This window comes from Trachypithecus francoisi, unplaced genomic scaffold (assembly GCF_009764315.1).
Source record: "Trachypithecus francoisi isolate TF-2019V2 unplaced genomic scaffold, Tfra_2.0 Lachesis_group6, whole genome shotgun sequence".
In the NCBI taxonomy this organism is placed as follows: Eukaryota; Metazoa; Chordata; class Mammalia; order Primates; family Cercopithecidae; genus Trachypithecus; species Trachypithecus francoisi.
In genome coordinates, this window is record NW_022681471.1 from 119,409,287 (window position 1) to 119,531,182 (window position 121,896).

The following is a 121,896-nucleotide window of genomic DNA, read 5'->3' on the forward strand; positions in this document are numbered from 1 at the left end:
ACATTTCTATTTGTTTTAGAGAGAGTCTCAGTCTGTCACCCAGGTTGGAATGCAGTGGCATGGTCATTGTTCACTGCAGCCTCAAACCACTGGGCTCAAGCAATCCTCCTGCCTCAGCCTCCTGAGTAACTGTATTTCACTTTTTTGGGTAAAAACTTTCGAGTAAAGTTTATTGCCAAAGACCAGCCTCTACATTTCAAAATACCACATTGGTTTTTGTCAGTATTAAGAGAAGTCAGCACACAAAATTAATTTAATACTGTTCAGTAAGACAAGTGGTTTTATTAGATAAACATAATGAGACCTATGAGCAAAGTGCTGGGGGTACAAAGGCAAGATCTCTCTCTTCTATGAAATTCATGCTTTACTTGGAAAGTTTCCATTATTCCACATCAATGGCAGGTATTAATGGCATTTCTAATGTAGATTTAGGTGCCCTGACTTTGAAGTAATGCAATAAAACCTGTCCTTGCCACTGCCTTTGAAATCAGGGTGGTAGCTGCAGTGCCTCACACTAAAAGTAGATATCCAACACATGTTGTTGATTAAAGAGGTGCCTGGAGGATTGTGAAGTGTAGCTGGAGTGAGAGAGGCGCCAAGAGGTGGCTCTCTTTAATTAACACTCTGTTGGGAAGAATTCCGCACTCCCAGTGGAATCACCCGTGGTACCCAACGAGAGTGCAGTGATTCTATTTGCAAGCCAGTGTGATGAGAAGTGTTTCCACTGAGTTATATTTTCAAAAGCCATCGTTTTTCCCTCCTGTAAACAAACACCAATTAATGTGTAAGATGTAACTTTCTTAGAGTTGAATAAAAATAACATAGCAATCGGGTGATATGCAATTTGCCACTTGTACTTTTAATTTACAGACCTATTGCATGCCACTTGTGTTGGTTAAAGAAACAAGAAATAATTAGAAAGGTAGGCTAATAGGGAGAATAAGATGTTTGTGATATCTGGGTCTTCCTCATAGCTCAAAAGACACTGTTTATTATACTACATCCAAATATAAAACAAATGATCTGTCTCCAACATAAACTATTTAGACTGAAAACTAGCCAAATGAAAGCAGCTGCCACTAGATTAAAAAGTCATTTTCTCAGCCAACTCAGATTAAAAAAGAAACATTTTATGAACATATTTCTTCAACTCAAGCAGATTTTTATTATTCTCTGTTTCAGCTGCACATAAAAATAAAAACAGCATCTCCTGGCATGACCATTTGCTAGAAATTTAATTTCAGATAAACAGATGGTGCTGAACTAAAAATATTAGCAGGGTATCATCTGTAAAATTCAAATCATTTTAGTATATGTTGTCTTTAGTCTTTTTTTTAAAAAAAAAAACAGAAGTTTCTTTTTATAAATCGATTACACTAAAATGTAGCAAATATTTATCTTCAAGAATGTTGAACAAGGGGCAGTTGGTATTTCTCTTGTGCCCCCTACCTCTAGGGGCTCTTTAAAAGAAATACATTTATAATATACTCTTCCTTTTCTTACTTCAGGACCCTGAGATAAATCTGGGTACAACTTTTTAAAGGCCACAAATTGAAGTTAGAATTCTCTTTACTGGTTGATTTACTTGCTATTAAAGGCTTGGGCACATTTTGTGCACCTGGGGACCCAAGTTCTATATGACCAACTTCAGTGAAATGCATGGATGCAGATAAAGGAGAAAAAGGCTGGCACTGCAAAGAGCTGAAAGACAGTTCCCCAAATTCCATTAGGAATTAAAACAAAAAATTAAAATGGCCTCTTCAACTGCTCAGCAAAAGTTCTAACCCAGGACCAAAAGCTACGGCAACTCTGGGGACCAACGAAGGCTCTAACTGTAATTTGAAGCATGAATTGGATTAAAGCTCATTTTCATTTTGTGCCATCTAACTGCACAGCATACATCAGGTCAAACCATGTTAAATTGCCAGTATTCAACCAGTTTTGACCACCATATGATTCAACCTGCTATCTCGGTTGCTTCCCAAGACCACTATTTCTAAGCCTGCCCGTAGTACAAGAACATTATTCAATGAACATAATTAAAGACAATTAAAGACTCAAATCTGAAATCAATAGTCTATGGTCATAAATGCTAAGGTATTTTTTAAAAATTGAGTCAACTTTTGCTGCCACCAGCATCCATAATTGTGAATTAACTAGTCCAGATAAATAAAGAGCTTTAGCATTATATTCCTGGGAAATAGAAAAAGACAAATCTTTATATGGAAATGTATTGCTAGCCTCAAAGGGATTAAATATATATATGTATATTTAATATATATATAATATTTCTGGATGTATACTATCTTAGTATAAATAAATTTTTTTTATACTAAGTGATTTTTAATGCAAATTGAAGTTAGAATCCTCTTTACTGGTTGACCAGCGAAAATTTTATGGCAAGGTCGCTTAACTTTGGTACAATTGTCATTTTGGATCAGATAATTCTTTGCTGTGGAGCTGTCCTGTGCATTGTAGGATGTTTGGCAGCACCCCTGGCCTCTACCACTAGATGCCAGTAGCACCACCCCTCTCCAGTTAGGGTGCCAAAAACATCTTCACACATTGCCAAATTCCCTTGGTGGGTGGACGGGGCACATCCTTACCCCTTATTAAGACTTGAGAAGATTTCTTTAAGGTCTTTACTCAGTAACCAACCTATTCCATGTGTTTCTCTACCTTATGAGGGGGACAACCTCACCAGAAATAATATTTTTTCAAAGATTTTTGTTTAGGTTTGCCAGGCTTAGCAATTAAAAATAGAGGATGCCCAGTTAAATTTGAATTTCAGATAAACAACAAATAATTTTTTACTATAAACATGTTCCAGGCTGGACACAGTGACTCATGCCTGTAATCCTAGCACTTTGGGAGGCCAAGGCAGGAGGATCGCTTGAGCCCAGGAGTTCGAGAGCAGCCTGGGTAACATAGCGAGACCCTGTCTCAACAAAAAAGAATAAAATAAAAATTAGCCAGGCATAGTGGTGCACACTTGTAGTCCCAGCTACTCAGGAGGCTGAAGTGGGAGAACCACTTGAGCCCAGGAGTTTGAAGTTATAGTGACCTACGATTGCTCCACTGCACTCCAGCCTAGGAGATAGAGTGAGACTCTGCCAAAAAAAAAAAAAAAAAGAGTTCCAAATATTGCTTAGTGTTTAATCTGGCAACCTTATTTTCAGTGAACTGCTAATACCATAAAAAAAATTACTATAAATAAATCACCAATTCATGACAGGAAAACAGGATTAAACAAAATGACAAAGATAACAGTTCACAGTTAGTGAGTTATAGTGAAAACAGCACATATTTTGGAGCCAGGTATCTGAGGTAGAACCTGACTCTGCCATTTTGGAGATAACTTAGGGCAAGCTAACTTACCTGAGTCGCCCTTTCATCTTTTATTTTTTAACAAATGGTGGGGATTGGGGGTGGGAGAGGGAATTATAATTCTCTTACTAGTCACTGTTAAGACTAGTAAGATAATTACTTACTGGTATATTATTATCATTCAAATCGCCTCCTAAATACGAATTGTATGATAAAGAGAGGTAGCTCTTTAAAGATGATGTGAATAGTATGTACCATTTTCTAAGCACTTGGTACTCTTTGGATGTGGTGGGCCGTGGACCCAGACATAAACCACAACAGATGGTACATCGGCTGGCACCACACTGCCCCAGACGTAATCTAATAGGCTACAGGCAACACCTGCTGGGGTCAAGAGGGGAAGAGGAGAGATCTGAGGTTCCTGTCCGCTCCTCCCTGCCAGTCATGCCTGACTAACAGCATCTGAACCACCCACTCAGGGCCCTTTGAATAGTACTGGGAGCATACACTGAGCAGAGAGGCAAAGACCTAGAAAAAGAAACAACCTGCAATTGTAGGGCCATGGGCTTCTCCTCTTACAATCACCTTGCAGTTGGTCCGATAATGTTGAAACTTTATTAAAGCTCTTTTTTGAAAACGGTACTTCCCTAGATTTCTGTTTCTTCATCTGCTAAAGGAAGAGGTGGGGCAGATGAACTCTAACGTCCATTTCCACTTTCAAAGATTATGTGACTTCTCCCTTTGAAGACCCAACAAAAGTCTCCCTTCCTCCTGAAGGGCTGTGCTATGGAAATCCTGCCAACACTGATCTCTCCCTTAGCTTTTACTGTCTTTACCATCCATTAAAGAAAAATAAAACACACTTTGAATATATATGACTTGTATTTGTCAATTAAATATTTGTAAAAAAGCACAGTATGATAAAAAATTTTATGTTAGAACGACTAAATAAAAAAGCTCACTTTGTTATGCAGTAAATCAGAGTAATTTACAAGGGCATATCAACAGCCAGTAAATAGTGAACAAAACTGAATTAAAAATAATATTTATGGCAGGGCGCAGTGGCTCATGCCTGTAATCCCAGCACTTTGGGAGGCTGAGGCAGGTGGATCACCTGAGGTCAGGAGTTCAAGACCAGCCTGGCCAACATGGCAAAACCCCGTCGCTACTAAAAATATAAAAAAATTAGCTGGGCATGGTGGTGTGTGCCTGTAATCCCAGTTACTCAGGAGGCTAAGCCAAAAGAAGTGCTTGAACCCAGGAGGTGGAGGTTGCAGTAAGCTGAGATTGCACCACTGTACTCCAGCAGAGGTGACAGAGAGGGCCTCCATCTCAAAAATAATAATAATGATGATAATAATATTTATAAAAACAAAATGAGCCATATGCAGTGGCTCATACCTGTAATCCCAGTACTTTGGGAGGCTGAGATGAGTAGATTGCTTGAACCTAGGAGTTCGAGACCAACCTGGGCAACATGGCAAGACCTCATCTCTACAAAAAATACAAGAATTAGCTGGGCATGATGGTGTGCACCTGTAGTCCCAGCTACTTGGGAGGCTGAGGTAGGAGGATTTCTTGAGCGTGGGGTGTCCAGGCGGCAGTAAGGAGCAATCACACCACTGCACTCCAGCCTGAATGACAGAGCAAGAGCCTGTCTCAAATGAATAAATGAAACAAAAACCAAAACTACCGTGAATTACTTCATACAATTAGAAGATTATATTACACATATAAGGTGATATGTTTTGGCTGTGTCCCCATCCAAATCTCAAATGTAATTCCCATGTGTTGTGGGAGGGACCTGGTGGGAGGTAGTTGAATCATGGGGGCAGGTCTTTCCTGTGCTGCTGTCATGGTCGTGAATAAGTCTCATGAGATCTGATCATTTTATAAGGGAAAAATTCCCTGCACAAGCTCTCTCTCTTTGCCTGCTGCCATCCATGTAAGATGTAACTCGCTCCTCCTTGCCTTCTGCCATGATTGTGAGGCCTCCCCAGCCACGTGGAACTGTAAGTCCATTAAACCTCTTTCTTTTGTAAATTGCCCAGTCTCGGGTGTGTCTTTGTCAGCAGCATGAGAACAGACTAATACAGTAAATTGGTACCAGTAGAGTAAGGCACTGCTGTAGATACCAGAAAATGTGGAAAGGACTTTGGAACTGGGTAACAGGCAGGGGTTGGAATAGTTTGGAGAGCTCAGAAGAAGACAGGAAAATGTGGAAAACTTTGGAACTTCCTAGAGACTTGTTGAATGGCTTTGCCCAAAATGCTAATAGTGATATGGAAAATAAAGTCCAGGCTGAGGTAGTCTCAGATGGAAATGAGGAACACGTTGGGAACTGGAGCAAAGGTGACTCTTGTTATGTTTTAGCAAAGAGACTGCTGGCATTTTGTCCCTGCCCTAGAGATTTGTGGAACTCTGGACTTGAGAGAGATGATTTAGAGGATCTGGTGGAAGAAATTTCTAAGCAGCAAAGCATTCAAGAGGTGACTTGGATGCTGTTAAAGGCATTCAGTTTTATAAGGGAAGCAGAGCATAAAAGTTCAGAAAATTTGCAGCCTGTCAATGCTATAGAAAAGAAGATCCCATTTTCTGAGGAGAGATTCAAGCTGGCTGCAGAAATTTGCATAAGTAGCAAGGAGCTGAATGTTAATCCCCAAGACAATGGAAAAAATGTCTCCAGGGCATATCAGAGGTCTTCATGGCAGCCCCTCCCATCACAGGCCTGGAGGCCTACAAGGAAAAGTGGTTTCATGGGCCCAGCTCAGCCCCCATGCTGTGTGTAGCCTGAAGACTTGGTGCCCTGCATGCCAGCCAGTCCAGCCATGACTGAAAGGGGCCAATATAGAGCTCAGGCTGTGGCTTTAGAGGGTGGAAGCCCCAAGTCTTGGCAGCTTCCATATGGTATTGAGCCTATGAGTGCACAGAAGTCAAAAATTGGGGTTTAGGAACCTCCACCTAGATTTTAGAGGATGTATGGAAATGCCTGGATGTCCAGGCAGAAGTTTGCTGTAGGGGCAGGACCCTCATGGAGAACCTCTGCTAGGGCAGTGCAGAAGGAAAATGTAGGGCTGGAGCCCCCACACAGAGTCTCTACTGGGGCACTGCCAAGTAGAGCTGTGAGATGAGGGCTATTGTCCTCCAGACCCCAGGATGGTAGATCCACTGCCAGCTTGCACCATGTGCCTGGAAAAGCCATAGACACTCAATGCCAGCCCATGAAATCAGCCAGGAGGGAGGCTGTACCCTGCAAAGCCACAGGGGTGGAGCTGCCCAAGACCATGGGAACCCACCTCTTGCATCAGTGTGACCTAGATGTGAGACATGGAGTCAAAGAAGATCATTTTGGAGCTTTAAGATTTGACTGCCTCACTGGATTTCAGACATGCATGGGGCCTGTAGCCCCTTTATTTTGGCCAATTTCTCCCACTTGGAATGACTGTATTTATCCAATACCTGTACCCCCATTGTGTCTAGGAAGTAACTAACTCGCTTTTGATTTTACAGGCTCATAGACAGAAGGGATTTGCCTTGTCTCCAATTAGACTTGGACTGTGGACTTTTGAGTTTATTCTGAAATGAATTAAGAGTTTGGGGTACCGTTGGGAAGGCATAATTGGTTTTGAAATGTGAAGACATGAGATTTGGGAGGGGCCAGGGACAGAATGATATGGTTTGGCTGGGTCCTGACCCAAATCTCAACCTGAATTCCTACATGTTGTGGGAGGGAACTGGTGGGAGGTAACTGAATCATGGGGGCAGGTCTTTCCCATGCTGTTCTCATGGTTGTGAATAAGTCTCACGAGATCTGATGGTTTTATAAGGGGGAGAGTCCCTGCACAAGCTCTCTCTGCCTGCCACCACTGATGTAAGATGTGACTTGCTCCTCCTTTCCTTCCACCATGATTGTGAGGCCTCCCCAGCCACGTGGAACTGTAAGTCCATTAAACCTCTTTCTTTTGTAAATTGCCCAGTCTCAGGTATGTCTTTATCAGCAGCATGAGAACAAACTAATACATAAGGTATACAAATTAATAAAACAAATATCTGTGTCCACCACTCAATCCAAGAAACAATATGTTACCAATGGTTTTAGGGTCCCCGTGGCATCCCACTCATCCCCAGCAGTAACTACTATCTTGAAAATCTTGAATTTTGTGAATTATTCTCTTTTTATTACTCATTTTCTTTTCTTTTCCTTTTTCTTTTCTTTTCTTTCTTCTTTCTTTTTTTTTTTTTTTTTACAAGATATGATCTCCATATGTTGCCCAGGCTGGTCTCAAACTCCTGTGCTCAAGGGATTCTCCTGCCTTGGCCTCCCAAAGTGCTGGGATTATAGGCATGAGCCACCATGCCTGGTGTATTCATTTTCTTAATAGCTTTAGAACATATATATGTATTCCTAAAGAATACTTATTTAGGCCAGATGTGTTGACTCATGCCTGTAATCACAACATTTTGGGAGGCCAAAGCTGACAGGTCACTTGAGCTCAGGAGTTCAAGATCAGCCTGGACAATGTGGCAAAACCCTGTCTCTACAAAAAATACTAAAATTAGCTGGACATGGTGGCATTCCCCTGTAGTCCCAGCTACCCGGGAGGCTGAGGTTGGAGGATTGCTTGAGCCCAGGAGGTTGAGGCTGCAGTGAGCTGTGATGATGCCAACGCACTCCAGCCTGGGCAACAGAGTAAGAGACTCTGTCTCAAAAATAAATAAATAAACAAACAAACAAATAAATATCATTTTAAAAAAATACTATAAAGAATACTTGAAAAGTTGCTTGCTTTTAAATGTTGTATATATATTGTATATGTTTTCAAATTATACATTCTGTGACTCTTTATTCAAGAGTATATTTATGACATTCATCCTTGTTGATGGGTGAAACTCTAGTTCAATCATGATCACTTTTTTACAGTATTCCACTGTGTAAATATATCACCATTTATTTATCCATCTATTCTATCAGTGGACTGTTGGGTTGTCTCTAGTTTACTGCTATTTTGAATAATGCCATGGTGGACATTTTTTATGTTTCCTAGTGCACAGAGACCAGAATTTCTTTAGAGTGTAGAAGTAAGGCCATGGGTTATGTGCATTTTCACTTCTCTAGATGATGCCAAATTGTTTTCCAAACGGGTTTACAAATTAACATCCTTGCCAGCAGAATATCAGAGTCCTCTTTGCTCCATGTCTTCTACACTGGATATTGTGAGGATACATTAAAATGATTTTCTTCAATGCAGCTTTATTCACAATAGGCAAGATAAGGAATCAACAAAGTATCCATCAACTTAGGATGAATAGATAAAGAAAACGTGGTATATATACAAAATGGAATAATCAACCTTAAAAAAGAATGAAATTCTGTCATTTTCAACAACATGAAATTATATTAAGTTGGCATCACAACTGGAGGACATTATGTTAAGTGAAATAAGCCAGGTACAGAAAGACAAATACTTCGTGATTTCACTTATATGTAGAATCTAAAAAAGTTGAACTCATAGAAACAGAGAGTAGAATAGTGGTTATGAGGGGCAGAGGGAGAGGGATATTGGGGAGATGTTTGTCAAAGGGTACAAAGTTTCAGCTAGACAAGAGGAAAAAGTTCAAGAGATCAATTGTACAACATGGTGACTAAAGTTAATAACAATGTGTTGTAATTTTGTTTTTGTTTTTTCTTAAAGACAGGGCCTTACTCTGTCACCCAGGCACAGAGTGGATCATACCTCTCTGCAGCAGTGCAGTCTCTACAGTGATAAGATTATAGTTCACTGCAGCCTTGAACTACTTGGTTCAAGAAATCCTCAACCTCCCAAAGCACTGGGATTACAGGCATTAGCCACCATGCCCAGCCTCTTCTATTTTTTAAATCAACTTAGAAAATATTTTGGAATAATTTTAGATTTGCAGAAAAATTGTAAAGATAGTATAGAGAGAATGGTGTAGTCGCTATGGAAAACACTATGCAGATTTCTCAAAAAAATTAAAAAATAGAATTACCATATGATCTAGCAATTCCATTTCTGAGTATATATCAAAAAGAATTCAAAGCAGGATCTCCAAGACATTATTGGCACACCCATGTTCATTACAGCATTATTCACAATAGCCAAGAGGTGGAAGCAACACATTGATGGAAGAATGGATAAAAAAATATGTGGTATACCGGCCGGGCGCGGTGGCTCAAGCCTGTAATCCCAGCACTTTGGGAGGCCGAGGCGGGCGGATCACGAGGTCAGGAGATCGAGACCATCCTGGCTAACACTGTGAAACCCCGTCTCTACTAAAAAATACAAAAACCTAGCCGGGCGAGGTGGCGGGCGCCTGTAGTCCCAGCTACTCAGAGGCTGAGGCAGGAGAATGGCGTGAACCCGGGAGGCGGAGCTTGCAGTGAGCTGAGATCCGGCCACTGCACTCCAGCCTGGGCGACAGAGCGAGACTCCGTCTCAAAAAAAAAAAAAAAAAAAAATATGTGGTATACCCATGCAGTGGAATACTATGCAGCCTTAAAAAGAAAGGGAATATCGACATGTGTTACAACACGGATGAACCTCAAGGACATTATGCTAAGCAAAATAAGCCAGCAACAAAAAGACAAATACTGTATGATTCCACTGATATGAAATAGCTAAAGTCATCAAAATCATGAAACAGAAAACAGAAAGGTGGCTGCCAAGGGCTGGGGAAGCAGGGATAGGGAGGGGGAAGTAGTGTTTAATGGGTATATGGATTCAGTTTTTCCAAATGAAAAAGTTCTAGGCTGGACGTAGTGGCTCACGCCTGTAATCCCAGCACTTTGGGAGGCTGAGGCAGGCAGATCACAAGGTCAGGAGATTGAGACCATCCTGGCCAACATGGTGAAACCCTGTCTCTACTAAACCCTGTCTCTACACAAAACTTAGCTGAGTGTGGTGGCACGCACCTGTAGTCCCAGCTACTAGGGAGGCTGAGGCAGGAGAATCACTTGAACCCAGGAGGTGGAGGTTGCAGCGAGCTGAGATCACGTCACTGCACTCCAGCCTGGTGACAGAGCAAGACTCCATCTCAAAAATAAAATAAAATAAAGTAAAAGTTCCAGAGATCTATTGCACAACTATGCGAGTATACTTAATACTACAGAATCATACACTTAAAAATGGTAAGAGATGGTAAATGTAGTGCTATGTGTTTTTTACCACAATTTTTTGAGACAGGGTCTTACTCTGTTGCCCAGGCTGGAGTGCAGTGGTGCAATCACAGCTCACTGCAGGCTTGATCTCCCAGGCTTAAGAAATCCTGCTACTTCAGCCTCCCAAGCAGCTGCGCCACCAAGCCCAACTAATTTTTTGTAGAGACGAGGTCTCACTGTGTTGCCCAGGCTGGTTTCAAACACCTGAGCTCAAGCAGTCCTCCCACCTTGGCCTCCCAAAGTGCTAGGATTACAGGTGTGAGCTACTGCACCCAGCTTAACAACAATGTTTAACCCATTTAAGCCTAGTGTTCCATTATTGGAACGCTAAACCTGTGGGAGTTATGTGTATCGTACTGCTCAAGGTCATTGCCAAGGTCTGACTTCTCACAAAAAAATTTTGCAGCCTCCGGCATAAATGGGTTAAAAAAAGAATACAGAAGTCAATCTGGAAGTGTTCTCACTGGCAAAAATATGGGACAACTTGAATATCAAAAATTATAATGATAGTAATAGCCAAACCATATAAAAATACTAGTATATTTATTTATATATGTAAAAGATAGTATAGAGAGTTCCTATATATCCCTCATTTCCGCCCATTGGAAATTTTTATTTAGTTTAATATTCAGTATCTTGTATTATTTGCATGTATATTATGTATACTATACACATTTGCCAATATAAATTTTTGTTTCTGTAAGTGTCTGAGGAAGGTGTTCCTCTAGGATTCAGTACTTAGTATAGACCTTAGTTATGGGGCGGTGGGGGGGTGCAGGGGAAGGCACTAGCTGAGGTGACAGAGGGGCAAATTGCTCCTTAAGAAAAGGGAAGGAATCTGTGTTTGGCTCCTGAGAGAGACAAACCAGAGAAGCAGCAGCAAAGAGAGAGACCTGAACAAGGAAGCAAGAAGCTGATGCTGAATTGCAGAAGGGGCCAAAGAAGTGTTTGAAGAACCTGCATATCCACTGTTAATTTTAACTTTTGTCCATTGTAAACCAGGGGTGCACAAAATGCACATTGTAGCTACATGCCCAATGGCCCAAGCCAAGGCCAGAACCAAATATTCATGCTAGAATGAACATCCGTACGTAAAGCTTCATTGTAAAATATTACAATTTTAATATGGAGAGTTATCATCATCATTTTTTAAGTATGCCATTTTACTGTAGCTACAAGAATATCAGCTTGAGTCACTGCTGGGTGACTCTTTCATCCAGCGAACCACACATTGGCAATTCTGTACCAAACGAAACATTCTCTTTCCATTGAAATTAGAAAAAGTGCGTAATGGGTTTGGCCAGCACTGCCAGCATAGATTGTGCTGCTAGTGATGTTGCCACAGATTTATTACGTTTCCTTCCTAATAGTCACTTACTAAGGTCAACATTTACTTTCCCAACTAAAAGGTTAAGTTGATGGTGACAGTGCAATTTCAGTGAAGCAGACTCGCCAACCAAGCTTTGTGCAGGGCCCAAGGAAGATAATTTCTGAATGTTTTCAGGAGCAACCTTAAGATTGTTTTTCTTGCTCCATCTTTTTATTTCTGAAATGTGTGCTACAGTTACAATGCTTTACATGATCACTAGAGATAAATTTGTCCCCAAACCTTGGATCTGGAAATGTGGCATTGGAGCAAACAATGGGCTTTCAAGATGACAAAACTATCTGTGAATTTCCACCTGCATCTCAGCTTTTCATTGCATTCACACCAATTTCAGCATCTTTGTTGGGGAAAAATGATAGCAGGATCTTTCCTGCAGGTCATGTAGGAAATACTTGCAACTTCAAGGCACATCAGTCTGGTTAACTGCTTCAGCAGCTTCCAGCAAATAAACCACCTTTGATGCAAGTAACCATTGGTTGTTAATAAGCCCAGCTATGTTGGAATTATTATCTGCAAAGTACAGTGTTAAAGTTCCATTATCCAAGTGACATTTTTAAAAATCAGTTTTTGCTTCTTTTACATCTTGTTTGGCCTGCAGTTTGTGGTTTGAAGAGCACTTCCAACAATACCTTGCACAATGTTAGGGAAGGAGTTATTGTTTATCAAAAACAACAATGAGTTAAATTTGTGCTTCCTAAACTTTAGTGATACTCAGAGATCCTGATTTAGCAGTTTGGGGTAAGACTCAAGAATTTGCTTTTCTAACAAGCTCCCAGGAGACAGCTGCTGATGAGGGGCTTATACTTGGAATAGCTCTGAGTCAAAAAAAACGACCTTGTTCCCACCATCTTCAGTTTTATGTCTGGTTTGCTGAACGGATATTTGTCTGCTTTTCTTATTTTTTCCAGTTTCTAAGCTTCTTTTCAAGGAAACCATTCAGCCCCCTATCCTTTTTTTAACAGCTTTTTTGAGAGATAATTCACATATCCTGCAATTCATCAATGTAAAGTGTACAGTTCAATGGTTTTTAGTATATCCACTAAGTTGTACAGTTGCTATGGTTTGATTGTGTCCCCTCCAAAATTCAGGTTTTGAAACTTAATGGGCAATGTGATAGGATTACCTGGTGGGACCTCTAAGCTGTGATTAGGCCCTGAGGGGTCCTCCTTCATGAATGGGATTAAGACCCTTGTAAAACAGGCTTCATGGAGCCTTTGGCTCTCTTGCCCCCCTGCCTTCCCCCATATGAAGACACAGCGATCCTCTCCTCTGGAGGATGAAGCCCTCACCAGACAACTGAACCTGCTGGCACCTTGATCTTGGACTTCCCCACCTCCAGAACTGTGAGAAAATTGACTTACGTTATTTATAACTTACCCAGTCTGTGGTATTCTGTTATAGCAGCACAAACAGACTAAGCAAGCATCACCACAATTTTATAATATTTTCATCTCCTCAAAAAGAAACACTATATCCTTTAGCTATCACACCCCTGCCCCCTGGTCTCCTAGATCCCCAACTTCCGGCAACCGCGAATCTACCTCCTGTCTCTGTGAACTTGCCTCTTCTAGACATTTCATAGGAATATAACCAAACAATCACCTTCTGTTCATTTATTTGTTTCTCTTTCTTTTCTTTTCTTTCTTTCTTTCTCTTTCTTTCTTTCTTTCTTTTTCTTTCTTTCTTTTCTTTCTTTCTCTTCCTTCCTTCCTTCCTTCTTTCTTTCATTTTTTGAGACACAGTCTCACTCTGATACCCATGCTGGAATGCAGTGGCACAGTCACAGATCACTGCAGCCTCAACCTCCTGGGCTCAATCCATTCTCTCACCTCAGCCTCCTGAGTTGCTGGGACTACAGGTGCACACCACCACACCCAGCTAATTTTTTTTTTTTTTTTTTTGTAAAGATGGGGTTTCATCCTGTTGCCCATGCTGGTCTCAAACTCCTGGGCTCAAGCGATCCGCCCTCCTTGACCTCCCAAAATGCTGACATTACAGGAATAGCCACCATGCCCAACTTTTAATGTTTTCCTGAAGGGACAGGAGCAGAGCAATATTTGTCATGAACATGATTAGAAAAACAACAACACTGTCAGTCACCATTTTTAAAGAAATGAGTTGCTTAGGGATGACATCTCTTCCTGAACAAGATGAGTGCTGTCAGTGATGAAGGTTATTTGGATTTTGAAGGTTTACTACTTACTGTTGTGGTACTACTTATTTTACATAGTTAACACCCCATTTTCTGAGAAGGACTCACTCTTTCTCTTGGAAGATGTACCCTCACTGCTCCAACTGTGTGGTTTTAATGGCAGCTAATCATAATACCCGTTCCCCAACCCTCGTCACCACTCCTCCACTTCCCACCCCCACTTTAATCCAATTCATAAGAGAGGATGCATGACCCAAGTCTGCTCTGTCGGAGGCCTGCCCTGGATGTTAAGAGAATCATTTCTTTTCAGGTGTTTATGCTAGGAGAATGTGAGCCCTTGAAGCTGCATAACCACCAAGGTTTCAACATTTTAGTTGAAACCTGCAAAGAGAAGCAGAGACAGGAGACAAGCAGAGTCTTGATGACAGCAGGATTCCTATCTTGTCCCTGAGGTTCCCAAGGTGTCCTTGTTTCTTGCTTCCCCAAGACTCAGTTTGTTGAGCCTATCCTTTATTCTGGGAGCCTGGAATGGACTTCAGGCAGGCCTGAAGGCTTAGACCCAGAAACTGGTGGTAAATTAACCTTATTTTTAAGAGGCAGGGCGATATTGTTTGGATCTGTGTCCCGACCCAAATTTCATGTCAAATTGTAAACCCAAATGTCAGAAGTGGGGCCTGGTGGGACGTGATTGGATCATGGGGGTGAATCCTTCATGAATAGTTTAGCACCATCCCCTTGGTGCTGTCTTGTGGTACAGTTCTCACGAGATCTGGTTGTTTAAAAGTGTGTGGCACCTCCCTTCTCGCTCTTCTTCCTGCTGCCACTATGCAAGATGGCTCGCTTCCCCTTTGCCTTTCACCATGATTGGAAGCTTCCTGAGGCCCCCCAGAAGTGGAAGCCGCTATGCTTCCTGCACAGCCCATAGAACCATGAGCCAATTAAACCTCTTTTCTTTACAAATTACCCATTCTCAGGTATTTCTCTATAGCAATTCGACAACAGACTAATACACAGGGTCTCATTCTGTTGCCCAGGCTGGAGTGCAGTGGTGCAATGATAGCTGAAATGGTTTGGATGTGTGTCTGTCCCTACCCAAATCTCATGTTGAATTGTAATCCCCAATGTTGGAGGTGGAGCCTGGTGGGAGGTGATTGGATCATGGAGTGGTTTCTGTTTCTCATAGTTTAACACCATCCCCCTTGGTGCTGTCTTGGCAATAGTGAGTTCTTGTGAGGTCTGGTTGTTTACAAGTGTGTGGCACCTCCCCCATCTCTCTTTTCCTCCTGCTCCCAGCCATGTGAAGTGTCAGCCCCCCCTTCTCCTTCTGCCATGATTATAAGTTTTCTGAGACCTCCCCAGAAGCCAAACAGATGCCAGAATCATGCTTCCTGTACAGCCTGCAGAACCGTGAGCCAATTAAACCTCCTTTCTTTACAAATGACCCAGTCTCAGGTATTTGTTTATAGCAATGCAAGAACAAACTAATACAATAGTTTACCGCAATCTCAACATCCTGGGCTCAAATGATCCTTCCACCTCTGCCTCCCAAGTAGCTGATACTACAGGCAAAAGCAAGTGTATCGACCTTAAATTAACTTTTGACGTCACCACCAGTCTTGTGGTAAACAGGAAAAATGTGCTGGACATTGTTTTGCTTCCATTTCTTAAACTGGTGAGTAGGCAAGCAGGTAGCCAGGCTCTTTGGTATGATTGAAGGAGCTAAGAGAGAAAGATCCCAAGAGTAGAGGAAGGTGAGAGCTTCTTCCTCCCAGCAAAATTCTCAATCTGTGCTCACCTTCCTTAAAGAGATCTCTGAAGAATCCAGGATGCAAGCTGCATCATCTCCTGCTTTGTGAGGCTGTTGGATACTGTTAAATTTCTGTATCTTTTGCTATCACAGAAAACATATTCCTTTAATTGTGTCTATGGGCATCTTTCCATATCACTGTCCTGCTGAGACAGACACATAATAAGTTATCCCAAGATCCTTCCAATAAATCCCTTTTCACTTAATATCTTTTTTCCTTGCTTTGTCATCTGCTTCAGAAAATTCCAACTAATGCAACTATTGATGCTCAGAAATTTAATCATTATCCTGCTTATCTAAAGTGAATGCATTCACTATACTTTTGTGTAACATATGACTATATATAACCATATCCATATGGGAACTTTGGATTGTAAGGTACAGAAAACCCGACTCAAACAAAATTGGCTCACATAACTGATAAAGTCCAGTAGTAGGGGCCCTACCTCCATTTATGTGTCACTCTTTTCTCTGCCTTCCCACGTAATACTGTCTACTAAAGATTAGCATGATTTAAATTTTTTTATTTTATACTTTTAAGTTGTACAACATGATTTTTTATTTTTAATTTTTTCAGATATGTAATAGTTGTACATATTTATGGGGTACATGTGATATTTTGATACAAGCATACAATGGTAATGATCGAATCTGGGTAATGGGGTATCCATCACCTTAAGCCTTTATCATTTCTTCGTGTTGGTAACATTCCAAATCTATTCTTCTAGTTATTTTGAAATATACAATACTTTATTGTTAACTATAGGTACCCTACTGTGCTGCCCAACACTAGATCTTTTTTTTTTTTTTTTTTTTTTTGAGACGGAGTCTCGCTCTGTCACCCAGGCTGGAGTGCAGTGGCCAGATCTCAGCTCACTGCAAGCTCCGCCTCCCGGGTTCACGCCATTCTCCTGCCTCAGCCTCCCGAGTAGCTGGGACTGCAGGCGCCGCCACCTCGCCCGGCTAGTTTTTTGTATTTTTAGTAGAGACGGGGTTTCACCGTGTTAGCCAGGATGGTCTCGATCTCCTGGCCTCGTGATCCGCCCGTCTCGGCCTCCCAAAGTGCTGGGATTACAGGCTTGAGCCACCGCGCCCGGCCTCCAACACTAGATCTTATTTCTTCATCTAACTGTTACAACATGATGTTTTGATACATATGGTGAAGTGATTACTACAGTCAAGTAAATTATCATATAGTTACTTTTCTTCCTTTCATTTTCTCTTTTCTTCTTTGATGGTAAGAGCACCTAACATCTATGCTTTTGGCAAATTTCCAGTACACAATACAATGTTATTAACTATAGTCCTCATGTTGTACATTAAATCTCTAGACCTATTTTTCCTACATAACTGTAACTGTGTGCCTTTTAACCTACATCTTCTCATTTCCCCCACACCTGGTAACCATTGTTCTACTCTTTTTCTATAAATTCCTCTTTTTTATTTTTTATTTTTATTTTTTTTTTTGTGATGAAACTTAGAAAAATTTCTTTTTCCATAACATAAGCATGCCAATTTTTCCCTTTAGCTCCTTCTTCCACTCCCCTTTCACTGTGAAGAGATATTGAGTTCTTCCAGATTTTTGCTTAGCTGGGTGGTTTCCGAACTCAAAGGACTCTCCAGGTAGGTAGTTCCTGCACAGGGCTTTCCTGTCACTGGATCTATGACTTTTCCAACTTTGAAAACGATCTCGGCCAGTTCAGTTTCACATGCTTTGCTCGTGGAACAGGTAAAGCTCTGAGAAGCACAATATCCCCAACAGTGCACTGCTGAAGGGCATCATGAGCAAAGTAGGTTTTCCGCTTATTAAAATACTTAATAAATAGGGATCCAGAACAAGCCTGGTCACTCTCACTTTGGCAGTCTTTTGCATTTTTGTCCCAATTACCTTCCCCACAATCCATTTGGCATGGACGGATGAACGAACTACAGACATTACTGTGGCTTTGGTCACCTCAGCCACTACTATGCAGCCTCCTCTTTTTTTTAAAAAAAAGATTCTACATGTAAGTGAGATTGTGTGATATTTTTCTTTCTGTACCTACTTTATTTCACTTAGCGTAACGTCCTCTGGGTTCATCTATGTTGTGGAAAATGGCAGAATCTCCTTTTATAAGGCTGAATAATACTCTATTGTATATATGTACCACATTTTCTTTATCCAGTCATCTGTTGATGGACACTGAAGTTGTTTCCATGTCTTGGCTATTGGGAATAATGCTGGAATAAACATGGGAGTGCAGATATCTTTACAAGGTATCTTGCTGATACCTCGTATGAAAGGAAATGAAATGCTGATTTCATTTCCTTTGAGTATATGCCCAGAAGAGAGTTTGCTGGGTCATATGGTAGTTATATTTTTAATTTCTTTAGGAATCTCCATACTGTTTTCCACAGTGGCTGTACCAATCTACATTCCCACCAACAGTGTACAAGGGTCTTTTTTTCTCCACACCTTCACCAACACTTGCTATCTCTTATCTTTTTTACAAAAGCCACCCTAACAGTAGGACTCACATTCTTTATGGAAGCAAAATGGGTATAGAATTTTGTTTCCCCTGAAATCTCCTCTAACTGGACAAATTTAGCATTCATGAAATGAAGAGGAAGGTATTAAGGCCGCCACTTGCTGGCAGAGGCAACCTCAAGGTCTACCACAATGACCCAGCCTCTGTTTTGGCTTAGGTTGATAACTGATGAACTTCTACTTGTGTACCAGATATTGTTGATGAATAAACACAGTTCTTCCCAAAAGAAACTCACCGTCTACTAGTCAATACATAGTTACTTTAAATATAATATTAAATGCTAATTGAAAGGTAGTCTAATAAACCCAGAGGAGGGTACTTAGCCTAACATAGAGTGTTATAAAAGCTCCCTGTAAATATTTTACCTGCACTTGAAGGTATTTCCAATGAGGATGTAAACTCCATATAGATACTCCATGAGGGTAAAGCCTGACTTCACAGTATCCACTAATCTCTGACGGTGACTGACCATCATGCCAAACTAAATCCCTTCCAGATGAAGCCTTTGCCCAATTGTATTTCATCCAGTTAGTGGGTTTCTTGTTTTCATTTTCAACTAGTTGTTTTTTCTCTTGTTATATTCTCTTTCATTAACTCCTACCAGAGTAACAATCCTATCCTGCCCTCCTCCATTTGTTCTTACAACTGTATCCTTTCCACCTACGTGTGAAAACTTAATTTTCATTTTCCAAAGTACAGAGACACAGTAGTACTTTTCTGAGCAAGTTGGCCGACGCTGGGAAGGTGAGAATGACATTTATTAGGCGCCACTGTGTGCCTGGCATGACAGTAACATTTTTCAGCATTCATTTAATTCTCAAATAAGTCTGTGACATAGATATAATATCCCTGCTTTACAATAAGGAAACTGAGCCCCAGAGAACGTATGCTACTCATAGAAAGTTGGAAATCTATACTCAAGGCCATCTGATTTCAAGGTTGTTCCAAAGTTATGCTTTCTTTGTTATCTTCATTCTTATGTGCAGTCATTTCAGTAACGGCTGCACATAAGAATCATCTGAAGGGTTAAAACACACACAGCCAAGACTTTGGCTCCACCCTAGAGATCCTACTTTAAATGAATGTGACCCAGGCGTTAGAATTTTCCTTCAAAGCCTTTTGGATGATTCTAATGAAAACCCAAGGTCAGAACAAATCATACTAGGATGTGCTGCCTCTCAAGCTGTATCAATAAATTTCATAAAACGTAGCAGAGGCTGAACAGCAGTTCAATCCTGACATCTAAAAATAGCAAATCGTGGCACCAACACACAGTATTAGAGGAACCCAAGGTAATTTCACCTAGGATGCTGCACTCATGCAAACTGTTTATGTTAGACCTGGGCCCGAGATAGGCTGCACAAATCAGATCCCAGAAATCTGCTCCTAGCTTTGCTTCTGAGCTGTATATGGTAGCTGACTTCTTAGCACCCACCACAAATGCCCTGCCCTATATGCCCTTGACCCTGGGTTCCAGTTGCAGCTACTGTGGAAGCCCTGCACATGCTCCTCACCTCAAGCAGCCACCCTTGTCTCTCTGCATCTCTGCCCAACAGCTTTCTCTAGTACCTTCAGAGCTGGCTTAGCCTGCGCTCAGGGTGTCCAGGAAGTGCCAGGGATTTATCAATGCCAGGGGCAGCCCTTAACCAAATGAAGGACAGAAGTGAGTGGCTAAATACCTCAGCTTCATTGTCCTCAGTGAGACAATTAGCAGGCTGCCTGGTTCCCCTGAGCTGCCTTTCTCCACAGTTACAGTTACTCAGTAATTCACCCTTTTTTGCTGACTTCTTCCCTCACCTGTGTAATGCTCCCCAGTCCCTCCCTAGGCTGCCTGAGATCACCTCCCCTGGTTACTCCCTGTATCCAAATCCTAGTCTCAGTATCTAAGGATACTGAGGGGAACCAAACAAGAATCTCCAGGTGTCTCATTTTGACTTCAAATATAAATAAGCATTAAGCTAACAAAGACACCAATTAAATATGAATAGTACTTTATCGCTTACAAAGAGCTTTCACAAACACTATCATTTTGATAAGTAATGAAGGATAACATCTTCTAACACCATTACAAGGGAGTTTCAGGATGGATGCAATGGGTTTTAATTTCTTGAGAGAAAAGGATACCATTATCATAATAAAGACAGGCATAGATTAATTTTTCCCTGTATGCATGTACTCTGCTGACTCCATTAGCGGGTTCTTCACAAGAAAAATAGTGTATTCAAGCAAATATTAGAAATAATTCTATTGTTTATACAGAGGATGCTCAAGCAATTAATGCAACATCGACGCTTTTTTTTTTCAAGTTTTACCATGAATAGTCATTCATACTTCATTATGTAAAATTATATATTAAAAATATGTGTCATGGAAACATTTTCCACCGACATAAAATAATTTGACATGGGTCACAAACTAGGGTAATAGAGAAATTCAATATTTGTCTTCTGTCCTGCTACAATTTAAATAAAAATGAGATCGAAAGGGGGAGATTATGGGAGTTGCACCACAAAAAGTAATATACTTTGACATTTCTTTGCAACATGCAAAAGATTCTGCTGGATATTATAGCTTATAGCAGTCTTAGCTATAGGGAACTTCAAATAAAATTGACTGGCTCAAGGAAAGGATATTATTATTTTGAGAATAAGAACGAGCAAAAATGCACAGTTCTCTCGGAATCCAAATCCCTAACGAAATGGATAATCCTGCAGTAGAAGAATTTGATTTAAGCTATTATTGTCCCATCTGTGCTGAGTCAGGGCTGGCCACCTTGCATGTTCCTTCACAGAAAGTACGGCTCCTTCTTGGTAGAACTGCAATTTTTTTTCTCTACAGTTTGAACCCTTTTACTGCTGGTTGGATTTCTATTACTCATATTGTAAGGAATTTAAAAGCACCTCTTTAAAAATAAGATTAGAATTTTTACGTTTATATCGGAGGGTACATACTAACCATGTAGTTAGGGTTCTTTTAGTTTTATATTTAATTTAATTTTACTTATACTTTTGTATTTACTTTTCAGGAAAATAAAAGCTGAACGGGCACAGTGGCTCACACCTATAATCCCAGCACTTTGGGAGGCGGAGGCAGGTGGATCACCTGAGGTCAGGAGTTCAAGACCAGCCTGGCCAACATGGTTAAACCTTTTCTCTATTAAAAATACAAAAATTAGCCGGGCAGTAGTGGCACGTGCCTGTAGTCCCAGCTACTCAGGAGGCTGAGGCAGGAGAATCACTTGAACCTGGGAGGCAGAGGTTGCAGTGAGCCAAGATTGTGCCACTGCACTCCAGCCTGGGCGACAGCCAGATTCTGTCTCAAAAAAAAAAAATTTTTTTTTAATTTAAAAAAAGAAAGGAAAAGAAAAGCTATAACTATATATAATAAATGCATAAATAATATATATTTTTTACTTTTATATTTACTTTTCAAGAAAATAAAATGTCTGAGCTATAATTATATATAATGAGCTACATAATTATATATGTGTGTGTGTGTATGTATATATGCTATATAATGAGCCTTGAACTTTCAGAAATTTTTTCTCTTAATCCATTGGCCCTGACCTTAATTAAACCACACAATTTCATTCCTCTGACGAAGTGGGGTGCAAAGCTGGATGTTTTCTGGTAAGATGTGACAGTGAAAAGGGACAAATTGCTTCTGGGGGAAAAACAGGAAATAGTACTGATCCTAATTCACGACTGAGGGAGGAGGCAGGCCAGATACAGAAGCAACATCTGAAACATTCCTTGTGGCCACCCCTTCTAGACTCACTTAACAGAAGGGCCTGCAAACTGAAGAGGTGGTAATTTGGGGCCACTTGAAGAACTTTGAGGAGAAGGAAGCAGAGTCGGGGACAGTGGCCCACGCCTGTACTCTTAGCTTGAGCCCAGGAATTTGAAGCTGTAGTGCACTATGGTTGTGCCTGTGATAGCCACTGCACTTCAGCCTGCACAGCATAGCAAGACCCCATCTCTTTAAAAAAAGCAAAAAGAGAGAGAGAGAGAGAGAAGAAGCAAGTATGTAGAATAAAAGACACTGGAAATCAGTGGACTCCCCCCTCAGAAAGAGGATGAATTTGCCAGTAAATGCATATTGATGTTCTCAATGTATTCCTCATTTCTAGAAAACACAAACAATTCCTGTTTTAGCCATCAGTCCACTTATACCAGGACATTCTGTATAGGGATGGGGAGATTAGTGAGTTGGGCTTGGTCTATAATCTGCCATTTTTTCATTCCTGATAATAATAACGCTATGGGGATGTTCATGTTAGTTAAAACTGTAGTAGTGTTCCAGGTCATGATACGAATTACTACCGCAGACTTAAAAATAGATTGCAAAAGGGTAGAATGTAAATGTATCTATAAATAAATTTACACATAAATATATATATATAATACATATATATATATATAGGGGATAAAACTTAAAATACGTTCATATCTTTTTCGAGCAGGTTTATAACTAAAAGAGGTGATTATTTGTAATTCAGCACTCCAAAAATCTATTTTTATTAGGAGTATTGCCCTCATCTATGCTTCCTTTTGGTAACTTATCAAATACCAAGATTCTGGCCTGGCAAGGTGTAATCTCAGCTACTCCAGAGGCTGAGGTGGGAGGATCACTTGAAGCCAGGAGTTCAAGACCAGCCTGAGCAACATAAGGAGACTCTGTCCCTACAAAAATTAAAACAAAACAAAATACCAACATTCTAGTCTGCAAGAAAGTTGAAGAGAAAAAACAGGTTTGAAATGAATAGGACTGAGATTAATTGAGAAGGCAACTTTGGGTTTCCTACCTGAGTACTGTCTGAGACTCAGCTTACTTATTTTAGAATCATCCAATAGCCTCATACTGACTTAAATGTTATGTGTGCTGCTCATGAAAATGTCATATTCTCCAGATATAGCACTTAAATAATTTTACCCTGGATTTTAGAAGATCCCTATTTTCCTCTCTGCTAGGATAGAAATAGGTTTTTGAAATATGAATTTGTTTTTTTGAAAAGTTTTAAATATGCAGAACTTACATTCGAACACTACCACATTACACAGAACACTTGTTTGTGTTTTCAAACACAAAATATTACTTTAAAATTATACCTGCTGTAACGTTTAGATGAATTTCCTTTCAACACTTGAAAATTATAATATGCTCGGATGTATTATTTATCAGCTCCCTTTCTCCTCCTGCTGTTTGCATGTTGAAGGAACAGTACAAGCCAAAAGATTTAAGTTGAAGTCATGCAAATGATATAAATGGTGAATATTGGAATTGGACAGGTTGTACAAATATTCCTGGGTCATTTTAAGCAGATTTTTTTCTGCGTCTGGCTAAGAGTTATATTCTTGGATATCAGCTAAAATTGTCAAAATTAAACTCAGTTGTAAAAATTCAATCCTTAGGAGGCATTCTTTAACCGAAAATCTATAAGTATGATGCTAACAATTTAGGCACCCAAGGGAAATGTGGTGAATAAGACTTTGCAAGAGCAGATTTGAATTTTCTAATGCATGTTTCCCTGTTGGAAACAAATCACTTTTATTACGTTTTTCATAGTTTTCATTTGCAATTTGTGGACTCATAAATATTATACATAGTTAAAAATTGAATGGAATTCTATAATTTACTTTTTCATAAATATTTTAAAAAGAAATTGGCTTGTTCTTTGGTGCTCTCATGATATTGAAGATGAAAAATATTATATTAGCATTTTGATAGATTTTGAAGTTTTAAAAAATTTGTGTCTCTAGAATAATATAATTTCTGACTTGGTGGTGTAGGGGCAAAGGAAAACCCCTTTGCCCTCTGAAGGTTCACTGAAAATATACTCACAAAAGGCAGAGAAGGCATGCAAATTTATTTAATAGGAGAGAAGGCATACAAATGCATTAACAGGTACGGAGGAGAATCACAGAGTGATTACACCAAATATCCCAATAGAGCCCTGATACTTATTTAGTTTTTTTTTTTTTTTTTTAGAGAGTGGGAGGGAGATGGGAAGTACAGGTATTCTGTTGAGGGGCAATAAATGATTACTAGGAAGAATGAATAGATGGGGATCAGAGATTAACTTGTAAATGATTCTCTTCTTCCGGAAATTGAATGAGACATTATCTTGTGAAAGGGTTAGTTCAGGTGTAGTTACAATCTTCAGTCTTATTTTTTGCAATAGATAATGAGATAACAGATAGGGGAAGAAAAAACAATTGTTCTCCTTGGGGAATCTGTCTGGTTTTAGGGGAAAGTCTTCCAGTATCTGTTGATCTTTAAGGGCCTTTAATTCAAAATACTCCTGATACTGTCAGAGGCAATCAAACCAGAGCAACTCCATCTTAAATAGGGGCTGGGTAAAATAAGGCTGTGACCTACTAGGCTGCATTCCCTGGAAGTCAGACCTTCTTAGTCACAGGATGAAGTAGGAAGTTGGCAGGACTGGTATCACAAAACACGGGTCATAAAGACCCTGCTGGTAAAACAGGATGTGGTAAAGAAGCCAGCCAAAACCCACAAAAACTAAAATGGTGATGAAAATGACCTCTAGTCATCCTCACTGCTCATTGTATGCTAATAGTAATATGTTAGCATGCTAAAAGACACTCCCACCGGTACCATGACAGTTTACAAATACCATGGCAACATTCAAAAGTTACCCTGTGTGGTCTAAAAAGGGGAGGGATCTGTTGCAGGTGAGCAGCAACTTCCTGGAGCTGGTAAAGAAGAATTTACCAAGACAGTTGTAGGTAAAGAAAGGCAGATCTGTTAAAGAAAGTAGGAAAATACGTTGCAAGGTAGCAACAGGAAGACAGCAAGAGAGGAGGTGACTACAAAGACTAAGGCTTGCTGGGGATTTTACAGAATGGTGCTGTGCTGTGTGCTCAAGAGGGCTTTGTGCAGTACTGATAATGCCAAGGTTGCAGTGAGCTAACTTGCAGGTGTCTGGTGATAAGCTGGGCACAGGAGGGCTACATGTCTGGGACCATGAAGAAATGCAGACTTATAGCTTATCTGCTTTCTCTTTTTGCTTTCCCTTGGTCCTGCCAGCCCAACTCCCTCTCCTTAATTAGGACTCCACAGGACCCTCAGTTCTGGGAAATCTCCGCCCCTTTCCTGGAAAACTCATGAATAATTCACCCCTTGTTTAGCATATAATCAAGAAATAATGTAAGTATACTCAGTCGAGCAGCCCATACTGCTGCTCTGGCTATGGAGTAGCCATTCTTTTATTCCTTTACTTTCTTAACAAAGTTGCTTTCACTTTACTCTATGGATTCACCCCGAATTCTTTCTTAACAAGAGATCTAAGAACCCTCTCTTGGGGTCTGGATTGGGGCCCCTTTCTGGTCACAATAGCAAGAAGCCGTATTTTGGGGTAAAATGTTTTGGTTTCCTTCAGTGTCTAAATTGTGATTTTTCTACTCCCACTCACACCCCCATGTACATGTTCCATTCATTAATTGAATTACATATGGCATGGGGGTCAGGGGACAGGCTGGCAGGTAGAGTTCTTAGCAAAATCTGCTCCTGCGAGTGGAGGAGAGATATCAGTACATCAAGCAAAATGTTTGGTAACCAGTGGCTTTTGAGTTTGCTGGTTTAGAAGAAGACATCTTGCTGAAATGTTAGCATTCATCTGTTACGGATATTGGAAATAAATCCAAGTATTTTTATTGCATTCCTTGGTTTATTACTAGTGGGGTAGCCTCTGAGCTCTTGTTAAGAGCACTAGTAGCAATTTCATTGTTGATTTTTCTTAAGCAGATGCTTATTTTTTCTAGTTCTTTCTTACTCTTTGAAGGAAAAATCAAATCCTTAAAATTAATCTCCAATTCATACATATTTTAGTATTTCAACTGGCCTAGAAAACCTCTAAGTTTTTTCCACAGGTGACCCATCTTACACATTCTGAACTTAAGGCTGTTGAGGTGTTCAGACACACTTGTAAAAGAAAAGAAGAGAAAAGAAAAAAGAAAGAAATCACAAATAAATGTCATCTGGTTAGGTTTTATTCATCTTTCTGGCTTGCTGCGATCTTTCAAATCCTGATTCTGAAATTGGCATTCCTTTCATTCTAGTGTCATCTGAAAATGTGATCAGTTTGCCATCTCAAAAAGGGCAGTCTGCTGGACCACCCTGTGCCTCTCCTCAGGGAGCCTAGCAACAGGCTGTCTCCTAGAAATGACTGCAAGATTTCCAGCCAAGAGTCGTGGTTGCTATATGTAAATTTCAGATGGTTCACATACAGCATTAGGATGATCCTTACCTAGGCAAGGCCATTCCATTACCCATTAACCCATGTCCTTCTAATTCCTAATAACACATTCCCAGTCAGGTGTCCCTTACCCTCTCCCAACTTCTGTATCAGTACTGGGAAGCAGAGTCCTTCTCCTGGAGCCAAGCCTTGATGCTTCCAACCATACCCAGCCCCAAAACACTGATGCATAGAAAGAGAAGAGTTTAGGTAGGGGGAGGGGTGGCACAATGTCTGTATGACATTGTCTGCCATATAGTTCATTGACATTCTATCTCTAAGCTTCCTCAGCCAATCTGCTTTACTCCTGCATTATGTGCTGTGTGTAGTATTTGTCCTTGCCCCAGGACGTAATGGCTGGCATTCAGTGTGGGGCAAATACCACTTCACCTAATGCTATAGGTGTTTCTGTGTTTTCCAAAGACAGAAGGGTTCACTTGTGGGTGGGATATGTCTTCCTTGGGGTTGTTGTTGGCAAGTCACCTGGCTGAGTTGAAATGACCAGTGACTACTAGGTGGTCACAAGGCTTATGCCCAAAGACTGCAGAAGCCCTGGAGCAGGCTATTTGCAATGAAAGAAAAATGTGGGACAATAAAGATGCCCATAATTTCATTCCGTTCCAGGTAAGAATGCTGAGCAACTCCTCAGAAGTTTGGAGAGCCTTTCAAGTCCTAAAGATGACAAAGATGTGGTAAGCAGAATAATGCCCCCCACCAAAGATGCCTGTGTCTGTCCTAATCCCTAGAAGCTGTGAATATGTTACTGATATGATGTGGCTGTGTCCCCACCTAAATCTCATCTTCAATTGTAGTTCCCATGATCCCCACGTGTCATGGAGGTACCCAGAGGGAGGTAATGGAATCATGGGGGCAGTTACCTCCCTGCTGCTGTTCTCATAATACTGAGTGAGTTCTCAAAAGATCTGATGGTTTTATAAGGGCCTTCCCCCTCCCCCAACTTCACTCTGCTTCTTGCTGTTGTCATGTGAAGAAGGACGTGTTTGCTTCCCCTTCTGCCACGTTTGTAAGTTTCCTGAGGCCTCCCTAGCCCTGCAAACTGTGAGTCAATTAAACCTCTTTCCTTTATAAATTACCCAGTCTTGGGTATGTCTTTATTAGCAGCATGAGAACAGAACCCAGTCTTGGGTATGTCTTTATTAGCAGCATGAGAACAGACTAATACAGTAAATTGGTACTGGGTAGTGGGGTGCTGCTGTAAAGATACCTGAAAATGTGGGCCGGGCGCGGTGGCTCAAGCCTGTAATCCCAGCACTTTGGGAGGCCAAGACGGGCAGATCACGAGGTCAGGAGATCAAGACCATCCTGGCTAACACGGTGAAAACCCGTCTCTACTAAAAAATACAAAAAACTAGCCGGGCGAGGTGGCGGGCGCCTGTAGTCCCAGCTACTCGGGAGGTTGAGGCAGGAGAATGGCGTAAACCCAGGAGGCGGAGCTTGCAGTGAGCTGAGATCCGGCCACTGCACTCCAGCCTGGGCGACAGAGCAAAACTCCGTCTCAAAAAAAAAAAAAAAAAAGATAGCTGAAAATGTGGAAGTGACTAGAACTGGGTAACAGGCAGAAGTTGGAACAGTTTGGAAGGTTCAGAAGAAGATAGGAAAATGTGGGAAAGTTTGGAACTTCCTAGAGACTTGTTGAATGGTTTTGACCAAAATGCTGAGACAGTGATATGAACAATAAGGTCCAGGCCGAGGTGGTCTCAGATGGAGATGATGAACTTATTGGGAAGTGGACCAAAGGTGATTCTTGCTATGCTTTAACAAAGAGACTGGCAGCATTTTGCCCCTGCCCTAGAGATCTGTGGAACCTTGAACTTGAGAGAGATGATTTAGTGTATCTGGTGGAAGAAATTTCGAAGCAGCAAAGTGTTTAAGAGGTGACTTGGGTGCTCTTAAAAGCATTCAGTTTTATTCATTTACCAAGATGTGGTTTGGAATTGAAACTTATGTTTAAAAGGGAAGCAGAGCATAAAAGTTCAGAAAATCTGCAGCCTGATGATGCAATAGAAAAAAAAATCTATTTTCTGAGAAGAAATTCAAGCTGACTGCAGAAATTTGCATAAGGAATGAGGAGCCAAATATTAATCACCAAGACAATTAGGAAAACTTGTTTTCAGGGCATGTCAGAGACCTTCACAGCAGCCCCTCCCATCACAGCCCTGGAGGCCTAGGAGGGAAAATTGGTTTCCTGGGCCAGGTCCAGGGCCCTCCTGCTGTGTGCAGCCTATGGACTTGGTGCTCTGTGTCCCAGCCTCTGCAGCCGTGGCTAAAAAGAGCCACAGTACAGCTTGGGCCATGGCTTCAGAGGGTGCAAGCCCCGAGCCTTGGCAGCTTCCACGTGGTGTTGGGCTGGCAGGTACATGGAAGTCAAGAATTGAGGTTCAGGAACTTCTGCCTAGATTTCAGAGGATGTATGGAAATGCTTGGATGCCCAGGCAGAAGTTTGCTGCAGGGGCAGGGCCCTCATGGAGAACCTCTGCTAGGCCAGTGCCAAAGGCAATTTGTGGGGTGGGAGACCCTACACAGAGTCCCCACTGGAGCACTGCCTAGTGGAGCTGTGAGAAGAGGGCCACCATCCTCCAGACCTCAGAATGGTAGATCCACCAACAGCTTGCATCATGCACCTGGAAAAGCCACAGACACTCAGCGCCACCCTGTGAAAGCAGCCAGGAGGGAGACTGTACCCTGCAAAGCCACAGGGGCGGAGGTACCCAAGACCACGGGAACCCACCTCTTGCATCAGCATGACCTGTATGTGAGACATGGAGTCAAAGGAGATCATTTCAAAGCTTTACGATTTGATTACCCTGCTGGATTTCAGACTTGCATGGGGCCTGTACTCCTTCATTTTGGCCAATTTCTCCCATTTGGAATGAGTATATTTACCCAATGCCTGTACTCCCATTGTATTGAGGAAATAACTAACTTGCTTTTGATTTTACAGGATCACAGGCAGAAGGGACTTGCCTTGTCTCAGATGAGACTTTGAACTTGGACTTTTGGGTTAATACTAGAATGAGTTAAGACTTTGGGGAATTGTGGAAAGGCATGATTGTGTTTTTTTCTTTTTCCTTTTTTTTTTTTTTTTGACAGAGTCATGAGATTTGGGAGGAGTCAAGGGCAGAATGATATGGTTTGGCTATGTCCCCACCCAAATCTCATCTTGAATTATAGTTCCCATAATCCCCACATGTCATTGGAGGGACCCCGTGAGAGGTAGCTGAATCATGTGAGCAGTTACCCCCATGCTGCTATTCTCATGGTAGTGAATGAGTTATTACAAGATCTGATGGTTTTATAAAGGGCTACCCCACCTTCGCTCTTCACTTCTCCTTGCTGCCACCATGTCTATTAGTCCATTTTCATGCTACTGATAAAGACATACCTGAGATTGGATAATTTTTAAAGGAAAGAGGTTTAAAGGACTCACAGCTCCATGTGGCTGGGGAGGCCTCATAATCATGGGGGAAGGCAAAAGGCACATCTTACATGGCAGCAGACAAGAGAGAGAATGAGAACCAAGCGAAAAGGGTTTCCCCTTATAAAACCATCAGATGTCATGAGACTCATTCACTACCACGAGAACAGTATGGGGGAAACTGCCTCCATGATTCATTTATCTTCCACTGGGTCCCTCCCATGACACATGAGAATTATGGGAGCTACAGTTCAAGATGAGATTTGGTTGGGGACACAGCCAAACCATATCACCATGTAAAGAAGGGCGTGTTTGCTTCCCCTTCTGCCATGACTGTTAGTTTCCTGAGGCCTCACCAGCCATGCTGAACTGTGAGTCAATTAAACCTCTTTCATTTGTAAATTACCCAGTCGTGGTTATGTCTTTATTAACAGCATGAAAATTGACTAATACAGTTACCTTACACAGCAAAGAGGAGTTGAAGTTGCTAATCAGCTGACTTGAAGACCGGGAGATTGTCCCCAATTACTGGGTGAGCCTGATGTCATCACAAGGGTTCTTAAAAATAGAAGAAAGACGGCCAGGCATGGTGTTGCATGCCTGTAGTTCCAGCTACTTGGGAGGCTGAGGCTGGAGAATCACTTGAGCCTAGGAGTTCAAGACTAGCATGAGCAACATAGAGAGACTTCATTTTTAAAAAAAATTTTTCTTTTTGAAGTTAACCAGGCATGGTGGCATGCCTGTAGTCCTAGCTACTTGGGAGGCTGAGGCAGGATGATTGCTTGAGTCCAGGACTTTGAGGCTGCGGTGAGCTGTGGTCACACCACTGCACTTCAGCCTGGGTGACAGAGCAAGAGTAAGACCCTGTCTCTAAAAAAAATTTTTTTTTAAGTGAAAGGAGGACAAAGAGTTAGAACATGTAGGAAAACCACATAGACATAGCCAAGGGAAGAGTGTGTGCAGAGGCTAACATCTCCTGTTCTGTCTGGTCATCACCCCAGACCAAGTCAAGCAGTTTCTACAAGGCTCCTGGAAAAGCAGCCAAGAGGCTTCTGATCACCTCTTGGGATTTTGTTTCAGTATTCCTTACCCATACGTGCATCAAGAGAGCCCTGCAGAGCTGCACAGTTGGTTCTGCATTACTTTTTGTAGCCTACCTATTCATACAGTGTCTTTTCTAATCTCTGATTTCACTGTAGAAACCCCACTTAAGGTCCAGTTAACTTCTGCCCCTGAAAGGAAGCTTGTGTTTAATGCTCGTGGAAGAAGGTCTGTCAGCTCTTCAGGCTGAATGGGTGCTGGGACGCCAACTCTCCTGGCAGGCTTCTGACAGCAAGATGTTCCTCTAACCAAGAGGTCCTTCCTCTGACTGACTGCCAAGGCCTTCACAATTCCCACCGTTACATGATAGATAGAGTGCTCCCTACCCCTTCCAACTTCTCCATGAATATGTAGAGTAGTAGCTTAGTAAGAATGCTAAAACTATAAAACTCTTAGAAAAATATCTAAGGGTAAATCTTCATAACTCTGGATTTGGCAGTGGATTCTTAGACATGACACCAAAAGCATAAGCAATATAAGAAAAAAACAGATATACTGGACTTCATCGAAATGAAAAACTTTTGTGAATTAAAGGACACTATGAAGTGAAAAAACAACCTACAGAATGGGAAAAATGTTTTCAAATTGTATATCTGATAAAGTTCTAATATCAAAATATAAAAATAACTCTTACAATCTAATGACAAAAAGACCAACAACTCAATTAAAATTTCAAAAAAAAAAACTTGAACAGATATTTCTCCAAGGAAGATAAAGAAATGACCAAAAGGCACATGAAAAGATGCTCAACATCATCAGTTATTAGGGAAAGGCAAATCAAATCCATTATGAGATACCATTTCACATCCACTAGGATAGCTATAAAAAAAAACTCCAAAAAACAGAAAATAACAAGTGTTGTTGAAGATATAGAGAAATTGGAGCCCTCATACACTGCTAGTGGGAATGTAAAATGGTGTCACTGCTTTGGAAAACAGTTGGCATTTCTTCAAAAGGCTAAACATAGAATTACCATATGACCCAGCAATTCCACTCCTAGGTGTATACCCAAAAGAAATAAAAACAGATGTTCAAATAAAAATATGTATACAGATGTTCATGGCAGTACTATTAACTCACAACAGACAAAAGGTGGAAACAACCTAAATGTCCATCAACAAGTGAATGGATAACAAAATATGGTCTATCTATAAAATGGAAAATTATTCATCCATAAAAAAGAAGAAAGTACTGCTATAGACTACCTCATGGATGAATTTTGAAAATAATTTGCTCAGTGGAAGAAGCCAGACAAAAAAGGTCAGATAGTGTATGATTCTATTTATATAAAAAGAATATAAAGAGAATTTATATTTGTCCAGAATAAGCAAATCCATAGAGAAAGAAAGCAGACTGGTGGTTTCCAGGGACTGGAGAAAGCAGGGAATGGGGAGGTACTATTAATAGGTATGGAGTTTCCTTTTGGGGTGATGGAAAATTCTGGAACTAGATAGTGGTGATGGTTGTACAGTGATGTGAATGTACTTAATGCCACTGAATTGTATATCTTAAAAAAATTTAAATGGTTAATTTAATGTTATGCATATTTTACCGCAATAAAAAGCAAGAATGGGAAAAAAGAACAAAGCCATCTAACAGTGATCATGCAGAGCATGCTTGTCCATTCTGTCCATAAGGATACCAAGTCCTTGCCAAATGCGTTGGAGAAAACTGCACACTACTCGTACCACATTACTCTGATCAATCAGCCTAACATCATCAGTGAAGGTATAAGTAAAAGCAAATCTGATGATCAGATACGATGTTCTTTGAGACCCCTCTGTCCTCCTTCCACAGCTCACTACTTTCCTGTGTGGGTGCTTGCAAATCATTCTCTGAATATCGTAATCCATTACCTGGGGATAACATCAAGTATGCTAGACTGTTATGTCTGATATTGTCTCCTTTTTCAGAATCACGACTCATCTCCTCCATTTCTCTGGTGTTTCTCCTACTTTCCAACTATAGGCATTAAGGGTCTCATTTGTAAGTTTTCTCTGATTGTTTATCATATTCACCAGGGCCCAAACTCATACTAACAGCCAACAGGTGCTGCATCTTTCGTCTGTGTTTTTTTCTCCTTTGTTTCATTTTTCTTTTTATTTTTTGTAGACATGATGTCTTACTATGTTGCCCAAGCTGGTCTTGAACTCCTGGGCTCAAACGGCCCTCCTGCCTCCGTTGCCACATCCAGCCTTTCTTCTTTGTTTCTGATCTCACTTCCCACCACCCTCCTCTTTGCTTGCTCTACTCTAGCCCATACTAGTTTCCTTCCGATTCCTTACATCAAATATGCCATGCTTCCTCCTGCTAAGCACTCTGTTCACTCTGCCTGGAAAGCTCATCCCCCACATTTTACCTGGTTCATTCCCTCACTTTCTTCAGATCTGTGCTAAAATATCACTTTGCCAGAGAGGCCTTCCCTGACCACTCTATACAAAATAGCAACCCCCACAGCCCCTCTCTGGCATCTCTCTTGCTTGAGATTTATTTATCACCTTCTGACCTATTTATTTATCTACTTATTGTGTGTCTTCTGCTGTTACTCCCTTCATCTTACCTCTTGGCACTTTTCACTACCTGACACATTTATGGGTTTATTGTTGGTTTGTCTGGCACCCCTGGCATGTCACAGGTGCTCAGTAATTATTTATGTGATAAATCAAGGTTGGGCTTCAACTTTCCCCTTACCCATGCAGTCAATCAACCAAGAATTATTGAGCAATCTTTATTTTCCAGGAACTGCATTAGGTTTCCGAGATGCGGAGAATAAAAATACATGGTCCCTGCTTGTAAAGAGCCTCCAGATTAGTAGGAGTGGATGGACAACCATTTGTCATAGGAGGGGCCATGATGTGGGGAATATCAAGGAGGCCTCACTGAAGGATTGAAAAGGACTGAGATGTTTCTGAAGGCCGAGGAAGGGCTCCACAGGCATTCACAGTCACTGAGGTGTAAGAGAACATAGCTTGTTCGGGGAACTTCAATATTCTGAGGCTGGAGCCCCAGATGCACAGGAGAGAAGGGTGGCACTTATCATCACTTGATTATTTGTTTATCTGTTTATCTATCCCCCACTCTCTTTCCCCTTACCTCTCTGACTTATCACGTTCTGAGCAAGCCCCAAGCGCCTGACCCCCAGCTGAGCACAGTGGCTCACACCTGTAATCCCAGCACTTCAGGAGGCTGAGGCTAGAGGATCCCTTGAGTCCAGGAGTTCAAGGCCAGCCTGGACAACACAGGTAGACCCTGTCTCTACAAAAAATAAAAAAAATTAGCTGGACATGGTGGCACACACTTGTAGCCGCAGCTACTCAGAAGGCTGAGGTGGAGGGATCTCTCGAGCTCAGGAGGTCAAGGCTGCAGTGAGCCGTGATATCACCACTGCACTCCAGCCTGGGTGACAGAACAAGACCCTGTCTCAAAAAAAATAAAAATATTAAAAAGCCTGACCCTGAAGGCCACTAATTGGAATTTGACACCCACAGGTGATGGAGAATGTGGTCAAGAAGACAAAAAGGGGGAAAACAAGGCAGGGAGCTCAGCAGCTATGTTGTTTGTACAAAGCCTTCATTTTTTTCTGCTTGCAGATGGCCACAGTACTTAAGAAAGCTGCCAAGTCAGATTAAAATCAATCAAGAATGTAGAATATGGGTCTTAAGTTCAACAGACAGAACTACTGGTGAAAGAGTGGTTACCATACAAAGGCCTCCCTGTTTCAGCGTAGGTTGGAGTAGGGCAATGTTCAGGGAAAGGCTGGCTAACCACCCCAGCATGTAATTGAGTCTGTTCTTTTCTCTGTTCTACTAATGATTCATTAAACAGAGTGTACCGCTCACTGCGATCCAGATTCATGACTTCAAATCAAACAGAGGAAGCCAATTTCTGCAAAGCATGAGAAGGAAATACCAGTCCCTTCAGCTCAGTTAAGGCAGGCTACAGAAGCAGGAACCCTGCAATTGCTTTTCTCTGGGCAAGATATTTTTAAAAAACGATAGCTTCGGCCGGGCGCGGTGGCTCAAGCCTGTAATCCCAGCACTTTGGGAGGCCGAGGCGGGCGGATCACGAGGTCAGGAGATCGAGACCATCCTGGCGAACACTGTGAAACCCCGTCTCTACTAAAAAATACAAAAAACTAGCCGGGCGAGGTGGCGGGCGTCTGTAGTCCCAGCTACTCGGGAGGCTGAGGCAGGAGAATGGCGTGAACCCGGGAGGCGGAGCTTGCAGTGAGCTGAGATCCGGCCACTGCACTCCAGCCCCGGCGACAGAGCAAGACTCCGCCTCAAAAAAAAAAAAAAAAAAAAAAAAAAAAAAAAAAAAAAACGATAGCTTCAGATCTACACTGAGGACAGGTAGTAGAAAAAAGTCTAGGCTACTGATAAACACATCCCTTGGACTTGGTTACCATTGTGACGAACTTTTTAAACAAACCTAGAAATAAATATGAAGTATTTTAGCTGTAGTTAAATGGTTAGGTTAGAGAAAGAAATGAAAAGTTGATACTAAATATTTTGTTTTATTTTTGAGACAGGATCTCTCTGTCGCCAGGCGGGAGTGCAGTGGCGTGATCTCAGCTCACTGCAACCTCTCCCTTCCGGGTTCAAGCGATTCTCCCGCCTCAGCCTCCCCAGTAGCTGGGATTACAGGCGTAGACCACTAGGACTGGCTAATTTCTTGTATTTTTTGGTGGAGACCAGTTTCACTGTGTTGGCCAGGCTGGTCTCGAACTCCTGGCCTCAAGTAATCTGCCCACCTTGGTCTCTCAAAGTGCTGCGATTACAGGCATGAGCCATTGCACCCGGCCAGGCACTAAATATTTTAAATCTAAATATTACAGTCTTAAGAAATTAAATTTCTGATACAAAATTAGCTGGACATGGTGGCATATGCCTGTAATCCCAGCTACTTGGGAGGCTGAGGCAGGAGAATCGCTTGAACCCAGGAGGCGGAGGTTGCAGTGAGCCGAGATTGCACCACTGCACTCCAGCCTGAGTAACAGAGCAAAACTCTGTCTCAAAAAAAAAGAAATTAAATTTCTGTTACTTTAAGGAGAGCTGAGAATTGTCGGGAAGTTACTGTGTGGGGAATTAATACTAATATTCACATTCCATTGTGTCATTGTGTACCTACTATGTACTAAGCATCATGATGGGTCCTTGGCATACTTTATTTCATCTTCAGAATAACTTTCTCAAACGTATATATAATATTGATCTAATTTAATAGATGAGGAAATTGAGGTTCTGAGAGATTAAGCAAGCTAAGGTATGAGAAAAAGCCAAGATTTAAAGCCTGGGTCTGCCTGACTTGGAGGGCATACTGTTTTGTGTGGTGCCCTGAAAAGCTCTTTCTGGCTTTTGTGACAAATACCAAGTACCTTCCTAAACAAAGCCCTGTTGCAGAAAGAACAAATGAAAAATTAAATTAGAAAAGCGTATTTACTTACTGTGAAGTTGCAGTGATGGAAATCACAGTGAGGAGTTACAGTTTCTAAAGGAGTTGTGAAGAGACATGATTCTCCACTCTTACATTGGGAGATACCCACAAGCACAAAAGAAGCAGTCGAAGGAAAGACTTTTATTTAAGAGGAAGAAAATGCCTCAATTCAAGGTTAAATCATGAATAGAAATTAGGTATAAAATAACAAAGTGGCCGGGCACGGTGGCTCACATCTGTAATCCTAGCACTTTGGGAGGCTGAGGCAGGCAGATCACTCAAGCCCAGGAGTTCAAGACCAGCTTGGGCAACATGGCAAGACCTCATCTCTACAAAAAATACACAAATTAGCTGGGCACGGTGGCATGCGCCCGTAGTCCCAGCTACTCGGGAGGCTGAAGCAGGAGGATCGTGGAGGCTGCAGTGAGCCATGATCATGCCACTGCATCCCAGCCTGGGTGACAGAGCAAGACTCTGTCTCATCAATAAGCAAATAAATAAAATAAGAAAGCATCTTCATGAGAAACACAGAAAAGCCTCAAGAAAAGAGCCCCTTCATTGAGTGCTTGTGTGTTAGGTGCTTTGGGGCAAGTCAAAGGAAATTCTAGACATTGGTCTCACCCATTGTACCTGACTGTTCCTAGACTTCTGACATAACTCATGAAACACTTCATTTCCGTTAAGAGTGGAAGCACACGCATGCACACACACATACACACACACACCCAAAGCAATAGCAGATTCGAATTAGGCTTTTGGGGATCACCAAACTGAAAGGACCCTTAAGGTTCTGACTGTCCAGCCCTTCCTTGGACATCTCCAACAACTAGGAAATCACCTACTTCAATTCCAGACTCCTATTTTTACATAGTACTTATTTATATTTTATCTGAAATCTACCACCCTGTAACTTTCATCCATTGATCTTTGTTTTCCTCTTGGAATGAAACAGAATTCTCTCTTATATCTCATCTCTTTACATTCTGTAAGAGAGTCATCTTTTTGCCCCTAAATATTTTATTTCCTGAACTAACTATTCTCATTCATGTTGGCTGTTGTTCATATGTCATGATTTATAGCACTATATGATATGATTCCTATGAGGGAGTTGAAGTTGGTCTATGTCTTTCATGAAATATGTTTCCCAGAATTGAACATAATAAATAAAAGTATAGTTAAGATTGATTATCAAAGCATAGAACAGTCAGAATATTACATTTCTTTTTTTTTTCTTTGATACTAGGTCTCGCTGTGTCACCCAGGCTGGAGTGCAGTAGCATGATCACAGCTCACTGCAGCCTCAACCTCCGGCTCAATTCCCCAAGTAGTTGAGACTACAGGCACGTGCCACCACGCCCAGCTAATTTTTGTATTTTTTGTAGAAATGGTGTTTCACCACATTGCCCAGGCTGGTCTCAAACTCCTGAGCTCAAGCGATCCACCCACCTCGGCCTCCCAAAGTGCTAGGATTACAGGTGTGTACCACCACGCCCAGCCTATATTTCTATTTAAACAGTCCAGAAATCCTTTGGTTCCCCCTGCCCCTACACACACACTTGGTTTTGCAGTCTCATCATGCCCTTGGCTCTTACTGGATTCAGGGCACTAAAATCTTCAAGTATTTTTATCCACATACTGCTATTTAGCAAGTTCTCCCTACAGCCTTAACTTTAGTTCCAAGGATAGAACACTAAAACTTGTCCTATTTAAATTTCATTTTAATAGACATGGCCATTTATGCACGTATTTATGCATTTATCCCTTGCCTTATTTCAAAAGATACTAGGTGACTGATACATCATCCCTGGGCCAATGCCAGGTTGGATCTTGCTTTGTCATCTGATTTATTCACCCTCCCTCCCAGCTTCTTATTCTCCATCCACTGATAACCAGGCCCGTTCAGCCCATATCTAGAGTGCTTAAAGAAGTGTTGAAAAAGACCACGCTAGGAAAACAGCCCTGTTCAATACAGACCTTTGACAAAATTTCTAGATTTGACAAAGATAGATCCATTAATCAGCATTCTGGTTATGGAGTGGTTATGCTACTAAGTTATCTTATCATCCATCCAGTTTCTCCACCTTTTTCAGAAGGATGCCGTGAAAGAATGAAAAATGTCTTGCAGAAATACGGAAACTCTATGTCCACAGGATTCCTTTGATATACTAGTCTAATAAACATATCACGAAAGAAACCAGGACCTGTCTGTCATGCTGTTTTTTCTTAGTCAATTCATGTTGTTTTTTTTAAGCATCACCTCTTTTCTCTCTGGAAGTTCAGACACCACCCATTTGATATTCTTAAGAGAGAATTAACATTGAAATTCCCAGTTAACATCTGTATCATCAACCTTCTCTCCACTTCTTTCTTTCTTGCTTTCTTGCTTTCAGAGACAGGGTCTCACTCTGTTGCCCAGGCTGGAGTACAGTGGCATGATCATGGCTCACTGCAGCCTCGACCTTCGACCTCCCAGGCGCAAGTGGCCCTCCTGCCTGAGTCTCCCAAGTAGGTGGGGCCACAGGTGTGTGTCAACATGCCTGGCTAATTTTTTATTTTTGTAGAGATGGGGATCTACCTATGTTGCCCAAGCTGGTGTTGAACTCCCTGCCTTAAGGAATTCAACCTCCCACCTTGGCCTCCCAAAGTGCTGGGATTCCAGACATGAGCTACTGTGGCTAGCTTTCTTTCCCTTTTTGAAAACCAAGACACTTATCCATTTCCTGTCTTCAGGAAGTGCTTCTATTTCCCATAGATTGCAAATATTTTACAGATCTCTTTTGCAAATTGCTTTCATATTCTCAGATATGATTTGTCCAAACCGGAAGACTCATATTTTTTTAGTTTGTATTGTTGGAATGGGAGTGATGGTAGTAGAGGGAGAGAACAGTTTCTCCAAAGAATGGGGGTACTGTTTTCAAAAGGAGTGAGGGATAATAGGCAAACAAAAGCGATTCCATTGCAGCAGTCAACCTTGAAATTCAGATGCCCTTCAGCAAGGCTCTGTTCTCTCTATCTAGTCTTTCTTGCATTACCCTTACAGGTCTATGCTGTTCTTGTGGTTTGAAATCTTTGATTGCTAGCTTCCTCCTCCCAGGTTCTTATGTATCTTTTATAATCTGAGCTCCTCAGAGAGCCTTAGGCCCTCTTACCAGCAAATATAGTCTCTTGGATTACTTCCTCGATGCTATGGACTTGATATTCAGGTCCCCACCCCCCAGATTCAAATGTTGAAACCTTAATCCCCAACGTGATGATATTTGGAAATGGGGGCTTTTAGATGTCATTAGGTCCTGAGGGTGGAGCCTTCATGATGAAGTAAGTTATCTTATAAGAGGAGGCTCAAGAGAGCCATCTTGTCCTCCTTTTATCTCTCTACCTTGTGAAGATATAGTGAGCAGATGCCTGTCTACAAACCAGTAACAGAGTCGTCATCAGACACTGACTCTACTAGCACCTTGATCTTGAAATCCACAGACTCCAAAACTGTGAGAAAGAAATATTTGTTATTTAAGCCACCCAGTCGGTGGTATTCTATTACAGCCATTCAAACTGACTAAGAAACTCCACTATTATTATTTAAAGGCTCTAATTCCTCCATATAGACAACAGGCCCTCATGCTAGTTTGTAATTGACATTTCCTGGAGGTAAATGTATTCATTCAGTTTTGTTGCCTTTAGTAGGCCCTGATCCCATTTCCGCAGCGTGGTTGAAAATTTGTCAGAGATCAGAGAAGATGAAGCCATTGTGGGCTTCCAAGGCCAATAGACTAGGAAATAAATTATTCCTATTATCAGGATGAAAACGGAATCCTCACATTAGCCTTCCTGATTGCTTGCTTACCTTGTTTTTATACTTTCTAAGTGAACAGGAACAAAGCCACTTGCTGCTGTTCTCATTAACACTAATGATCAATAAGTAGAATTTTTTTTTTTTTTTTTTGCTGATTCTTATGTTTTGTTCAACATTATGTATGCTTAATTTAGAGCTTATTAGGGCATTGCCAGTCTTGCTCATTATCTCCTCCACAAAATGAATGTGTTTCTTGGGTAAGTAGTTAACATGAAGCAACAATGACTGACTCCGTTTTCGTAATTAAGCAAGGCTTTCAGTTACATTTGCTGGGGGCGGGGAGGAAATAAGCAAGAATTAGCATTTAATATTGACATATTTTAGATACTCGAAAGAGAAAGGGGTACTTATAACAATTTCAGCACTGAATATTAATGACCGGAGCAGAAGTGGTGTCCAAGGGAAATGTTTGGCCTTGTATCTTCCCCTAAGCTCCTTTGAGGTTCTTTCCATCCTTTAAAATCATGCTTTGAAATGACATACTGATACATGCTACAACATGGATAAACCTTAAAAACCTTATATGAAGTAGAAGAAGCCAGGCACAACGGGCCACATATTGCATGATTCCATTTGTGTGGAATGGCTGGAACAGGCAAATCCATAGACAGGAAATAGATTAGTGGTTGCCAGGGATTAGGGGGAATGGGGAGATAGTGGGGTGATGGCTAAGGGGTATGGAATTTGTTTTTGCGGCGATGAAAATGTTCTGAAATTAATTGTGGTGATGAATACACAGCTCTGCATATACTAAAAGCTATTGAATTGTATGCTATAAATGGGTTAATTGTGTGGTGTGTGAATTACATCTCAATATAAAGCTGTTTTTAAAAATCAAACTCTACTCTTCCTGTTACCATTACATATTCTCCTTCTTTGGAACCTTTAGAAACCGGATCACTGTTGCCTTTTCTGTCAGGTCCTATTACTATCCTAAATGACTTTGACATCCACATGGATGAGCCAGCACTTAACGCCCCAGTGAGTCCTTTCCTTGGTCTTTGCTTCTCCAGTGACTATCACCTCCTTTCCACTTGGCCACCCACTCCACCCTTGTTTGTTGCAAGCCTCACCTGACTCCCTCTCTCTCTACAACAGAAACAATGCATTCTCATCTGTCTCTCTCAGAACACAGCCTCCGGTACTTCCAGATGTCTCACTGAATTGCTCTAACTATAATCTGGACTTTGAAGGCACAGTCTTCCTCTTTCTCAACTCCATTACATTCTCTCTTTCTGCTCCATCAGCACCCACAACCTCCCTCCCTGAGCTGAAACTCCCCAATTTCATGTTTACTGCTTTCCTTGCCTGGCTTGAATTCTATGGTTTGTCACTTCAGTCTCTCATTCTTCCATCTCAGTCATCGGGCAAATCTCAACGCTATCAATGAGACTAATTATAGAGTGACCCTGTCACAGATCTCATCTCAACTATACTCTCAGTTATCCTTCCATATTGCTCCAGAAGCCTCTCTCCAGTTCTCCAAGGTTTCTAGTAGAAATCTGCTCCATACTTCTCAATCCATCTCTACTTCCACCTCCCTCTTCATGTCCAGCAGATAATCTTTTTTTCTTTTCTTTCTTTTTTTTTTTGAGATGGGGTTTCACTCTGTTGGAGTACAGTGGTGTGACTGCAGCCTCGAACTCAGGTGATTCTCAGGTGATCCTTCCACTTCAGCTTCCTGAGCAGCTGGGACAACGGTTCATACCACTACAGTGGCTAATTATTGTATTTTTTAAATAGAGATGGGGTCTTGCTATGTTGCCCAGGCTAGGCTCAAGCCATCCTCTTGCCTCAGCCTCCCAAAGTGCTGAGATTACAGGAGTGAGCCACCGTGCCCAACCTGTATATACATTTACAGCAAGTTTAGTTGACACTTCCCCTTACTCAGGCAAGGCTGTCATCTAGACCCTAGAGACAGGACTACTAGCATAAGAATAAAGGATCAGCATTTGAATACATTTGGGGGATATGCTTAGCTATAAGTAAACCACATGCCTACCTACATCCTTTCTTCCTCCCCTACTATCCATTGTTCCCAGCAAAATGGCAGAAATCCCCTTTGCTTATTTAAAGTTTCTCTACCTGTGCTGTAGCTTACATCACCTCTTCACTACTCAGTGTCCTTGTAGTATTATTCACTCCCCAACTCATCTTCAGCTTTTCCCTCTCTACTGACTCCTTCCCGTTAGCATGTCTCTCCCTTCTTAGGCAACAACAGTGCCTCTAGCTTGAGTCCACATCCCCTTATCCAGCTACCTCTCTATTTTTTTCCTCCTCTTTAAATGCAAACCTCCAGTCAAGCACGGTGGCTCACGCCTATAATCCCAGCACTTTGGGAGGCTGAGGCAGGCGAATCACGTAAGCCCAGGAGTCCAGCCTGGGCAACATGGTGAAACCTCATCTCTACTAAACATACAAAATTAGCCAGGCATGGTGGCGCACGCCTGTAGTCCCAGCTACTCGGAGGCTGAGGCAGGATAATTGCTTGAACCTGGCAGGCGGAGACTACAGTGAGCCGAGATTGCCACTGCACTCCAACCTGGGTGACAGAGCGAGACTCCATCTCAAAATAAATAAACAAATCTAAACCTCCTAAAAGAGCTGTCTTTACTTCTTCCTTTCCATTTTTTCCTCCATATGTGACAATCAGTATTTCTACACATAACTTCACTCAAATGGCTAAAAAAATTCAATGACCCCCTTTGGTTCCTACTTGAATTATCACCAATATTTGTCATATTTGACAACTTTCTCCTTCTTATCAGGATCTCTTCCTTTAGCTTTGTGACTCTACATATTTCTGGATCTCCTCCTGTATCTTCTTTTGTGACTCTTCTGCTGTCTGCCCCCTAAAAGTTAGTATTCCTGAGTTGTGTCCTGAGTATTTGTATAAGTGATCTATTAATAGATAACAAATTACCACAAACTCAGCAGTTTAAAACACCATCCACTTCTTATCTCTCAGTTTCTGTGGGTCAGGAGTCCAGGCACAGGTTAGCTAGGTCCTCTGCTCTGCTTTCACAAGGCTGAAATTAAGGTGTCAGCTGGCTGTGCATTCTCATCTGGAGCTCAGGGTCCCCTTACAAATGCATTCAGATGGTTGGCAGAATTCAGTTCTGTGGTCTCTGTTTTTGTTGTAGTTGTTGTTGGCTGGGTTCATTTTCACCTCCTAGAGACTACTCTGAGATCCTTCCATGTGGCCCCTCCATCTGAGCAATGGAGAAGCTCCTTGTTGAACCTCTCTTATGCTCCAATCTCTCTGACTTATTTTTCTACCAACCGGATAAAATTCTCTTCTTTTAAAGGGCCCATATGATTAGGTTAGGCACACTTGGATAATCTCTTTATCTTAAGGTCAATTGATTAGTAAGTTTAATTATATCTGCAAATTCCCTTTTGTCAGGCAACTTAATTGTGAGAATAACACCAGGTGGGGAACGTCATGGTAACCATCTTATAATTCTGTTTTCCACAGTTTTTTAAAAAAATATATTATTATTCTATATATTCTCCTGTAGTGATCTCATCCTCCTACTCAGCTTTATTTACCAGCTCTATGCTGATGACTCACAAATCTCTAACTTCAGTTCCAACCTCACTCCTGAGCCTTTAGACCTGTATCAACAACTCCCACTGTTTACTTAGACGCCCCACAGATATTTGATTTTAGAGGCTGAAAAATGAGTTCATCATTTCACCACCAGCCTGCCTTCTTCGTGGGTTCTCTCCCCCAGGGAATCATCTCCCAGTGTCATCTCTGACTGTATGCCCACTCCCCCTGCCACCACATCAAAACAACTTATACCAATCAATCCAACCTCTTAAACGCTCTCTAGTATACCTCCTTTTCTTGATTAATAAAGAAAAGGAGAAAATAAGAATAACTCTGCTTATTCCCTGTTTCGGCTACCTTCACCTCTCATGTGAATTATTCAACAACCTCCCAACTGGTCTCCTGGCCGCCAGTCTTGATCTCTGCAATGGACATTTGGATCTGCTTGTTCAATATCCATTCCAACCTCCTTGTGTTCCTTTTGGAAAATTAAAAACTACATGTCTTAGCTAGGCTTCTGGTTGCGATGTGGATTCCAACAACCAGGTGCACCCATGCAAGATTTGGAAGGTGGAAGTGATGTATCATGAACAGGGGGCCTGCTTCTGCTATTTCTGGGGCAAGCAGTGTTATGAAAGCATTTGGCTTTCAGTAACAGTTGTAGAGGGAGTCCAGTGTCCAGTCCCTAGCTACATGAGTGAAAAGCAGCAGTGAAAAAAAGCATCCTCTTTGCTGGCAACAGCTTTCTGATTTCCACATCATGGCAGGGAAGTGATAGTCCTGGAGCCAGCAGTTACATGGAAACAGTGGCTTAATATTCCAGCTCACTGATCACAGCAGAGGCATCAGCTCTCTGGCAGTCAAGTTCTGCAGTGCTATTCTGGAAGGTTTTCCTGGAAGCTCAGCTCAGATTTTGCTCCTCCAGCAATTCCAATCATTTTTAAACTGCTTCTGTTTGTATGGTTTATTTTAGCTACAACTGAACTCTGACTACAGTATATCCTATGATTTACCACATTTCATCCAGAGTGAGCTCTCTGAAACTCTAGAACTCAAATCCAATAATGGCATTGCCCTTGCTTAAAATCTTTCAATATCCTTATATAAAGTCCAAATGTTTTAATCTTGTTTGAAAGATCCTGCATGACTTGGTCCTCCTATTCTCTCCAGACTCATCTTTACCCAGGAACCCTCTGGCCACACTAACCTTCCATTCAGGTACCTAAGATATGAACCCATCTGTTTGTCTTGGCAAATGTCATTCTCCCTAAATGGAACATTCTTGCCCTGTCTTCTCTTGAGTATCTCCCCCATTATTTTCCGATCTTGGCCTAAGGGCTTTGTCCTCCAAGAAACCTTGTCTGACTCCATCACCCACCACTACCACGAAAACTCTGGGCTAGGCACTGTCCTGTGTGTTCCCACAGGTCCCTGGTCTTCCTAGTTTGAAACATTGTACTATTTGAAACTTCCTAGTTTGAAACATTGTATTGCATTGTACTGGGATTGCTGATTGTATACTGTGCCATCCCTCTTGTCCCTATTAAATAAGTTTAAGAACCTGGTGAAAGTTTCCATGTCTAAGTTGTGCTCTATTTTACCCCCAGTCCTCAGTGAGCACCTGGCACATGTGTGCAAACTGAATGAAGTAATAAAGAAGGTGAAGCATTTTAAGCAGAAGGTTTAATCTCTATTGGATTTATGTTTTAGAAAAGCATGTGGCCATGTGCAGAAAGAACCACAATGGAATCAAGTGGAGGGAATGAGCTGAGATATAAAGTTCAGTTTGTTAGTCTGACCTAGTGCAATATTAGTGGGGATGGAAAGAAGGAGAATACTCCAGAAAAACTGATAACACTCAAGAAGTAATGAGACAGGGTCCATTAAGTCTTATTTTTGGGGGGGGTGGATGGAGTTTCATTCTTGTTGCACAGGCTGGAGTGCAGTGGTGCGGTCTCGGCTCACTGCAACCTCCACCTCCTGGGTTCAAGCGATTGCCCTGCCTCAGCCTCCCAGGTTCAAGTGATTCCCCTGCCTCAGCCTCCTGTGTAGCTGAGATTACAAGCATGCACCATCACGCCCAGCTAATATATATATATATATATATATATTTGTATTTTTATAGTAGAGACAGGGTTTCACCATGTTGAGCAGGCTGGTCTCGAACTCCTGACCTCAGGTGATCCGCCCGCCTCGGCCTCCCAAAGTGCTGGGACTATAGGTGTGAGCCACCACGCTCAGCCTAAACCTTCTTTTGGCACCTCAATTCAACTTAATTAACATTTTAGAGTACTTACTCTATGCAAAGCACTGCATTAGGTTATGTTGTAAAGCATTTCTCAAGGTATTATCCCAGTTTCGGAGATCGCAAGGGTTTCAGTCAGCTAGTAAAGACATAAATACTTTAATACCAGGCAGAGAGGCAAAAGGAAGTAGAATTGAAGAGTTTATGTTTCAAGGGTAAGCAAGTGTGGTTTTTCAGTTTATTTATTTATTTGTTTGCTTGTTTTCGTCTAAAGATAACGGGCTAGTAGTTTCTGGGCAATAGACAGTGTCCCATGGTGGCAAGAACATTGCGTGGAGACAGAATATAGGAGTCTTACTTCTCCACCTGCCACTAACTGGTATGATCTTGAACAATTTGCTTAACTTCTCTGGACTTGGTTCTTCACTTGTAAAATAAAATTTTTGAATAAAATTACCTTAAAAATTCTATTATCTTATACATGTGTTATATTTAAAATGTGTACAATATTTCTAAATTTTTTCATCAAATCATCTAATTAAAATGTTCATGTATTCTAAATAGTGCTTTAGGATAAATATTTTAACTTAGCTTTTTGTATAGTATTTAGAAGACAAGGATATAATAGAGTCAAAAATAAATCTCAACCTTTGGTTTTTTGATTCTAAGGGGTTGATGTTAATACTGTATTCACTTTTGCCAGTTAGGGACAGTTTACCCAAATGTGATTGCCCACCATCCCACTTCACTTCCTCAGCCCTGTCAGCCTTATGATTTTTTTTTTTTTTTTTTTTTTTTTTGAGGCGGAGTCTCGCTCTGTCACCCGGACTGGAGTGCAGTGGTCAGATCTCAGCTCACTGCAAGCTCCGCCTCCCGGGTTTACGCCATTCTCCTGCCTCAGCCTCCGGAGTAGCTGGGACTACAGGCGCCCGCCCGCCACCTCGCCCGGCTCGTTTTTGTATTTTTAGTAGAGATGGGGTTTCACCGTGTTAGCCAGGATGGTCTCGATCTCCTGACCTCGTGATCCGCCCATCTCGGCCTCCCAAAGTGCTGGGATTACAGGCTTGAGCCACCGCGCCCGGCCAGCCTTATGATTTTTAAAATTTTGCCTTATCTATTGCCTACTATGAATGCTAGGCTTTGTCAGAGGAATGTAAAAAAGAGCCTTGAATCATTCTTTTTGCCCTCTTTGATAGACAAGTAGTTTAAAATTCTGTGCTCAGACTGTTTAACAATTCTTCTCAAATTTCAATGGAAGGGAGACATATAAAAGAGTGCAAAAAGCAGGATTAGAATCAAGTATCCACTTGAAAATTCACTTGCTCTTCCCATCACTATGCATGGCTCCTTCTCTTTGTAACTAAGTATGCAACAAGCTTTCAATAATGAACAGGAATGCTAGCAGCTGTAACAAATGAACCTCGGGGAAAAAAAATCAGTGACTTAATACAAAGTTATTTCTCATTCATTTCAAGTACAATTGGCAGTAGGAGTGATGATGGTGGTGGTGGTTTGTGTACTCCTCTTCCTTGCAGTCATTTGGGAACTCACCCGGGTGTCATCATCCAAGTGGCAAAAGCAGGTCAGGGGAGGGAAGGAGGGAGGAAGGAAACAGACTTTCCTGTGGGAGGTTTTTATGGGCTAGACCTGTCACTTTTATTCCTAGTTCATTGGCCAGATCTCAGCTTCATGGGCACACCTAACTGCAGAGGAAGTAGTGCAATGAGGTCTAGCTGTGTGCTAAGGAAGAGAACGGGCAGGTTTTGATTACTACTTAGCGGTCTCTGGTCTCTGCCTTACCCCCAGGGCACATTGATTCTCTCTAGCTGTTCCCTCTGGACTTCTTCCTTTCTACCCCATGTCTTTAGTTGTTGACAAAATATTTCAGAGGTGACTCCTACTTGCCATGAGTAGTTGGGAAATATTTTTTTTTTTTTTTTTTGAGACGGAGTCTCGCTCTGTCGCCCGGACTGGAGTGCAGTGGCCAGATCTCAGCTCACTGCAAGCTCTGCCTCCTGGATTTACGCCATTCTCCTGCCTCAGCCTCCCGAGTAGCTGGGACTACAGGCGTCAGTCACCTCGCCCGGCTAGTTTTTGTATTTTTAGTAGAGACGGGGTTTCAGCGTATTAGCCAGGATGGTCTCGATCTCCTGACCTCGTGATCCGCCCGTCTCGGCCTCCCAAAGTGCTGGGATTACAGGCTTGAGCCACCGCGCCCGGCCGGGAATATTTTTAAGGTAGTGATTTTCATCAAGTAAGCATCTGACTTTTATGATGCAACCTTCAAGTTTCCCTAAGCACTCCAATTTCTGCCTTAGAATATTATAGTGCGTTAGTTTGTGCAGGACATACAATGACCATATGTCATTCTCAGTTGTGCATGTAGATTTAGCTTCAGGTGAATATAACTGGGAATATTACTCTTCTAATGTTCTTGGGTTTCATGAGGTCAGCGATTAAAAAAATATTCAGATCTCAAGTTTCCTTTAGACCATGAAAACTATATCACAACTTTCTAGTTGGATATCATAGCTTTTTTTGGTATAGAGCAATGGTTCTCAAAGTGTGGTTCCCAGACCAACAGCATCAGCATCACCTGGAAACTTGTTAGTAATGCAATTCTCAGGCCTCACCTCAGGCCTCCTGAATCAGAAACTATGGGAATGAGGCCCAGCAACCTGTATTTTCACAAGTCCTCTAAGAGAATATTCTAGAACCACTGGTTTAGCAATTTGGAGTTGAGTTAGATCATTGTTGAAGCATTTCACTTCAAGGATCAAATCAAGACATTATTTGAAATCATTTGTTTAAAACATACAGAATCTGTCTCTTATATTGCTGTGAATTAAGAGTGACATAGAAATTCATTGAATGAAAATATTGTGAAGAGCCCTGGGAGGTCATGAGAGCACATAGTTTTCAAACGTGTTGGTTACAGAAATCTAAGGTTCTATGAAGCATCTCTAGGGGTTTCCTAAAAGAAAATGTTCATACATTTGGTTGATGACTATCCTTTGACCATCCAGGGTTTGTCTCTAAAAGACTTGAAATTCTGTGTCAGAAGAAATAGAGCTTTAGGACCAAGTCAATATCTTATTCGTCTTTTTATCTTCATTACCTTACAGAGTGCCCCAGCATAAAGCAGATACCTAACAAACATTTACAATATATGGATGGATGGAATAGGCATCTCATGGATTCAAGTGCTTAAGTAACTTTTACTAATATTCTGGGGTCATTTTTAAAAAAATCAATTTGGATAGTTTATTCTAGTTGCTATTATAGAATACTGACTGCTTTATGTATGCTGCCAGTCTTTTCAGCAGTTTAGGATTTTATCTAGCAGATATTAATAACAATGCCTCCAACTCCGAGAAGGGGGGGGGCAGAGAGACAGAGAGAGAAACTTATATGAAGATAGTGTTTGTTCCATTTCTTGAAATGTTTATAAAAATATGCTACTGCATGTTAATCTTTTCAGTGACTAACCCAGGACTTCTTCCTCAACCTTGGCACTAGTGACATTTGGGGCTGGATCATTCTTTGCTATGGGATCTGTCTTGCACATTGCAGGATGCTGGGCAGCATCCCTGGTCTCTGCCCACTAGATGCTAGCAGCATCACCTACTACTCCTAGTTGTGACAATCAAAATGTCTCCAGACACTGACAAGTGTCCCCCGGGAGGCAAAAGGGCCCAGGCTGAGAATCACTGCTCTATCCTAATGTTAATAGGGCAGTAGTAATTTTCCTGCATTTTATTCAAAGCTATGGAAACAGGCTTCGAGAAAGAGCATATGTTCCACATTTCTCTTTAGCTCATTGTTGAGGACTTTGGCAGTGACAGCTCTATCTATTTTGAAATGATTTGGTTCACAAATCCTCATTATTTTAGGCCATTTTTCTCCCTGGAACAACTTTATCTTTGGAGATGCAAATTCACAAACTCTAAGCATCTTTTTTACACTTTCTGTGATCTTCTACAAGCCTTCAGCACTGAATTCCGTTATTGGGCATTTTTATTTAATAATTTCTAAATAATCTATAGACTGGCTAAAGGAACTCTGTATAAGTCCATAATACAGAGCTAGCAACTAACTGAATGGTTTTTATCTCCTTCGTTACAATAGTTTAAAAAATTATTTAAGAAAAAACCTAAGTAAAATGTAATAATACCCTTTATTACTTCCTACTGCAAGATTCTGTCCATGGAAAGAAAGTCACCATTGCTTCCGGGATTTACTTCCCGGTATCTAAAGAATATGCTAACAATTCTAGTTCGTGATTTATTTTAGACGTTATCTATTTTCTTCCCTTTAGCACATGAGGATTTAGCATTATTTCAACCTCCCCTCACTTCTGCTCCTCCATAATATCAATATATTACAATTTTTCTTTAAATGTTTAAATGACGAGCTGACAGTGTATCCTGACATCCTTATCGACATCCTCATGTAAATGTTCCCTCTCTTATTTTCCACGTGGGTATGTTTTAAATAGTCCCTTTTAAAACAAACAAACAAAAATTTAATGGTATTTGAGAGAGTGAGAGGATAAAAGTATATGGCCATCACACAATTAATAGGAAACTAAAATTATTTTTGAAAACTTTGGAAAGATTACATAAAAAGTCTCAAAATTTTATTGTTAGAAGGTAAAGATTTCTATTTTCCCCTCACCTCTTACATTTAGCATAAATGACAGTGAAGCATTTTTTTTCAAATCTAAGAAACAAGTATAAAACCTGATTTTAATTTTTCATGAAACGAATTTTGTATATAATTCTTGTATCATTATTAATACCAATAAATCAGGACCATCTAGAAAACAAAAACAGAGGATTAGAAAAGATAACCAATTGACATGACAGATGAAGAAGATACTAGGTGAGAAGAAACATGTATATAACAAAGCCTACAACTGGGAAATTGTGGGAATCAAAGTCAAGCAGTTAATTACTAACAAAGATGGCAACCATGTTTCTTTTGTCTTTCACAGTGAATGCATAATTAGCACTTAATACTAAGACTAGGGAATAAACCATCTATAATCTACTGAAAAAGACCATCTGCTTCTATAAATTTTGTTCTCATACACTTGCCAAAAGAAGAGAACATATTAACAAAATAATGGGCCCTGCACTGTTAATTGCTAGGTTGTTTGCAGTTGTGCTGCTGCTATTAGAATTTAATAAGCCATTCCTTCTGCTAAATTAATAAGCAGCCAAGATTATGTAATAGCTGCTTTCAGCTGCTAATTATTTTTCCCACAATTCCTTCCCCTCCCTACCCCTACCCCCACCTTTTTTTGGCTAGGAGTAGGAAAGGAGACTGCCAGTATGTCATCAGCAAGTCTCCCGTCCTCATTTTCAGAGCCACAGAGCAACATTAGGAGGATAATCAGTTTAAACTTGGAGGTGGCTATCTCAGGAACCTTGAGGATGTAAGTGTTTTGTACAGAAAAAGAGAAAAGCAGCATTTGGATTCAGAGGGCGAGTTTTCATTGTGTAGCATTAAAGCTATCTTTTAACTGGTTAATGGCATCTGTTTCTTGTAGTAAGAGAGAAATGGGACATTCGAAAGTACCTTTGGGGCATGACTGGGTAGGGAGAAATCGGGTGGGGGCGAAGGGGACCTAAAGAACTACAGAAAGTCAGCTCTGTGCCGTGTGTCATCCGCTTTCTTTAATATTCCAGTATACATTAATCATACATGTTAGTAGGAGACTTTCCAAGCAGCATAGTAGTGCTTGAAAAGGGGAAGTATTACACATTTTTTTGTTTTGTCATACAAAGGCCTTTTTAAAAATGCCCCCAAAACTACTGTCTTAGTTTCATAGATACTAAAATGCACACAAAAAGAATATAATCCCTAATAAAGGATTCCTTACATTGATTACATTTAGCTTCGTGAAAAAACTAGCATTTCTTTTTTTTACTTTAGGTCATTAAAAAAAATTCTGGCGACTATACCTAGGAACCTCTGCAAAAGGGACATGGCCCAACAAAAGCAATTTTCTCGCTTCCTTTGTAGGAACCTAGGTGACTGGGATAATGAATAGCATGCGATATGGGAAACCCGTGGCTCTTCAAGGAAGGTCACCTAATCCCGTGGGACTCCCCTTTCCTTATCTGTAAATGACTAGATGATTCATCCGTTCTATCATTCAGAAAATTATGAACATCCATTATGCCCCGGCATTACGCTCAGCATTACAGCTCTTAAAAAATTTATCATTTTATAGTCTTTATCAGTCAACTCACATTTATTGTGTTATACACCAGGCAGTGAACTAGACTGGGATGCAAAATGAATACAACTTAAGGTGTGCTCAATAAAGGCTAACGGGCATGTGGGTGAAAGAGGGAATCGCTCTTACAGGGTTTTAGGGTGAGGCTTCATAGGAGATGTGACATTTGAGAGCAAGGACATGCCAGGCACAGCAAGTCGTCGGCAGTGCTAAACTGGAACCCAGGTGGCTGGTGGGGCGACCCAGTGTGAAGGAAGCGGGATCTCGAAGGTGAGGTGCTGTCCGGGCTTTTCAGCCGAACGGATGGTAACTCATCCAGTCCGCAGCACCGAGGATGGGCGAGGCGAACCCAGGGAACAGACTCCCGCGAAGCTTGGGGCGAAAGGTGTCTGGGCTAGGGCTGAAGCAGTGCAATGGGAAGGAGAGGCCGGATTCCGGACAATTTTGAGGCAGAATGATAGCAAAAGGCCCGTGAATGGGTGACGAGCTCCACGGAAGAGCTGACTTGTTTTTCCAGAGTTGCAGCACTCCCTCGTCTCCTCCCACCCTTGTCGTCAGCCGTCACACCTCCCCGACCCACCCTCTGGGGACACAGAGAATCATTAGAGCTCAAACGTGGCTCTTCGCTGTCTGGAACTTCCCGGCCCCGCACCTCCGGCTAGGCTAAGGACGCTGCAGAATCCCGTCCTCCTATCATTAAACAGGCAGCATAGCCGCCCGCGCGCATCCCGGAGGCACCAGCAGGAGTGCGCGGGCGCGCGGGCCCGGCAGACGCCGCTTCCGGGTCACGTGGCCCGGCTTCCGGTTCGCACCACCCCCTTAGGGAAGAAGCCTCCAATCGGCTTCCTTGGATTCAGCGGTTACCTGCGCTGCCTCCGGTGCCGCTGGCGACTGCTGAGCCGCTTCCCGCGCCTCGCCTAGCCCGCCCCTCAGCTCGCCGCAGCCCCGGCTCCTCCCTCGTCCGGCCCCCGGGGCGGGGTCTGTCAGCTCGCCCTCCCCTCTCCGCCTAAGCCTGCCCTCCGCCAGCCGGGTCCCCTCCCCACAGCACCACGGCTTCTCTTCCTCAGCACGGCGACAGGGGCTTCCCCTTAGCCGCCGCCGGCCGAGCTCCGCCGCGCCCGCGGCCCGCGGCCGCCGTAAGTCCCTGGGGACGAAAGGGGGCGCCGGGGATGGAGAGGGGGAGGGAGGGCTGGGCGCGCCCCCCGCCACCCCGGGCGCGCCCCGCGACCCCACCCCGAGTCTGCCCGGCCCGCCACTGGGTCGCCGCGCCCGCAACTCACTTCTCTCGGGGTCTGCGCCCTCCGCACCACTCCGCGCCGCGCCCGGGGATGTGGGGGCCAGTCCCGGGCTCCGCGACAGCCCCGCGGCACCTGTGGTTCGGGAATCGCCTCAAGTTTTGCTGGGCGTTTTTGGGAGGGGCCGGGGGCGGTGGCGGCCGAGGACTCTTGGCGCCCCCTGCGCGGCGGCGGATGCCATTGTCTGCTCCGCTCCTTGCCTGTCACCTCGCCCGGGCTTGGTCAGTGATGGAGTGTGGCCACGGGAGTGGGGGGGAGGCACCGGCGACGGCCGGACCCGAGGAACGCTGGCCCCGAGCCCGCGCCGCGGCTGAGCCCATTGTTTTTAATGCCAATCTCGAGGAATTGTGGTGCCCTGTGATTTGCGGCAAAATCAAAGCGTTGGTTTTTAACACGAGGGAAGGAATACTCGTGCCTTGCAACCGGGTTTCGTTCCATGTTAGGACATAATTTATTTTAAGGAGAATACATTGTTTTTTCGTCCTGCAAAGTGGTAGGGCGGGTACAGGACCCTGCTCCGGACAGCCTTGAGCCCATACTCTTTGCAAGCAAGCCCTCACCCTTTCTGGTCACCAAGATCTAGGAATACGGGGTCCATTCTTTTCCAAGTTCTGGTAACGGGTTTGCAGTAAATGTCCAGTTGATGCTTCACTTGCTGCCCCCTTCGAATGCCGCTATCTTCAGGACTTGCACGGGAGGCACTTTGGTATCATCTAATAATGTCCTTATATTTTGTTCCCTGACGCATTTTAAGTGAGGTAATAAGACCATTTTAACTTTACTGAAGTTGAATTGCCACGTCATAAATTTCTAGATATCTTGTTGATACCTTTTTGGGTGGTTATAAAAAACGACGATAATTTCTTACCGAAATTTAGGGCCCATTTTTATTCTACATTGGGTCTGTAAATTTCCCCTCCCCGTGTTCAAATTCAAGATGGTGTGGTGAATCTTGAGAATCATGCTTCAATCTTACTTGCAGTAACGCTGTTAAAGGAACTTACAGTGGTTAAAAGAAAAAAGGATACCTATGTGAATTCTGGCGTTAAATTACCTTTGTAGAAACGATACTTCTGTTTGCAGTTGAGATGACCAATTGAATTACAAAAAGCTTGGCGTTAAAAATGAAACATGCAGACTAATCAACACATTTGCAGATCACAAATAAATAGATACAAATTAGTTTAAGTATAAAACACACTAGATAAAATAAAAATAAAAAAAAACACTAGAATTCAGCATCCACTCTATCTGTAGATACTATTTTTTTAAAGTATTTCATGTAATGTTTCAATACTAAATCTTACTTAACAAGTGTAAATCTTATTGTGGCCTTTTAAACGTTTGTTTTCTTTTTCATAATACTATATTACTCAGTTCTAGATTTTGTACATATTTAAGTTGGAATGTTTTAAAAGTAAGATGAAAACATACTTTTTTATTAAAGAAAATTTGTAGTTATGGGATTTTTCGGTTAATATTTTGGATCATTCTGTTTTGCTTGAAATATGCCATCATAAACCGACGAGAGCATTCCAAGATATAAGCTACTGTCTACAAGTAGTTCACCCTGGAACTAGAACGGCCTCAGGGTGAAAAATAGCCGGTCTTCCGTTTCTTTCAAAAATACCCAAACCAATCGATGTCTACCATTCTCTTTTGATGCATATAGAGAGTGCACAATGTATAGCACAGGTAGAAAATAGTTTCTTAAATGGAAAGAGTGGTCTTTATTTTTCTTCAAAAATTTCACTTCAGCTTATTACAAATTTTTCTTTTTTCTCTTGCACACTCACCTCCAAACTTAACGTGGAACAGGGTGGGACTGGAAGGTTTGCATCTAGAGAAGATCTGTCCAAAAGAATTTCTTGCTATTTTAATTGGCATAGAAATATTGAAGGCTAGTAATCATTTGTCATTTAAATGCCCCATCCCCCAAAGCTTCTCTGTGAAACACATAATCTTAACTTGATTGATTCAAAGTATTACATGTAATCTTGATTTTATTTATCTTAACAGATGCAGTTTATGTTGCTTTTTAGTCGTCAGGGAAAGCTTCGACTGCAAAAATGGTATGTCCCACTATCAGACAAAGAGAAGAAAAAGATCACAAGAGAACTTGTTCAGACCGTTTTAGCACGGAAACCTAAAATGTGCAGCTTCCTTGAGTGGCGAGATCTGAAGATTGTTTACAAAAGGTATAATTTTTATTTGTCATAAAGGTGAAATAGAATCAAATGTTAGGTCATTTAGGACATTGCAGACTTTTGAGTGATGACATTTATAAATAATGATTAATAAAGATTTAGATGAAATAGGTTTAAGGTAAAGCTTTGTGTTTTTAAAATAACTGGTGTTTTCACTGGTAATTACTGAGGCTGGAATGATAAAGGCAGGGAAATCATTTGAAAACTAGTTATATAATTGAAGGCATAAATGATTATTCATGCTTAATCATCTTTATAGAAGAGTTTAATGAATTCATTTCATTGCAGGGGAAAGTAGGGTCAGTATTTTAAATTGTGTGAGTAATTATCTGAATTTAGACAAGTATAGATAGTCTAATCCTTTTTCCCCGAAAATCTATAAAGCAGTGACTAATATTTGTCATGCCTTTTATCTGATTTTTAGAATCTTACGTATAAATACCTTGAATATGTAGACTATTTCAATCACATAGATGTTTTAAAAACTTTGTGTGTATAAGAGATCTGTTTGTGAGTAGTGTTTATTAACTTTAAGTACCCTTGTTGCTATGGTGGGGGTGCAGTTAAATATGACAGATAATTTTGCCAAGGACAGATTTTTTTAAATTTTGATGTTACAAAATTACTCATAGATTGGCTTTTAACACTGAAAATTTTTTCAATGCTATACATCTTTATTTTATAAATATCTGAATCCCTGAATACCCTAAAATAATTTCTCAAGATTGTTCTAAGTAGGCTAAAAGAAATAAACTTTCTTCTTTTACAGAACATTTTTTGAGGGGACATTAACTTCATTCCCCATTTGTTTCTTTTTGAATTATTTACTGAATTTAAGATAAGAGCATTTCTGCATATAAAAAGTTCTCTTGTGTGGGGAATATGCATGGAAGTAACAGTATGGGATAAAATGAGAGTGGGAGAGAAGTCTGGTTTTCTTCTAGGCTTCCATTTATTGCACTCCAGATACGGGTTGGATATTTTGTCAGGGAGATGGCTGGGAAGAAATGGAGATTACAAGACATTGAGAGTTTCTTAAATATTGAGGACTCCTCTTTATTATTGAATGATCTTTGGTGATTTAGTATCTTTGGGTGATTTTGTATCCAGTGTTTGGTTTGGTCTTATTAAAGATCATAGAAAAATCATATCATTTGAGAGGTGAGAGATGTTTTACAGTAATCTAGTCAGGTGATTTTGTTTTGTTTTGTTTCGTTTTAAGCTTTTTGCCCCATGGGTAGAACCTTAAATAAAATGACTGGAAGTGAGGCTGCTCCATGTGAAATCAGAAATGAGGATTCTGTATCCTGGCTCACTTGGCTTTACTCCTCTGCACAGGAGACAGTTCCTGAGTTTAAAAACTGCCGTTGTTGATCAGACTTCAATTTTTTAATGAATGCGAATTTGGGAGAGGTGACTTACCTAGGCCATATGCCAGTTGGTGATTGACCTGGGGCTGCAACTCAGATCTTAAGCTTGGAGGCAAAGATTTTAAACAGGGCTGGAAAAAGATCAGGTTTATATATCTTAAAAGACTGAACTGGGACAATGGATGAGGGCAGGAGGGGCTGAGACTGGCACCTGCAGAATCAGTAGGAGACTATTTGAGATCCTGAACCCAGGCGCTGGAAAGGAGGGCTGTTACTAAATAGCCATTATCAAATAGGTAGGTTTGATAAGACTTGGTCACCTCTAGAAGTGGGAAGAACATGGGAGGCGGAGGCAGGAGAATCGCTTGAGCCCAGGAGTTAAAGCCCAGCCCTAGCAACTTAGTGAGACCCTGCCGTTTCTACAATAAAAACAAACAAACAAACAAACAAAAATGTTAGCTGGGCATGGTGGCATGCACCTGTAGTCCTAGCTGCTCTGGAGGCTGAGGTGGGAGGATTGATTGTGCCTGGGAGTTCAAGGCTGCACTGAGCCCTGATTGGGCCACTGCACTCCAGCCTGGGTGACAGAGTGAGACCCTCAACAACAACAACAACAAAAAGTGGAGAGAGCAGCGAAGGAAAGGGAGGAGTGGTGTGATCTCCACATTTCTGGTTTGCTGATGGGGTACAAGGTGTGCTAGAGAACTCAGCTTATTTTGGGGCAAGTTGATTTGGGGATGTCTATGTGACTTTCATTAAGAGAAGCCTGATTTTCTGGTGGGATGTGGTTGGCATAGGTATGGAAGTCTGGGGAAAATAAGACAAAGTATTAGATCACCAGCATTCAAGTGGCAGGCAAAGGAGGTGAAGAAGGGACCTTCAGAGTGAAATGAGAAGTTTCACCAATGCCAGATGTTGCATAAAGTTCAATGAAAGTGAGGAAGGAATCTGGTAGATTTTACAGTGAGCATTTTATATAATGCCCTTTGCCAGATCATTTTCAGTGGAATAGTGGAGATAGAACTCTCGATGTAATGGGGCGAAGTGTGAAGAGGTGGAGAAATTTAAATAGCATGTGTAGACTATTTTGGGGAACTTAGCTGTGAAGGACAAGAGACGAGGTGGTAACCACTCATAGACATAGGAATAGGGGACAAGGTTTTTAAAAAAGGTGTGAGAGGCTTAAGCTTATTTCTAGATAGGGGAAGGAGTCCCCCGTGTGGAGGAGGAAAATACCAGCAAGGGATTCAATCCCAGGAATGGGCTGTTATGGGAAGAAAGGAAAGCACTGCTTGGTGTTCATGCAACTGTCACTCAGCCTGTCCGTCCGTGTTGAGCCACTGCTTTTTCTTTTAAAAGCTACAAAGGGTATCCAACCCAACTCTGATACTTATATCAAGCACCTTTAAATAAAAGGTGGACTTAAAAAAATAACAGCTTTGTTGAGATATCAGTCATATACAAAAGGTGGAATTTATCAGCTCTTTCTCTATATGTTCCCCCTTCCATTTCATACTGAAAACCTCATCTGCTCTACCACTTATGGACATTTTTTTTGTGGTATAAACAGGTGATTTGTTTTCCCTACTGCTGGAAGCGAAGAGCTTTTTAAGCAAGAGAATTACTGCCTAGCTCCTGAGAAATTTTGGACTGGGACTTTTGCTGTTCATACCAGCAAGTGATTTTTGTTGTTTTTGTTAAATTATCTCATCTACATTCTTCATCCTGAGTATTTGGCATACAAATTCCCCCTTTTGAGGGGGAATAATGGATAAGAATAATTAATATTAGCTGAAAAGACAGACTGAAAATCTGGGGACTTAAGTTCTGTTCCCTTTGTAACATTAGTTAGTTTTATGACTTTAAACAAGTCACTTTGTTTCCTTATCTCTAAAATAAATGTCCTTGAGGATCCCTTCAAGACAGAATACTATGCTTTTTTGATTCCTGTTTTGTGTAGCATTTTGTGGAAGAGTCACTGGATTAAGGTCTTTTAAAATTAATTTAAAAACGTATATATCTCCAAATTACTAGCTTGAGAATTTGTTAAAGAATAATTATTGGGCCGGGCGCGGTGGCTCAAGCCTGTAATCCCAGCACTTTGGGAGGCCGAGACGGGTGGATCACGAGGTCAGGAGATCGAGACCATCCTGGCTAATACGGTGAAACCCCGTCTCTACTTAAAACTACAAAAAACTAGCCGGGCGACGAGGCGGGCGCCTGTAGTCCCAGCTACTCGGGAGGCTGAGGCAGGAGAATGGCGTGAACCCGGGAGGCAGAGCTTGCAGTGAGCTGAGATCCGGCCACTGCACTCCAGCCCGGGTGGCAGAGCAAGACTCCGTCTCAAAAAAAAAAAAAAGAAAAAGAATAATTATTGATTTTCTTTACTAACAGAAGAATTTTTAATGACATACCAGTGAGTATTGAGAACACTTTAGCTACAGTCACCCACAGTCAGCTGATATTTAGCTGATATTTAGCTGACTGCGGAGAAGTCATGTGTTTTGAATATAAGAATAGGCACTTTCAGATGTTCTCTGAGTGCCAGTAATTAGAGTAAGCCTTAATCCACTGTGCTAAAAATAACCAAACATACCTTTCTTCTTACTAGTCTATTATAATTTTACTTCAGATTTAGACTTACAAATAGGCACTAAGAGAACAAAATGAGCTCATTATTGAATTTTTAAAAACCATTTGGTCCTAAATATAGGAAGTACACTTCAGGTTCTCTTGGTAATCTTTTACTAAATCAGTATGACATTTTTTATTTCTCTCCTCTTCAAAGCTCTTAAAATATTGTTTTGAGCATATTTTAATTTTTGCCAGGTATGGGATTACTTTAATGCAATTGCTGGCTATAGTTTTTAATGTAAAACTTGGGCTCTAGAGTCAAATTGCAGTTCCTAGGCAGGTTACTCAAACCTGGGTCTCTTATCAATGCAAGTAATAATGGTATCTCATGGATATGGTTGTTGTGAGGATTAGAATGGTAAAATATGCAAAAGCCTTAGCTAACATTTAGTGTCCCATGTAGGGTGAGGATTCAGTGAATGGTACTTAATTATTATGCTTCTGCTTTTTCTTTCCCTAAGCTTTCTGGAAAGAGGTACATTATTATCCTGATAGCTATCTGTTCACCTACACCAAAGAATTCATTAATTTGATTATTCTTTTTTCATTCTGAGTGAAAGTAAACATTACTGGCTGGGGCTTAGACACATCGTTCCTGATGATTTTTAAATTAATGCTTCCAAGTGATTCATGCAGTTTAGGACCTTTGACTAGTGTTTAAGTGCTTTTTATTTGTAAGGAAAGAGACAGTACTGTGGATAAGGAGCGAGGATGGTAAGAGCATTAGATTGTTTAATAGTAGCATGAGGAAATCTTAAATAAGAGTAAAAGGAATTTTACTTGAAATTGTTAGTAAACTTTGTATAATAAATTATTTAGCATTCTGTTCCTATCAGCTAGTCATACCGTTTTTAATCTACCATTTTTATGTCAGTCCCTTTAATCTTTAGTTTTCTTAAATCAGGGAATCTCATGTATCATTTATCAGTTTCCCCAAATTCAAAGTTCTATTTAATGAGCACGGGTTAGGGAGGATGGAGAGTTGGAATACTCCATTCTCTTTTAAATAGATAGACAAAAACAGAGTAGTGATGGGAAAGAGAGGGAGCACTTTGTTAAAGTTGGCATTGATGCCCTGTTTTGTCTTCCGTGACTTATTCCCTTCACAATGATGATAAATGATCACATGTGAATACCTTCTCTCAATAAGACTGCAGGAGCCCCACCGTTTTAAATAACTTACTGAGTGTGGAAGACACGTAGAGTAGACATGCACAAAGTCATGATAAATATGCCAAGTGAGTTTGTATGATACAGTGGAAAAAGGCCTGGAGTTAAGGTCAAAAGATCAGGTCTCTTATCCCACTGCTAGCACTTGTAGGCGCTGTACTCTTAAGCCTCATTTTTTTTTTTTTTGGTCTTTTTAATCTGTAATCAAGGATGAAAGATAGTACTTGCTGTTGAAAACATCAAATAAGATGAAATGTTTTAATAATGAAATTAATGCTGTTGTGTGAATACTAGTTATTTTCATACTAAGGAGCAAGAATTCATTGAGACTCAAAACAGGTTGTTCGTGTTATTCTGTATACAGTATTATTTTACATTAATGCTACGAGCAGTAACTGCCCATTGTGTTTTCTAAAAATCAATTAAGTGATCTTCAGTGAAAATTATAATCTCCACTGAGATATTCTATGTTTAGCCTGTCTTAGGTTTTTATTTTCTTTCTTTTCAAAAGGCTTAAGTACATGTAAACCATTTTAAAATGCCCTTTTAATCCTCCTCAAAGGACTTGCTGTGCCTCAAGGTTGAAGTTTTGCTTCCTTGGATCAAGCATCACCTGATTCCGTATGCTAGAATCCTAATTTGAAGGAAAATATAAGTTTCCCAACCTTATTCCCTCTTCTAGGGTAAATAAACTACACTTCAACAGTGTAGAACTTGGTAAATTTGAGGACAGGTCTCTGTTTCCCTTAAGTGATAGGAACTTTCTGTTCTCTTTCTCTAACTTCTTTAATAACGTGGAGCTGTTGTTCTTTTCGTGTGGTTTATTCCACAATCCTAGAAACTTTTTAAAACAATTATATGCTGTTAGAAGTCAAGAGCATAGTTACCCTTGGGGATGGGAGGTTGTGACTGGGAGAGGGTAGCAGAGGAGTTTCAGGGTTCACTAGTGTTCAGCTTCTTGATCTGGGTACTGGTATATAGTTGAGTTCACTTTGAAAATTTATTGAGCTTGTAGGACTTAAGGTCTTCTCTGTGTGTATATTATACATATTCCAATAAAATATCCCAAAATATTGACCTCATCTTGACATTATCTTCAATAAGTCCTCCTTCAGTTGAAAGGTTTTGTTTTCTTCTCTGTACTTATAGTTTGAATTAATCTGTTATATATTTTGTTTTAATTAAGTAAACTTAGGAAAAACCTGGGTCTGCTGTGTTTTAAAATGTTTATAGAAAAGAACCTGAAAGGAAGAAGGGCAAAATCACTTATTCTTTCTAAGTGGTATGATTATTTTGTTTTTTTCTTTTTGCTTGCCTATGCTTTTCAAAATTTCTCTTATGCATTTATTACTTTTGTAGTGTACGAGAAAAATCTGTACTGTTGTGAAAGAAGAAATAAACTGTATAAACTTGGGGCCTTTCATAATAGGATATGAAAATATATTTAGAAAACATGATTACAGGGTAACAGTTTTTTTCACATTTGTACTTCGTTACAGATATGCTAGTCTGTATTTTTGCTGTGCTATTGAGGATCAGGACAATGAACTAATTACCCTGGAAATAATTCATCGTTATGTGGAATTACTTGACAAGTATTTCGGCAGTGTGAGTAGTATTTTATTTTAGGAATTGAATGCCATAGTATTTTTTGGAACCTTTTCTCTAACAAGTTTATTATTTGGTTGTCTTGGGGATTCTAACCGCAGGAGAGGGCGGGAATGACTATTTCTTGTCAGTGGGCCTGGTCAGTTCCTAACTTTCAGAATTGCTGGCCCTGCAGACGTAACTCATTTAATTAAGATGGTGAGGATGAGGTTTAAAATAGTGAAATATAAACAAGTCCAACGACAAACATTAATATCCTGTAAGTGCTTAGTATAGAATTTAGATTTGGTTAGCAGTTCTGATCATGTTACCCAGGAAATATATGTTTAAAGATCAGTTTTTATTACTAGAAATTATTAAGTTGCCCACATTGGGAACATGCAGAGCCCAATCTTATTTAGCTGGTAGGAATATGTTTTCAAGTACTTGAGATTTGGAAATTAAGCTTACTTAAACCGGTGATACTTAGTCATATTTAGAAAGAGTTAAGATTGATTCACTCTGATTCGATTTTATTCACTACCTGGTAGTGAATAAGCATCTTCTGCTTCTGCAAGTTTTAACAATTTTTTCTTTTTTTTTTTTTTTCCTTTTCAGGTCTGTGAACTAGATATCATCTTTAATTTTGAGAAGGCTTATTTTATTTTGGATGAGTTTCTTTTGGGAGGGGAAGTTCAGGAAACATCGAAGAAAAATGTCCTTAAAGCAATTGAGCAGGCCGATCTACTGCAGGAGGTAAGCTACTTGTTCTCTTCACTAGGCACTAGCATGTTTTGCTCTTGCTGGGGAAGTCTCAGTCATCATTCTTACAGTTTCAGAAATTACTCTGAAGCATGCTTGGCATGTAGTGTCCATCCATTTGCAGTTTATTGACTGGAGTATGTGTCAGTCACATCAACTCAGTTATCTGTGGATGGATGGTTCAGTTTGGAGATGGTCTGTCGGTCAGGCCTCTTCCCGATGGCCCTTTTTGGACCCTAAAACACTGGAGTCTAAACCTTTAGAGGACAGACTACTTGAAGAAGGGAAAAGATTGGCTGAAAGTAGCAGTAGGTTGAGAACTGTCCGTCTGTTGCTTCAAATTGTTTAAGATAACCCCCTTTTTCATTAGTGTAGATAATCAGGAGTTGACTGTGAGATTATGACATTTTAATTCCAAATTGGCTCATATTTTTACCTCATGTCCATTAAATGCAAAAGTAGCCAAGCAAATGATAGTGTTTTCTAATTATACTTTTTGTAGAAACTTCTAGGGTTTTTTGCGTTAGCAAAACTAAACAGTATTTGCATTTCTCTTTGCTCTTCTTAAATAACAAACCATGTTCTGTCAAACTGCATTTTTGTCTTACCTCCATATCCCCAGATGTGTAACTCCCTTTTCTTTCTAATTACCATAGTCATCTTGGGTTAATCGTGCAGTTGATGCTGATGTACCTTCTATTTCTGAAGCTTAACATTTCATAGATAAGACTACCTTTTTCTAAAAACTTACTGATACCTTAATTCAGATACCAAATTGAATTATGCTTTAGAGCTAATTGTGATTTTTATCATATGGAAAGCTTACAGCATGAGAAGTGATTAGTAAATACTGAAAAATGAAATGTGTTTTCACTAAAGTAGTTGTTAAGTGTGTGTGTGCATGTATATAAAAGTCTTGAATATTTTTGGCTCACTGGTTCATTTTCCAGAAGCATTGAAAATATGGTTTTGTATTTCCAGTTTATTTTAGTCCCTTCTTTGTTACATACTTGTTTATCAGTTTGTTCTTGTCTTTTTTTAGTCACCAAAGGAGACTTTAAGTCCCATTTTTTAGCCTTGGATGCATTCAGTTTTAAGGGAATGAAATAAGGGGAGAAGAGTAACTTACTTTCTCCATTTTAACTTCTTAACTCTTGGACTCTTTGAGGAAGGGAAAGCTATTTGAGAATCTCACTGCATCAGTCACTGACTAGGACAGTTGTGGGGATTGCTTGAAGCTGAGATGACATCATCTGAATAGACATCTACTAAATGTCAGACAATGCATTGTACACTTAATGATCTTGTAGTTATCAGAAGAGTGGTTAAGGTGCCTGCAAAGGTGAAGTATTAGATTGGCAACCCTCATGCCATCTACTCTTCAGTAGTGAAATGAACACAGACCCTTTGCCTTGTGTGTACAGTTTGCGACAGTGGTTTACCAATTGATTGAAAATGTTATTCTAGAGGTTTGTTTTTAATATCAGGTGTGCTGACTATAAGCATATACTCTACTATTGTAAAATTGGTTTTTAAAGTTAGTATCTCCTTATTTTGCTGTTCACTTACCAGACTTTTTAAAAAATTAGGTCAAAACCAGGATTAGAAATTGGGAATTTTTCATATATATCTTCCCTTGATTACTTTCATATTTTGTCACAGATCTGTATTCTGCTCTGTCAGAACATGGCATTTCTTCCAAGTTTTTCCATCATTTTCTGATTAATTACATTTGCTTTAAAATGTATTTAAAGTTATTGAAATTCAACTTTTAATTTTAATATTTTTCCTGGAGAGTAAATTTTTGTTTGTTTGTTTGTTTAAGATGGAGTTTCGCTCTTGTTGCCCAGGCTGGAGTGCAATGGCACGATCTTGGCTCACTGCAACCTCTGCCTCCTGGGCTCAAGCGATTCTCCTGCCTCAGCCTCCCGAGTAACTGGGGTTACAGGCTTGCACCACCATGCCTGGCTAATTTTGTACTTTTAGTAGAGACAGGGTTTCACCATGTTGGTCAGGCTGGTCTTGAACTCCTGACCTCAAGTGATCCATCCCCCTTGGCCTCCCAAATGCTGGGATTAAAGGCATGAGCCACCGCGCCCGGCTGTGCCTAGATTTTTAAATGCTACTGGGAAATTGCTGTAGACCTTAGAATATGACAGCAATGTTAAGTTTACCATAGAGCATATATTTAGTATTTAATATACTAGAGGATAAAAACATTATTGCAGATCCATATTTATTTGTGTGTGTATATGTACATATGTATATATATTTCCCTATGGGAGTATTTTAATAGTTAATGTTGTCCTTCTGTTTGAAGTACTATTTTTATGTCTTTTTTTCTTTTTTTGAGTTGGAGTTTCGCTTATCACCCAGGCTGGAGTGCAGTGATGCAATTTCGGCTCACTGCAACCTCCGCCTCCTGGGTTCAAGCAATCCTCCTGCCTCAGCCTCGCAAGTAGCTGGGACTACAGGTGCACACCACCATGCCCAGCTAATTTTTGTATTTTTAATAGAGACAGGGTTTCACCATGTTGGCCAGGCTGGTCTCAAACTCCTGAAAGGTGATCCACCCACCTCGGCCTCCCAAAGTGCTGGGATTACAGGCGTGAGCCACCGTGTCCGGCCTATTTTTATGTCTTTAATTGGAGAAAGTAAGTGTAGAGAGAAAAGCATAGGATGACTATGGTTGGTCCCATGTAAAATTTTCCTTACCCCCTTGTAACCTTTGTTTAAAATAAAGAAATGACGGCCGGCGCGGTGGCTCAAGCCTGTAATCCCAGCACTTTGGGAGGCCGAGACGGGTGGATCACGAGGTCAGGAGATCGAGAGCATCCTGGCTAACACGGTGAAACCCCGTCTCTACTAAAAACTACAAAAAACTAGCCGGGCGAGGTGGCGGCGCCTGTAGTCCCAGCTACCCGGGAGGCTGAGGCAGGAGAATGGCGTGAACCCGGGAGGCAGAGCTTGCAGTGAGCTGAGATCCGGCCACAGCACTCCAGCCTGGGTGACAGAGCGAGACTCCGTCTCAAAAAAAAAAAAAAAAGAAAGAAATGACTACTGTTAATTACAGTTCCCGTGTCTTTAGAAGAAAGCTGTGGTCCTACTTCTCTTCTGTGACTACTTTTACATTGCTTTGTACACAAACGAAACTGAGTACTACATTGAGACATTGTCTATTTAGCAGTCTGAGTGAACCATTTTTCTTAGCCATGTAGGTCTTGGGGAAGCAGTAGGTGGTGGTCCATTCTGAATTTAGAGTGAGAATACATTGTAGGTTAAGGCCATTATGAAGCCAAGCTCAAGTCTGTGTGGAGCAGTAAGGCTTCAGGTTATTCTGTTCTCTTAATCAACATACTCTGAAAAGAAATGCAGGAATGACAAGATGCATATTTCCTAAAAATAGATTCATTTATATTTTTGATGCATGATACAGGTTTACATCTGTGGGAGAGTATTTGAATATTATGTTCATAAAATAGCGAGTGGAATAAGAGAAAAAGCACTCCACAAACTGCTGGAAAACTTTTTGTTTTGGATACCATGACAACAAAAATAATTATGATGGTAACTAATGCTTGAGTGCTTGTATGTGAGGCCCTGGGCTCAGCAGTTTGCTTTAAGCATCCTGTGCTAATCCTCAAGACATCCTGTGAAAGGTTAGAGGTAGCCTAATGAGAAAATGGAAGCTCAGTGAGGTTCCATGACTGGTCTGAGGTCACCTGGTTAGCAACTGGCAAAACCAGGATTCTAAACCCAGATCTACTAGGCTTCACAGCTGTGTAAAATCTTAACCACTGTGTACTCCCCTCAACCCCAGTTATGTATTGTCTTGGTATATATATTTTAAATGTTCTGTTTTAGATATGAACTTCTTTGTTTCTCAGTCATATAGTGAGAAATTCATAATTCTCCCAGAGGTTTTTCTATGTGGAAAAGACAGTGCCATCTTTGACTTCTTAGACTGCAAAGTTTTATTGTCCAGATTATCAGCAGTTGGAATTTTTTATTGGATATGTAGATATAAATAATACTTTTCAACCTATTTCTTGTTGGATTGATCAAAATGCTGGATTTATAACTTTTTTGGTCTTATAGTTTGGGATATAGCATTCACTTAATCAATTTCGTGAAATGATTCTGCTTCCAAAATTGTAAATATAGCTGTGAAGATCTCAATTCAGACTTACATTTGTAGTAGAAGTCCTAATTGGTTAATTTTAATCTAATTTTTCATGTATCATGATTTTTCCACTGAGTGTCAGGTCTTTTACTTGAATTATTTCTAAGCACCAAAGATGACTTTGAACTTATATCTGTTGGCTTAAAGGTATATGCAAATCTCAATGATTTTGATTTTTTAAAAATTGGTGAAATATACATTTCTATCCTTAAGAATGCTTATTTTCTTCAGAAAAATTTTTTCAAAATGTCTCTTACCCAATTTGTATAAACACGTAGTTTAAGGTAGTCCTTCATTTTACAGCCAAATAGGGAAGAGGGTCAGTGGATACAGATTTTCTGTTAGCATATTACAGTCAGTAATAAAAATGTAACATTAAATGTATATTCAAATAATAGTTGCTAAAATATTAGCAGACATTGTGATTAGATAATAAAGATATCTTTTTTATTTTACTTCATTACTTGGTAAATAAGGGATTAGTTTTGACATTTCTAGACCAAACTTCATGTTTATTCCTTTTGGTGTTTGGTTGTATGAATACATAATTAGATTTGGGGGTAAAGCCCAGAAATTGGCCCATTATCCATTTTTTAATGTTTGGCTGTCTTAACATGCCACTGGTACTAAAGTTGATTCTTAAAGTACAACATGCTGAAATTCCTAAATTGATATTCTTTGCAATACTTGGAATACTTTTCCCCACCACCTATTTTAAGCTAGATTTTTGGAGGGATAGGGTGGGGGGTGGTGATGTAGTTGGATTTGTTTAAACACACACATATATAATGAGAAAGGAAATAATAGCATGGCTTTTTTTCTGTAAAGTCAAGCACTTACCAGTTTTTCTCTGCTCCTTAATTTTATAGAGCCAGAATGAAGAATGGGGAGGTTTGTCTGAGGATATCTTATGATAAAGAGCAGTCTAAGGCTTTAGTCCCTTTGATCCCCAACTTATTTATTGGTAACTACTAAATTTACCATTTTTGTGGCATGGATAAAATGGAGTGCTATGCAAATACTGTTGCACGTGAGATGATTTCTAAGTCCTTGCTTGATCCGTGAAGATCAAATAGCTAAATACTGGGCATTTGGGCTTTAACCCTTAGCGGTTGATGCATGATGATGTTGATTAGCGCTTTGAGATGTGTCAACCTTTCTTTTTTATACTAACAGCATCATTTTGAAATTTGTGGTGTTTCTTTCTTTTGAGCTTTGTTTGCTGTTGGTATTTTTTCTCACTAATCTGTGAAATGCAAAATAAGTGAGGTACCAAAAGCAAGCATTATACTCATGAATTTGCTTTTACTTCGAGATGATCCACTTTATGAATAGATTTACTGGATTTGCAGCTGTTTATCTGCCTCATCTAGAAAGTGGTACTCTACGGAGGATTAGTGCTGCTAAAATTGATTTGTTTTAGTGCTGGGGGCTGCATGATATATCTTAGTACTATGCTCTATTTTTGTGAAAGTAATAATCTGTGGGACTGCATACAAATGGAAAGGTAAGAATCTTAGGAGAAAAGTGATTTCTTTTAAAAAATGAAGCTTTTGTAACAAAATTATTTTAATAAGTACTTTTTGAAGTATTGAATAACATATCTTTTAATATGAAGTTTTGGTTTGATATAATTAAGAGTATTTGGGCTGAGCCCGGTGACCCACGCTTGTAATCCCAGCACATTGGGAGGCTGGGGCAGGTGGATCGCTTGAGCCCAGAAGTTTGAGACCAGCCTGGGCAATGTGGTGAAACCCCGTGCTTACAAAAAGTTAAAAAAAAAAGACTAGCTGGGCATGATGGTGTGTGTGTCTATAGTCCCAGCTAGTTGGGAGGCTGAGGCGGGAGGATTGATTGAGCCCAGGAGGTCCAGGCTGTAGTGAGCCATGATCATGCCACTATATACCAGCCTGGGTGGCAACGGAACTAAACCTTGCTGGAAGGAGAGGAGAGGAGAGAGAGAGAGAGGAGGGGAGGGGAGGGGAGGGGAGGGGAGGGGAGGAGAGGGGAGGGATATTTGGGTGTGCTAGTCAAACTCGAGAATATCTTAAACTGTTTTAAAAAACGAGATGCTTCCAAATATATACAATAATGTCATTTAATAGCAAAAAGCATTTTGATATAAATCCTCTTAGAATTTGCTTAAATAAGACAACTTGTATAACTCCTTTGTAATTACTACTGTTCATGTTAAAACCTTCAAGCCTAACTCTTTCTTTTAACTTGGGTTAAAGTTAACAAGACTATAGTCTTTTATTGCCAGTGTACTTTAGTTTTTTATAGGTAAACTCAATCAGGGTTTATTATAACAAATTCTGGATAAAATGGAGTTTGATTACATTAATGCTTGAAATGGAAATGGTTGAAAAGAAGGGCAGAAAGCAGGACAAATGTTGCCTTTCATTTTACATTTAATAAGAAACAATTTGGCCAGGCACGGTGGCTCAGACCTGTAATCCCAGCACTTTGGAAGGCTGAGGTGGGTGGATCACTTGAGGCCAGGAGTTTGAGATCAGTCTGGCCAACATGGCGAAACCCCATCTCTACAAAAAATACAAAAATTAGCTGGGCGTGGTGGCGCACACCTGTAGTCCCAGTTACCTGTGGGACTGAGGCACAAGAATGGCTTGAACCCGGGAAGCAGAGGCTGCAGTGAGCCGAAATCTGGCCAGTGCACTCCAGCCTGGGTGACAGAGTGAGATTCTGTCTCAAAAATAAATAAATAAAATAATTTGGCCAGTGTCCTTATTCACTGGTTCTCAGGTTGCAATCATTTTGCTTTGTTTGTTTTTGAGCCTTTTTTCTTTGTATGCTTTTCAAAATTTTGAGGATTTTCCCCTTGCTATGTCTATTCTACTTTTCTTTTCTTAAATGCTGATCCTGACCTAGTAATTTGAATTCATGAGCCCTAGGGTTGGAACCTGCACAGGGACCTGCAAAGAGAATAGTCTGTGGTGTCGGCGGTGATTTTTTTTTTTTAATTAAAAAATACTTTCTGAAAAATTTCAGGTTCGAGTCCTTTTTTCACCTACTGACATTTTCTTTTGTTTCCTCTGATGCCTTTTTTAAAAACTAAAAATTCCCATTCTGGAAAAATTAGCAAATACAGGCAAACACACTAGAATATAATCTTACCCACCAACTAGAGCCAATTAGATTAACTCAGTGGTTCCCATGGGGTGGGAGTGGTGCAGTTGTGCCCCTCTAGGGGACACTGGGTAGTGTTTGGACACATTTTTGATTGTCACAACTTGGGGTGCAGTGCTACCGGCATCCAGTAGGTAAAGACCAAGGATGCTGCTGAGAATTCTGCAGTGCACAGGATAGCCCCTTTAGAACAAGGAATTATCTGGCCTCACATGTCAGCTGTACCCAGGTTAAGAAGCCTTGGTTTAACTTAACACTATGGAGTAAAGATTCCATTTACATTTATAGACTGCTATATCTTTTCAATATTATATGTAGGCCACAGTATAAATAACTGGCTAAAAATTAATCTAAAATGCAAAAAATCAAGAAAGGATAAATGTGCTTAAGAACACACAAATAGCTATAAAAATCATTCCTAGGCCGGGCGTGGTGGCTCACGCCTGTAATCCCAGCACTTTGAGAGGCCTAGCAGGTAGATCACGAGGTCAGAAGATCGAGACCAACCTGGCCAACATGGTGAAACCCTGTCTCTCCTAAAAATACAAAAATTAGCTGGGCATGGTGGTGTATGCCTGTAATCCCAGCTACTTGGGAGGCTGAGGCAGGAGAATCACTTGAACCAGGGAGTTGGAGGTTGCAGTGAGGTGAGATAATGCCACTGCACTCCAGCCTGGCGACAGAGTGAGACTCTGTCTCAAAAAAAAAAAAAAAAGTCATCGCTGTGATTCACCAAAATTACCTCTACGTAATGACCAGTTACTGGGGAGACAGTCTATGATTGACTTTAGAATCCAACCTACAGCAAGGCTTGTAGGATGTCACTGTATAATTTAATTTCCTCAACAACAGCCAAATCTGTTAACTTCTATTAAGGTAATTGAGTTTTTATGTGGAAACTGAATTGAGTATACCCTGCAGACAGAACACGTTTGAATTTTCTGCCAGTCTCCCCAGCCACTTTAGGGATTTGTTAATTTCTTAAAGGAGAAATAGTTCAAATGACCAGAATTTACATATATAGACTTTTGTTGCATATATAGACTATTTTGTTGTTGTTGTTCTCTGGCATCCTATTAGCCGTAAAGGTTTTACTTAGTAAAGATATTTAGTAGCATTTGAGTATTTGAAATTCTGTGATTCCAAGAAATCTTTTACCTTTGGAAAACCCTGATTACATTTAGGGTATTCCAAGGCAAATACAATACAGCATGTCCTAAAACATGCTTAAAATATTTCTTTGCAGTCTAAAATTATATTTGCTAGCTGGGCACAGTGGTACACTTCTATAATCCCGGCTACTTGGAAGGCTGAAGTGGAAGGATTCCTTGAGCTCAGAAGTTTGAGACCAGCCTGGGCAACATAGTGAGACCCTCACTCTTAACAAATATATTTGCTAAGTTAATTATTCTGCCTTTTTTTGTTTGTATATTTGTTTTGAGACAGGGTCTCACTCTGTCACCAAGGCTGGAATGCAGTGGCGCCACCATGGCTCACTTGCAGCCTTGAACACCTGGGCTCAAGTGATCCTCCCACCTCAGCCTCCCTAGTGGCTGGGATTACAGGTGCACACCACCATGCCCAGCTAATGTTTTAAAAATTTTCGGTAGAAGTGGAGTCTCGCCATGTTGCCAGGGGTGGTCTCGAACTCCTGGGTTCACGCAATCCTCCCACCTTGGCCTCCCAAAGTGCTGGGATTACAGGCGTGAGCCAGTGCACCTGGCCTCTTCTTTTTTATTTTAAAAGCACAATTAACTGCTAAAGTGATTTGTCTTTAGTATTTGATAACGAATGGGTTTTAGAGCGTTGTTTATAAGATGTAGCAAATTATCCTCATCATTATTTTTAAGACAAATTTATAAGACAAATGTAATAGAAGTAGATCAATAGCACAATAGAAAAAGATGACAGAAAACATGAATATGTAATTCACAGATGAAGGTAAAACAAATGGTCTTTTTATTAAGGGAATGAAAATTTAAAAATCAACTAGACCCTTTTTTTTGTTGTTTCTTCTTGGATTGGCAAAGATAAGCACTTAAAAGTTGTATTTTCTTTTGGATGATTAGTTTAGTTATGTCTACTAATGACTAAATGTGTGCGTACCTTTTGACCCATTAGTTATACTTCAAAGAATTTTATGCAACAAAAATGTACTGAGACACACTGCTTAGTATAATAAGCCATTGAAGCTTACCTAAATATTCATCAATGAGAAATAGGTTAAGAAAACTATGGTACAACCATACATGAAACTGATATACCTGTAAAAGAAAGGAGATCAATTTTTTTTTTTTTTGTAATAATATGGAAGGATACTCAAAGTATATCACGTGAGAAAAGATCTAGGAACAGGATATTTATATTATTTATATTATTATTATTATTATTTTGTTCTTTGTAGGGACAGGGTCTCACCATGTTGCCCAGGCTTAGGAGCAGGATATTAGCTAACTTGTGTTACCTCTGAAAATCTTTGAAGTTCCCCCTGCTCTTTTTTCCAGAAGTGTAAAAACAAGCATATATTTAGTATTATACATTTTTAAAAAATGGAAAAATGCTGCTGTGTGAATGAAAGAGTATACATCGTGTTGCTCCAGATGGTAAAACTAGAGTAGAATTTACTAAAATAAAGTTTCAGCACGTAAAGTAAAGCACTTCTCTGCTCTTGGCCATTTTAGACACTAACCATCTGGAGCAACCATGTAACTCTTGCCACTCATTGCTAACTTAATGTAAAAAAAAAAATCGCTTGAGTTTCTTAACACTTCACAAATGCTTGTAAGACTGACACCGGGAGCCCTGTCATCTAAAAGGCACCTTATAGAGTGCTTTCAATTCTTCTGTTTTTTTTTCATTCATTGCTCAAAATAGATCATAGTAAGATTAGATACTCTCTGGCCTTCTTGGTCTTTGACACAAGGAAGAGGGTTCCAGAGTTGAGAGTAAGGACTTTGCATCCTTTGCCATAGAATTCGATTAGGGTCAATAAAAAGGACCATTGTGTTCTAGAATGTGAAGGACGAAGGATACCACTTTATAGTGCAAGGAATAAGTGAAGAAGTCCTTTTATAAGGAAAACTGCAGTAGAGCAATAACTTGAAATTACACTTATTTATATTTACTTTTCATTAAATGTAAATTATTTTACTACATTGTACTAGTAGAAAGAGAATCAGCAGTTTAGGCATTCAGTCATGGATATTCAATACCATTGGTTTACTTAAGCACTTCTCATGTCAACAAGGCTTAAGCCTGCAGATAACTCCTAGTTTATCAGTGTTCATTATAGCTTCCTGGTTGGTTTTACTTGTGAGTCATAAGCCTAGTATGGTGAATATCTAGGAAATTTCATGGTAACAGGGCTTGTCTTAGGTTTTGAGAACAGGTGTAACTTGACTTCTCTCTGCTGTTTGTCATCCTACACTTCCCACTACATCTGGTCCTTTTTTTAGGGTGCTGAGAACAACATTTTTCTTCATGCAGGGGAAAGTAGAAGTGCATGTCTTCTAAGAAGGACAAATAGGAATAGAATAAAAGAAAAAGTATATTGGGGCCGGGCGTAGTGGCTCATGCCTGTAATCCCAGCACTTTGGGAGGCTGAGGCGGGTGGATCGTGAGGTCAGGAGTTCGAGACCAGCCTGGCCAAGATGGTGAAACCCCATGTCTACTAAAAAAAAAAAAAAAAATAGCTGGGTGCAGTGGCGGGTGCCTGTAATCCCAGCTTCTCAGGAAACTGAGGCAGGAGAATTGCTTGAACCCGGAGGTGGAGGTTGCAGTGAGGTGAGATCATGCCACTGCCCTCTAACCTGGGTGACAGAGCAAGATTCTGTCTCAAAAAAAAAAAAAAAACAAGTATATTGGAAGGGAGAATGGGAATGGAATCAAAATCATGGTCTTGGATGAGAAGAGTCTCCTTGGTTTTGTGGTGATAATGGGGTAAAGCTGTAGACTTTTTTTTTTCCTTTAATTCATGAGTAAGATGAGCAAAATTGAGAAAGTGTCATTTTCTTGGCCTTGAGAAATGACATTATCTAAAGGAGAATCGTTGGGACTGGGGAGAAGGGGAGGGGTGTATAGCTTGAAGACAGTGTGAGGAGTTGGCAGTAGACTTAGTGGGGAGCAAATTAGTGAGGAGCAAAAAAGATTTCCTGGGATTCAAGGCCCGTTTCAGGTTGAAATAATACATTGTCATCCTTATTCAAATAATAGGTTTCCAGAGAACCTGTACTAAGGACAATATGTGGTTTATAGTTATATAATACAACTAGATTAAAAATTTTTTTTCTTACTGTTTTCATTCTGGCCTTTATTCCCACTTAATTGAAATCACTGGGGTTTTAGTGTTGTAAGAAACTGATAGTTATGCTAAGTATTATATGTGACTGTTTCCTGCAGGTACCCAGGGGAAGAACAAAATAGTAGGCCTAGGCCTGCACAGGGTCCCTTGTGTGCTATGACAGACTTTACTCTAACCCTTCCTAATTCCTAATTGATATAATTTGTATGTGACTCACAAGAGGTACTGGTGGTAAGAGGGCGATTCAATTATAAGCTGGAGTTTGTAATTGAATCTACTTTCTTTGTATCTGAAAGAAAAATATTTTTGTTAATTATGGGCATATCATTTAGCTAAAAAATTACCTTAAATGTTAAGTGGTCCTTAAGGCATTTATAACGGAATTTTTCAGACCCTAGCAGTCTAAACTGGGAAATTATTTAAAATGTTATTAAAGCAACTTAAAATGGTAAAAATAATAGATTTATTTTTATGCATTTTAGAGTTTCTTTTCTTCTTGAAGGATGTTTTTCCAATGAGGGGTTTCTCTCTATGAAGAATATTCTCACAATTAATAGATGCTAATTTCTTACTTAAGTACAGTAATATGGATCATTGGCTGTAAAGAATAGTTTGGCTTATCATCAACCCTTTTCTTTCCTAAAAGTGGTAAAAGGTGTGTCAGAGTGTAAGTGGTGGAAATGCCTGGGTGGTCACATTGAGAATTGTTCCTGTAGAATTGTTGGTGTAGTTCATAGTAAGTCTCCTGGGGAGGAATGGTTGCGTACTCGGCCCTATTTGGGAAACCACCTCTTTTAATGAGCATAAGCTCTCGATGGTTGGTTTTTACATAGTATGATAGAAAATTAAGAGAGAAAAGAAAAAGATGAAAAACTATAATATAAAGCCTCAAAGAACTGGTATTATTTAGTTAAAAGGTATTTGACAGATTGGTATTATTTAGGCAAAAGGTTATTTGACAGACTTAAACTTTTCTTGTTCTCTCTCCAGAAAACAGAGACTATGTATCACAGCAAGAGTTTCATTGGGTTTAAGAAAGCGTACTAGAATACGTGCTGGAGTACTGACATGCATCAAAATGTAGTAGGATATATAAATTCAGTTTGTAATTACAATTTTGTCAAGTTGTTATTATATTTTAGCATTACCTGAAAAGTCTAATTACATTAAATCCCAAGGGATAGTCCCAATTACTTCATTAAACTGATATTTTCATAGGGAATTTTGCTTGGATAATGATCCATTATTGGGGCTTATAATTTATTTTTTACACAGAATATGGAAATAGGTTCAGAGGTTCATTGACAAAAAAGCATTCATTAAATACTGTGAATCACTAATGCCATTGATACAGAAGAATTTCCCTATGAAAATGTGAGCTTCTGTAAGAAAATGAAGTAGTTGGGAGTTTAATTCTTATTAATATGATTTTAACTTGCTGCTTCATACCACTATATTCTGAGTCGGGGGAAAAGGGCAGCTATCTCTTTAAAATATTTAGGAATTCTTTGAGGATTAAAATGTAACTGGCTTTTGTCCTCAGATACTTTTGTAATTAATGGTTGTGTAAGTTTAGGGATTTGTTAGATATTTTTCTTGGAACAGTTTACATGATTTTGTAGTTGAACATTTCAAAGTTTCAACTTGAATAAATATTAAAATGAGGATACTTTAAAGACACTCAAATAAGCAATTTTAAACTTGCTTTCTGATGGGGATATAATCCCTTTGCGAGTCTGAAGGATGATGGGCCCTCTCCCCAGGAAAATTTGTACATCATTTTGTTTCTAATTTCAGGGAACTCTCGGAGCCCTAGAAGTCCTTCTGTAGACACTCAAATCTGTTTGGAGAGTTCATTAAAATCTGTCTTGAGGATTTTTTAAAAAGTAATATCCTCAGTCTCAGTCAAATTTTTTGCTTTTGTAGGTATAAGTAAACAGTCAAAAACCTTCATTGCTACTTAAAATACCAGATGAGTGACTACTTTTCCACTTTTTATTGGGAAAGATTTTTCTATAGGTTCTTTAGTTTATATAATACAAATGAACTAATGAATTTAAACACTGGTGGAAGGGGAATATTCTAATTGAATTTTCGGTCAACTCAGTATTGACCAGATGACTTACACTGAAAATCTTTTCATAATATTAGTAATAAATATAGTGTTTTAGGATTTTGTAAAATTTCCGGAGGATGTCTGTCATCAGTTTGAACACTATATATAGTAAAGTTAGAAAGAAATGAATCTAAAGTCTTGGGCATTGTTTAGAAGTTAAATATTCAGCCTTAAACCAAAGAATGAAAGCAAACAGAAACTTAAGTTTTAGTTATCTTTACTGTGAACTAAATGTTCTAGAAATCTGATTGTGTCTGTGTCAGTTTGTATACTGTGTGTAAGAATGTATGCATTTCTTTTGTAGCCACGTCATGAATATTTTAATGTCCCTGTGTACTAAATGACTACTCATCGAGTATGCAGAATTTCACAGAGGAAATAGAATGCTGATATACATATGAAAGAAAATATCCACAGCATGGTGATTTATTATCTTGTATAATAATAGTAGAACATTTCAGAACTAGTACTTTTATGATTGTATTTTTTCCTGTTCACATTCCAAACTTTTCTGTTTTATTTCATTCTATATGTGATCTTGATATAGCTCATTCCTCTCTGCAACTGATTTAATCTCATCTTGACAAAATATGACCTAGAAGTGTTTTGAGTAATATTAAATCTTAAACACATACATACTATCATTAATGAACCATCTGTGATTTATAAGAGGAAAACATGACAATCATTAAAATGTTTACCAAAGAAAATATAGCTGAAGTGCTAGGTCAAAATAAGCAGTGCTGTAATATATAGTATGGTTTGGTCTTCAAATATTGAGGTTAAAAAAAGAAACTATTTTGTGTGATTATCTTACAATCTGTATGAGCGAATGTGTTCTAATGTATCACATAAAAGTATATGTGAAAATAGTACAAGAAACTAAAATTAATTTGTACCATTATATAACATTTAAGGTTAAAACATTCAGTGTTAAGAAATTCTGTAGTGCCACATTTATGGAATCACATTTGTGCTATATAATAATATCAAACAGTCCCTTTAAGAACTTATTAGAGAGCTATGTCTGAAGTCTGTTCTGCGATATCTGTTGCTTAATAACTCTTTCAAAGCATTAATACTGAGTTATATAGTTCAAAAATTCTAATATTCAGTTTAATACCTAAATACTTATATTTTACTAGTGATGGCATTCTAATATATTGATTCCTCATTTAAATACTTAATGCTTTGTTAACTGTGGCATTATATTTCTGAATTTTAAAACCTTTAATATTGGTAACTGTTGCATATTCTTTTAATAAAACATGCAGCCTATTTTATTATAAAAGGAAAACAATTCATTGTTTATATCTAGCAAGCATAAAGCCTAAGTAAGTTATTAAACAGAATTTCACAAGATGTTCAAATCGATTTACCACTGAAAGAAGATTTATGAAAATGTGTTTTGACCAAACTTAGTATTAGGCAGGTACACAGATAAGATTTTCCATTCTTAACATTCTCACTGTAATGCACTACATTTGAAGCACCTGGATGTGCTATCAAATGGGAAATTTAGCATTATATATTGGAAGCATTGAGAAACATTGGTCTTTCATTTCTATTTTTCCCCTCCTTTCCTCCTCCTGCCCCACAATATGTTATTCATCTGGTTTTAATGCTACATAAATATGCATTGTCTCATGCCTGTTTGTGTTGGATGCCTTGTGCTAAGCTGTAACAAAATGTTGCTTCTTTTGCTATCTGTATACAGCTGCTTGCTTTAAATTAGTAGATTCTGAAATAGCTTTCCTTGCATGTCTAAAATAAAAGTATTGCATGTACTTCGTCTCATGTGAATGACTTTTTTTCTTTTCCATCCCTCATAAAATAACGTTTTATATGTTCATTTTCTAGGCAAATTTTTAAAATTGTGGTTAAAAACACATTAACACAGAATTCACCATCTTACGCAGTTTTAAGTGTACGGTTCAGTTATGTTAAGTATATTCACATTGTTGTGCAGCAGATCTGCAGGACTTTTTCGTCTTGCAGAACTGAAACTCTATACCCATTAATCAGCAATTCCCCATATCCCCCTCTCTCCCAGCCCCTGGCAACCACAATTCGACTTTCTGTTTCTGTAAATTTTACGACTTTAGATAACAGTTTTTCTCCGTAATTTTGAGCTACAATTTCAGTGTGAAGTTCCATTTTATATTATCAACACAATTTATTTTAAAACTCTACCTGTACAAGTCTCACAATAATAAAATATGTAAATAATTATTTGAAACTAGGCCTTTTAGAAAGGGCAGATATTTTCAATAATGCATATTTGATAAGCAGTATGATTATCTTCAGGAATGCTATATAAGATTGCAGGCAGTGAGCACATGGGGAAAAGTCTGACCAGCTCCAAGGAGTAGCTGTGGGACATTTTTACATGGAGAAGCTGAGAATGTAAACTGTGTAGAATTCAATGGAGGCATTATTTAATTGATACATTCAAGGCTACATGAACTTTTAAACTATTTAACATTACATGGAAATAATTATTTTAAATTTTTCTTGAATATGTGATTTAGATGTCATTCTCTCAGTGTATTTAATGCTTAAGGCTAAATATAAATGAAAGAGATTGGCTTACATCACTCTTGGGTGTTGTATCATTTCCACTGGACTTTCTTAAAAAACTTAATCATGAAAACTTCAAGACTCACGAGTATAGGAAATAGTATAAAGAACCCTTGTGTACACATCGCTGAGCTTCAAGAACCATCAACTTAATACTGTTTACCCAACCACTCCCCAGATTTTTGCCTCAGTATCTTAGAGCAAGTCTTAGACATCTTTTGTCAGTTTGTCTTTAATACTTCAGCCTGTGTCCCTAACAGATAAAGTACCATGCCCAACAAAATTAACAGGAATTAATAATTAATATCTTGTGCCTGGCTCAGTTTTTCCTAATTGTCTGAAAAATGCCTTTTTATATTTGGTTTGTTAGAATCAGATTCCAACCAAGACTCTCACGTATCTGATTGATGTGTCTTTTAAGTCTCTTTTAATCTTTAACAAGTCTTCTGCTTTATCCCCCCTTGCCATTTTTTTTAAAAAAAACCAGGTCATTTATGCTGCAGGATGTCTTACCTTATGGATTTGGCCATCGTATTCATGTGGCAATGTTTAGCTGTTCTTATATCCCTCATCTCTGTTTAGATCTGTAACCTGACTAGATTGAGGTTCAATTTGAGGGGGCAAGAATACTTCATAGGTTAGACTCTTTTTAAGAAAATACCTTTTTCACTAAAGCTGATTTTTACCCATTTTTATTACTATGCAGACATACTAAAAGGTCATCATATGAGCTTTATAAGTAGAATTGGTATATGGTACTTGCATTTAATAATAAATGCTAAATCATTTAGATTTCCATTGTGTAACTGTATCACCTAACATTTTGGAGCACTTTAATAAATTAGGCAGAACCTTAACTCACTTAATCTCAACATATGAGGGTAAGTACTATTATCCACGTTTTCCAAATAAGGAAACAGACCGTAGAGTTTAAGTAATTTACTTAAGATTACACCATGAAGTGCTTGATTGCAATTAATATTCTAAAGATTTATGGTTTAATATAATTTCTCTTCTCCTTGTTTTGTGCTGTACCATGATTAGGATGCAAAAGTAAGTTTATTACTGGATACCAAAAATGTATATTATTTTCCCTCATTAAAATATAGTGTTGCCTTTTAATTATAAAATTCATTGCTAGTAATACCTGAAAGTTGGCCTCCTTGGTCCTTTATTTTGTGATTTGCAAAAAAATTAGCCACTTCGGAAAATTTTTAAATATTTTTTTTCTGGATATGCTTGCTTTGTTTTGAACTCCTTTGACATTTAAAAACCAGTATTGGTTGCTACATAGAATAAAAATGCCTTTGGCCCAGGGCATTCTTTCTATATGTGGCCTCTAGTGATGCCATTGGTTGCACTGGGGAGGTCTGGGAAGATAGCTGTTTCTGAAGACTTGCTGCTGTGGACACAGTTAACTAAAAACTCCAAGAGGAAGACATTTCTATAAATGCATGTGACAAAAAGCATGGAACACAACATTAGGCTAAGAACTGTGGGAACTCGGAGGGAAGAGGTTTTGAATTTTACCACTAAGATAACTTATCTTTCATATATATGTGAGTAGCAGTGATTTCATAAATTGCCAACTGGTTTGCACTGGGCTTGACTGCTTTTTGCATGACAGCAATGGCATCTAGCACATCGGTAGGTAATTAGCAGGTACTTAATGCTGAAAACGTCCTTTTGTGGTCTCCAATGTTTGGGGCACAAAACCCTAAATAACCAATGACTGTCACTAGTAAAATGCTACAGTGACACAAAATTGCTTTCTTGAGTCTCTAAAACAAGCATGTTCTTCCATGTCAATTTTTCACATTCTCAAGACTCCCTGGATCTGCTTACCAGAGTCTCACATTTTCCCTCCACAGGAAGCTGAAACCCCACGTAGTGTTCTTGAAGAAATTGGACTGACATAACTCTCCTCCCTTGTTGATGACTTCTTGTGGCATTTCACACACTGTAGATGGTCACTCCCTTCATGTCCATGTTAGCTAATGGTGTAAGATGATGTCTTGTCAGTATTACTGTTTTGCTAAGCCGCTTCATTCATGCCTACACAATTTTTTTTAAAGGGAACTTTAGTTAATTAAGTGATAAGGGACTTAAATATGAATTAGAACGGTGCAGAAAAAGATCCTTTTCTGGATATTTTAAGGTTTAAAGGTCAGTTTCTCTTATCTGATTATGTGCACATATGAAAATGGCACATATACATGTAAAATCAATCAGGCAGTATACATTTATTATTGCATTTGACAAAGGAAACTCTTAAATTATAATGTGAAACCTGGTTTTATGAAACCAAAGACTAGTGCAGCATTTCAGTATATGCAAAAAAAAAAAAAGGAATTGACATGTCACATATCAAATGAATGGAAACTTAACTTCGTTGAAACTTTAAAAAGCAAATTTACTCCAAAGACTTGTATTGGAAATTACATACCTTTTTTTTTTTTTTTTAAAGGAATACAGATTATTATTATTTTTTTTTTTTTATTTTTTATTTTTTTTTTGAGACGGCGTCTTGCTCTGTGGCCCGGGCGGGAGTGCAGTGGCCGGATCTCAGCTCACTGCAAGCTCCGCCTCCCGGGTTCACGCCATTCTCCTGCCTCAGTCTCCCGAGCAGCTGGGACTACAGGTGCCAGCCACCTCGCCCGGCTAGTTTTTTTGTATTTTTTAGTAGAGACGGGGTTTCACCATGTTAGCCGGGATGGTCTCGATCTCCTGACCTCGTGATCCGCCCGCCTCGGCCTCCCAAAGTGCTGGGATTACAGGCTTGAGCCACCGCGCCCGGCCACAGATTATTTTTAATGACTAAATTGGAATACTTCTTACACTAAAAATTATTTCTTAGGCATTCTGAATCTGGGATGAGAAACAGGATTGTTTCACAGTAGTAAGCACATAATTTTTAAGGCCAAGGCACATTCGACTCCTGAGATGAATTTTTTGTGGTCATAATCACATACTTAGTTGAGTTGTTTTTGATGCCCCAAAATAAAGTGAGAATGTTAATTTTCCAGGAATTCTTCATAACAGTATCTTACAAAAAACGAGTTGCTGTCTTCACAGTGTTATGTGTAAAGTCATTGTTTAAAGCATGAATGTTCCCTCTGGGGTATTTGTTAAAGCCAAATTTATTTTGCTTCCCTCCACTTAGAAGTGCTGCACACTTCACAGCAACTTCCTTTCTTTCCATGGCACTGCCTAGTTAACAGAAGTCTTATAAAAATTTAAAAAGACACGTTTCATATAAAAAAGTGAGAGTTAAATGAGGTAAAATGGCATTAGTTGGCTCTATTTTTTAAAGCTATATAATTGTTCAGTGTCACTTTTCTAAGTACCTATACATATCTAAACGTCTTCACGGTTTATATTTTCACTTGTATATGCTGGGCTGGATTAAACTTTGTTGTGATTGTGACCAATATTCAGGCCACGTGAGCACTGTCTTATCACATCGCCAATTAGTTGTAATAAATGTTCAACGTACAAACACTGGAGTGTGTTTTTATCTCTTTCCAAGTTTGTCAAACTATGGAGAGCTGCTGAAGGAAGAATTTTTAATTTTTTTTTTCAGTAAAATGTTGAAAATTCCCCTCCATTTGAATATGGTGGTGGTTATAAGCACACACAAGATACATGGTGGAAGATCTAAGGAGTCTTCATGTACTTCATTAAAAAATAACATGGATTCCATGCTACTGAGAGCTTATTTACACATTTATTTTCAATAAATGCTGCTTTTAAAACCTTGATGCAGTTGACTTTTCTACTCTTTCTGAATGAACAACTTAGATTATTACTCAAAAGGTATTTCAGATCAACTGGATTCCTCTTACCCCCTTGTGAACTGAAGGTGCTAGCACATGCAACAGAAAGGGACTAATATTTGCAGACTGTACTACCTAATCTATGCAACAAATCAAATATATGGTTATCATGATAGTTAAGGGACCTCCTATTACTACAGATAGGAAATGTTACATTCTAAAACTGGGATATTTAAGAAGGAGGCAGGAACTACCATCAAATTAAGTTGCTAGTTTATTGGAAAAAAAGACATTTATAGGTTTAAAAAGCCTCCAACATGCAGCTAGCTATTCACTGAAAACAGGCCTGTCGGCTTCTGCCAGCAATGTATAGTTGGAATTTTTGAAACATAAATAGTCATCAGGCAATATATACAAAAAACATTAATAAATGTTCAAGATGGACATGTATCAGGATAATGAACCAGTCAGTGGTTTAAAAACTTCCTGCCCTTCTACCCTGCCTATTCATATTTGAGGGGAAAGTCATCAACATCTCAGTTGTCTTGAGCTCAAGATGGTGGTGGTTTTCTTTCTTATCTTCCGTGATCTATTAAGACTTCAGCTTTGCAGACCACATTTAATTGCATATATCTTGACTGTATTTAGAAAAATATTAAAAAATACTGAATTTAATGATAATTACTCGGCGTTACTGAAATCAGTAGATAGTTCTAGGTCAATCATTTTCAGGGTGAAGCAGGCATTTAGAGTCTGGAACAAATCCAACTTTTTAAAGTGAAATTATCCTGGACCACATGCATGATTTCTTTTATTGACTACACATTAAAGAACTCTCATCCTTAACAGATATCATGCAGAAATCCCAATTTTGAGGAAACTTTCTTCCTATTTAAATTTCGTTAACGTTTCAGTATTTTATGTATGTTTTAAATCCTTATTCCCAAATCTCAAATTGACAAATGTCACATACTCCAAAATTCAAGATCCCAAGTATGTCAATGGAAAGAAAGTTACAAAAAAATAGATAAAGCTGGGGAGCATCTTATTTATGATCTGAAATCTAGGTATAATATTTTGCCTGAAGCTTTTTCTGCATTAGGTTCTATTCTCTGACCATTCTGTTATGATTTTTATACCAGGATTGCTTTAACACTAGGCATATTTAGTACCAATGACCCTAATATTCCTGGAAATGACAAAAATAAACTTTACTCCTATATAAAGAACTTTCCAACACACTATTTTAGAAAGTACACCATGACGGCCCCCAGCTGAAGAGTAGGAGGAAGAAAATGGACTTTGCCCATCAGTACTTTAAAACTGAGAAAGTGACCTTTAAAGCAAAAAAAGCTGTTCAGCTATTACATACAGACAAATCCAATAGATTATTAATAAAAGGCAAACAAGCAGGGCGCAGTGGCACTCACCTGGTAATCTCAGCTATTCTGGAGGCTGAGCCAAGAGGATCACTTGAGCCCAGGAGTTTGAGGCTATAGTGCACAATGATCATGTGAACAGCCACTGCACTCCAGCCTGGGCAACATAGCAAGACCCTGTCTCTAAAAAAAGGGGTAGGGGGCAAACAAGAATCAAAAAACATTAAATATGTGAACACATAAAATTTATCAAATTGGTAAGGATTAAAATTACTTAGCATTGTGGGAGCAGTGAAGTTTATTGTTGACGTAATTTTTTTGTAGTCTTCTGGCAGGCAACTTGGAAATATTTTAGTATTCATCTCCTTGATACAATTTATCCTAAGGAAATGATCAAAAATATGTGGAAGTATTTAAGAAAATCCATCACAGGATTGTTTTCAGCACAGGATTCTTTAATAGTACAAAATTAAAAATCTAACAATGAGGATATGGTTGAAAAAACTGATAGATCCATATTGTGCAGTGAATAAAACGAATAGGGCTTGATGAAATATGACAATGCTGCTTGTGAATAAAAGCATATTCAACTGCATTCATATATGTTCTTTGTATAAAAAGATGTGTACATAGGGCTGGCTGTGGTGGCTCACACCTAAATAATCCCAGCCCTTTGGGAAGACAAGGTGGGAGGATCACTTGAGTCCAGGAGTTCAAGACCAGCTTGAGCAACATGGCAAAACGCTGTCTTCACAAAAAAATGTTTAAAAATTAGCCAGATGTGGTGGTGTGTGCCTTGTAGTCTCAGCTACTTGGGTGGCTGAGGTGGGAAGATCACCTGAGCCCGAGAGTTTGAGGCTGCAGTGAGCTATGATCATGTCACTGCTCCTGAGAACCTATCTCTAAAAAAGAAAAAAGTGTACACACTAAAACAATGCTCCGATGTTTAGTTCTCTCTCAGGGTTAGGATTACTTGTTATTTATGTATTTTATGTTTTCTATACTAACCATACTTCATGATTATAAGAGAATAAAAAATATTTTTAAACAGAATCCCAGGCTACATAGGGTTCAGCCAGACTTGCAAACCCATCTGCGTTCATAGCCTTCTATCCGAGTATGTAGCAACCATAATAAATAAGATATACAATCATTTAAGAACAAAACTAGTTTATTTAGATTTGGGACTCTGAACAGTTCTGTCTTTATTACCCGACCTCCTCCTGCCACGACTTCGGGACCTAGAGGAACTTTGGCTCCGGCTGCGGCGGCTCCTGCGGCTCCGGCTCCGGCTGCCCCGGCCGCGGCTGCGGTCCCTGCTGTGGTCCCTATTTCTTCCTCTGCTTCGTGAATTGTGTCTCTCCCGACTCTTTGATGTGCGTTTGTGAGATTTCTTCCCCCTGTGACTACTCCTTTTCCTCTCGGATTCCCCATTTCTTTTGTAGGAGTGGTCTGGACTAGGGTTTCTCCTTCCCCGCAGCCTGCTGGAGTAGTCGCCGTGGTGACCCATCCTCTCCCTCCTTTCGGAGTTCTTCCCAAAGGAGCAGCCAGTCCGATCTGGAGACAAGTAGATGTCTCTATTAGCTTCCCAGAATTCATTGTTGGGATTTCTGAACACATGAAGAAAGTTGCAGTGCTTTCCTCTTGGACATTGTTGTATCTCAAATAACCCTGCAAGGGCACAGTGATGAAACAGCACTTATCACGGCATATTCTGAAGATGCTACTTTATCCTTTTCAGAAGGTACATTTCTGATGTTTGGATAGGCTAGAACTATTTTCTACTGTGTATTATATAAAAGGGGCTTACATAAATTGATGTCATAATTTGGTTCCCACAATTTCAAACATGCTCTAACAAGTGACACTCTGAAAGATAACAAATCAGAAGTTTTCATTAAGCAGAATAGCCCGTGCCCCTACTGGATTATGGTGCAGACTGCAACTGAACAAATGGTGACCACGTTATCTTTTCCAGGTTTCACCTTCCCACTGATTGACGATTTTGATCCCTGATTAACATCAAATAGCCAGCTCTTTGGGTCCCTGTGGTAGCATGGTTTGATGGCATGGAGGTGACAGGCCAGAACCACTGGTCAAAAGAGAAGGCCTGGCCAGTCGTGGTGGCTCACACCTGTAATCCTAACACTTTGGGAGGCTGAGGCGGGCAGATCACCTGAGGTCAGGAGTTTGAGACCAGCCTGGCCAACGTGGCGAAACCCCACCTCTACTAAAAATACAAAAATTAGCTGGGCGTGGTGGCAGGCGCTTGTAATTCCAGCTACTCAGGAGGCTGAGGCATGAGAATCACTTAAACCCAAGAAGTGGAGGTTGCAGTGAGCTGAAATCATGCCACTGCACTCCAGCCTGGGTGACAGAGTGAGGCTCACTCTCAAACAAACAAAAAAACAAAAGAGAAGGCCTATTAAACATGGAGGAGTCTATATTTTGTTTACACTTTAAGTATAAGATTATAAACATTACACTAATGCTTCAAATTCACTAAATGCTTTTAATACAGAAGACTCCTATCAAAGATAAAATCTATTTGAACAATTTTGAGATCTTTGGGGTTCTCAAACGTTTTTTAAAAGCAGTGAATTCCCCAGATATGCACAACAGTTAGAAGTGAAATACCTCCGTACCACATACTATAGACAAAAATTAAACTGCATCCAAGACCTAAATGTTAAGAAACGAACTATGACTCTGAAGAAAACATACAAGTAAATCTTTGTGACCCTGGGCTAAGCAATGTCATCCTAGATGTGACACCAAAAGCACAAACACAAAAATAGGTAAATTGAACTTCATCAAAATTTAAAACTTGTATTTCGAAAGAACACGAAGTGAAAAGACAACCTACAAAATGGGAGAAAATATCTGCAAATCACATTTGTGACCAGGTACTTGTATGGAGAATATACCAAGAACTCTTACAACTCAATAATAAAAAGACAAAGAGCCTAGTTAGAAAATGGGCAAAGGATCCAAACAGACATCGCCCCAAAGAAGACAAACAAATGGCCAATAATGAGAAGATGCTCAGTATCTTTAGTCAGTAAGGAAAAAATGAAGCTTTTTTTTTTTTTTTTTTAAATGAAATAGTCCCCTGCTTTGGAGGAGTCAAGGCGACACTCAGAAGCTCCTCACTGAAACCACACTGGATTCCCAGGAACTGACAAAAGTAACAGCCTTTATGGAGTGAACAATTCCATCTCTTTCTTCCCCCGAGTCTCTAAACTTCAAGTGTAATGGTTCTTCTAGTTTCCCTTAGCAAGGAATCCTAAAATCTTTCTTTTCCCTTCATAAATGGTTTCAAAATGACAGCATCCAGGAAGACAAGCTTGCCAAAGATTCTGTTAAGCAGGCATGTGTAGAGCAAAGAAACGTAAGTAAAGGGTAAGGTAAGTGCTCCCCAGAGGCATTTAGAGTTCATCTGTTTTCACCTGGGGAACAGCCCACTGAGAGAAATCACAACATAACTAGGCCTTCAAAACTGCTGGCTGCTCTCTGCACAAGACTGGATCATTTCCTGATTGGGTTGCCACTGTCCGATGTCAGTCTGACTGCATGCATGTTTAACTGATCCCAAGCCTACAATTAGCCTCTAGAGCACAGAAGCATGTATTCCAAGTAAGGCAGGAAATGCTATGGGTAAGGTAATGTAGGTGGTGATGACAGAAGATTCATGAGGGATAAAGATGGAAAGAAAGAAAGAAACAAACAAACAGCTCAAGTGAGGTGAGCCAACGAATAGAAAACCCCTCTGAAACTGCAACAAGGGAAATGGGGCTTCCACAGACGTAACTCCTTAGGCTTCCTGATTTGTCAGACACAGAGCCCAGGACTGAAGACTGGAAGACTGGAATTCTAGCCCCAACTCTGTCACCAATACGTTGTGACCTCAATCACTTCATCTATCAAGTAACTCATGAGGTCGGTTACAGATCTAAACTGTGGTGTTCTTTCTATAAAGTTCTCTGCTCATCTACTGTGTGAGGCAAAAAGCTATGCCTCACCACTTTAAAATACTGGGTTTTCCCCAAAGAGTATCCCTTTATATAGCAGTGGAACAATTGAGGAAAAAAATCATCACTTTGTCTTTTACCACAAATGGCCATTTTCCACCGCGTCACTGGGCAGAATTCACACTGCAGCTGTCGTCCCGCATACCATCGCCCGTTAAACAGAGAAAGCGCTGCTTGGCATTCTTCTTCCCTTTAAACCAAAAATCAAATGATACGCTTTACAGTAACTTCCTGATATGTAGATTAGCCCGACTATTAATTAATCCCGTTATTAATTTATTGTAGGACCACCAAGTTCACTGATTTTGTACCTAGGGAAGAGTCATTAAAATATTCAAGCTCCCGAAGCTCACAGTTTATTCAGGAACCCTTTTTACTAACCCTCGGAGAGGTTTCAATGCCTGGAAATTGGCTTGAACGAAAGCTTCTTAATCCAAAAGACTGGACCATTAAAAATGCAGAAGTGTTTTCCACTGCTAGAGCCTATTCTTTCTCAGATAGGATTGCTGTTCTTCTTATTACGCTGGTTAATTTAACCCATTAGCCATAGTATGGCCTAGGCAAACAGCAAGATAAGCAGAAATGATACAGTAATTGCTCTCTTAGCTGGTCAAATGCACACTAAGATGATTTTGGGCTTCAATCTCTGGCTCTTTCACTATAAATGCTTTTATGTTCTCTATTCTAGTTATCCCTTTTTAGTTTGTATTTTAATTATTAAAATTATGAGTAATAATATAACCACATTGTAAAACATTCAAAGCTATGTAACTATACAAAGAATGAAATATAAATGTATTATTTTTTCTTTTTGAGATGGAGCCTCACTCTCACTCTGTCCCCCAGGCTAGAGTGCAGTGGTATAGTCATACCTCACTGCAGCCTCGACCTCCTGGGCTCAAGTGATCCTCCTGCCTCAGCCTCACAAATAGCTGGGACTGCCAGCACATGCCACCACATTCGGCTAATTGTTTTATTTTTTGTAGAGATGAGGTCTCTCTTCAAGTGATTCTCCTGTCTCAGCCTCCTGAGTAGCTGGGATTACAGGTGGCTGCCACCACACCTGGCTAATTTTTTGTAGTTTTAGTAGAGATGGGGTTTCGCCATGTTAACCAGGCTGGTCTTGAACTCCTGGCCTCAAGCGATCCTCCCACTTCAGCCTCCAAAAGTGTTGGGATGACAGGTGTGAGCTACCATGCCCAGCTTATGTTATTTTCACATCCATTCTATATTTCCGTTTCAACTCTTAATATTTAAGTTTTAAATATTTAGATTTACTTAAATTTTAATTTTATTTAAATATTTTAAAATATATGAAAGCTGGGCCAAGTGCGGTGGCTTATGCCTGTAATCCCAGTACTTTGGGAGGCTGAGGCAGGTGGATCGCCGGAGGTCAGGAGTTCAAGACCAGCCTGGTCATCATGGTAAAACCCCATCTCTACTAAAAATACAAAACATTAGCCAGGCATGGTGGCAGGCACTTGTAATCCCAGTTACTCAGGAGGCCGAGGCAGGAGAATCACTTGAACCTGGGAGGTGGAGGTTGCAGTGAGCTGAGACCACGCCATTGCACTCTAGCCTGGGCAACAAGAGTGAAACTCCATCTCAAAAAAAATAAAAATAAAAATAAAAACATTAGAAATAAAATATATGAAAGTTATATATCCAGTGGAAAAATCCCAGACATCAACAGAAACAGAACAACAAACTGTGACAAATCAGGAAGACACTCACAAGCAGAATACTTACGACTGGTACTGAACATATACATTGCCCCTCAGGTGAGGTTCCAAATTGCAGCTGACCTAGGGAGCAAGGAAGAATGCTATCATCAAAATTCCAGAAAAGAAACCAGCCATTCATCAAATGTTTGTCCAGGCTAACATTCCCCAAAGCAGTTACCAATCAAAGATTCCAAAATAGAGATACTAGCTGACTCTGGCATCTATTTAAGGCGTCCTTGGCACATGGTAATGTGCCTGATCCCTGTTGGTCCAGGTCTGTTTTTTCCCACAAATATGAAATGTTTCACACATCCATAAAAATACAGAAGATATCAATCAGCCTATATACACACTACCCAGATTTAACACTAACGTTTTCCACTTTTGAATGAGAATTTTTACATATGTAAAACATTAAAGACCCAGTTGAAGCCCTTCTATCCCATTCTTCTCCCTCCTCCATCACAAAGCTGAACACTCTCCACAGGTTGAGTGTAGCCTTCACATTCCAAACGCAAACACACATATTACATACATAGACCTACACAGACACAAATACAAATACACAGATGCAGGCATATATACATATATCATATGCATGCCAAAACCCACACATATGTATCATACATATAAATGTTTATTATTTATAATGGGTATACACATATTATATATACATATGCAAAGAAACAGGTAATATGTATTGATAAACAACATAATGTTGCTTTGTATGTTTTAAAATTTTATAGAAATAGTATTTATTCCATATTCTTTTTTCAAGATGTAGTCACATAAACTTAACTACTGTATACTGGATGTACCAAAAAATAAAACTTATCTACTCCTCTAGAATGATGGTTTTTCAAGATGCTTCCAATTGTTCATCCACAAACAGTACTGCAGTCAGCATTCTTAAACAGGTCTCGGCCGGGCACGGTGGCTCAAGCCTGTAATCCCAGCACTTTGGGAGGCCGAGACGGGCGGATCACGAGGTCAGGAGATCGAGACCATCCTGGCTAATACGGTGAAACCCTGTCTCTACTTAAAAATACAAAAAGCTAGCCGGGCGACAAGGCGGGCACCTGTAGTCCCAGCTACTCGGGAGGCTGAGGCAGGAGAATGGCATAAACCCGGGAGGCGGAGCTTGCAGTGAGCTGAGATCCGGCCACTGCACTCCAGCCTGGGTGGCAGAGCAAGACTCCGTCTCAAAAAAAAAAAAAAACAGGTCTCTGTGGTATAAAGATCTCTCTACTGTGCATAGCCAGTTTATAGATTACACGTACCTTCACTAGTTATTGACAAACTGCTCTCTGAAGTGGTTTTACTAATGTACACATCCTCATCTACCCTTGGTATTAACAGAATTTATAATTTTTTGACTGATAGGTGTGAATATCATCCCATTTTCATATGTACTGTTCCTATTACTAGTTAGGTTAAATATTTGATCATTTGCCTTCAACAATGACAAATCTGATTTGTTTTTATATAATAGTATATAAAAAGGTCCTCGAATATTCATACTAGTGTTTAGCATTTATGTTCAAAATGAATCTATAATTTACAAATTTGTCCCAGAGTATTTTCTTAGGGTATCCAAAAACGAGCGGGACCCATACTCAATGACAATTTGTAACACCACCCTTAGAAGGAAGAATAAAAGGCCTCGGGAGTGCATGTCAGCTGTGCAAGCTAGGGTGAGAGAACTCTGAACAAAAGAAAAAATACGTTGTGGTGGTTGTGGTTTGTGGGTGCAGCCTGTTGCAAGTAAGGGTGCAATTTCCATGAACTACTCTGAAGTTCTGAAAGCAGCCCTCCCACTACCACTTCACAGAAGCAGTATAATCAAGAAACCCTATGAGGAAAACCGCTGATGTAATCCAGTCCCCTCACTTTCAGGATAAGGAAAAGGCAGGAAGAAGTGGCAAGGCCAGTCAAACCACATGGCCTCCTCGTCCAGTGCTTCTAACATGGTGTTGTGTGGGTGTGACCAGGCAGTTCCACTTCAGCAGTTATTGCTTGTGCTGACAAGTAGTGTGAAGACAGAAAGGCATATGCCCCAGAAACAAAAGGTTAAGGAGGAAAAAAAAATAAAAAAGAATTTTTAAAAATATTGAAATCAGTTGATAGAAGTATAGCCTTCAATGTCAGGAATATCTTTGTCTTTTGGGGGGTGTTCCAACTTTTCATCATCATTTGCAACTTGCAGGAAAAAATTCACAGTATTATTCCTGTCTTTTCCCAAATTATGGGACAATTTCCCTGCCTTACCATAACCAAGGCATTCCAGTTCAGATCTGACGGAATCACAGACAAGGCAGGAAGCTTCACCCTGTTAGAATTCAACGAATGGGTCCTGGGAGCAGCAGAGATTACATCTGGCCTTACCCTTGCACTAAGGAATACTTTAAAATCATTATGTGTCATCTGAATGCCTTTTTCACCAACTATGCTGCATCACAGACCATGGTTTGTATAATATTATATTCAGTATTGAAAGTATCCAATGAATAAAAAGAATGTAAAAAAAGCAGTGGAGGAGGTGGTGGAATCTAGGTTTATGTGGTTTATGTTCCTGTGTGGCTCCAGAAGAAAGAACATACACCTTGGGTGGAAGCTAAGCTGGTACTGTCAACACAATGAACCAACAAACTTAGTGAGTGAAGTTGTGTCACACTGTACATGGAAGCCACCTACAGAGGAAGGAAGGGAATGCACCGTTTGTCACATGCAGCTTCTAAGTGAAGGACTGGATGGCTATGTGCAGAGGACCTGATACAGAGAATGCATGTGCTGGAAAAGAACTGGAGCACAAAGCTACCAAATAAATGAAAGATCCTTTGCAATCTAGACCCCTAGCATTCAGGAAATACCATGCTAATACATGTTTATGATTTCGTGTGGTATTGACGCGACATTGGCAACGAGGTAGGGGTGGAAAGAGAGAAAGAGGGGAAGTCACAGTTACACAGTGTCAGCATGCCTGACCCCAGCTGAGCCTGTGTCCCAGCTCTCTTGGGCCATTAAGTACTGCAGGGTGAAGCAAACCAGTCCCTCCTCCACACGCATGCCCACCTTGAACTGAATCACTTTCCCCACGTTCTTGAACTCGGGCAACACATCCTCATAGAAATCTAGGAACTGCTGGTAGGTTTCTTCCTCGCTGTACTCCAGGCTTGCATCAGGGTCATAGTCATCCCTTCTGCACTGCTCCATTCCAAATGTTGTAAACATGCTCTTAATAAGAAGGGTAGGACTGGATGTTGGGAAATTATGTTTACGTGAACATCTGCATATGAAAGAAAAACTTCAATTCACTAGACCAATAGTTGAAAATTACACACAAAACACCTGCTTTAGACTAGGCGTGGTGGTTCGCGCCTGTAATCCCAACACTTTGGGGGGCCGAGGCGGGCGAATCACCTGAGGTCCAGAGTTTGAGACCAGCCTGGCTAACATGGTAAAACCCCAATTCTACTAAAAAATACAAAAAATTAGCCGGGCGTGTTGGTGTGCGCCTGTAGCGCCTACAATCCCAGCTACTTGGGAGGTTGAGGCAGGAGAATCGCTTGAACCCAGGAGGCGGAGGTTGCAGTGAGCTGAGATCGCGCCATTGCACTCCAGCCTGGGCGACAAAAGCAAAACTCCATCTCAAACAAAAAACAAACAAACAAACAAAAACACTTGCTTTAAATTTTGAGATAGAAACTCATGTAATTTAGTTGTTTTGACTTAACTGAAAGAGAAGAAACCCCACTCAGATGCCAAGTTTCAGCGCTTAAGGGGATTTTTTTTAAGTGCTGAAACTTGGCACTTGCTGTTTTAATGTCAAGTTGGAAACAGTTCAGAGTTCATATACCATTCAGCTGCCTTTGAATGAAGTTCAGGAAGCCTACACATGTTGAACCACAGGGGAAAAGAAGGCCTGCTGATTGGTGTGACAGGATGTGGTGATAGGCATGAAGATGTCACATGCGGGACTGCCGAGAGGAAGGTGGGAACTAACAATGCAATCCTGGTTCTGGACAATCGTCAGTGGACTCCATGTTTACACAATATAGTAATCCAAGAATTTAGAATTTCCAGTTAATGAAGCAATTCAATCTGATCTGTGTACAGCATCTTGTAGCTTTCATGGCATTTTTACATTTTTCCCCTCTGGTCCTTATATCCCTTTAGGACAGTGGGGACTAGTATTTTCTCCACTTTGCAAAGAAGGAAGCTGAGACCTAGAAAAGCACACTTGCCCAAGTCATATGGCTTGGAAGAGAGGGATCCAAGACATCTGCATTAATCTAGTATCTGGTGCCTGTCCATGATAGGGTGTAATAGATATAATTTGTTTTTGAGACAGGGTCTTGTTGTGTCATACAGGCTGGAGTGCGATGGTATGACCACACTTCACTGCAACCTTCAATTCCCCGGGCTCAAGTCATCCTACTGCCTCAGCATCTTGAGGAGCTGGCGCATGCCACAGGCGCATGCCACTATGCCTGAATAACTTTTTTATTTTTGTAGGGATGGGGTCTCGCTATGCTGCCCAGGCTGGTCTCGCACTCCTGGCTTCAAGTGATCCTCCTGCCTCAGCCTCCCAAAGCTCTGGGATTACAGGTATGAGCTACCATACCTGCATCATTTATTTCTTATTTAATGAAGGTGGCTAACCATTATGAAGAACGATTTTCTTTTCATAGTTTAAACTAGACCAAGGCTAAGCTGACTAGACTGTACCTGAGTAATATTTCAAAAATCCTTCATATGAGTTTACTTTCTTACTTCCTTCCTTCTCCTAACATACAATGAGGAGGAAAAATGTAGTTCAAGGTTCCAAATAAACAAAATTTTCCTGGTTAGGTTGCTAGTCAAAATTGGTAAGAAAAAAACTTTTTTTTTTTTTTTTGCTGGGGGAGTCCACAGAATTTAGGAAGAAAGAGAGTTGAAGAATAGGACATGTTGGGAAAAAATAACACTGGTCCTAAAATGACTAAATGTTTCATCACACTCACTTTCCACATCTGTAATGTCTATCTAAGCACCTACTGAGATAATGCTTACAGAATGCCCAGCATACACCATGCTCAGCTCAGAAATGCTTAATCAGTGTTCATTAATGTGAAATTTTCTATTTTCCAAATGACCTCCTGGATGATTCAATTAGAGACCTTGCAATTAGATCCCTCTTCCCAACTACTGACAGAACAAAGAGCAAAGACTCAACCTGGCTGGCAACACTAACAGTGAATCAAAATATTATAAGTATGAAGCATGCACAGAATTAAACAAGGAACCAATTTAATGAGGTTAAAATTCTGCTCAAGGGATTCTTAGATCTGAATGAACTTGGCCCTAGTTCCCAGGATGTCAAGTAAGCATTTGTCAGTTTTGGAATAGAACTGAAGTCCCTGTCTGGGGAGAAATCCCCCCTGGCCTCAAGACAGTCCTTATAATCTAAGTGTATGCAAAAGGCCAGCCCTAGAGTTTTTACTGAAAGCTCAGCTAAGGGAAGTGACATTTACGAAGGCAGTCTAAAGCTGCGGCTCCAAGCCTGTGTGCTTCTCAGAATTACCTGGGAAGAAATGAGACTTCTTACTTCCTACCCTAGACCATCTGATCAGACCTCAAGGGGTGGGGGACCCATATTTTCAAAGTAGCTCCCTACCTGGTCCTGAAGATCAGCCATATTTGGGAACCCACTGGTTTCGGGCATACTATTTACCCATTATTCTGATACTTAAGTCAGTTTGCTGCAAAAACCCACAGTTGTTGGATATTACCTTAGGCCAAGAATGGCCAATAAATGGTGTGGGTATCCAAATGCCCCTCAGGTATAGCTAACTGACTACTCCTCTTTTTCTTCTTCTCAAGGAAGTACTCCTGGTACCCATTACCTTTGTGCTACATAGAATCCCTGCATTGCACATCAAAGTGAAGCTGCAATCATTTATCGAAGGTCACTGCAAGAAACATTCTCATGAAAATTACATATGCAACTGTTATAAAGCATCTATTCAAGTTATCGTCCACCTTCCTATTTATGTCTTTGTAAAATATTCCATGGGAGAAACCTTTAGAATTGGGTGCCAGGGAAATTTTTGTCTTTCTAGAGATATCACTCATTCTTCCTTTTTGGTAAGAATTACAGCTTATTATCTGCTTGAGATGCATTCAAATACGGAGAAATAAAAACCTGGAGAAAATAATTCACTTTCTCTTCCTTTCCTTGCTTTCAATTTCCTTTACTTTCTTTAATTTAATGCACCAGATCACGAACCTTTAAGTCACTTTTGGAAGTAAGTGAGGTATAAATAGACCACTCAGTTTTACCTTCCATTAGTAATTATTACCTTTGAGGAGACAAACAAATAGATTCCCCTCAAAGCTGTGACTCCAAAAAATACCAATTCCACCACGGCTCTAGAATTGAACTCTGTACTAATTACAAAAACAACCAACCAAAGAAATGCTTAGATTATGGAAGTGTTCCTCTGATGGTCTCACAAAACTTAACGACAGAGCAGAACGGCTGCACGATCTGGAGCAAGTCACTGGGGCTCTCCATAAAAGGGGAACAGAGCAGTCTACTTGTCTAAAGGGATGGTGCTAGATTTTGTAACTGCTAATTTCACAGAATTTCATGTCACAACTTATCACCTGAATGATGAAAATCTCCACATTGCTCTCATACTTTGATAGTTGTGATGGCAAAATTTCATATGCCTATGAAAACTGTAAGAAATGTTCACAAACTAATTTGACCACTGTCCATATTTCCTTGAAATGACTTGAGGAGAGATGGGGTCTGAGAGCATGACGGGCCATTCCCTCTTCCCACAAGGAGGGCCTATCAACCAAGTTCTCGAAATCGTTTAAGACATCCCCCCTCCTCTCACTTTTGCCCAACAAAAGGAGAATCAGGCCAGGCGCAGTGGCTCACGCCTGGAACCCTAGCACTTGGGAGGCCGAGGCGGGCAGATCACGAGGTCAAGAGATCGAGACCATCCTGGCCAACATGGTGAAACCTCGTCTACACTAAAAATACAAATAAATTAGCCGGGTGTGGTGGCGTGTGCCTGTAGTCCCAGCTACTCGGGAGGCTGAGGCAGGAGAATTGCTTGAACCTGGGAGGTGGAGCTTGCAGTGAGCCGAGATCGTACCACTGCACTCCAGCCTGGCGACAGGGCGAGACTCCCGTCTCAAAAAAAAAAAAAAAAAAAGGAGAATCAAGAATCAGGCTACCATGGGTCTTAAATTTAGAGGAAATGTTAGAGATAGAGCCTACATGAGGCATCCTGCAGCTGGAAAACATTAAATGCAATTTGGTTCAACTACCCATGCAAATGTGAACTTGCATGGAGTCCCAGTTGTCTCTGAAAGGTAATTCACAGTGCATTTTTCTTTAGTGGGAAGTTTTTTACACCAATCAATTATTACCATTTCTTGTTCAGATTAAGTGTGTATTTGAGAAACACTTCTAAAGGTATCAAAGGGAATAAAGTCTCTTTCTTTTCCTTAGTTCCCAGTTTTTCAAGAGGAGGTTTTCTACTAATTAGAAGATCCTGTGACTCTTTTCACAGACATTCCGGACATCTGCAATCCCCCTCTAAAATACAAAAGGACATACACACTTGACATTAGTGGCTGTCAATCCTAGGGCACACTAGAAACACTTGAGGACATTTTGAAACTAAGGCCACCCAAGTCCCTGGTATTCTTTTATTTATCTTTTTTTTTTTTTTATAGAGACTAGGTTTTACCATGTTGTCCAGGCTGGTCTCAAACTCCTGAGCTCAAGCGATCTGCCTGCCTTGGCCTCCCGAAGTGCTGGGATTACAGGTGTGAGCCACCGCACCTAGCCCTGATATTCTGATTTACTCAACTTGAGGTAGGACATAACTTTTTTAAGTTTTCTAGATGACTCTAATGTGCATCCAGAGTGAAGAACCACTGTTCTTAAAAAATGAAAAATGGTGTGAACACTTAAATTCAAAAAGAAAAAGAAAAGAACCATAGAGAAGGATATATTTTCAAAGAAGAAGAAAAAAACCTCACAACATGAATACTTTTATGAATAAAGTAAAGCTGACAGATGACATATGGTTTCTGATTAAATACATCTGCATTTTACTATTCATATCCCTTTTCAGGATTAATAGGATGTTAAGGTTATGATTAGATCTTCTCTTCTGCAGAATGTATGGTGATAATTATTAGATTTTGTCTCAGATGGACTCATTCACCATTAGGAATTATTTACCCACTTTAAGTTGTTCATTCATAAACAGGCCAAATTATAAAAATCACCATTACCTGGCATATAATAGGTGTTCAAATATTTGCTAAATGACTGAAGAGATCAACACTAGATTTCCATATGAATGTCTTCTTTCAAAAACATTGACCCAAAAGGGGCAGGGAACAAGAAGAGTGTCTCCCAGAATAACAGCAAGAGTCACAATAACGCAAATGTCAGCAAGCACTCCGGGGGCCCTGTTCTATGGGGGTGTGTGCTCATTTCAGCCTCACAGCCCCCTCAGAAAGATGAGACTATGTTTAATCCCATTTCATAGATGAGAGAATGAAGGCACACAGAGCTGAAGAAACTTTCACAAAGTGGTAGCCACTGAAGCCCGTTTTTGCACCCAGCGGTCTGTACCTGAGTCTGAGCACACTCACTGACAACAGAAATTAAAACACTTTTACTCTCCTCATTTGGATCCTGTCTTTCACAGATATCCCTTCACACATGCCAAGTTTTTTTTTGTTTTCTTTTTTGAGACAGGGTCTTGTTTTGTCACCCAGGCTGGAGTGCAGTGGTGCGATCATAGCTTACAGCAGCCTGGAACTCCTGGCACATGCCAAGTTTTAAAAATTAAAAGCCTGTTTTGGGGACAGTGTTTGCCCTTCAAAAAATAAAGCCAAACTGCTCCAAGCTCTTGAAATATATTATTTCCCCATCCCAGTTGTGCACCATGGACTAATGCAAGCTTAGGAAGAAACCAACAAGCAAAGTGGCTTCCTAAAGATGCGGAATGCGAAGGAAGCACCCTCAGAGAATTAGGCTAAGCCCACCCAGGGAACAAGGATAGAGGGAACAGGGATGGTCAAAGCAGAGGATGATCAGCTGGGAAAACGAGAGCAGCAGCAAGAAAACAGCAGATGTCTGATGACGGACATTTTAAATGAAAGCCTGCCCCTCCCCCAAAAGGAGAACTCACAAACTTCAACATTTTGAATCACTTCATTCTGACATGATAAAACAAAATTAGTTACCTATCTCCAAATCTGCAAGCTCCTGTTTTACTGTAGAAGGGACAGTTAGCTCGATCCTTCTCCATTACTCTGAAATCCACGGGTGGTTCTGGGTTTTGCCATGTGGTACCATTTTCCAACTGTTGAAAATAACCATGACTTTACTGGTGGAGCAAAAACCCATGAAGACGAGATGTTTCAAAGTATATTAAAATATTTTCCTCAAAGATAAACATGGTTTCATTTAAGAATGCAAACATTTAAGTTGTAACAGGCAACGAAGACTTTACAAACAACGGTACTGAGACATGGGCTCCATGTCTCTCTTGGCTCCTGGTCACTTTCCTTTATCTGGTATCACTACTGCCACCAGGGGCAGTTGCCAAGGTTTCCATCCATTCTAAAAAGGGTCCAAGAAGGCCAGGCGCAGTGGCTCACACCTGTAATCCCAGCACTTTGGGAGGCCAAGGTGGGTGGATCACCTGAGGTCACACCTGTAATCCCAGCACTTTGGGAGGCCAAGGTGGGTGGATCACCTGAGGTCAGGAGTTCAAGACCAGCCTGACCAACATGGAGAAACCCCATCTCTACTAAAAATATAAAATTAGCTGGGCTGGTAGCGCATGCCTGTAATCCCAGCTACTCAGGAGGCTGGGGCAGGAGAGTTGCTTGAACCCAGGAGGCAGAGGCTGCAGTGAGCTGGGATCGCACCACTGCACTCCAGCCTGGGCAACAAGAGCAAAACTCCGTCTCAAAAACAGAAAAAAAAAAACAAAAAAAAGGGGTCCAAGAACTTATTAGGGAACCACCACATTCAGAAATCGAAGTTACTCTGATTCAAGGTAAACTGTCCACTGGAGGCTTACAGTATGTGATGTCGCTTAAGCACACTGTAAGGACTCTAAACAAGTCCAGTCCACAGGGGTCATGAATACCATCTGTATTTGTTCATCAATAAAGCTTGTTGTTGTTGTATAATCAAAGCACCACAAACACTTTTTCAGATATCCAAACATGATCTGAGTAACCTACCACAAAACTAACATTACTGGAAGTATTATTTCTAAGTAAACATTAATTGGTCTCAAATTCTCAATGAAAGGTTTTAAAAATACCTCATTTTCAGCCTGATCCAGCATCTTCTGCAAAGCTTCCTAAAAATGGTGCAAACACAGGACTAATGAAAACCCAGAAGTCAGGTAAGTCACATCTGGTTTCTCTGGTTAAGAATCTCAAGTGTAACAATTAAAACACATACACACACGAGCACACACGTTCTAGTTTTCTTTTGAATCACAGATCTTTTGAAAAGCTTTCAAACGATATATAGCTGAGACTTTCTTTTTTTTTTTTTTTTTTTTTTTGAGACAGGGTCTCACTCTGTCATCCAGGCTGGAGTGCAGTGGCGTGACCTCAGCTTACTGCAACCTCTGCCTCCCAGGCTCAAGTGATCTCCCACCTCAGCCTCCTGAGTAGCTGGGACTACAGTCACGCACCACCATGCCTGGATAATTTTCCTATTTTCTGTAGAGATGAAGTTTCACCATGTTGTCCAGGCTGGTCTCAAACTCCTGAGCTCAAGCAATCCACCCGCCTCGGCCTCCCAAAGTGCTGGAATTACAGGTGTGAGCTACCATGCCCGGCCCATAGCTGAGACATTCTATTCAAATAGAAAATTTACTAGATCCCATTGCAAAATATTTAAAATAGTCTTATAAGAGTTTCAATAATAGTAATACTTAGTATATTTGAGTATATATACCATGTCCTAGTTTGTAAAAGGGAGTATTAGTGAATATAAAACACAATGCTAGGCCGGGCATGGTGGCTCATGCCTGTAATCCTAGCACTTTGGGAGGCCAAGGTGGGTGGATCACTTGAGGTCAAGAGTTCTACATCAGCCTGGCCAAGATGGTGAAACCCCGTCGCTACTAAAAATACAAAAATTAGCTGGGTGTGGTGGCACGTGCCTGTAATCCTAGCTACTTGGGAGGCTGAGACAGGAGAATCGCTTGAACCCAGGAGGCGCAGGTTGCAGTGAGCCCAGATCACGCTACTGCACTCCAGCCTGGGTGAAACAGCAAGACTGCGTCTAAAAAAACGAACGAACAAACAAACAAACAAACAAAAAAACCCCAAAAAGCAATGCTAGATGAAATCATAAACATTTAGCAGAAGCTAAAGTATGACATGACCAGTGGTAATTAGCACTTAGGAGAAAATTCTAACTTTTTAATAAGGCAAAGGAGGTTCTGCAATATGCCAGTAAATTTCTACCTAATTGGCATTTGAGCAAGTTGTACCTATGTTTAACAGTCTTATCTTCCCTAGCCCCTTAAAGCATTACATAAGACTCGTATGTCTAGCTGCTTATTTGTGGTGCTCAAAACAGAACTCGTATCCTCTACACTCCCTGGCCCACATCCACCTGAATGCTCCCTCAGTGAATAGTGCTGCCAGTCATCTGTCTATTCAAACTAACAACCTAAAAATATGACTTGAATTCCCCTCTCTCTCTTTGTCCTCCCTCCCATTCAATCTACTAGCTAGAGTCCCACTGACTCTGCTTTGACACACCCCAAATCTGTGTACTTATCTTTATTTGGAATCAGAGGCCTTTTAACTGGTCACTGTCCCCATTCCTCATTTTTATAGTAAGTAAAAATGATCTGTTAAAAAGGTCTGGTGCAGTGGTTCACACCAGCACTTTGGGAGGCTGAGGCGGATGGATCCCTTGAGGTCAGGAGTTCGAGACCAGCCTGGCCAACATGGTGAAACCCTGTCTCTACTAAAAATACAAAAATTAGCTGGGCGTGGTAGCAGGCACCTATAATCCCAGCTACTCAGGGGGCTGAGGCACATGAATTGCTTGAACCCGGGAGGCAGAAGTTGCAGTAAGCAGAGATCCAGCCTGGGTGACAGTGTGAGACTCCATCTCAAAAGAAATTTTTTTTTTTAAAAGAATGATCTGTTAAAAGGTATAGATATAAATGAGATAGAGTCATTCCCTGCTTAAACCCCTTCAGTGGCTTACCATTATAGGAAACATAAAATCCAAACGCCTCGTTCAAATCCAGGAAGCCCTACATGATCTGACTCTGCTTACCCTCCACTCCCCACCCTCCCCCAGCAACCTCCTCCACTTCCCTTCTCTCCTTTGGACTCTAGATTTCAGGCTCCCCAGCCTTTTTTCAGCCTTCAAGCTTCAGGCCTCTTCCCGCTGAGATCTCTCCACTCGGTGTCAGCTCAAACATCACCTCCTCAGAAATGTCCTCGAGCAGGCAATCCATAGAAGCACAACTCTGTTCTCATTACTCTATCACATCACTCTGCTTTCTTTTTCTTTTTTTTTTTTTTTGAGACGAAGTCTAGCTCTGTCGCCCAGGTTGGAGTGCAGTGGCTCAAGCTTGGCTCACTGCAACCTCCGCCTCCCGGGTTCAAGTGATTCTTCTGTCTCAGCCTCCTGAGTTGCTGGGACTACAGGTGCCCGTCACCACACCGGGCTTCATTTTTTGTATTTTTAGTACAGACGGGGTTTCACCATGTTGACCAGGCTGGTCTCGAACTCCTGACCTCGTGATCTGCCCGCCTCAGCCTCCCAAAGTGCTGGGATTACAGGTGTGAGCCACCACGCCCAGCCTGCTTTATTTCTTTATAGCACTTAATATGATCACATTTTGAATGATCTGTTTTGCTTACTTATCATCTTACACTCCCATATAAAAAACTAGCTCAATGAGAGCAAAGACGGTGTCTTTCACTGCTCTGTGTCTGTCCACTAGCGAAGTGTCTAGCATATAGCAGAAACACATACTGCCGATTCTTTTTTATAAGCTTTAGAATCTATTTCATGTCCCTCATTTATCCTTAATGTCTCACAGATTTCCTCTGAAACAAAAGCATTTAAAGGAGGCCTTAGCTGTTACCGAATTCCTGAAAGACCTCAGTTGAGGAACACTCTACTGTTAAAATAGGAATTAATTCCTCTCTATAAAAAAATGACAAGCTCCAAATAATTTTTCTCCCCCCTAAAAACCTAGCATGATCTTGCCTCATCTGGAAAGAAGTGCTCAAATAAAGGTGTTTAAAATCTGTACTGAAATTAACAGATGGCCTGAGATACAAAAACAAAGATTGTGGAGGCTGCTTCTGCCCCATATTGACTACAATGTAGACACATGCATTTTTCCCAATTATAAGGTGATTATCCAATTTTATGCTATTTAAATTTAGCTATATTACAGAAAAGACAAATCCTGATGAATCAGTCAAGGGAAGATGAGCTGTGATACCTCAGAAATAAATATACTGTTAAGGAATAGCAGCAAAACAAACCAAATAAATCTTTTAAAAAGAATCCTGGAAGATAGAGAAGATGCATACATACATATGCCTCACAGATTTTTTTTTCTTTTTTTTTGAGACGGAGTCTCACTCTGTCGCCCAGGCTGGAGTGCAGTGGCGTGATCTCGGCTCACTGCAAGCTCCGCCTCCTGGGTTCACGCCATTCTCCTGCCTCAGTCTCCCTAGTAGCTGGGACTCCAGGTGCCTGCCACTACGCCCAGCTAATTTTTTGTATTTTTCATAGAGACGGGGTTTCACCGTGTTAGCCAGGATGGTCTCAATCTCCTGACCTTGTGATCTGCCCGCCTCAGCCTCCCAAAGTACTGGGATTACAGGCATGAGCCACCGCACCTGGCCAATTTTTTTTTTTTTTTTTAATAAGCAACTGTGTATTAGCTACAATTGTCTTCATAGCCTAAGTGGAAGAGGAAGTCAAGATTTAATACAAATAACAAAAACTATTTCCTAGTTCCTCAATATTTGAGTTCCTGATTTCTTTAAATCCTCTAATTCTTGCTGACATGTCGTAAAAAGTTCTCTTATGAGCCGGGCGCGGTGGCTCAAGCCTGTAATCCCAGCACTTTGGGAGGCCGAGGCGGGCGGATCACGAGGTCAGGAGGTCGAGACCATCCTGGCTAACACGGTGAAACCCAGTCTCTACTAAAAAATACAAAAAACTAGCCAGGCGAGGTGGCGGGCACCTGTAGTCCCAGCTACTCAGGAGGCTGAGGCAGGAGAATGGCGTAAGCCCGGGAGGCAGAGCTTGCAGTGAGCTGGTATCTGGCCACTGCACTCCAGCCTGGGTGACAGAGTGAGACTCCGTCTCAAAAAAAAAAAAAAGTTCTCTTATGACCTAAATAAATGTGGAAACAAAACAAAATATTATTCTCTAAAGAAGTCAACTCACATACAGCAGAACCTCAGAAAAACACAACTTGCTATAAAGCAAGCACCAGCTGCCTGTTTCGTAAAGAAAGCTTTCCTGGAACACAGACATATCCACTCATCTACATATTATTGATGGCTACATTCAGGGTACATTGGCAGAGTTGGATGTTTGCCACAGAGACCAAACCATAAAGCCTAAAATATTTACCATCTGGCCCTTTAAAACATTTGCCAATGCCCAGTATAAAGGGTAAATAAGGTAAAGCTGAAGAAAACTTTAAGGAATCTGCCACTGCACGGACCCAAAGAAGAGAGTCAGAAGGGAACTCTGGTGTATGTCTAGATGAAATATGATTCTTTCCAAACAAACAAATGAAGTGACAAGAAAAAAGAAAAAAAACCCCCAAACTCTGACATGCCTACTGCTTATTCTTCAAACTCATCACACAGCACATCCCAGGACAGGAATCACCTCTTTTTCTTTCTTCTCCTGTCGCTTCTGCTCCTCCTCTTCTCTGTCTTTCCTCTGCTGTTCTTCCCATTGTTCCTTTAACTTTCTCTTTAAAGGGGAAGAAAAAGTAACTTTGTTTCAGACACTTTTTAAAAACATTTCACACACAGGACACATAGATGAAAAACTTTTAAAACACTGGCATACTGAATAAGATCAGTTTTGCTTTTTTTTGTTTGTTTGTTTGTTTTTTTGAGACGGAGTCTAGCTCTGTCGCCCAGACTGGAGTGCAGTGGCGCGATCTCGGCTCACTGCCAGCTCCGCCTCCCGGGTTCACGCCATTCTCCTGCCTCAGCCTCCTGAGTAGCTGGGACTACAGGCGCCCGCCACCGCGCCCGGCTAATTTTTTTGTGTGTGTTTTTAGTAGAGACGGGGTTTCACTGTGGTCTCGATCTCCTGACCCTGTGATCCGCCCGCCTCGGCCTCCCAAAGTGCTGGGATTACAGGCATGAGCCACTGCGCCCGGCCAGTTTTGCTTTTTTTTAAGTTCAAGATAGGCAACTCTTTTTTTTTTCTTTTTGAGATGGAGTTTCGCTCTTGTTGCCCAGGCTGGAGTGCAATGGCGCGATCTTGGCTCACTTCGACCTCCCAAGATAGGCAGCTGTTCATGGGAGTTACTATGGTGAAGTAATCAGTTTGTTCACTAGTTACGTGACTCCTACCGTACCTCTTGTTCTTCTTGCCGTTTTTTGGCCGCCTCTTCCTTTTCCTTCTTTATTCTGAATTCTTCTTGTGCCTTCTGCTCTCTTAGCAACCACTCCTCATGTAATCTTTGCCTATCAGTATAATGATGTAATCAGATAAAAGAAATGGGCATTCATCCACAAATACACACACACATGAGAGCAAAATGACACATTTTGGGACTGATTCAAATATCACGAAAGCTATTTTCTATTCAAGCAGTCAAGTGGGTGTAAGAGAACGAGAAGAGTAGAGCTTTTAGAAAAGCACCACGTGTCAGCAACTATCTTCCTAATGGGCAATAACTTAAAATCCCTCTTACATTTCATAGGTATATATGGCTGTGACATACTTTACAGAAAAAAAGGACACTATGACTTTCCCTCTAGACTGATCACAGTGACGTTTAGGTGCCAATAAAATGGGTAGCAAGTTTCAAAGCAGCATCTACCTTTCCACATTCAGAAAGCATTTCCCGTCCTATTCTATGCAATTATTTTTATTTATTTATTTATTTAGAGACAGAGTATCGCTCTGTTGCCCAGGCTGGAGTGCAGTGGCGTGATCTTGGCTCACTGCAACCTCCGCCTCCTGGGTTCAAGTGATTCTCCTGCCTCAGCCTCCTGGGTAGCTGGGATTACAGGTGCCCGCCACCATGCAAGGCTAATTTTTGTATTTTTAGTACAGAGAGCGTTTAACCATGTTGGCCAGGCTGGTCTCGAACTCCTGACCTCAAGTGATCCACCTGCCTCAGCCTCCCAAAGTGCGGGGATTACAGGTGTGAGCCACCACAGCCAGCCCCTATTCTTAAAAGCAGCAATTCCATGATGGCAGCACGCTGAAAACCCATTATCCTCTGCCATAAACATTTGGACTACTACTCCACACAGTTAAGAGACTCCTGTGGTTTGCCTCCAAACACCTAAACTGCCAAAAGAAGGAAAATAAAAGTACATTGTGATCATGTTTTTAAAATAAAGCTACAGGTTTTAAGAAATGAAGTTATAAAAATAAATTAGTGAGGGCCGGGCACAATAGCTCACACCTGTAATCCCAGCACTTTGGGAGGCCATGGTGGGCAGATCACCTGAGGTCAGGAATTTGAGATCAGTCTGCCCAACATGGTGAACCCCATCTCTGCTAAAAATACAAAAATTAGCCGGGCGTGGTGGCAGCCGCCTGTAATCCCAGCTACTTGGGAGGTTGAGGCAGGAGAATCGCTTGAGCCTGGGAGGCGGAGGTTGCAGTGAGCGGAGATCATGCCACTGCACTCCAGCCTAGATGACAGAGCAAGACTTTGCCTCAAAAAATGAAAAAGTAAAAATAAACTAGTGAGTTTTTTAAACTAGTCTGTTTTTTTATATGACCAATTATAATGAGTGGTATTACCTTAAAGTGGCAAGTGTCTCAGGCATCCAATATCACAAATTTCTAATATAAAGCGGGGCTTATATTTCCAAAGTCTACTTGCCAATTAGCTGTTTAGAACCCCAAATTCATTTTTCCACTGAATTTATAAAAGGGAAATGAATATGAGAAACTGTTCTGTATTACTTTAGCAGCATTAGGAGTTCAGTAAAGTTTTCTGTCTAGTCTGGGGACCTAACCACAATTTTAAATAAAATATATTACATTTCCAAATACAGATTCCAGGAACACATCTTTTAGCCATGGCAGAGGCTGGTACATTGCATATATCAGTGTTCCTATGCCATGTGTGAGGGTACCATATAGATGTTTCAGTGTGCACAACTCTGATTTACGAATCTTTTGAAAAACATATAATTGCATATAACTGAACCAAATGATATATAAATTAAGACCACAAGAAAGTAAAATGTTAAAAATTTTAAAATTTAATAACTTGAATATACATCTGCTTTGAAATAGGACATAAAGTCATACAGTATTTTTACATAATTTTCTTGCTTTTCAACAATAGTATGCAACTCAAAGAAATAAAGATCTAAGGAGCACAAAGATACATGTATGTGATTTAAAAGAAGCATTTCAAATAAACAGGAAAAAAATTACTTTCTTATTTAATACCATATCTATCGTCTTCATCATAACAGAAATCTATAATAATAAGAACCAGAGCTATCACAGCACCTCTTAGCTGCTGACACTGTGTTAAACACTATACATCCATCGTCTCATTTAATCTCCACAATTCTGTGAGGTGGATACTATGATTGACTTTATCTCCATATTAAAGACAAGGAAACAGAAGCTTAGAGACATTAAGAAATTTCGGCTGAGCGTGGTGGCTCACACCTGTAATCTCAGCAGTTTGTGAGGCCGAGGTGGGCGGATCACGAGGTCAAGAGATTGAGACCATACTGGCCAACATGGTGAAACCCCATCTCTACTAAAAGTACAAAAAAAATTAACTGGGCATGGCGGTGCACGCCTGTAGTCCCAGCTACTCGGGAGGCTGAGGCAGGAGAATCGCCTGAACCCGGGAGGTGGAGGTTGCAGTGAGCTGAGATCACACCACTGCACTCCAGCCTAGCGACAGAACGAGACTCTGTCTCAAACAAAACAAAACAAAACAAAACAAAATTTTAAAAAAACATGTATCCCAAAAGAGAAAGGTGTGAGACTTGAGCAATCTACAATTAGGTAATAAAACATATAAAAAGATACTCTTCCTAATTCAGAAGTGTTCATTTGAAACAGTGAAATATCACTTTCCATTACAGGAGTTGTATAAACTGCCAATGCCTAGTATGAGTGAAGGTATGAGGAGATGGGCCCCTACATTCACTGCCAGAAGGGCTGCAAACTGCAAAGTAGGAAGCCCTTTCTACCTGGCCATCTACATTTTTACATGAACTTACGCTTTGATTCCAACAATCTCCTTGTTAGTCATTTTCTTAAGGAAAGAATTTGACAGTTACCAAGGATATATACACATGGATGCTTACTGCAACTTTTTCCATATGAGTAAAAACCAATATAACCTGAAAGTCTATCGGTAGAGAACTATAAATTACGAATGAATAAACTACGAATAGCAAATAAATGATGCTACTTCTGTACAGTGGGTACTGTACTGCCACTGAAATGGTTGAATTAGATCCCTGCATCAGGACTTAAATAAATGCACCACATATTTAGCAGGAAAGCAATTTATAGAAAAATATGTATAAATATCATGCCATTATAGAAAGACCCATGTAAAGTACATTTATACTTTCCTTTTCTCTTTCTTAACAGTGGCTATCTTTGGGTGTGTTTCAATTATTAAAGCCCTTTCCCTTTTTACATTTGTTCATGTTTTTGTTTTTCTTCTGTTTTCAAAAACAATTACAGGCCAGGCGCAGTGGCTCACGCCTGTAATCCCAGCACTTTGGGAGGCCAAGGCAGGCGGATCGCTTCATCACAAGAGATCAAGACCACTCTGGCCAACATGGTGAAACACTGTCTCTACTAAAAATACAAAAATTAGCTGGGTACGGTGGTGCACACCTGTTGTCCCAGCTACTTGGGAGGCCGAGGCAGGAGAATCACTTGAACCCGGGAGGCAGAGGTTGCAGTGAGCCAAGATCACTACCCTGCACTCCAGCCTGGCAACAGAGCGAGACTCCGTCTAAAAAAATAAAAAGAAAAAAAAAAAAAACAATTACAAATAGTAAAAACAGAAGAAAAGTACTTCCATTTTTTTAAAAAAATAACATTTAGTTTTAGCCCATCAACTACAGATTTAAATAATTTATACAGGGTATTTTATAAGAACTATTTTGTGGCCGGGCGCGGTGGCTCAAGCCTGTAATCCCAGCACTTTGGGAGGCCGAGACGGGCGGATCACGAGGTCAGGAGATCGAGACCATCCTGGCTAATACGGTGAAACCCTGTCTCTACTTAAAAATACAAAAAACTAGCCGGGCGACGAGGCGGGCGCCTGTAGTCCCAGCTACTCGGGAGGCTGAGGCAGGAGAATGGCGTAAACCCGGGAGGCGGAGCTTGCAGTGAGCTGAGATCCGGCCACTGCACTCCAGCCTGGGTGGCAGAGCAAGACTCCGTCTCAAAAAAAAAAAAAAAAAGAACTATTTTGTATAAGATTTTATATAGAAGACTGGTACTGGTTAGTAAAGGCTGAGAATATTCCAATAAAGTAACTTCATTCACTTTAAGTGTTTCAATTAGCACTGACCTCTCTCTTTCCAATAGCTTCTCTTCTTCTAGTTGTTGTTCTTCAATAAAAGTGTCCTCCTCTTCCTCCTTCTGTGAGAGTCCTAGGGAATTTAAATGTTTTATTAAACTGAGCACTGCAAATCCTTGGTCAAAAATTCAGGAGAAAAATACATGTAATCTTTAATGTATAAAATTATGGTAAAAATCTTTTTCTTAAGCTTTCTAACAAGAAAGTCTCTGATCAACCTTCTTTGATACAACGCAAGCATCAAAAAGGACAATAGTGGTGGCGGATAGCACATTACATTTAAAAATTAATCAACAGTTCCACAATTATACTTAAAAAGGAAATTAGCTTGGCATGGTGGCAGGCACCTGTAATCCCAGCTACTCGGGAATTGAGGCAGGAGAATCACTTGAACCTGGGAAGCAGAGGTTTCAGTGAGCCAAGATTGTGCCATTGCACTCCAGCTGGGCAACAAGAGCGAAACTCCATCTCAAAAAAAAAAAAAAGGTGGTGGGGGTGTGGAAAGGAGCATCCATCTTAACAGAAGAATGGCAACTAAAAAATGCAGAAAAACGTAAGTAGAAAAATCATCACTTTTGCAACCCCCACTGTAAAAATTTAGACAAAGACATTAAAAACATTGAATGAAAGCTCGCTGGGAAGAGTATATTCACACTATCTCAACATATCACCCCAGACATGAGGACTAATTAGAAAAGAAAAAAACAATGCAATGCTTTCCAATGGAGCGATCTGGGTGGGTAACACTTTTTTTTTCTTTTTTCTTTTTGAGATAGGAGTCTTGCTCTGTCACCAGGCTGGAGTGCAAAGGCGCGATCTTGACTCACAGCAACCTCTGCCTCCCGGGTTCAAGCGATTCTCCCGCGTCAGCCTCCCGAGTAGTTGGGACTACAGGTATGCGCCACCACGCCCAGCTAATTTTTGTATTTTTAGTGGAGACCGGGTTTCACCACGTTGGCCAGGGTGGTCTCGATCTCCTCCTGACCTTGTGATCCTCCTGCCTCAGCCTCCCAAAGTGCTGGGATTACAGGTGTGAGCCACGGCGCCCGGCCCTGAGCGGGTAACACCTTAACCACAGTTAGCATCACCAGGAGTGCAACAACCTGGCGTGATAGGTCTCATGATTTATGCAATAAGAAGTTTACAACATCTCCTCTGTAATCCTTTGTGCTAAAGAGTGTTGTCACCTGAAATTAATCATGAGAAGACAGAATAATCCAGAATGCAAGGCATTCCACAGATAACTGGCTTGAGTTTTTCAAAACAATCAATCCTGGTTTGGGGAAGTTTAAATACGGCCTGTATGTCATACCACTGAATTACTGCTCATGTACTCAGGTGTAAGTTTGGTATTGTGGTTCTGTGGGAGAATGTCCTTATTCTCAGGAGTTGCAGGCTGAAGAATTTAGGGGTGAGGTGCTGCTATCTGCAACTGCCATCCAAAAGGTTCAGAAAAAATGTTCTATGTATGTATCTCTTTAAATAAAGAGAGAGAAAGAAAGAAAGGCCAAACGTTAACAACTGGCAAATCTTGCTGAAGGGTTCATGGATATTTATTGTGCTATTTTTTTCAACTTTCTGTAGATTAGAACATTTTCCAAATAAAAACATGAAAAAATAATTTTAATAGAAGAGACATTTACATCCTCTCCTATTCAAAGTTTGGGGAAAAAAATCAGTGAAAGTGGAAGAGAAATGGAAGACTGAAATAATGTTACAGATGTCAGGCTTAAAGAAAAAAAAGAGTCTGTGTTTGTCACAGGTGTTGACTACAGTTCTAACTGAAGGCTCATCCAGTCCTAGATAATTACAATAATTTACTTTTCTTAAGTAAGTAAACTTTATTATTTCAGCAACTGGAATTAAAATGGGCAACAAATGTAGAATAAGTTCTCAATCACATAAAATAATATCTAATTGTTCAGATAATTAAATGATCGAATGTACTTAAAGGGCCAGAGAACCTGGCACAGAGGATATGACCTGACTTACTAGCAGAGGTATGCCCATAGATTAGACAGGGCATAGACACAGCTGACACTCACAAACACCTATTGACTGACTCACTCGACTCCCCATCGCCTCAAAACCAAGCTCATATACTCCATAGAAGTGATTGCTAACAGTTCTGGGCACAGCATTTTCCCCATGTGTACAATCAGACATATGCAATACATATAGATACAATACAGTTGACCCTTGAACAACACAGGTTTGAACCGCCTTGGTCTATTTAAATACAGATTTTTTTCAATAAATACACTGGAACATTTAGGGGAGATCTGCAACAATTTGAAAAAAAAAAAAAATACCAGGTAAGTGGCATGGCCTAGAAACACTGAAAAAAATTAAGAAAAAGGTATGTCATGAATGTATAAAATATATGTACATACTAGTCTATTTTATCATTTGCTACCATAAATATAAATCTATTATAAAAAGTTAATGCAGGGCTGGGCGCAGTGGCTCACGCCCATAATCCCAGCACTTTGGGAGGCCAAGGCAGGTGGATCACCTGAGGTCAGGAGTTCGAGAGCAGCCTGGCAACATGATGAATCCCATCTCTACTAAAAATACAAAAATTAGTCGGGCGTGGTGGCAGCCCCCTGTAATCCCAGCTACTCAGGAGGCTGAGGCAGGAGAATCGCTTGAACCTGGGAGGTGGAGGTTGCAGTGAGTGGAGATTGTGCCACTGCACTACAGCCTGGGCAACAAGAGCAAAACTCCATCTCAGAAAAAAAAAACTTAATGCAGATACTGTTAAGCAATATTGTGCTGGCTTGAGCAGCACATATACAGATACTGTTACAATATAAGTAAGTGTTTTATTGTTGTTCCCTTGCTTAAAGCATTTGAAACAGGCCAGGGAACAGTGGCTCACGCTGGTAATCCCAGCACTTTGGGAGGCCGAGGTGGATGGATCACTTGAGGTCAGGAGTTCGAGACCAGCCTGGCCAACATGGCAAAACCTCATCTCTACTAAAAATAAAAAAATTAGCCGGGCGTGGTGGTGCACGCCTGTAATCCCAGCTACTCAGGAGGCTGAGGCAGGAGAATCACTTGAACCCGGGAAGCAGACGTTGCAGTGAGCCAAAATTGTACCACTGCACTCTAGTCTGGCTGACAGAGTGAGCCTCCATCTCAAAAAAAAAAAAAAAAAAAAGAACATTTGAAACAAAATGATCTCTGACTCCATTCCATTGTAAGACATAGAAGTTGGTCTCAAACATTTTTCCTTGACTATTACCATGAAAGTTGTGCTACAACATATCATTGACAACTTTTTTTAAAGTTAAAATTTATCAAAACTTATATTTATAGACCATATATGGCACATTCACAGTTGAGAAAAAATGTAAACAAATATAAATATGCAGTATTAAATCATAACTGCATACAATTAACTGTAGTACAAAATAAGGAAAAAATGCATCCAATGAGGCACAGAAGAAAAAAATTAACTGTAGTACATACTGTGCTATTGTAATAATTTCACAGCCACCTCCTGTTGCTATTGCAGTGAGCTCAAATATTATGAGTATTCACTTCAAATGCCTTGCGACACTAATCATCTCTGCATGAGCAGTTCATCTCTGCATGAGCAGTTCATCTCTTCAGTAAATTGCGTGTGGCAGTAAGAAGTCATCTCTGGCGTATTTTTCATTGTGTTTACTACAAAATGGTAAACCTTGAATAACATCATGAGACTCACACAAAGTGCGACTAGTGATGCTGGAAGTGCTCTCAAGAAGCAGAGAAAAGTCATGATGACCGGGCAGTGTGGTGCACGCCTGTAATTCCAGCTACTAGGGAGGCTGAGGCAGGAGAATTGCTTGAACCCGGGAGGCAGAGGTTGCAGTGAGCCGAGTTCATGCCACTACACTCCAGCCTGGGCAACAGAGCAAGACTCTGTCTCAAAAAATAAAATAAAATAAAGAAAGAAAAGAAAATTGTTGAGGAGAAAGAATATCTGCCTGAATAGGACGCCCGGCTATTTTTGTATTTTTAGGAGAGACAGGGTTTATCACGTTGGCCAGGCTGGTCTCGAGCTCCCGACCTCATGATCCACATGCCTTGGCCTCCCAAAGTGCTAGGATTCCAGGTGTGAGCCACCGTGCCTGGCCTGAACAGGTTTTGAATGCAGATGAAAGCATCCTGTTCTAGAAAAGCACCACAAAGGACATTTAGAAGGCAGAGAAGCAAGCAGCAGGATTGAAACAAAAAGAGACAGGCTAACTCTACTGTTTCATGTAATGTAATGGGGTTTATGATCAGAACTGCCCTTGTCTATAAAGCTGCTAATCCCCACCCCAATCCTTGAAGAGAAAAGATGAGCGCCAGCTGCCTGTCTTTTGGTTGTACAACTAGAAGTCCTGGATAATGGAAATCCTTTTTTCTGAATTGGTTCCACTGATGCTTTGTCCCTGAAGTCAGGAAGTACCTTGCCAGTAAGGAACTGGCTTTTAAAATTCTTTTAATATTGGACAATGCCCCTGGCCACCCAGAACCCCATAAGTTCAACAATGAAGGTGTCATAGTGGTCTACTTGCCCCCAAACACAATGTTTCTAATTCAGCCTCTAGACCAGGGGGTTGTTAAGAACCTCTAAAGCTCATTACACGTGGTACTCTACAGAAAGGATTGTCATTGCTATGGAATAGAACTCTATCACAGAGAGCATCAAGAAAGTGTATAAAGATTATACCATTGAAGATGTTATTGTCATTATAGAAAAAGCCATGAAAATCATCAAGCCCAAAACAAAGTCTTGCTGGAGAAAAAACTGCGTCTAGATATTGTGCATGACTTCACAGGACTTAAGACAGAGCCAATCAAGGAAATCATGAAGGAGATTGTAAATATGGGGGAAAAAAGAGGGCAGGGGTGTCGGGGTGAAGGGTCTCAAGATATAGATCTTGAAGAAATTCAAGAGCTAACAGACACAACAGAGTAGTTAACAAAAGTCAATTTGATTGGGATGAGTCCTTCCAAAGCAGTGCAAGGTGATGAGGAAGAAAACTTAGGTGAAGCAGTGCCAGAAAACAAATTGACACTAGACAATCTGGCAGAAGGGCCAATTATTCAAGACTGCTTTTGACTTCTTCTATGAACCCTTCTAAACTGAAAAGTAATGCATTTAAACGAAAGCAAATGGTGGAAGAATCGGTACTGTAGAGAAACATTTTTAGAGAAATGAAAAAGCAAAAATGTTAGACAGAAATTATAATGTATTTCTGCAAAGTTACACCAAGTGGGTCTACCCTCTTGCCTTCCCTTCCACCTCCTCCACCTCTTCCGCCTCTGCCACCCAAGATAGCAAGACCAAATCATCCTCTTCCTCCTTGGCCTACTCAACATTAAGACAAGGAGAATGAAGACCTTTATGATGAACCACTTCCATTTAATGAAGGGCAAATACATTTTCTCCTCCTCGTGATTTTCTTAGTAACATTCCTTTCTCTAGCTTACTTTATTATAAGAATATGGTATATAATACATATAACATACAAAGTATGTGTTAATCAACAATTTATGTTATTGGTAAGGCTTACAGTCAACAGTAGGCACTTAATAGTTAAGTTTTGGGGGAGTGAAAAGTTATATGCAAATTTTCGACTATGCAGAGGGGCGGGGGTGGTCAGAGTCCCTAACTCCCACATTGTTCAAGGATCAAATGTATATCCAATGGTATTATACAGGTTGAGCACCCCAAATCCAAAAATCACAAATATTTTGAGTGACAACAATGCTCAAAGGAAATGTTCATTGCAGCATTTCGAATTTTGATTTTGGATTTGGGATGCTGAACTGGTAAATACAATGCAAGCATTTCAGATAAGGGATACTCAACCTGTACATGTAACTGTACACACAGAATCATGCTATAGTTTTGCAACTTGCTTTTAATATCTTAATTTCTGATGAGGTAGCTTGTTTCAGGTTTTTTTTTTTTTTTTTTTTGAGACGGAGTCTCGCTCTGCTGCCCAGGCTGGAGTGCTGTGGCCGGATCTCAGCAGCTCACTGCAAGCTCCGCCTCCCGGGTTCACGCCATTCTCCTGCCTCAGCCTCCTGAGTAGCTGGGACTACAGGCGCCCGCCACCTCGCCCGGCTAATTTTTTGTATTTTTGAGTAGAGACGGGGTTTCACCGTGTTAGCCAGGATGGTCTCGATCTCCTGACCTCGTGATCCGCCCGTCTCGGCCTCCCAAAGTGCTGGGATTACAGGCTTGAGCCACCGCGCCTGGCCAGTTTCAGGTTATCTCAAGTAGAACTGGGTGCCAAAGAAGCTATCTGTAATTAAGAGCTCACTAGCCCAGAAATCATTTGCCAAGACGCTCCAATCATTGGCCAAGACACTCTCACAGTAACAACATTCTAGCCTTCTGGCCATCCAATGTGTGCTACAATGAACAGCAGTGTTCCTGGCCGGGCACAGTGGCTCACGCCTGTAATCCCAGCACTTTGGGAGGCCAAGGCAGGCGGATCACCTGAGGTCAGGAGTTCAAGACCAGCCTGGCCAACATGGTGAAACCCTATCTCTACAAAAGTACAAAAATTAGCCGGGCATGATAGTGGGTACCTGTAATCCCAGCTACTCAGGAGGCTGAGGCGGAAGAATCACTTGAACCTGGGAGGCAGAGGTTACGGTGAGCCAAGACTGTGCCATTGCACTCCAGCCTGGGCGAGAGAGTGAGACTCTGTCTCAAAAAAAAAAAAAAAAACAGGACCGTTCCACAGTCTACAGTATTCATGAAGTACCACTAGGCAAAGAATTGTGAGTTGGAGTGGGCAAAACTAGGAGCAGAAGTGCAGAGACAGGTGCTTAGTCTTGGATATGGCATTAGTTATATAATTTTGACAGACCAGTGACCTGGATCCTTTAATGGACTAAAGTACCATGGGACACGACTTGCCTGACTTTCCACAGAGGCTCATTCTGAACACATTTTGCTAAGTAAAAAGGGAAAAAAAAAAATCAAAACAATACAAATACCAGCTGTTACAGGATTTAGTGCAGGAAAAGAAAAAGAGGAAGAAGTTAAAAAAATGTAGAATATATAATATTTAGAATAAAACAGGTTAAATGAACAAAGTAAAGTAGCTGAAAATTTCAAGGAGGGAGAGAGGAAGTACAATAAAGGCCTCAATAACTCCAACCCATCCTAGTTTTCCTTTTATCCCTGATGCTTGCTTCTGCCTCTAGTGGATGAGTTTTCAACTAATAAGACAGAAATGCTAACATAGGTTGCAGGTAAACACATTGCTCCTTCCATTCTAAATACCTCAGTACTGACGCTAAAATAATTACTCGGGAACTCCAATGGTAAATAAAACCTCTATGGCTACGTTTCTCAAGGCCCAAGAATCCTAGTGACTTGAGGCCATGGTCTCTGGATTTCAAGAATTGTCTAGGATAATTTCATAAGCATATTCTGGATAATGTGAATGACAATCATTATAATCTAGTACTATTGTGTGATTTCAGTGCTCCCATCTGGATTTATAATTACTACATAATTTTATAACTAAGTCCTAATTTTATTGCATTAAGCAGGCAGATTTAATACATAAATGTTAGGTTTGCCATGTGAAGGTCAAACGACCAGCTGTACAAATAAAGGTTCTACAGTAATTTCGTAGAAAAAGTGGTAAATAACCGTAAGGCAACATTAGTAGAGGCATTCCAAACTCTCATCAGTGCCATGTACATATTGTGAGGAGCACTGGTTTCACATCATTACTAGCATTATCTCAGGTGATGGATCCATCTGTCTTGGCTTCCCAAAGTGCTGGGATTACAGGCATGAGCCACCACGTGCCCAGCTCATATATTGTTTTATAGTCAAACAATGGCTTCAGGCCAGGCGTGGTGGCCTGAAGTTGCCTTCCCTCTTGCCTTCCTGCTTGAGGCCAGGAGTTCAAGGCCAGCCCAGGCAATATAGTGAAAACCCATCTCTACAAAAATTTTAAAAATTAGCCAGGTGGGCCAGGGGCGGTAGCTCACACCTGTAATCCCAGCACTTTGGAAGGCTGAGGTGGGTGGATCACCTGAGGTCAGAAGTTCGAGACCAGCCTGGCCAACATGATGGGGTTTCACCCCATCTCTACTAAAAATACAAAAATTAGCCGGGTGTGGTTGCGCGCGCCTGTAATCCCAGCTACTCGGGAGGCTGCATCAGAAAAACTGCTTGAACCCAGGAGGCAGAGTCTGCAGTGAGCCAAGATCGTGCCATTGCACTCCAGCCTGGGCGACAGAGCGAGACTCCATCTCAAAAAAAAAAAAAAGAAAAAGAAAAAAGAAAAAAGAAAATTGGCCAGGTGTGGTGGTGGATGCCTGTAGTCCCAGCTACTTGGGAGGCTGAGGTGGGAGGACTGCTGGAGCCTGGGAGGTGGAGGCTGCTGTGAGCCACGGTTGTGCCGATGCATTTCCCTCTTGGGCAACAGAACAAGACTCTGTCTCAAAAATAAATAAATGAGCTTCATAACTAGTATTATGTTGATATATATTTGGATAACATAATAATTTGGGTAAACAAAGGGTCTCATATTAGTCAAGTTTGAGAAAAACTTGCAAACCGTCTAATACTTTCAACTCCTGCTGGTTTTATGAAGAAAAATATTCACCGAATACTTACTATGTGTGCAAGGACTGTGCTAGCTACTGTAATTCATGAAGCTTGCAACTATAATTTTTTTTTTTTTTTTTTGAAACAGAGTCTCGCTCTGTCGCCCAGGCTGGAGTGCAGTGGCCGGATCTCAGCTCACTGCAAGCTCCGCCTCCCGGGTTTATGCCATTCTCCTGCCTCAGCCTCCCGAGTAGCTGGGACTACAGGCGCCCGCCACCTCGCCCGGCTAGTTTTTTGTATTTTTTAGTAGAGACGGCGTTTCACCGTGTTAGCCAGGATGGTCTCGATCTCCTGACCTCGTGATCCGCCCGTCTTGGCCTCCCAAAGTGCTGGGATTACAGGCTTGAGCCACCGCGCCCGGCACAACTATAATATTAGATACTTTATAAACAGTTACACCAAATCAATGGGCGATCATTCACCAAGACTTCCTCTTCCTGACTTTAGTATGTTAACATTGTTTCTGACAGGTGTTTCTAAATAACTACTTGGCGGGCAGTAGTCACAGCTATTTTTCCTCCGACACAGTATTTGACTTCCTTCTGACACTGGGGCTTCAAGTTAGGGCTGGAGTGGAGAGAGCAATTTCACAACACAGAAAATAGGATAGAGAGTCCATTACCTGAGTCTCTCAGTCGAGCAAGTTCCTGCCGACGTTTCTTTCGTTTCTCTTTCTTCAGGGCGGCCCTGTACTTTTTGTGGCTGGAAGATTAAGACATACATACACGACGATTAGCGGCTACACTGCAGCGCTGCCCGAGCTCCCCGCTCCTCTGTGCCCAATGAAAGGAAATAGTTCGGGTGCTGAGGCAAGAAATCTTGATTCCTGTATTTTAATTACAGAACAGGCATCTATCATCCCCTCATCCTCCCACTCCCAGAAGGCAGTTCTTCTCCATCCGCCAACCTGATCCTCTCCTCGCTTGCCTGAGCCCACAGCCGCCCGTGAAAGTCCGGGGAGGGGACCAGGGCGCGCACTAGGAAGGAATCGAGCTGCCGCGGTGGCTCACTTAGCTTGGCCTAGCTTCCCTTTTCTTGCTGCCACCACATCCTCCATGCCCACCATCGGCCCGCTTGCCTGCTCATCTCCCCGTACGGAGCTTACCTTGGTTTCTCTGGAAACGTCATTTTCTCGGGCGCAGCCATCTTGCCGGCACCGCCCCGCCCCTCCAGGTCTGGCAGGAAAGGGCGGGCCTAAGAGCCGAGACAGGCACGCGCAGGCGCGGGTATCGAGCAGCCTCCACACGCGCGGAACTAGAAACGGAAAGCCGGAGGTACCCTTCGGTGGCTAGTCTTCCAAATCCCTGCTCAAATAAATATCTCCTTCCCGCAAAAATCCTCTGGAGCTTTTACCCTGCCCTGGAAGTAATTGTCGCTTCAGCACTTGCCCAGTGCTTTATCACTGTCTCCCTCCTTGCCCTAGCAGGACGTGTTGTGGCCAGGAGGTTAAAGTCACAGTCTCCCGCTTTTCTCAGCATCCACTCATAAAGTCACATCCCACACAGAGCTGCTCTCCCGGCTTTATTTCCGACTTTTCCAGGTTACGCGTCCTTCCGCCGATCTACCTATCAGCGCTTCAGACAACGCTCCAGACTCTGCTCCCTGCCAGTCACACCTGTTCTAGTCCCTTAAGCAAACCTAACTCCCGGGGCTGCAAAGCTGTTACCTCTGCCCCTGAGGAGTTTACAATGGAGAGGCAGAGAAGAACCAATACATCATATGTTGCAGCAAACATGAAGTTTACCTAACATAGTCCACCTAGGGATTCAGGGAGAGCTTTTTTTTTCTTTTTCCCAGTATCACAGGTGACTCAATTGCAGTATCAGGGAGAGCTTTCTGATGCTAAGAGTTGAGTGTGGAAGGAAGATGCCCTTTACCCAGACGGAGAAAGGTGGGAATGCGGTTACAGTCAGATCAGCATAAGCAAAGGCACTGAAAGGTGAAACTGGAATATGCTGGGAACAGCAAGAATTTTGGCAGTCGAATTTATTTATTTTTTCATTTCTTACATATTAGAGACAGGGTCTTGCTCTTTAACCCAGGCTGGAGTGCAGTGGCGCAATTAAGACTAACTGCAGCCTCGACTTCCTGGGGTCAAGCTATCCTTCCACCCGCAGCCTCCCCGAGTAGCTGGGAATACAGGCGCGAGCCACCACGCCCGCCCAGCTATCCAATTTAACGTGCAATTCGAGGCCGGGTGCTGTGGTTCACACCTGTAATCCCAGCGCTTTGGGAGGCCAAGGCGGGTGGATCACCAGAGGTCAGGAGGAGTTCGTCAGCCTGGCCAACATGGTGAAACCCCATCTGTACTAAAAATACAAAATTAGCCAGGTGTGGTGGCGCATGCCTGTAGTTCCAGCTACTCTGGAGGCTGAGACAGGAGAACTGCTTGAACCCGGGAGGTGGAGGCCGCAGTGAGCCGAGATGGTACCACTGCCCTCCAGCCTGGGCAACAGAGCAAGACTCCGTCTCAAAAAAAACAAAACAAAATAAAGTGCAATTCGAGAGTATCAAGGAATACAGTTGTAGTGATGGGCTGGGAGGGCTAGGTTAAGGAGGAGGGCCTGATGTGCCATGTTAAGACGCTCTGTTTACATTCTGTAGAGACAACAGTGAACTGTTGAAAGCTTTTAAATAGAGGCTTATTTTGATTGTGTTTGTG

At 40.7% G+C, this 121,896-nt stretch overlaps 2 protein-coding genes, 1 long non-coding RNA gene and 1 pseudogene across 8 annotated transcripts; 1 reads left to right on the plus strand and 3 right to left on the minus strand.

The window, feature by feature from the left end:
• Positions 1 to 17,398: 17,398 nt before the first annotated feature.
• On the minus strand, positions 17,399 to 17,823 carry LOC117077836 (annotated as a pseudogene).
• Positions 17,824 to 52,502: 34,679 nt separating this feature from the next.
• LOC117077257 lies at positions 52,503 to 53,426 on the minus strand. Its single transcript, XR_004434716.1, has 2 exons — positions 53,371 to 53,426; positions 52,503 to 52,906 (listed from the first exon to the last, which is right to left on the minus strand). It is a non-coding gene; the product is annotated as an uncharacterized LOC117077257 (long non-coding RNA).
• Positions 53,330 to 83,618, plus strand: AP1S2 (adaptor related protein complex 1 subunit sigma 2). 5 transcript variants are annotated; one of them, XM_033200906.1, is made up of 5 exons: positions 53,330 to 53,642; positions 55,821 to 55,999; positions 62,682 to 62,790; positions 63,388 to 63,525; positions 83,441 to 83,618. In XM_033200906.1, exons 2-5 carry the CDS (start codon positions 55,821 to 55,823, stop codon positions 83,441 to 83,443), a joined length of 429 nt encoding a protein of 142 aa, XP_033056797.1. In that variant the 5' UTR covers positions 53,330 to 53,642; the 3' UTR covers positions 83,444 to 83,618. The 5 variants fall into 5 exon arrangements, with proteins under 5 accessions (XP_033056797.1, XP_033056794.1, XP_033056796.1 ...); XM_033200903.1 differs by lacking the exon at positions 83,441 to 83,618 and adding an exon at positions 81,729 to 82,262; XM_033200905.1 differs by lacking the exon at positions 83,441 to 83,618 and adding an exon at positions 77,582 to 79,064.
• A 2,547-nt stretch (positions 83,619 to 86,165) lies between these two features.
• Positions 86,166 to 121,282, minus strand: ZRSR2 (zinc finger CCCH-type, RNA binding motif and serine/arginine rich 2). Of its 2 annotated transcripts, none has more exons than XM_033200902.1 (11): positions 120,340 to 121,282; positions 119,857 to 119,936; positions 110,600 to 110,681; positions 106,424 to 106,532; positions 105,718 to 105,804; positions 101,129 to 101,167; positions 100,035 to 100,153; positions 93,840 to 94,053; positions 90,793 to 90,848; positions 89,124 to 89,233; positions 86,166 to 86,569 (listed from the first exon to the last, which is right to left on the minus strand). In XM_033200902.1, the coding sequence occupies exons 1-11, from the start codon at positions 120,378 to 120,380 to the stop codon at positions 86,184 to 86,186; spliced, it is 1,323 nt and encodes a 440-aa protein (XP_033056793.1). In that variant the 5' UTR covers positions 120,381 to 121,282; the 3' UTR covers positions 86,166 to 86,183. The 2 variants fall into 2 exon arrangements, with proteins under 2 accessions (XP_033056793.1, XP_033056792.1); XM_033200901.1 differs by having other exon boundaries at positions 86,166 to 86,683; positions 120,340 to 121,275.
• Between the last annotated feature and the right edge of the window lie 614 nt (positions 121,283 to 121,896).

Coding starts and splice junctions, on each gene's coding strand:
- AP1S2 (XM_033200907.1), top strand. CDS start 55,821: ATGCAGTTTATGTTGCTTTTTAGTCGTCAGGGAAAGCTTCGACTGCAA. Junction 56,000..62,681: donor CTGAAGATTGTTTACAAAAG/GTATAATTTTTA, acceptor ACTTCGTTACAG/ATATGCTAGTCTGTATTTTT. Junction 62,791..63,387: donor TTGACAAGTATTTCGGCAGT/GTGAGTAGTATT, acceptor TTTCCTTTTCAG/GTCTGTGAACTAGATATCAT.
- ZRSR2 (XM_033200901.1), bottom strand. CDS start 120,380: ATGGCTGCGCCCGAGAAAATGACGTTTCCAGAGAAACCAAG. Junction 106,533..110,599: donor AAGCTATTGGAAAGAGAGAG/GTCAGTGCTAAT, acceptor TTATACTGATAG/GCAAAGATTACATGAGGAGT. Junction 105,805..106,423: donor AACGGCAAGAAGAACAAGAG/GTACGGTAGGAG, acceptor TCCCCTTTAAAG/AGAAAGTTAAAGGAACAATG.